The sequence below is a fragment of the Schistocerca cancellata genome, chromosome 4 (assembly GCF_023864275.1).
Source record: "Schistocerca cancellata isolate TAMUIC-IGC-003103 chromosome 4, iqSchCanc2.1, whole genome shotgun sequence".
NCBI lineage: Eukaryota > Metazoa > Arthropoda > Insecta > Orthoptera > Acrididae > Schistocerca > Schistocerca cancellata.
The window spans coordinates 828,238,321-828,382,499 of NC_064629.1; the positions used below are offsets into that span (position 1 = coordinate 828,238,321).

The following is a 144,179-nucleotide window of genomic DNA, read 5'->3' on the forward strand; positions in this document are numbered from 1 at the left end:
GGTGGTTGCCCTCGCGGGGCCCTCTGGATAGCTAAATAGTGAAGTAGCCAGTATGCTGGTAGAACAGCAACAGAAGCGGACGTTTGTGTTGCGTGAGAAGAATCAAATGGCGAGTGTCTGTGCTGGACAATTATTTCCCCTCATGTAAATTGACCGGATGAAGGCTGGGCGGCCACGGTGATACACTCTCCAGCCTCTGAGCGTCTGGTATGGCAGCAATGGAAATGCCAGGAGATTGGTGCTTAACTGTCGATGCCCACAGCACAGCTGTTTTTCTCGCCAGATATGTTTAGTGGAAACGTTACGGTGGTGGAGGGTACTTCCGTTCTCAAAGGTCGGTGCATGAAAGACCTCAGATCTATTTAGCGCTACGACCTATTTGCAGTGAAAATTTAATTACTTGATTTGCGTAATGTTTACATGCGATACTGAAACTTTTAAACTGTGTTTCATTACGAAGAAGGATCATTGTAAGGTGGTGGTTAGTGTTTTAAGCGATCTGTTTGACTACTGAAAATTGTTAAACAATTAATTTGATAGGGTAGTGCAAATGGACTATTTACCTTTATTTTTGATGTCGGAAGTGCGTCAGCTCTCCCTTTGTCCCCAGCATTTGCCAAAATTAACATGGTATTCTGAGGGGAGATGAAAACCTCTGTCTGTGTTTTTGGAGATCTTGGTTCACACACAACAGGAAGTATCTACACTCCTGTAAATTGAAATAAGAACACCGTGAATTCATTGTCCCAGGAAGGGGAAACTTTATTGACACATTCCTGGGGTCAGATACATCACATGATCGCACTGACAGAACCACAGGCACATAGACACAGGCAACAGAGCATGCACAATGTCGGCACTAGTACAGTGTATATCCACCTTTCGCAGCAATGCAGGCTGCTATTCTCCCATGGAGACGATCGTAGAGATGCTGGATGTAGTCCTGTGGAACGGCTTGCCATGCCATTTCCACCTGGCGCCTCAGTTGGACCAGCGTTCGTGCTGGACGTGCAGACCGCATGAGACGACGCTTCATCCAGTCCCAAACATGCTCAATGGGGGACAGATCCGGAGATCTTGCTGGCCAGGGTAGTTGACTTACACCTTCTAGAGCACGTTGGGTGGCACGGGATACATGCGGACGTGCGTTGTCCTGCTGGAACAGCAAGTTCCCTTGCCGGTCTAGGAATGGTAGAACGATGGGTTCGATGACGGTTTGGATGTACCGTGCACTATTCAGTGTCCCCTCGACGATCACCAGTGGTGTACGGCCAGTGTAGGAGATCGCTCCCCACACCATGATGCCGGGTGTTGGCCCTGTGTGCCTCGGTCGTATGCAGTCCTGATTGTGGCGCTCACCTGCACGGCGCCAAACACGCATACGACCATCATTGGCACCAAGGCAGAAGCGACTGTCATCGCTGAAGACGACACGTCTCCATTCGTCCCTCCATTCACGCCTGTCGCGACACCACTGGAGGCGGGCTGCACGATGTTGGGGCGTGAGCGGAAGACGGCCTAACGGTGTGCGGGACCGTAGCCCAGCTTCATGGAGACGGTTGCGAATGGTTCTCGCCGATACCCCAGGAGCAACAGTGTCCCTAATTTGCTGGGAAGTGGCGGTGCGGTCCCCTACGGCACTGCGTAGGATCCTACGGTCTTGGCGTGCATCCGTGCGTCGCTGTGGTCCGGACCCAGGTCGACGGGCACGTGCACCTTCCGCTGACCACTGGCGACAACATCGATGTACTGTGGAGACCTCACGCCCCACGTGTTGAGCAATTCGGCGGTACGTCCACCCGGCCTCCCGCATGCCCACTATACGCCCTCGCTCAAAGTCCGTCAACTGCACATACGGTTCACGTCCACGCTGTCGCGGCATGCTACCAGTGTTAAAGACTGCGATGGAGCTCCGTATGCCACGGCAAACTGGCTGACACTGACGGCGGCGGTGCACAAATGCTGCGCAGCTAGCGCCATTCGACGGCCAACACCGCGGTTCCTGGTGTGTCCGCTGTGCCGTGCGTGTGATCATTGCTTGTACAGCCCTCTCGCAGTGTCCGGAGCAAGTATGGTGGGTCTGACGCACCGGTGTCAATGTGTTCTTTTTTCCATTTCCAGGAGTGTACTTGAGAGAGACAGATACAGAAAGTGAGTCTGGAATTTCCCACTCAACAGAATGCTGCCACCTGATGCTTTGCTCCGGGCCGTGAGATCAAAGGAGGCCGGGCCGACATCCTGTTTGTGGTCAGTGGTATTTAGTATCATGATCTGTAAATAGGACAATGGGCGGTTTTTGACCTCTGTGGCTGCGCCTGGGCGACAGACACGTGTGTGGGGGACCCCAAACGTCTGCTACTATGCTCTATGCTGCCCTTCATTTCATTCCTTGGTGCTCACAGTCATTATGTCATGGAAAGTCGGGGTAGTGGAGGGAGGGGCGGGGTGTGGACATGAGCTCTACCCATGTGGGAGAGCACTGTCTCCCATAAACTGATTAAATAAAGAATATGCGTCAGTATATTACTGACATTAATTTGAATTACATTTCAGGAGATTCTTTTCTCCTGTGCAGTGTGAGCATTTTTCCCGCCAAGTTTTCTGGAAGGATTGGGGAGGGAGAGGGCAAGGGATGGGGGAGTGGTGGGACATCCTCTGGTGGTTACATTGTGTACTAGCTCAGTCGATGCCCATACGTCACGGTGAACACCTCTGGTTTATTCTGTGGTGTCACCGCCAGACACCAAACTTGCTAGGTGGTAGCATTTAAATCGGCCGCGGTCCGTTAGTATACGTCGGACCCGCGTGTCGCCACTATCAGTGATTGCAGACCGAGCGCCGCCACACGTCAGGTCTAGTCTATAGAGACTCCCTAGCACTCGCCCCAGTTGTACAGCCAACTTTGCCAGCGATGGTTCACTGTCTACATACGCTCTCATTTGCAGAGACGACAGTTTAGCATAGCCTTCAGCTACGTCATTTGTTACGACCTAGCAAGGCGCCATAATCAGTTACTACGAATGTATTCTGAACAGATAATATTGTGAACACTGTACCGTCAAGAGCGACGTTCATCATTAATGGATTAAAGTTAAGTATCAAACTAATTATGTCCGCTTTCTGAATTCTCATTCCTTGTCATGTTCCAGACCTCACGTCAGTATAGTTCTTCCCTCTTCACACCAGCCTGCGTAAGCTAAAACGCGTGCCTTTCGGCCTCCACTCGTAACACGGTGTTGGCCCTTCTGCTAACACAAAACATTCTGTCTTGGGTAGTGGAATAGGACTAAGTTGTCTCCTGCACTGTGGGCCTCTGCAGCGGGGCGAGGTTTTGTCGTTGCCGTTGCTCGTTTGTACAGTTTCTCATTATTAATTGTCCACCTTCCTCAGTACGGCTTCCTTACGACGTCCCTTCACTCTGCAGTAGTAGATACTCACTAGGCCGTGTAAAGCAGCGTTGATGAAACTACGACCTAATACCTACCATGCAGAGGCCGTGTTACTTAAGTTGCGAATCAGTTCCTGTAAGTCCATTTTAACAAATTTCGGGTGGTGGGTAAATGCAGTTTACCTGCAGTAAGCTGGCTCAAATAGTTCAAATGGCTCTAAGCACTATGAGACTTAACGTCTGAGGTCATCAGTCCCCCAGGCTCAGAACTACTTAAACCTAACTAAAATAAGGACATCACGCACATCCATGCCCGAGGCAGGATTCGAACCTGCGACCGTAGCAGCTGCGTGGTTCAGGACTGAAGCGCCTAGAACCGCTCGGCCACAAAGACCTGCAGTAAGCCTTCGGAAATTTTAGTAAACTGGTTTTTATTCTTAAGGAAGCACTTAAATTTGCTATCATGTCCGCATTTACTATTTTTAACTACTCCACTATTCCCGTCTCATAGACTGTACAAAATGTTCTCACACGAAAAAAATCAGCCAGAATATCTACCAGTCCGACCCGATTATGTTCGATCTGACAGTTACTGACCCACTACCACAGCGAGTTGAAACTTTGGTCGTATCTGTAGTCTTCAAAGTCAGAAGTTCTTGCTCAAGTATTCCATAAACTACACGGAATATGTCACGCGGAATTTCACTAAGACCGAAATATCACACGCTCATAACACATGAATTAATTAATCAAATTGTCCTCAAAATGTTCGTAACTTAAACTGCATAAGTCACGACACTTCCTATCAGCAATGAACTCAAGAGTTCTTCATTTTACAAGTTATTTTCTTGGCGACATTTAGCTTGATGTTACACGTACGAAGGTTGGCTAGCGACTCTCTCGATGCCATCCCACTCTATGCCTACAACTTTCTGCGTGCGGGAACAGCTTAATCCTGATTGGTTAATGGTTTGAATGACCAATCAGAATGATCCTTCTATATCATTCTTGTGGCAAAACTTGCCTGAGCCAATCACTAATCAGAAAATCATTTACATCATTCCAATGCCAATTTCTAATATAATATTTAATAAAATAGACCGAGATGTAAAATAATCTTTAAATTAATTTAAAAACTTATTCCACTTCCGACTTCTATTCTGGCTGCTCGCTTACAGAAGCAAGCACACATCGACATACGTTATCAGCCTCGTGGTTGAACCACAATTTTCCCACGATTCAATTTCATAAGTTCCAACATAAATAGTACTAAGTTTTTACGTATGTCCCACAGACACTCCCTCATTCATTCACATGTATACATACAACAAAATAATAAGCATATAATAATTTTGGCCTCCTCCCACGAACCATGGACCTTGCCGTTGGTGGGGAGGCTTGCGTGCCTCAGCGATACAGATAGCCGTACCGTAGGTGCAACCACAACGGAGGAGTATCTGTTGAGAGGCGAGACAAACGTGTGGTTCCTGAAGAAGGGCAGCAGCCTTTTCAGTAGTTGCAGGGGCAACAGTCTGGATGATTGACTGATCTGGCCTTGTAACACTAACCAAAACGGCCTTGCTGTGCTGGTACTGCGAACGGTTGAAAGCAAGGGGAAACTACAGCCGTAATTTTTCCCGAGGGCATGCAGCTTTACTATATGGTTACATGATGATGGCGTCCTCTTCGGTAAAATATTCCGGAGGTATAATAGTTCCCCATTCAGATCTCCGGGCGGGGACTACTCAAGAGGACGTCGTTATCAGGAAATAGAAAACTGGCGTTCTACGGGTCGGAGCGTGGAATTTCAGATCCCTTAATCGGGAAGGTAGGTTAGAAAATTTAAAAAGGAAAATGGATAGGTTAAAGTTAGATATAGCGGGAATTAGTGAAGTTCAGTGGCAGGAGGAACAAGACTTTTGGTCAGGTGAATACAGAGTTATAAATACAAAATCAAATAGGGGTAATGCAAGAGTAGGTTTAATAATGAATAAAAAAATAGGAATGCCGGTAACCTACTACAAACGGCATAGTGAACGCATTATTGTGGCCAAGATAGATACGAAGCCCACGCCTACCACAGTAGTACAAGTTTATATGCCAACTAGCTCCGCAGATTACGAAGAGATTGATGAAATGTATGATGAGGTAAAAGAAATTATTCAGATAGTGAAGGGAGACGAAAATTTAATAGTCATGGTTGACTGGAATTCGACAGTAGAAAAAGGAAGAGAAGGAAACGTAGTAGGTGAATGTGGAATGGGAGTAAGGAATGAAAGAGGAAGCTGCCTGGTAGAATTTTGCACAGAGCATAACTTAATCATAGCTAACACTTGGTTCAAGAATCATGAAAAAAAGGTTGTATACATGGAAGAAGCCTGGAGATACTGGAAGGTATCAGATAGATTATATAATGGTAAGCCAGAGATTCAAGAACCAGATTTTAAATTGTAAGACATTTTAAAGAGATCTTTGGAGAAAAGAGAACGACTTGCATGAATAGCAAGAGCTCAGATGGAAATCCAGTAATAAGCAAAGAAGGGAAAGCAGAAAGGTGGAAGGAGTATGTAGAGGGTCTATACAAGGGCGATGTTCTTGAGGATAATACTATAGAAATGGAAGAGAATGTAGATGAAGATGAAATAGGAGATATGATACTTCGTGAAGAGTTTGACAGAGCACTGAAAGACCTAAGTCGAAACAAGGCCTCGGGAGTAGACAACATCCGATTAGAACTAATGACAGCCTTGGGAGAGCCAGGACTAACAAAACTCTACCATCTAGTGGGCAAGATGTATGAGACAGGCGAAATACCCTCAGACTTAAAGAAGAATATAATAATTCCAATGCCAAAGAAAGCAGGTCTTGACAGATGTGAAAATTACCCAACTATCAGTTTAAAAAGCCACGGCTGCAAAATACTAACACGAATTCCTTACAGACAAATGGAAAAACTGGTAGAAGCCGACCTCCGGGAAGATCAGTTTGGATTCCGTACAAATGTTGGAACACATGAGGCAATACTGATCCTACGACTTATCTTAGAAAATAGATTAAGGAAAGGCAAACGTACGTATCTAGCTTTTGTAGACTTAGTGAAAGCTTTTGACAATGTTGACTGGAATACTCTCTTTCAAATTCTAAAGGTGGCAGGGGTAAAATACAGGAAGTGAAAGGCTATTTACAACTTGTACAGAAACCAGATGGCAATTATAAGAGTCGAGGGGCATGAAAGGGAAGCAGTGGTTGGGAAGGGAGTGAGACAGGGTTGTAGCCTTTCCCCTATGCTATTCAATCTGTATATTGAGCAAGCAGTAAGGGAAACAAAAGAAAAGTTCGGAGTTGGTATTAAAATCCATGGAAAAGAAACAAAAACCTTGAGTTTCGTCGATGACATTGTAATTCTGTCAGAAATAGCAAAGGACTTGGAAGAGCAGTTGAACGGAATGGACAGCGTCTTGAAATGAAGATATAAGATGTACATCAACAGAAGCGAAACGAGGATAATGGAATGTAGTCGAATTAAATCGGGTGATGCTGTGGGAATTAGATTAGGAAATGAGACACCTAAAGTAGTAAAGGAGTTTTGCTATTTGAGGAGCAAAATAACTGATGATGGTCGAAGTCGAGTGGATATAAAATGTAGACTGGCAATGGCAAGGAAAGCGTTTCTGAAGAAGAGAAATTTGTTAACATCGAGTATAGATTTAAGTGTCACGAAGTCGTTCCTGAAAGTATTTGTATGGAGTGTAGCCATGTATGGAAGTGAAACGTGGACGATAACTAGTTTGGACAAGAAGAGAATAGAAGCTTTCGAAATGTGGTGCTACAGAAGAATGCTGAAGATTAGATGGGTGGATCACACAACTAATTGGGAGGTATAGAACAGAATTGGGGAGAAGAGGAGTTTGTGGCACAACTTGATTAGAAGAAGGGATCGGTTGGTAGGGCATGTTCTGAGGCATCAAGGGATCACCAATTTAGTATTGGAGGGCAGTGCGGAGGGTAAAAACCGTAGAGGGAGACTAAGAGATGAACACTCTAAGCAGATTCAGAAGGATGTAGGTTGCAGTAGGTACTGGGAGATGAAGAAGCTTGCACAGGATAGGGTAGCATGGAGAGCTGCATCAAACCAGTCTCTGGACTGAAGACCACAACAACAACAACAATAATTTTGAATGATTCTTTTACACTACGAAATGCAGACTAATTAAAGTTTTGAGAAGACAATTCCAATTAAGTGATTTTATACACTGAGAAGTCTGTTTATGACTTTAGATGATAATAAAAAGACAAACTGCTCTTGTTCTTAACTGAGTATTGAAACATAAGTGTCGGTTTTTGGACATTTAAGTAGTTTTCTCAATCTCCGGAACTATAAGAGATAAAAGTCTGAAAATTTTTCAGGATACTTTACTTAATAACAAAAGATGGTATACCGAGTTAATCGGATGATAATTACTATGGTTTATTTAGATTCGTAGGGGGTATGAATTTACGTTCCTTCTAGATGTTACTTTAGACCGTTCTCACGGCTAGTGGCGTCAGCTGCCCTGCGAGTCATAGCAAAGACACAATTCTCCAACCACCGAGCTACACGGCTGCATGCTTTACTGCAATAAATGTTCTCTCGTAATAACTTGCTACGTTACACACCCCCTAAGAACCTAAAATTCCTCTTGAGTGTATTTGAGGTTCATACAACGGCAATGTTATTACGGAACACACTGACTATACCGACACATTTAACTATGGGGCTTCTCATGAAAGTTCTTCCTACATACAAACAAAAAATTTTTTTTTCAACTGAACAAATTATCAAAAATTTCATTACAACTTCTACACTGTTACATCAAATAGCAAAGGCATGGACTTGATAGCGAGTAACAAAAATAATTTACAAAATTTCCTCCTTTCCCCAGAAATTTTTTTTTTTTTTTACAGAATTACGCATTTTAACATTTTCAAGAAAAATTGATCTAACAAACCATTTACATCAGTACATATTCAAGCTTTCCATGAAGTTACAATTTTCTGAAAACAAAATTACTTTCCAAAATCTTATATAGGTTGAACAGAATCAAACATTTTACAAGTCGCTTTGTCAGCGTTTAAGAAATCCACTACACTATTTTTATCGATGTGGTGAGCGTCCTTTTTATATCTAGCCACTTTACAATTGCTATCCTAGTGCTCATGAAATCTATTAAACCATTGTGATCGCCGTGGGGAGCGTTCTTGTTATCTAACATTTTACTCAAAATTAAATATTTTACCCTCGCTATTGTAGCGTTCATAAAATTTATTATTTTAATCGCTTTGGTGAGCGTCCTTTTTAGTAGACGAAAACATGGAGGTTTGTTCTTTTTACACAAACGAATTAACTGACGTTCTGGTCGCTTTGGCGTGAGCTCCTTCCTCTCCAGCACAAACCGAGTCTTTTTCTCGCCTGGGTGGGGAAGGGGGTGGAGGAGGGTAGGGGGGCAGGGGGATTTCCCAAAGAGTGGTTAATTAATTTATCGATTTCATTAATTATTCAATTAATTAGATACAAAAATTCGTTTGTATCGGTGATGAGGACTTCATTGACTGTCATGCCAGCTTGCCACGAGTAATATCATTGGGTATTCCCACAAGCAAACAGGCTGACACAATGGGAAAAACTAATTGATATGTGGGGAAATCTGAGAATGATGCTCAAACCGTTTTAGTTTAATCAACTTATTTGAAGTGCTGATGAGTCAAACACAGAGGTATCTAGGTACTGTTGTCTCATTGCTCACTTATGCTACACCTGTTTTTAATTTTTGGTCAAATATTTAAGAAGAAAGAAAACAAGCCTTCCTAGGAACTACATAATGGATTCTTTTCCGAATTTTCATAGCCAAACAAAGAGTGGCAAATAGACAAATGGGATATCAAAGTGACCAGCATGGTGTCTAGTTTCGCAAAAAATACTTAATTGCCTGAGTGCCTCAAAGCAATCAAGACAGTTAAGAAAAACTTAATTAGTGATTTGAGAGAGATTGAAACAGCTGCTACTAGAAGTGTCAAAAAGTTCACCTCTACATGGTCTAGCTATTTGCCGCATAAAAAGTTAAATTGGTGGATAAATTGCAGAATTCTTTGCTTCATGTTCAAAAAATAAAAAGTTGCAACACAGATTGAGACTTCTCTGGTTTCTCTTGATCTGTATTCTCTTAATAATAATACAGTCCTTATTGACATTTAAATAATTATACTTCATGTCTTCTGGACAAAACTAAATTTAAAAAAATGGTAAAACGTTTTCTGGAATGATTTCTCTTAAAATATGAAATAAAATAGGTTAGAGAAACAGTTAACGTATCTCATTTTCTGTGTATGCTTTCGAGCATCAAATGTTTAGATAATCTATTTTATTTCTTAGTTCTAGAAAAATAATTTCACAAAACATTTGACTATTTTTTTAATTTTTTAAAACCCAGTAACCAAAACAAACATTGCACTACTGCCCACAATTTGCATCTTGTTGCCCATTTCCCACTTGTCTGGCAGATGTATTAACACTATAATGCTGATGCATGGTGCTTTGAACACCACAGACATTAAAAATAGCTTGTATTATCAGTTAAAATGTTCATACTACCCTAAAACTTATGTAGTCTTTCTCTCTAGCAGTTATGTAAATGATTAAATTGGAATACACTAAATTTCAGTTATCATTGTTATTCAGATCCCAAAACCAGGACACCCCGTACCAGTCCTGATATAACAAAAAGCAAAATATTAATAACTTGAATACAACTTATTAACGTTCCACAATAATATTTATTAGTTCGTTATTAACCAGTTTCGGCTTCTCAGGGCATCCTCAGATAACTTAATGCTGAACAGATAGTCACATGCACGAATCCAATAGCATCCAGGTTATATGGCTTGCCTAAGCTTCACAAAGGTGTTCCAATAAGACCTGTAATGTCTTCAGTTTCAGTATCTTGTCACAAATTAATGAAAGAGCTAGATTCACTAATTAAAACAAGAACTGAATATCAACCAAAATTGGGAATACCCAATTCACTTGCGTTAGTGAAAAAACTAAAAGATGTATGCATACCACCCAGTGCAAAACCAGTCTCATTTGATGTTAGTAGCCTTTTTTCTAATATCCCTGTTGCAGAGGCAATGGAAATTTTAATGGAATGGTATTATAAAACTAGAATAAATCTAGTGGAGATGAAAGATACCAGAACAGGAACTGAATCGTGCTTACAGCAGAATTATTTCTAATTCCAACAGTCTCTGTACAGTCAGTCAGCTGGGTTAGCAATGGGGTCCCCTCTGAGACCCTCATTAGCTCAATTGTTTATGGATAATTTTGAACAAACATTTTTAGATAAAGAGCTGCCAAAGTTCTAAAATACAATATTGGACTAGATATGTGGGTGATGTACTGTGGTTGTGGACACATACCATCGGACAATTCAATAAAGTTTTTCAACATTTGAATTCACACCACAGTAAAATCAAGTTAACAATGGAGTTGTGAGGAGAATCTATCAATTTTTAGACCACGCCATTGACATCAGTAATCAACAGCATTTTTTAAAGATATACAGGAAAGTAACCTCAACAGACACAGTAATACCAGCCAGTTCCCAGCATCCCATAACACACAAACATAGAGCCTTCCGCTTTGCAGCATAAGATTCCACCTTTAGTACAGAGTGGAATTTATAGAATTTACTGAAATATGTGTGGAAAATTATATGTAGGTCAATAAGGTAGGTCTGTAGCCATCACACTAACTGAGAATGAAGAGAGTTAGAGACTGAGAAAGAAAGTGCCACCTGAGCTGAACATGCTCTGAATGAATGTCATTTATGTGATGTGAAATGTGATGTTCTCCATAAAGAAACTAAAGTGAGAAAAGTAACATTACTTGAAATTCTGGTCATTAATAAACACCAATCCAAAAATCCTGACCTGGCCCGCCGGCCGTTGTGGCCGTGCGGTTCTAGGCGCTTCAGTCTGGAACCGCATGACCGCTACGGTCGCAGGTTCGAGTCCTGCCTCGGGCATGGATGTGTGTGATGTCCTTAGGTTAGTTAGGTTTAAGTAGTTTTAAGTTCTAGGGGACTGATGACCACAGCTGTTAAGTCCCATAGTGCTCAGAGCCATTTGAACCATTTTTTTTGACCTGGCCCTTATCACCAAACACAGTTTCATTACTCGCCCTTATTAAAGTAGCAGCCAGTTATTGTTTCTCTTAACATTAGCTAATAAGCTTTTTAGAACTGTTCTACACCCATATTCCATAGACAATTTTCTTCCACTCCCTTTATTTGGTCTGCTCATCACATTCACCAGTTTGTCCATATGACATAGTAGCCTGTGCCATTACTCATTTGTAGAACATTTCTGTTTTATACACTCACAGTTTTAATATTTGAATCTACTGTAATGTAAGATTTATTTGTTCAGTGGCTCTTTAGGTTTTACATCTTGCTTGTGTTTTGTATCGATATAGTCATAAAATGTCACTTATCTTTGTAAAGCATTCTTTGTCCAGCTATAAACTCTCGCTGATGTATGGACTGTCTGTTCAACATTAAGTTATCTGACAATGACCTAAGAAGCCGAAAACCAGCTAATAATGAACTAATAAATACTATTGTGGAATATTAATACGTTATATTCAAATTATTAATATGTCTATGTCTCTCCAAGCACCAACTGAAAATTCCATAAATATTGTCAAAAAGCAAAATAATACCTAATATCAGCTTTTTAAAAATTTCATTGTTATTAAATTTTACATTATATTAACTGGACCCATTGTTGTCTATTACCATTATTATAGCTACTTCTCAAGTAAAACAGAAGTCTTGGAGTCAGTTTGTTTTCTGTCACTGTATGACAACAACTCAACCTACACTATGTGTATGTTCGAAGAAAACGAAAAACAAATTTAGAGTTTACTTGAAGAGTTTGAAGCATTATGATAAATCAGAGTCAGAATCATCTGATGAGCGTGAAGAACTGGAACATAAAACTGATAGAGCGATATATGGCGATGACAATGATATGAGCTTTGAAAATAATTATTTATACTTACGAAAAGACAAATCAACGAAATGGATGAAGAACGCTCGACCAAGAAATGTAACGACACAATCTGAAAATATTATTATTCACCTACCAGGTGTGAGAAGTGAAGCCAGAATTGCGAAATCGATTTTACAGCTTTGCCTCTTCTATTTTGATCAAGGTATATTCGAAAAATATGTCGATATATTAGTGTACATAAGAACCATTTCAGGGGATCTTGCCTGGTGACGGAACGCCAGAGACAGATCTGACTGAAATTAAGGCTTTTAGTTATTTTGGCCTGGTTTTTACCGCTCTTGGCCTATGTACCTAAGGTACCGGTGGGATACAGATGGTTTTGGAACTGAGACATTCCACTCAACAATGAGTTTGTAGCGGTTTGTGTTCCTGTTCGCATACATACAATTTGAGGACATTCAAAGCAGGCCCGAGAGAATGGAAATAGATAGTGGCATTCAGAGGAAAGCGTAATTTTTGCCAGTATATACCAAGCAAGTAATCGAAATGTTGTCTGAAATTCCAAAACACTATGATGCCAGGACTTGATATGCTCTTACCATGGAGGTATATGTCGGAAAACAGCCAGATGGGCCACACAAAGCTTCAAGCTCGCCACAAGATGTGATGCGAAAATTTGCCTGATCAAGACAACCGAAGGCACTGGCTGCAATATAACAGCAGACAATTGTTTTACTAATTGCATGTTGTCTAATGAGCTGGGAAGAAAAAACTGAACTTCCTCCTGAATTTGTGGGTATACAGTAACATGAAGCAAATAGCAGCTTAATTGAAGTTCAAAACTATTTGACAAAGGTGTCGTATGTGCCAAACAAGAACAAGAACAGAATACACATTTCTTTTATGCACTTCAGTAACAAAATAGATGACAGCACAAGAGAGAAAAAGAAGCCTGAAATTATCACAGTGTACAATTCCACAGAAGCAGGAGTCGATACTTTTAATGAAGTGCATACCACCTGCTCCACGTCAAGAAAAACTAGATGCTGGTCTTGTGCAATATTTTTCCATTTCCTGGATATTTTTGGAATAAGTTCTCAAAGACTATTTACCAGAAATAATAAAATTAATAATAGAACCAGAAGACTGTTCCTATGAGAACTAGGATTTCAGTTAATACAACCAGTTATAAACAAGAGAGCAGAAAAGATATCCTTACCCAGATCCATCAGACAGAATGTGGCCAAGATGACAACACAAAAACGTGAAAACGAAGAACCTTCAGCAGGAAGACAGGGGCTTGCAAAAAGAAATGTAGAGTATGAAAGAAACAAGAAGGGAATATGTATAAAGTGTCAAGAAGTAAAGACTGGGAAACCAAAAGTTTCTGTGCGAAGAACATAAAAAATGTATCTAAATCATATAGTAAAAATATGTAATGATTGTTTCCATAAACAAGATGTTTTTGATTCAGAATAAAGCAAGAAATAAAATAATTACTATTTGCAGTGTTAATGTATAAATTAATATTACCAATGCATTTGACTTGTATAAGCCAGTGGAAGAATTTGAGATGTCAATAGAATAATATTACAGCAAAGATTTTTTGAACTATAACATTATTTAGTCACTTCTACATCTACAACTACACTCCTGGAAATGGAAAAAAGAACACATTGACACCGGTGTGCCAGACCCACCATACTTGCTCCGGACACTGCGAGAGGGCTGTACAAGCAATGATCACACGCACGGCACAGCGGACACACCAGGAACCGCGGTGTTGGCCGTCGAATGGCGCTAGCTGCGCAGCATTTGTGCACCGCCGCCGTCAGTGTCAGCCAGTTTGCCGTGGCATACGGAGCTCCATCGCAGTCTTTAACACTGGTAGCCTGCCGCGACAGCGTGGACGTGAACCGTATGTGCAGTTGACGGACTTTGAGCGAGGGCGTATAGTGGGCATGCGGGAGGCCGGGTGGACGTACCGCCGAATTGCTCAACACGTGGGGCGTGAGGTCTCCACAGTACATCGATGTTGTCGCCAGTGGTCAGCGGAAGGTGCACGTGCCCGTCGACCTGCGACCGGACCGCAGCGACGCACGGATGCACGCCAAGACCGTAGGATCCTACGCAGTGCCGTAGGGGACCGCACCGCCACTTCCCAGCAAATTAGGGACACTGTTGCTCCTGGGGTATCGGCGAGGACCATTCGCAACCGTCTCCATGAAGCTGGGCTACGGTCCCGCACACCGTTACGCCGTCTTCCGCTCACCCCCCAACATCGTGCAGCCCGCCTCCAGTGGTGTCGCGACAGGCGTGAATGGAGTGACGAATGGAGACGTGTCGTCTTCAGCGATGAGAGTCGCTTCTGCCTTGGTGCCAATGATGGTCGTATGCGTGTTTGGCGCCGTGCAGGTGAGCGCCACAATCAGGACTGCATACGACCGAGGCACACAGGGCCAACACCCGGCATCATGGTGTGGGGAGCGATCTCCTACACTGGCCGTACACCACTGGTGATCGTCGAGGGGACACTGAATAGTGCACGGTACATCCAAACCGTCATCGAACCCATCGTTCTACCATTCCTAGACCGGCAAGGGAACTTGCTGTTCCAACAGGACAATGCACGTCCACATGTATCCCGTGCCACCCAACGTGCTCTAGAAGGTGTAAGTCAACTACCCTGGCCAGCAAGATCTCCGGATCTGTCCCCCATTGAGCATGTTTGGGACTGGATGAAGCGTCGTCTCACGTGGTCTGCATGTCCAGCACGAACGCTGGTCCAACTGAGGCGCCAGGTGGAAATGGCATGGCAAGCCGTTCCACAGGACTACATCCAGCATCTCTACGATCGTCTCCATGGGAGAATAGCAGCCTGCATTGCTGCGAAAGGTGGATATACACTGTACTAGTGCCGACATTGTGCATGCTCTGTTGCCTGTGTCTATGTGCCTGTGGTTCTGTCAGTGTGATCATGTGATGTATCTGACCCCAGGAATGTGTAAATAAAGTTTCCCCTTCCTGGGACAATGGATTCACGGTGTTCTTATTTCAATTTCCAGGAGTGTACGTACATACTCTGCAAGATATCATATAGTGTGTGCGGTGGTTACCATGTACCACTACTAGCCATTTCCTTTCCTGTTCCATTTGCAAACAGGAAGCGCCAAAGAAACTGCTCTAGGCATGTGTATTCAAATACAGAGATACGTAAACAGGCAGAATACGGCGCTGGCGTCGGCTGTCTGGCGCAGTTGTTAGATCGGTTACTGCTGCTACATTGGCAGGTTATGAAGATTTAACTGAATTTGAACGGGGTGTTATGGTCGGCACAGGAGTAATGGAACACAGCATCTGCCAGGTAGCGATGAAGTGGGGATTTTTCCGTACGACCGTTTAACGAGTGTACCGTGAATATCAGTAATCCGGTAAATCATAAAATCTCCGATATCACTGCGGTCGGAAGAACATCCTGCAAGAACGGGAGCAACGACGACTGAAGAAAATCTTTCAACATGACAGAAGTGCAACCCCTCTGCAAATTGCTACAGATTTCAATGCTGGGCCATTAACAAGTGTCAGCGAGCGAACCATTCAACGAAACATCATCGATACGGGCTTTTGGAACCGAAGGCCCACTCGTGTATCCTTGATGACTGCACGACATAAGGCTTTATGCCTCGCCTGAGCCCGTCAACACTGACATTGGACTGTTGATGACTGGAAACATGATGCTTGGTCAGACCAGTCTCATTTCAAATTTTATCTAGCAGATGGACATGTACGGGTATGGAGACAACCTCGTGAATCCATGGAACCTGCATGTCAGCAGGGGACTGTTCAAGCTGGTGGAGGCTCTGTAATGGTGTGGAGCGTATGCAGTTGGAATGATATGGGACTCCTGATACGTCTAGATATGACTCTGACAGGTGACACGTACATAAGCATCCTGTCTGATCACCTGCATCCATTCATGTCCATTGTGCATTCCGACGGACTCGAGCAATTCCAGCAGTACAATGCGACACTGCAAACGTCCAGAATTGCTACAGAGTGGCTCCAGGAACACTCTTCTGAATTTAAACACATTCGCTGGCCACCAAACTCTCCAGACATGAACATTATTGAGCATATCTGGGAAGCCTTGCGACTTGCTGTTCAGAAGAGATCTCCACCCCCTCATACTCCTACGGATTTATGGACAGCCCTGCAGGATTCATGGTGTCAGTTACCTCCATCACTACATCAGACATTAGTCGAGTCCATGCCACGTCGTGTTGCGGCACTTCTGCGTCCTCGCGGGGGCTCTGCATGATTCGTATTAGGTAGGTGTACCAGTTTCTTTGGTTCTTCCGTGTATATGCCTCTGCATGAGCCCTAATTTCTCGTATCTAATCTTCGTGATCCTTACGTGTAATGTATGTTGGTGCTAGTATAATCGATCGGCGGTCAACTTCAAATGTCGGCTCTCCAAATTTTCTCAATAGTGTTTCTCGAAAAGAATGTCTACTTCTCTCCGGGTATTCCCATTTGAGTTCCCAAAGCACCTTCGTAACACTTACGTCTTGTTTGAACCTACCGGGCCGGCCGGAGTGGCCGAGCGGTTCTAGGCGCTACAGTCTGGAAACGCGCGAGCGCCACGGTCGCAGGTTCGAATCCTGCCTCGGGCATGGATGTCTGCGATGTCCTTAGGTTAGTTGGGTTTAAGTAGTTCTAAGTTCTAGGGAACTGATGACCTCAGAAGTCATTTGAACCATTTGAACCTACCGGCAACAAATTTAGCAGCCCACATCTGAATTGTTTCGATATCTTCCTTCAATCCTAGCTGATAAAAATCCCAAACACTCGAGTAGAGTAGGTCGCCCCTGCGTCCTATAAGCGGTCTCCTTTATAAGTGAACCATACTTTCCTGAAATCCTCCTAATAAACCGAAGTCGACCATTCGCCTTCCCTATCACAGTTCTCACATGGACGTTTCATTATTATCGCCTTGCAACGTTAAGCCCAGGTATTTAAACGTCTTGACTGTGTCAAGCAGGAAACTACTAATACTGTATCTGAACATTACACGTTTGTTCTTCCTACTCATCAGCGCATTTAGAGCTAGATGCCATTGATCACACCAACTACAAATTTTGTCGAAGTCGTCTTGTGTCTTCCTACAGTCACTCAACTTCGGCATCTTAACGTACACCACAGCATCATCAGCAAACAATCGCAGCTTGCTGCCCACCCTGTCTGCCAAATCATTTATGTATATAGAAAATAACAGCGGTGTATCACACTTTCCTGGGCACTCCTGATGATACCCTTGTCTCTGATGGACACTCACCGTCGAGTACAACACACTGGGTTCTATTACTTAGGAAACCTTCGAGCCACTGACATATCTGTGAACTTATTCCATATGTTCGTACTTTCGTTAACAGCCTACACTGGGGCACAGTGTCAAACGCTTTCCATAAATCTGGAAATTTGGAGTCTGCCTATTGCCCTTCGTCCATAGTTCGTAGTATATCGTGTGAGAAAAGGGCAAGCCCAGTTTAGCTCTAGCGATGCTTTCTAAAAACCAGTAGAGTGTTATAATTCAGTGTGCCCGTTTATGGCAGTGATATGGAAAGCCTTGTGGTAGCTTTACATACTAATGTCACATGGCATTTACTGAGCTGGCAGGCGCTCTCACTGCAGCGATGACTCCCACAGTGTCGTGGTCATGTGGTGCGAAGCGTGTTCAGTCAACATTAGTGTTTTCACTCCTAGGCACGGCATGGTAGTGTTTGAGAAAACGTAACGTGTAGTTACTAAAACTCGCAGTAGCATTTTCTCACATTCCATGCTATTTGAACTGTGCTGTGAGACTGGTAAGGAGTGAAATGGAAGTATTTACGAGCAATCGTCCCATGTTGTGCCGCACAGTACACAACAGCAATCAGCTGCAGCAAATACATGTCATGAAAAGGGCGCTTTCTGAAATGCTGTCGGACAAACTGAAACGGGTCTTTCGTAATTCCGTAATTCAGAAGCCGCTAATAACTCTCAGATCTCCTTAAAAAATAAGTAATAATGAACAGTCCTATTACCATAGGTTGCCTGTCCTATCCTCATAAAGCATGTAATGTATGCTGGGAGCTTCGTGTTTCCGCCTGTTGATTTGCACTGTATTACCTTGACAAATCCTATATCATTGTGAGATGATCCTTGAATGAATAAAGAAATCAATACACATTATAAAAAAGTATTTGTGAGGATGTATGTTCCACAACTCTTTCTAAACCACTAGAGTGTGCTCCCTGCCGCCGTTGGATAAGCAGCTGCTGCAGCAAGTCGTATACTCCTAGCTCACTCATTTGTTACATAGTTTAATTCTTAATTTCTTTGCGTGTTTTTGGTACTTGCATTGTTTAATTCATAAATTTCGGGCGTATTATAGTATTTTAGAGTTGTAGCATCGCGCTTTAGTACCTGAATAGTGTAAATTCGCGTAGTCGTCTGTCTTCTGTTTGTGTTTTGAACGGCCAGTGTCGGTTGGTCAGTCAGTGTGCTCCCTGCCGCCGTTGGATAAGCAGCTGCAGCAGCAAGTCGTATACTCCTAGCTCACTCATTTGTTACATAGTTTAATTCTTAAGTTCTTTGCGTGCTTTTGGTACTTGCATTGTTTAATTCATAAATTTCTGGCGTATTATAGTATTTGAGAGTTGTAGCATCGCGTTTTAGTACCTGAATAGTGTAAAATCGCGTAGTCTCCTTCCGCCGCCGAGCAGTGTGTCAGGAGTGCGCAAGTAGCAGCATTACTGCATTTACTAGGCAATCTTGTATTTTAATAACCGTTTAAATTTTGTGTCGATTTGTTTGCGCTCTCTGTAGATTAGTTCAGACGTTCTTTGCACAACAGTTTTTAGCATGGATAGGGACTGCAACTGCTGTGTTCGGATGCAGGCTGAGTTGGCATCCCTTCGCTCCCAGCTTCAGGCAGTGTTGGCTTCAGTCACACAGCTTGAGGCTGTTGCCAATGGGCATCACTGTGGGGGTCCGGATGGGGGTTTGTCGGGGACGGCCAGCTCGTCCCACGCATCCCCCGATCGGACTACGACTGTGGTTGCCCGGGATACTGCCCGCATTGAGGCTGATCCCTCACCTGTGGTAGAGTGGGAGGTCGTCTCAAGGTGTGGCAGAGGGCGAAAGATATTCCGGAGGGCTAAACGGAAGGCCTCTCCAGTTTGTTTGACGAACCGGTTTCAGGCTCCGTCTCAGGCTGATACTGATCTTCGGCCTGACATGGCTGCTTGTCCTGTTCCAGAGGTTGCCCCTCAGTCTGCAAGATCCGGGCGGTCGCATAGGGTGGGCTTACTGGTAGTTGGGAGCTCCAACGTCAGGCGTGTAATGGGGCCCCTTAGGGATATGGCAGCAAGGGAGGAGAAGAAAACCAATGTGCACTCCGTGTGCAAAAAAAAAAAAAAAAATTGTTCAAATGGCTCTGAGCACTATGGAACTTAACATCTATGGTCATCAGCCCCTAGAACTTAGAACTACTTAAAACTAACTAACCTAAGGACAGCACACAACACCCAGCCATCACGAGGCAGAGAAAATCCCTGCCCCGGCGGGAATCGAACCCGGGAACCTGGGCGTGGGAAGCGAGAACGCTACCGCACGACCACGAGATGCGGGCCTCCGTGTGCATACCGGGGGGAGTCATTCCAGATGTGGAAAGGGTCCTTCCGGATGCCATGAAGGGTACAGGGTGCACCCATCTGCAGGTGGTCGCTCATGTCAGCACCAATGATGTGTGTCGCTATGGATCGGAGGAAATCCTCTCTGGCTTCCGGCGGCTATCTGATTTGGTAAAGGCTGCCAGTCTCGCTAGCGGGATGAAAGCAGAGCTCACCATCTGCAGCATCGTCGACAGGACTGACTGCGGACCTTTGGTACAGAGCCGAGTGGAGGGTCTGAATCAGAGGCTGAGACGGTTCTGCGACCGTGTGGGCTGCAGATTCCTCGACTTGCGCCATAGGGTGGTGGGGTTTCGGGTTCCGCTGGATAGGTCAGGAGTCCACTACACGCAACAAGCGGCTACACGGGTAGCAGGGGTTGTGTGGCGTGGACTGGGCGGTTTTTTAGGTTAGATGGCCTTGGGCAAGTACAGAAAGGGCAACAGCCTCAACGGGTGCGGGGCAAAGTCAGGACATGCGGGGACCAAGCAGCAATCGGTATTGTAATTGTAAACTGTCGAAGCTGCGTTGGTAAAGTACCGGAACTTCAAGCGCTGATAGAAAGCACCGAAGCTGAAATCGTTATAGGTACAAAAAGCTGGCTGAACCCAGAAATAAATTCTGCCGAAATTTTTACAAAGGTACAGACGGTGTTTAGAAAGGATAGATTGCATGCAACCGGTGGTGGAGTGTTCGTCGCTGTTAGTAGTAGTTTATCCTGTAGTGAAGTAGAAGTGGATAGTTCCTGTGAATTATTATGGGTGGAGGTTACACTCAACAACCTAGCTAGGTTAATAATTGGCTCCTTTTACCGACCTCCCGACTCAGCAGCATTACTGGCAGAACAACTGAGAGAAAATTTGGGGTCACATAAATTTTCTCAGTATGTTATAGTTTTAGGTGGAGATTTCAATTTACCAGATATAGACTGGGACACTCAGATGTTTAGGACGGGTGGTAGGGACAGAGCATCGACAGACATTATACTGAGTGCACTATCCGAAAATTACCTCGAGCAATTAAACAGAGAACCGACTCGTGGAGATAACATCTTGGACCTACTGATAACAAACAGACCCGAAATTTTCGACTCTGTAAGTGCAGAACAGGGAATCAGTGATCATAAGGCCGTTGCAGCATCCCTGAATATGGAAGTTAATAGGCATATAAAAAAAGGGAGGAAGGTTTATCTGTTTAGCAGGAGTAATAGAAGGCAGATTTCAGACTACCTAACAGATCAAAACGAAAATTTCTGTTCTGACACTGACAATGTTGAGTGTTTATGGAAAAAGTTCAAGGCAATCGTAAAATGCGTTTTAGACAGGTACGTGCCGAGTAAAACTGTGAGGGACGGGAAAAACCCACCGTGGTACAACAACAAAGTTAGGAAACTACTGCGAAAGCAAAGAGAGCTTCACTCCAAGTTTAAACGCAGCCAAAACCTCTCAGACAAACAGAAGCTAAACGATGTCAAAGTTAGCGTAAGGAGGGCTATGCGTGAAGCGTTCAGTGAATTCGAAAGTAAAATTCTATGTACCGACTTGACAGAAAATCCTAGGAAGTTCTGGTCTTACGTTAAATCAGTAAGTGGCTCGAAACAGCATGTCCAGACACTCCGGGATGATGATGGCATTGAAACAGAGGATGACAAGCGTAAAGCTGAAATACTAAACACCTTTTTCCAAAGCTGTTTCACAGAGGAAGACCGCACTGCAGTTCCTTCTCTAAATCCTCGCACAGACGAAAAAATGGCTGACATCGAAATAAGTGTCCAAGGAATAGAAAAGCAACTGCAATCACTCAACAGAGGAAAGTCTACTGGACCTGACGGGATACCAATTCGATTCTACACAGAGTACGCGAAAGAACTTGCCCCCCTTCTAACAGCCGTGTACCGCAAGTCTCTAGAGGAACGGAAGGTTCCAAATGATAGGAAAAGAGCACAGGTAGTCCCAGTCTTCAAGAAGGGTCGTCAAGCAGATGCGCAAAACTATAAGACCTATATCTCTGACGTCGATCTGTTGTAGAATTTTAGAACATGTTTTTTGCCCGAGTATCATGTCGTTTTTGGAAACCCAGAATCGACTATGCAGGAATCAACATGGATTCCGGAAGCACCGATCGTGTGAGACCCAACTCGCTTTGTTTGTTCATGAGACACAGAAAATATTAGATACAGGCTTCCAGGTAGACGCTATTTTTCTTGACTTCCGGAAGGCGTTCGATACAGTTCCGCACTGTCGCCTGATAAAGTAAGAGCCTACGGAATATCAGACCAGCTGTGTGGCTGGATTGAAGAGTTTTTAGCAAACAGAACACAGCATGTTGTTATCAATGGAGAGACGTCTACAGACGTTAAAGTAACCTCTGGCGTGCCACAGGGAAGTGTTATGGGACCATTGCTTTTCACAATATATATAAATGACCTAGTAGATAGTGTCGGAAGTTCCATGCGGCTTTTCGCGGTTGATGCTGTAGTATACAGAGAAGTTGCAGCATTAGAAAATTGAAGCGAAATGCAGGAAGATCTGCAGCGGATAGGCACTTGGTGCAGGGAGTGGCAACTGACCCTTAACATAGACAAATGTACTGTATTGCGAATACATAGAAAGAAGGATCCTTTATTGTATGATTATATGATAGCGGAACAAACACTGGTAGCAGTTACTTCTGTAAAGTATCTGGGAGTATGCGTGCGGAACGATTTGAAGTGGAATGATCATATAAAATTAATTGTTGGTAAGGCGGGTACCAGGTTGAGATTCATTGGGAGAGTCCTTAGAAAATGTAGTCCATCAACAAAGGAGGTGGCTTACAAAACACTAGTTCGACCTATACTTGAGTATTGCGCATCAGTGTGGGATCCGTACCAGATCGGGTTGACGGAGGAGATAGAGAACATCCAAAGAAGAACGGCGCGTTTCGTCGCAGGGTTATTTGGTAACCGTGATAGCGTTACGGAGATGTTTAGCAAACTCAAGTGGCAGACTCTGCAAGAGAGGCGCTCTGCATCGCTGTGTAAGCTTGCTCGCCAGGTTTCGAGAGGGTGCGTTTCTGGATGAGGTATCGAATATATTGCTTCCCCCTACTTATACCTCCCGAGGAGATCACGAATGTAAAATTAGATAGATTAGAGCGCGCACGGAGGCTTTCAGACAGTCGTTCTTCCCGCGAACCATACGCGACTGGAACAAGAAAGGGAGGTAATGACAGTAGCACGTAAAGTGCCCTCCGCCACACATCGTTGGGTGGCTTGCGGAGTATAAATGTAGATGTAGATTGATTTCAGACAAACTTAGTACACATATACCTTACTGTCAGGTGATAATCGCTGTGGAGATAAGAACCATCTACCTATCAAAGGGTTGGAGATGAGGGTGGGAAAAGAGGCGTACTCCGTGACGCATGAATTCTCAGACTTTATTCATCTATTACTTGAGAATGAGAGCACTTAGCGACTTGCAACGAACTTTGCTTATAATTTCAAACCTTTACGAATTTTTTCCTCTCTGACAATCCGATGTTCAGGCAGTAAAAGTACCACATGAAGTTTGACTTTATTATTTCTTTACTAGCAATTGTATTCGCAACACATTACAGAGTCTGCACTTATACCACTGAATTTAAGTGCAAAATTATATCGTCGTACGACGCACAGCTCAGGAGATATGCCGTCATAAACAATGAGATGGGTGAAAAACTGTGTCATCATGTAGTTACTTCTTTGCTACTAACACCATTCTCAATAAATTTCGCAATATGTATCCACGTATGCTGCTGAATGTATCTACAAAATTATATCACTCTACAACACACAGTAGGAGATATGACTTCATAAACATTAAACACATAACAATAGGCTGTGTGACATGGACAAGGCCCCAGAACTGTAAATAAATACCTGAGCAACGCTACGTTTCTCCACAAGAAACTAAATAAATATAAAATTAGGACGACTTGGAGTTGACAGATTTCTCTTTATTTAGGAGGATGAATCTAACATTTTTTACCTGCTTGATTTAGATAACTTGAAGTATGCATAACAATTGTGCAAAATAATTGGTACACCAGCAATAAATAGAATGGATTCGTACTGCTATCTTTATTTGGGAAACAGTATTTCTTTATAAAGCAGAAATTTGTGAACATCACAAGTGGCTTTATGCGGGAATTGGCCTCATTTCCTCATCTTTCTGTTCATCAGACACTTTTTTTCATTCATAGTTTATTTATTTATTTTTCTTTATTCGTCCTTAGACAATTCGGTACAATAGTATTGGACATGTCAGAAACAAACGTTAATAATATATCTGTATAAAACAGCATAAGGTGAGAATGGGGTGGGAAATTGGACATGGCTTAATCAAAGGAATCATCTCAGCATTCACCTATGTCACAAGAGGAAACCATGGAAAACACAAGTCAGGATGGTGGGGTGGGGAACAAACCCCAGTCCTCCAGAATGCAAGTCCAGTACAGTAAATGTGGAGTAGCAACCTGGCTCAGTACACAATTGGATGGAGAATAGTGAAATACATCAGCCACATTGTGAGTGCAAAATGCACTGTAAGTAAATAAATTAAGAAATTTTTTAGAATAAAAAGTGAAGACATATAAAAGAATTACATGACACTGGATGCCGTAAAGAGCTCAGGCTTATGGCATATCAAATCAAATCAATTTTTATTGCGTTAAACAACTTCAGTGTTGTCATAGACAGCGTCAGAAAATACAAGGAAAGGTACCAAAACAAAATACAATACATAAATACAGGTTTTTTTAAAGGTACCAATCAGTTTTTAAAAATATACAGAAAAGTAATGTATTTACTGGTATACATCTCCTTGGATCAAATTTGTCACAGAATATGATACCGCCTATATTTTCACTACATGCTAGAATCATCAATCATTCTGGAGGCGTCTCAAGTTTTCTTCGAATTCCAGAATGTTGTAAGTTGTATTCAGAATCAGCCAGTTTTTTTAGTCTCTTCCCTAGTTGCTGTACTGGCATTTCCCTCAGTGTTATAGGCAGTTTGTTGAATAGCTTAATCCCTATGTAATTATGGCAGTTTTGGGTTTTCTTTAGCCTTACCTGGGGCATGTCAATGTAACGTTTATTTCTTGTGTTGTGTGAATGTACCTCCCCCCCCCCCCCCCACTGCTGTGAAGTTACTCTGGTTTTCTTTGATGTCTATCAGGCAGTGGTATATGAATATTATAGAGAGACTCATTATTTTCAGCTCCCTGAATACTGGTCTGCATGATTCATTGTCGGGTAATCCCTTTATACCCTTAACTGCCCTCTTCTGCCACTTAAAAACTTCCTGAGCCCCTGAAGAGTTCCCCCAAAGTATTACGCCATAAAACAGGTGCGAGTGGAAAAAAGCATAGTATGCCTCTAACATTTGGCTCTTACTGACAAGTCCAAAGTTTGCGCAATAAAAAAATTATTCTGGACAAGTTTCTTGCATAGTTGTTGCATATGTTCACCCCAGTTCAAATTCGGGTCTAAATAAATTCCTAGCAGTTTGACAGATGTGTTTACCGGCCTTCTGGTTTCAACTTACTCAAATGAAAATATATTGTCTCTGTTTGATTGCCATTTAAGACCAATGTATTGCTTTGCATCCATGTGATGGAGTTTTCTACCATGTCTGTATTTTTGTCCGTTAAAGTTTCCAAATTTCCGTCTGATTTTATTAAGGTGATGTCATCAGCATATACAATTGATTTGTCTGGCAAGTTATGTGGGAGGTCATTGATATACACTAGAAAGAGAAGTGGACCAATTACTGATCCTTGAATAACTCCGATTTCAATTTTGAGTATGTCTGATAGTTGGTTCTCAATTATGACCATTTGTTGTCCGTTATCAAGGTACGATTCTATTAGCGATAACTGTGAGCCCTTTATTCCGTATAGTTTTAACTTAGAAAATAAAATCTCATGGGAAGTAGTGTCGAAAGCCTTACTAAGGTCTAAGAGTGTAATACAAGTAATTAAATGTAGCTCGAAATTGGTAGAAATCTCGTGGATGATATTGTCTGTGGCTTTATTGGTTGATTTACCTGTCCTAAATCCAAACTGAGCGTTTTTAAATAAATTGTTCGTTTCAAAGTGGTTGTGGTTTCATGCAATATTTAATGACTTTTGATAAAATAGGGACAATCAAGACTGGTCTGTAGTTATTTGGTCAGTCTCTGTCCCCTGGATTGGAACTGTGATAGTCATTTTTAAACAACCTGGAAAGATTCCCTCCTCAAGGATGCAATTTAGGAGATAAGTTAACATTAACAATATTGTTTCTGAGATTTGTTTAATATCGCATTAGAGAAACCGTAATAATCCTCGGTTTTGGAGTTACTAAATTTTGTAATTATTTTAGACACTTCCCTAGGGCTGACTTGTTCCAACTAAAATTTAATCTCCTAGTTCTATCTGCGGTGTAGTTGCTCACTCTATGTTTATATGTTAACTTGAGATTGTCAGTGGGAGTAATATTTTTACATAATTTACAAAGAAGTCATTAAGTATGTTGGGTGCAATAGGCACTGATTCCTTTCTTACTTTTCTTCCTAATTCTTTATTTATAACTGCCCAGGCAGCTTTACACTTATTTTTAGAATTATTGATAAAATTGTCATTGTCTCTTATCTTGGCTGCTTTTATTTCCCTTCTATAGCCTTGTTTTGCCCTGGTATACATATCTTTATCTGCCTGGTTTACCTGTTTGGCTTTTTTATGAAGGATGATTGTAAACTTCCTAAGGGCTGCAAGTTCTGGAGTGAACCATTTGCAGCTCCGTTTCCTTTTCAAGTTATTTTGGTTATTTAGTGCCTTTGTTATCTTTGGACAGTATTTATTAATATTAAAGCTAAGTGTTGACAAAAAGTTTGTAAAGACCTCATTTACATTCTTATAGTTTAAAACTTTATTCTCCCAGTCCATCTCCCTTAAAATGAATCTCAGTTTTTCTGTATTCCTTTCCCCTAACATTCTGAACGTTTACTGTTCCCTTTTATAATGCTCAGTTCTTGTCATTGGAAAATGAATCCAGATCCCACTGTGGTCAGAGATGAGTGGATCTTCAACTCTGTATGAAAATGAATTTCTGTCCATGTTGGTGAGAATATTATCTAGGCAAAACTTCTTTCTTGTTGGTTGGTCATTAATCAGATATAAGTTGTATGATCTTAAAGTATTACATAATTGGGTCTTAGCATTTGACTGGGCTAAGAGATCAATATTAATGTCCCATAGATAAATTATATTGAAATTCTTGTATTTCTGTAGATGCTGTGTCAGTTGTTCCCAGTGGGTTATAAATATATTTATGTCTGCGTCTGGGGTGCAGTAGAGTGAGGTCAGAATCAGCTTAATTCCTGAGAAAAGGACACTTGCTACTTCCTACGACTGTTCTAAGCAGAAAGTTCCTAGATTCAATAACTGATGGTCTAGATGATTATTACTTCTTAGAAAAATTGAGACACCTCCATGACCAACTCTCTGTCTGTAAAAACCTGTTTTTAATTCAAACCCAGATGGAACATAGAGAGTTCCTTTAACCTCTGAGAGCCAGTGCTCATTAATACATAGAATATCACATAGAAAATCTTCCAAAAAATTCTCTAGCTCATGTATTTTGTTTCTCAGACACTGTACATTGATATGAAAAACACTTAAAATATCCTTCTCAATAGAAAAGTTCCCTAATTTCTGCTTGTATTCCTGAGTATTATGTGCTAGGGGCCTTGTTTTACAATTACTCTGTAAGGCATTCTCTGTGCAGTTGTTATGGGTACAAATTTCTAATCTAAAAAGTATTACTTTCCTGACTGCGCTTGAATAATATTCTAATGGCATTATGTTACTAATATCCTTATGCTTAGTTAGTACAATTTTACAAATTTCATCACTCAATAATCTTTTTTCTGGCTGATTTAAATGAAGTCCACGCCTGGTGTGCATTCCCCTTTCAAGATCAGAAATATCTACAACTTGAACTTTTTTGAAGTGCTTACTGACCTTTAATATATTAGAGGTTGTTGTTTTCACTGCTGAATTTACGCAAGAATTTTCCATCAAGTCGTGGCGGTGTGGTATATTTACGACAATTACATTAGTGTGAGTGAGTGATGACAATGAATCTTTCATTGATTTTTTCACTTTTTCCCCTTCGTTTCTATAAACGTCATTTGCACCACCGATAATAATCACAAAATCGTTTGATGATAGTTGTGCACACTCACGTTTCAAGTCCTTCGTAACTTCAGCTACATGGGCGCCTGGCTTGACCATCGATGAAACTTCTATTTCCGGGTTACTCCTGTGAATCTCCGCCGCTACCCCTCGTCCATGACTGTCTGCATAAATAAGCGCCTTCCCTAGTTTGATCTTCTTTCTCCTTTTTTCTCTAACTGCCTTCTGTTGCATGGGTGTGTAGTCGTCTGTAGTTTCTACGTTTTCCTCGAGAACTTTGAAGGAATTTGAGAGCAGAATTTCCGCTGTTACGTTCTCTTTTAGCAGTCTTATTATTTCGTCTTTAGAGTCTATTTCCTTCTTGAAGTAATCGTAGTCGTTGCTTGTAGGCACATGTGACTCATCACAACACCACCACTTCCAAGTCTCTTCTGGAATATCATATTCACTTACATTGGAGCATTTAAGGAAGTGATACCATTTGTCACAATAATCACACATTATTCCATTTTTCACTGCTCTGGAACATTTTCCGCACTTTACATAGATCAGAACTCTTGAAAATCGGGAGTTCGACTCACTGCTCTGCCGCCATCTTGCACCTTGCAAGCCTTTTTAAATGCACTCTTGCATTATGGAATACTTGTTTTGGGAAACTCTGCTGGAGCAAAAGAGGTTTTCCGCTAGCAGAAGAAAACCATTACATGCTATTTTGGTTTGAGCAACTTAACGTCCTGCAGATATACCTTATTAAGCACAAAATACTTTCAGTCCTCAGGCTATACAGACTCAGTGTACTCCTGCACACCAAACAGAATGTTCACATGTATGAAAGTAGGCCAGATGTGCCTTCATATTAAACTTGAAATAGGAACTTACTGGACATTCCTTGAAGTCGTTTAAGTGAAGTCCAAAATAATTTTCCACATGCTGCCAAACATTTTTAACAATGTCGTTATACCACATGATGCAAGGGCATTACATGAAAATAAATTTAAAGTCGTGTTGAAGCCATTGTTGATTACAAAATTATTCTATAACAGAAACGAATTCATTTACAATGAAAAATGATAGTCTTTTATTATAAATGTGATTGTAAGAAACAAAAGCTTAAGTTAAGGCATACAACCTAATTTATAGTCCGAATAACCCGTGTGATAAAACTAATAACATGATGAGTACAAGATAAGCAATAGCTCTGTAATCATATTTTAATATGTGTGCATGAACTGACGATGCTGAAAAACACAAGTTTTTTGACAGGAAAATAATTCCATTCAGTTCAATTCAGCTCATTATTCAGATGCCTCACAGCACTGTTACCCGGGTTCATAGCGCTGTAGGACGTCCTGAAAATCTCACAATTGAGTGTTTAGTTGCTATTTTCATCCAGGTCATCTTTAATGCTGTAATTTCTGTCCTTAGCCAGCCTACAGACTGTCAAAGTATGTTGTCTTTTCTTAAAATAATTGGCGAATGTCGTTTTCCATTTCAAACTATTTCTGTATGATATATAAACAGTTTTGATTTTAGGAGTAGGATTGTCTCAGTGATCTGTTTCGGTGGTTCCATACGGGTATGGCTGCTTTTGCTGCCGCTCAGGTTCTCACTTGTGACTTGGGAAAGCAAATCTTTCTGCAGATCGGGTGAGGTGGTCGGTTGGGCTCGGCTGACCTTGGATCTGACGCTCGTTGCGCTTCCTGGTGGCAGACAGTGAAAGCTTAAATTCGCCTTTTCAGGACCAGGAGCCCTCTGATTCTTTCCGCGCGATATTCAAAATTGTATTTTAATTACTGAAGTTTTAATCTCATGTACGTTGTCACAGACTTCACATCACGATGTGCCAAAGTGCCTAGGCCGCTTATGCATTTTTTAGGACCTACAGTTTACGGTAATGAAGAACTTAACAAAAAAATTCTTGAAAATAAACCCAACTGAAAACATAGGTGTGGTCTCCCCAGACAAAGAGTAGTTTTTCCCTATAAAAGTATTCCAGCTGTTATTATAGTAACTGATTAATATTATACGTTTCTGACTACAGAGGTCTAAGGAGATACATTGGCCCGAATCCTGTGTTTATCGCCGATGGGTGCACAAACATCATGGACACTAGTTTCCTCCATTAACCTGGAGCTGAATTTTATCTTTAAGTAGCGGAACTTTATGTAGTTCTCTCGTGAAGTTCGTATACATCTCAGCAATTTACGAGTAGCTTTGAATTTTTATGTACAAAGACTTGTAACTATATTTTACAAACCTGCAGGTGCAGAAGTATTTATCAATGGATTGCAATGGAGTGGAGAATAAGCTGACAGGCTTTGTGATATAAGCTAGTTAGCTTAACGAGTTTATTATACTGCGAAATCTATGTAATACCAGTGTTTATGTAGTTTTCTCAGCGTATGAAATATTTTTAAAAGTGGACGAAATGTTTTATAGTGCTTAGCCCAAGTAGTAGTGACCTAAGAAATTTTATTGCTAAAGATGTTTCGGATGAAGAAATTGCTAGAAGACTGCAAACTGTGTTGCAGGAATCCGTGACTATTTATTATGAATGTTACTTTAGTACCATTCCATAGTGTGAAGTTAGAATAAAATCTGCATGTGCTGTTTGCCATTGGTGTTTTTACTGATAAATGAAAAGCAAAGTGAATTATCACTGCCGATGAAAATGAGTTAAAGAAGTAAAGCAGACAGTCAAAGCTTATTTCTTTATGATAATATGACAGAGTAGGTGACTGAATGTTTTTTTGATACAATTTGTAAACTTCTAAATGTCGCAGAAACGAGATTTTAAATTGTGCATACAACAAATGATACATTTTATATCAGATTACTCAAATAAGTGTTTTTTTCATCAGTTTCAATTTTCATGAAATTTGGTATAAATTACAAATATGAGTCACCCGATACTTGGTATGAGAGTGTAAGAACATTGTGGCAACATCGTTCTTTCCATTATTTTCTGGGTTATAAGGTGTAAGACATTCAAGGTTAAAAGTCAGGGAGAATGACCTTGAAATGTAATTTGTAGTAAGGATTTGTAAGTTAAATAGAAATCTGTTTTTCTTAGCTTCTCAGTTGAACTAAAGAAAAAAGATATGGCCATTGGGTAGTATTGTTAATTTTAACGAATAATTTTGTTTATAAAAAAAAACAATTTGTACATTTGTATCTTGATACATTTGTATCCTGGACAGTTTGGCGATATAAATTACTGCCATATTTTGCAGTGCACAAACTGCAACTATATTTTTCTGTTTTTCAAGCAAGAACTTTTGTAATATAAACAAAGTACAATAACCAAACCAAGGGGACAGTACTAAAAATAGATTAGTATCGTAAGCTTTCGCTGTCTACCGCCAGATAGCACTACAAGCTGCACCCCCTAGGCCAGCCGGGCGCACCCGATAGGCAGTAGGCACTAAGATTTGCTGCGTCTAGACACAAGTCAAGTTCTGTTGCATGTAAAATCTTTGTATTGCTAGTAACAGAGTCCTGTTGTTTTGTTTGTGGTAAAACAAATAGAAAAGGTGAAAGTGTTAGGGACTGTTTAAATGAATCGTGGAAACAAAGTCTGTGTTGACAATGCCTTTTACTACGGTTTAAAAAGCGTTTCAGCGCGAGCATAAATTTTATTACTAAAGCAAACAAATGGAACTTGTGAAGTGTAGATTGTGTACTTCTAATGAAAATTTAATTGAAATATTCAGTGAGGATGGACATGCTCGCCGTCTCGCCCTGAAAATCAACGAATGCCTACCAGTCGTGGTAAGTAACTATTGGCACCGTCTTTGACTAAATATTGTGGATCGCCCGCAGAGTGGACAGTTAACGTAACCACAATAAAATATGATGTTGTGAGAGACTTGTACAGTGTTAGATGCCTTGACAGTCATGGGGAAAAGTAAATTACTTCACCCAAAACAAATAAGAGGAAATATAACGACAAAATGTAAAGTCTATGAAAGTGATCTAGTTTTAAACTGTTACCCTCACACATTTAAAGCTATAACATTTTTTTAGGTTAAGCATGTTTGCTGGAATCTAAATGAAGACATTGAATGTGAGCAAATTACTGGCATTATGAATTAATTTTGTTATTTATTTATTCCTTGATAGACCATTTAGTACAAAAGTATGGCATGTGAGATACATGACATATTCATATAAAACATTTACAAAGTAGGCTAAGATTAGGTGAGCCAAGATCAGACTAGAACCATGACCCTATCAAAGGAACCATCCCAGAATTCAACTTAGCAATTTGGGAAACCATGGAAAACAAGACAGAATGGCCAAATGGGGAACAAACTCCTGAATTTGAGTCCAGTACATTACGACTATAGTAGCCACCTTGACTCAGTACATGATTGGCAAGGGGAATCACAAATACGTATTGTACATTGTGAGTGTAACATGTGTAAGAAAACAATGAACAAGAAATTTTGAAAATAAACACACAGCTGAAATAGTGAAACCCATGAACACATTACATAAGAGTGCTGAAAAGTATAACATACAATAAGTAAGTCAATGTTATAGGTAAAACATAAAACTTTGATGTAAAACGTATACTGAAAAAGTAAAAATACAAACATGTTATATAGCACTGCAGGAAAATGTAACAGAAGGAAACCTGCCAACACTATATCAAGCACAGTGAAGCTAGTACCAGATTCCCTCTCAGAGGAAAACAGAAAACAAACACTCTCTGTGAAGATAAACACAGCAAAGATGGTACAGCGTTTACATTGTAGAAAGACTTCTCAACAAAAAATCATTCTAACTCTGATCTAAAAGCCATTTCTCCCTCCAGCCCCTTTATGTATGTTGGCAGTGCATTATAAAGAATGACACCAAAGTGGCTCGCATGTCTTCTGAGTATGGGTTGTTTTAACCTGGTCTATTTAGAGGGATCCACAGTTGCAAGTATTATAACTGTGGTAATATGAGCTGATTTGCAGGTCAGAGTCCAGCTCATGTAATCAACACATATTTGTAAATATACAAAGAGAGTACAGTAAGCAAAAAGCATTTTAAATAGGGGCTTGCAACGAGCCCTAGTGGAACTGCGTAGCAAGATAGCTATTATCGGTAATGTAAAAATTTCAATGAATCGACTATTAATTTTACATCAGAAAACTATTCTGTAAACTACAGGTGACTGGAAGAAACCAAAATAAGTCATTCTATCACCATCTGTGGAGCAAACTGTAGAAATAATTCTCGGAGCAAAACATGCGGAATTGAGTCTCTAGCTCAGTTTAGCTGCATGATCTTTTCAGTTTGTCTTGATCAACATACATCCCTGAAAGTTTAGTGCAATGTATCTTTTCTAACTCATTTCCACACAGTACGAGATTAAGGTACTGGTTTGATTTATCTTCCCAAATTTTATGTCGTTTGTCACAGTAATATTTTTCATGTTATACAGAGGATAAAAATAAACCCTGGATTTGCAGGTAGGTATTAAAAACCTCTCAGAAATGTTTGACGTACTTTGTATAACAGAGGGACAACATTCTCACCGAGAATGGTAATGTATTTTTGTTGTGTCCATGTCACCAAGATACTGATACAAGATTTGTCAAGAAAATTTACAAAAACGTATAATACATATGATCATTATTCTCACTGTCAGACATTATAAATAATGGCATTACTAGAGACTGGGATGCCACCAATCTGTTTTGATCAGTGATATGACCAGTGACAACAGTGACAGATTCGTTAAGGCTTCCACAAAAATTTGTGTAAAGTTGATGTGTCCAACTATATGAATTTCATCAGTGCAATAAAAGCTGTTGGCTGCCAGCACATTTTTTAGTTCTTTTTCAAAGTTGCATAGTTGTGAAATTTGCTTTATTCTTTTTGGCAAAGCGATGAAGACTTTTTACAGCCCTCTCCTGTAGTTCAAAGGTTTGTTCTGCGATGCTCATGTCATCTAATGTCAATTAGCCATAGCAGCAATGCTAATTTTTTAAATAAATCTTTCTTAACAACAAGTAATTTTTATTTGTAATATTTCCATTGCACTGAAATATTGCATCATTATAGAAAATGGGAAGAGCTATCAGTGGTATTTTAATAATGATGCCAACAGAAATGAGCAAAACACTTGGCGTAAGAATTGGTACACAATTGCTGAGGCAGTAGGTTACCATTTGTTGTGGTCTAGAAGATATACATGTAGTGTGAAAAACTTTCCCCATCTGTTCTAGATGGTAGTACCCCAGTGTGGTTGTCGGACAGCAATTGTATTACAGAATGGCACAATCCCTGAATTCTAAGTATTTTATGAAGTGTGATATCAGTGAAGTACAATGCTCCATTTGCTTTAAAGATTAGAAATGGGATGAGCCACAGCGAACTTGCGACATCATAGAGCGAGAAAACTTCACTATTCATTCTCGGCGTACAGTACAAATAAAAATTAGTGGAAAGTTTGTCTGTGTCGACATAATATGCCTTGATGTGCTTCTAGCCCTTTGAAAATGGACAGATTAACACAAAAAAATAGTTTTTGAATTTCAATTTTCACCCTTTAGAACTGACTATTCTTAATGCGAAAATAGTGGCATTATCCTCTATGACAACATGATTTTTGAGCAGAGTTTCAAAAATTAGAATTAATTGGAGCTTATCCTCTTTCCAGAAAAGTAACAAACAGTATACAGACTAAATTTTTATTTTATTTAGCTATTTAACGTAATGTTTTTGATCCTGTGCATCTTGAAACAGAGAGAGTCAAAATTTTCCATTTTGTGTTCGATTTCTACGTTTATTACGGGAAGTAATAAGTATAAAAAACTGAGAACCAGTAATTTTAACAGAAACCACTTAGTTTGAGAGGTTTTATTAGTCAGGTTAAACTGGCGTAGGAGAGTGGGGGGGAAAAAACATAAAACTGAAAACTGGTTGTTTCAGTGATAACAACCATCCCTAATCCAGAGTAACCTTAAGTGGAATGACCACATAAAACAGATAGTAGGAAAAGCCGGTGCCAGAGAGAGATTCATAGGAGGAAGCTTAAGGAAATATAACTCATCCATGAAAGAAGTGTCTTACAACACACTTGTTCAACAGATTCGTGAGTATTGATCATCATCTGGAACCCCTATCAGGTAGTACTAATAGGGGGGAGGGGGGGGGGGGGGAGAGGAGCCAATGAAGAGGAGCAAGTTTCATCATGGGACTGTATGGTCAGCATGAGTGTTCTACACAAATGCTCAACAAACACCAATGGCAGATACAAGAGAGACATTGGACATCATGAAAGGTTTACTATTGAACTTTTGACAGAGTATTTTCGGGAAACATTCAGATAACATATTAAATCCTCCCACACACATCTCGCGAAATGACCATGACAAGAGAATTCGAGAAATAAGAGCAAATACAGAGGCTTACCAATAATTATTCTAACCCACATACCATTTTTGAATGGAACAGGGGAAAAGGGGGGGGGAGGGAGGCAGTTAGCAGTGCCAGAAGTACCCTTCATCACACATCATCTGGTGGCTTCCGGAGTGTCAGTGTAGATGTACATCATCAACAGTTCAAAACTTAGAAACTCGGTAAACACAGTCTGTTCTAGATTCATATAAAGTTCTTAACGTACAGTAAACCCAATGCGTGCCCACCTTCTGAAAATATGGGTGTAGCATCAGCACTTCCTTCTGATATTCTGTTGCTTCTGACTTACCCAAAAGTAACTGAACTTACAGTGCCCGTGCTCCCATCTGGACCATCCTAGTCAGTCATATTTTAATACTCTCACTATGGCACAAGCAGTTTCTCTGCTGACATTGATATGTAGGTTTCTTTCCTCTTGTAAGCTAACAGGGAAATACAGAAGCGTCCGATCCTACCCGTCGGCTTTGACCCATGACGTCACAAATATGGCGGAAACGACCATAGACGACAATTCTAATATGGCGGATATAAAAACATCGCATACGTATCATAAACACGAAAATACTTAGAAAAACAACACACACACAGGTTTCACAAAAAGCCTAATGACTAACGGGACAAGCGTGGGAAATTAGGGGTTTTTTGGGTGGGGAGAAACTAAATATACACAAATTTAGCCACCGACCGCCATACAAAACCACGCAAAACGACGAAAAAAATTGACATCACAAAACTCACCAAATACCACAAAACACATTCTTATCCGGAATCAGACACTTCCCTTGACCTATATAGATCTACAGTAGCTCCCGATCCCATAAATTGGGATCGAACACTTCCCTTGACCTATATAGCTCAACAGAATCTCCCGATCCCATCCCCCAATACAAAAATCAAAATACACCGCAAAACATTGCGAACAAACACTTCCCTTCACCTACATATATCTACAGCAGCTCCCGATCCCATAAATTGGGATCGAACACTTCCCTTGACCTATATAGCTCAACAGCAACTCCCGATCCCATCTCCCATTACAAAAATCAACATACTCCACCAAACATTGAGATTGAACACTTCCCTCCAACTATATAGCTCAACAGCAGCTACCAATCCCATAACTTAGGATCGACCACTACCCATGACCTATGAACTCAAACACATCTCCCAATACAAATACCAATACCAACCTTCACAGCCACAAATTTCAATGAAACACTTCCCTATACCCAATACACAACACATACGCCAAAAACCAAAAAAAAGCCAAATAGCTGAAGAAATTTGATCAGCTCTAAAGGTGTCTCGCCCATCATAGCCCTCAACCGAGAACTATTAATCCGGTCTTTCATATCCATTCCTGAACAAAAAACCACAACCGAATACACTTAATAACAAACTCACCCGACGTACAGCAATCATCATTACATTAACCATCACACAAAACCGTTAACTCACTAATACAAATTCCGCTTCAAAAACACGCACGCAGCACTCACCACTGAGCAACAGCAAACTGACCCCAACACACCAAACAAACGAAAACCATGAACACACCACCAGAGGGCACAACAAACAACAACACGACATCTACAAACACGCCACAATCACAAACCAAACTCCGCGCCGTAATGACGTCACACACCACAACACGCTTACGTCACGGGTCAAAGCCGACGCGTGAGATCGGATGTTTCTGTTGACCCGCTAACAGTACTTTACATTTTCACTTGCGCAAATTTATGTAATCTTCTAATTTCACTGGGTGGGGATAATCATGAAGTGCTTTTATTTGACACTTTGTCTCTCAAAGCTGCAGGTATCACAACAGTGGTCCATACATTGTCATTGTACATAATAGCCCCTTGTATGTTGGGAACTGTTACTGTGTCCTAAATACTTGACAGTCCGCGTCAGCAATCTGCATTTCTTGTCATTCAGCAAGCTGTCTGCCCAGCACATACATGACCCCAATCTTCCTGCTCAAACCATCAGCACTGCTGTGTTTCTTACTTGGCTTGTATATCATTTCATTGTCAAATTCACTTGGTTTTAGTACCCAACATGTTAATATGATTGAAGTGACAACAGATATATTTAATACCGTAAGTAACACTTAGTATTTCCATCTTTGTGGTTGAGTAATTCTATTGTGCTTTATTCAACAGTCAATGCGTGCACTACCAGGTGTTCTAATCTATATCCTGACTGAGAATACATCCAATTACCTGATTGCTCACGTCACAAGATAAGATAAATTCCTGAATGAATTTTCACTCTGCAGCATCATGTGCACTCATATGAAACTTCCTGTGTGCCGGACCAAGTCTCAAACTCAGAATCTTAGCCTTTCACAGGCAAGTGCTCTACCAGCTGAGCTACCCAGCCACAACTCCCAACCCATCCTCACAGTTCAGTTCCAACAGTTTCCCATCTCCAGCCTTCCAAACTTCAGAGAAGTTCCCCTGCAAAACTTGTAGGACTAGCACTTCTGGAAGAAAGGATGTTGCTGAGGCATGGCTTAGCCATGACTTGGGGGGGTTTCCAGAATGAATTTTCACTCCGCAATGGAGTGTGCACTGATATGAAACTTCCTGGCAGATTAAAATTGTGGTAGAGCACTTGCCCGAAGAAGGCAAAGCTCCTGAGTTGTTAGAGGTTTTGTTCGGCACATGGTTTTAATCTGCCAGGAAGTTTTAAGATTAATTACTTTTCATAAATCGGAAATATTAACACTGGACTTGTTAATGCCTCTTTCACTTTATCAAATGTGGTTTGACAGTCAGTTGACCAGTGAAATTGCACACCATTCTCCAAGAATTTGGTTAAGGTTTTAGCAATTTCAGCAGAGCCCCTAATGAATTTTGTATAATAATTTCAGAATCATAAAAATGATTTTGTCGTTTGCAGTGGCAAGAAATTGCATACAGCCCTGTTCAACCTGGATCAATATTGGTGCCGTCTTGGCTTGTCAGATGACCTAGTCTGGGATAATTAACTCTTGTTGATGTGAAGTGATACGCTCAGTACATAGCATTAGATGTTCTGCACACAACCTCTTGAAAACTTCCTCCAGTTGTTGCACATGCTCCTATAGGCTTTAAAAAAATACAATAATGTCATCCAGATGAAACGTGCTTTGTTTCATCAGTTTCAGTCCTTTCAACAGTCCATCCAATAGCCTCTGGAAGTAGCTGGAACATTCTTAAAACCAAGAGGCGTCTTTCGATACTGATAGCGGCCCATGGGACAGTAAATGCAGGCTTTGATTGGTGATAACCACTCTAAATCCACTGCTGAGAAGTTTTTGCATAGAACTAGTTGTCTGTGTTATGTTCAGTATAGGTTATGCTAGGACATGCGTCCATGATTGTTCTGGGGTTTAGATATCACTAATTGCAACAAAAGCTGTACCACGTCATATCATTTGATGACTTCTTGGGAACAGTTAAAACTGCTGCTCCTCAGGTCTGTCAGTCTATTCAGTGATGCCATCAGCCAACTGCTGACTGATGAATTCTTCCAGGGGAGTGTTGTAGGACCGTTGCTATTCACAATATATATATATAAATGACCTTGTGGATAACATCGGAAGTTCACTGAGGCTTTTTGCGGACTGAGATTCATTGGAAGAATCCTAAGGAAATGCAGTCCGAAAACAAAGGAAGTAGGTTACACTACACTTGTTTGCCCACTGCTTGAATATTGCTCACCAGTGTGGGATCTGTACCAGATAGGGTTGATAGAAGAGATAGAGAAGATCCAATGGAGAGCAGCGCATTTCATTACAGGATCATTTAGTAATCACGAAAGCGTTACGGAGATGATGGATAAACTCCAGTGGAAGACTCTGCAGGAGAGACGCTCAGTACCTCGATACGGGCTTTTGTTGAAGTTTCAAGAACATACCTTCACCGAGGAGTCATGCAGTATATTGCTCCCTCCTACGTATATCTCGCGAAGAGACCATGAGGATAAAATCAGTGAGATTAGAGCCCACACAGAGGCATATTGACAATCTTTCTTTCCACAAACAATAGGAGACTGGAATAGAAGGGAAAATCGATATAGGTACTCAAAGTACCCTCCACCACACACCGTCAGGTGGCTTGCGGAGTATGGATGTAGATGTAGGTAGGTTGTAGGTGCTCAGGTATTCTTTATGGTTTCATATAGAACAGAGCTTTATTACCTGTCAGTATTCTATGTTGCATCACAGGTGCTCGTGGTAATGGTCCACCAAGATTGAACAGCTCTTTGAATCATACTAACCAAGCTTCCATAGATGGCTTATCCTTCTCTTCCAAATGCTTCACATTCTCGCATAATGCATATGGGTTGAGGGTTTGCTTGTAGTAGCTTGTGGTAGCTTCACTGATGGGGATTGTGGCAGCTTCACTGATGGGGATTCCCCATAGTTCTACAAGGGACAGACTGGCGTGTGGAGATTGTTTGGAGTGAAGGAGTGAGCCAATTGTGCCAGAGCCATCACGTGAGCCGGACATGTATGTGTGTGAGAGAAGCTTCATAGTGTGAACAATAATTATGAAGCTCAGGATTAATTTTGTGTCAAGGGAATTATTATATAATTAAAAAATGACTGTACGGTAAGAAATCGGCAATGTTAAACTTGTATAAGCTTGTGATAAATGAGTGAGTAATTGTAATGCGAGTGCGACCAGAACAAGTGGGAACGTAATACTGGATTTTAAAGTGAAATAAGTTGACTGTCATACAGAAGTGTTCACATATTGCAACCTCTTCATTATTATTAGAATTTTTGGAAGGCAATGAGCTGTAGAACAGTGTAGGAGAAAAGATAGGGCATGTATCATAGGCTCATGATCGGATGTTTAGTTCTGCGCGCATGTATCAAGAGAGCAAGTTCGCTCTCCAAACCTGGCTGCTTATCAATGTCCGATGCCTAATTTTCCAACCAGCCAGACTATACCAAGTAATAATCAATTGTAAATCAATAAATACTACAGAGTGGCTGCTTACATTTGCGACATGTGACAACTCTTAACCGCTTAAATCATCGGAGGTGATCGTAGGAAGTACGGGATGCGTGCAAGAATAGTTTTCAAATGTTTGGATAGGACGAAACAACCGCTACAAGAAAGAAGAAGGAGCCTCATCACAGAACGAGACAAAGAATACATCAAGCAGATGCTACATCACAGTGAACAGCAGCCAGCAGCAGTGGAAAATATAGAATGTAAGTGTCGCAAGTTGCTGTAGGCCATTAACAAAAATTATTTCTGTAGAAATAGTCTAACAGTGCATCATAGGCTATGAAGTGAAGTGATTAAAACTGCATGTGACAAAAAATGATATTTCAGAAATTTAAATACTGATAGAAGTTGTGTAATATTTAGAAAACGTAATAGGAAACTTAGAGTTGCAAAAAATGGAGCCAAAATTGCTGATAGATGGGATTGAGAGAGAGAGAGAGAGAGAGAGAGAGAGAGAGAGAGAGAGAGAGATTTTATCAGATGGCAGACGATCGTGCAAATGTAAAGGAAGAACAACAACTTTTATCAGAAAGAAAAATTAAACAGGAAAAAAAGAGTGTAGTAGGGAAGAATATCTGAATAGTGACAAGACTGAATTCTTCTTTTAGAATATCTGAGCACAGGAAACATAGCTACACCCCTGAGCGATAAATGAGGGAAACCCAAATATGTACACCCAGAACAGAAAGGCACAAAACAGTAGTAGCGAGCAAATATAGTGGGTTTGGCGCATTTGTAGAAATGCCAAAACCAAGGGTAGGAACCGGTATCGATCTCTAACAATTAATGGAAGTATTGGGAGAAATGAGGGAACAAAAGGGAGATATTGAAGAAATTAAAGCATCAATAATACAGAAGATTGATAAAAAATGGGATAAACAAAATGTAAATATCAAGGCAATGTTTAAAAGTAGGACAAAAAGGTGGTTGAGAAAATAAAGAAAGGAAGGGAAGAACAACAGGAAATGAATGAAGAAGTAAAATCTCAACTAGGGAGACAGCGAACAGCAATTAAGAAAAGAAAGGAAAGGAACATCAGCATGAGAATGTAATGACAAAAGTAGATGTGATAGCTGTTCTGGCAAATATGACTGTACAGAGGCAAGAGAGAACTAATAAACACGTAAAGGAGATCAAGCAAAAATTAGAAATCACTAACCAAGTTGTAGGAGAAGCACAGAAAGTACAGCAAACTATAAAACAGTAGGTTGAAGAGGCAGTCAATAGCAGACTACACAGTGAAGCAAAATCAGCGACTGGCAAAACTGCAATAGTGGCCAAGACAAACCCCTCAAGTGGAATTTATACATAGTTGTAAAAGTACCAATTTCATCCCAAAGTTGTGTCCTTTTGCAACCATTACAAATTTCCACAGGCAAATGGACAACGAAGCATATAACTGGGATACACGGTTAGAAAAGAAACACTTAAAAGTATGCAGAATTTGAAAAAAAAAAAAAAAATGCTTCTAAACAAACATTGGTCCAAGAGAAAACAGGATAATATTGTTGCTTCTATATGTAATAATCCATACATAGGCGAATGGGTGGAACTTAGTGAGTTCTTGTTAAAGGAATTGGAGAGAAACCAATGTCTTGACACACCCTACAACAATAGAAATGTGGTGAGATAGATGGTAAAAAGATTACTGTATGAAGTACGTAGCCATTCAATAGGAGCAATTATTGACTCAGTGGTGCAGTCCAGGATCATATTTGTGCAATTAGAATGTGAAGATAGGCAACCAGAAACGCAAAGAGATAACTACAGTAATGCAGCACTGCAGCGCGGGATACACTGAACAACAGTCGAGAAGTGAACATAGAAACAGAAGAGGCCAAGGATGCAACAATTATGCTTTCAGATACCATGAAGAAAGAGGGCAGGTGGATGAGAGGAAGATTCAAATAATGGAGGTCAAGTAGTGTGGAGATGGCTGAGAATGAGAACGTGACAAAAGTGTAGGGGTTTCGGGATTGGGCCGACCGGAAACCTACTTGAAGGGACCTCGAACAACTAGGGAATATGTGAGAAACTTTTGTTATCAAATCAGAAAAGATGAACGAGAAGACCTTTTAGAGAAAGATGTTACACTGAAAGATAAGGCAGTACTCACTTCTACAATCGAGGTCAAAATATGTGGGCATGTGACTAAGTCGTTAGTCCACTTGGGAAGTCAGCTGTGTGCAGTGGTAAACAATGTGTATAAAGAATTACTGAAATCGGGAGATTGCAATAATAATTTCCTAGTCAGTGGATTCAAACTAAAAGGGGCTGTATGTGGATATCGGAAAACAATTAACTGTCAGAGAATGTTGCAGATTGATATAAAAGAAGAATCTTATTGTAGGGACTCTGTAGTTGTGCCTAATTTGCAAGAGGAAGTCTGATTGGTTGATGGAGCACAATGCAGAAGTAGATTACGTAAGAAATAAAATGAGGTTTTAGATGGATAGGAGGAGAAAAAAGTAAAATTTAATGACAAAACAACAGTAGATAGAATACAAGGTTTTCCCGCATGCACTGATTAGGAGCTTGTTAGGATGAAGTAAAAAGAAAATTCAGTAGATCCTAGCCAAAGTGGCATATTTCTGAATAGTAAGTAAGAAGCAAATAAGTTTACATGAGAAGAAATTAACAGAAGAATAAATAGTACTTGTAATGTAGGAAGCATAGCAGCTGGACAATTATCCCTATTAATTCAAAAGTTCAGGGAGATTTTTGGAAAAAGAACAGCAATAATAAATGGTCCTCCATATCTTATAAAATTAAAGCCCCATAAACCTTATTTAAGTCACCTTATCCAATTCCACAAGCCAGAAAAGAAGCAGTGGAAAAAGAATTGCAAAAAATGCTGAATACAAGAGTAACATAGAGGGGTCGAAGTCAGTGTAGTAGCCTTATAGTCATTGTGGCAAAGAAAAATGGAAATGTGAAGCATGGGTTGGACACACAGCAAGCAAACAAAGTATTTGAACCAGAGAGGGATTGAGCACAAAGCTTGATTTAACATCTGGATATTGTAGAGTTCTGACGGACCTGAAATTGAGGCCATATACAGTGTTTTTATATGAAGGGAAATGTTATCAATACAGAGAACTACCTTCTGGATTGAATATAATGGTATCGGGTTTTATCATTACTCTAGACCAAGTGCTAGGGGAAGAAATGATGAAAAAAAATTACCATTTATGTGGATTATATATTAACAGCCAAATTAAGTTGGGAGGAACACACGGTAGAAGAGATGCTATAAAAGTGTTCACTTGAAAGTGGAAGACTTAATTTTCAAAAATCGGAGTTTTGAAGACTGGAAATACCTTTCCTAGCACACATTTTAGGGCTAGAAGGGATAAAACCTAACTCAGAAAAGTTTTCCTACCCAAGAAATACGAAGCAATTAAAAAGTTTTTTCTGTCTCTGCAGATTCTATTGTCAGTCCTGTGGCGAATGAACTTTAAATGGCAAAGCACTGCATAGACTATTAAAGAAAAATACCACATGCTCATGGATGGTAGAATGTATTACAGATTTTGAGGAAATAAAACAAAGGGTCTGTAACGCCGCAATACTGGCTCATCCAGATATGCGGAAAACATTCTGCCTAGTTTGTGATGTATTGGGTTATGGTATCAGGGTCCATTTATACCAAAAAGAAAAAGAAGATAACAAAATCAATTGCCTTTAGTAGTCTGGCATCAAATGGCCGTGGACAGAAGTACTTCATAATTGAGGTGGGGGGGATTAGTGGTAGTGTTTGGATTCACAAAGTTTAGGCTCTATGTGACAAGGTGAAACTCAGTTGTAACAGATCATAAGCCTCTGTCTTGTATGTTAACATGTGCTGTAGACTTTGGCACAGCAGATTGATGGGATGGATGCTGCACAAGAATGTGATTTTGATATTCATTGCATGCCAGGCTCACGACAAATAGTGCTGGATGAACTATCACATTTGCCTAGAGGACAAATCGACACCACCTCAGCCAAGGGAAAATTGTATTTGTCATATAAAAGGGGTTACGCATGAAGGAGTGGTAGAAAGTATGATGATAAGGAACATCAGAAGAGAGCAAAATGAAGACTGAAAGCTAGTGCTAATCAGGAGAAAATATAACAGTGCCAGGAAAGATAGACTCAAAACGTGTAACTTTGTGTACGAGGATGTACTGTACTACAGAAACAATGCAAACGAAGCCGAATGGAAAATGTGTAACTCTAATATGGTTTATCCACCTTAGCTGCAGGCATTTTGGTCCAAAGAAATGTATGGAAAAGCTGCAATGAGAGTATTGGTTTTTAAATATGGCTGGGTAAACAAGTAAATTATTGAATAATTGTGAAATATGTCAAAGAACAAAAACTATTACAGTACAACATAAAGTAACTATGCATGCTGGACTACCAAAAGAAACCGTCACAGTGGTTATACCTACTAAGGAAAGCCACTGGCAGCAAGATGGCTGAGACGATGGCCGAAGACTACTGTAATACGGTATGCCTGCCTAAGTCCATTATCAGTGCCAGTGGAACTCAGTACTTTAGTAAGGCATGCAACGATACATTGAGACAATACAAGGTGGAACCAAAATATATATTTGAAGATGTCACAGCAATGTGTCTCATGACTAGACGGACTACGATCTAGTGAAAATACTATGTAACGCAATTCTGAGCAGCCCAATTAGAGATAAAAAAACACCAGATAAAGGCAATACATGGGAGGAAAAGATTGAGAGGGCTGAACAGATGTTTTACTAAAAGAGTTGAAACAAGAAAAAGACAGCATGATAAACTGGTGCATCCTATAATTTACACACGTTCAGTCGAAAAAGAATGATTATGAGATAACAAAAGTTCCATAATGTATATAAGATTACAGTATTGAAACACCTTAACACATTGGAACTTCAGGAATATACAAGCAGTAAGCACCATGGCAATAAATGTATTGAGAATGTAAAGAAATATTTTACCAGAGATCCGTCAACCCCAAAAGAGGAGGAAGAGAAAAATACAAAAAGAAGTTAGCAATGTTGAAAAAGTAAGACCTAGTTGTACTAGATGTGACTGTAAGGAGTGAACAGTGTCAGTAATGTGTGTCAGATAAGCTTCTCTTAAGGACAATGCTATGTGTGTGTTTGTCTTTACATTGTTAATGAACAGTGCTGAAGAGGTGTTACGTGTACACCTCCATTTTGTGCTAATTAAGGTTGCTTTGAATGTATTCAGTTATGCAGCCACTTATTTAGACTGTTGTGTGAAAGTGTAGTGATTCAAAAGATAGAAAGAGTGGGCGCAGCACTTGCAACACTCGTTAGGTTGTGTGGCAGGTGCGAGCAGCCATAAAGAATTTATGAGAAGCAGCTGTGGCTCACATAGCATAATTTGTTGTTACATGTCGTGAGCCGGCGGGGTGAGGAGGTGCACATAACTGCAGAATGGCGCCGGAGAGAGCAGCTTGGTCATGGTGAGTCTTCAGGCAGCATATAAAGCAGCCGATGGGACGAGGAGAACTCAGCAGCCAGCTGGAAGTCTTCAGCAAAAAGAGACATCGATCCCATCAGCACACAACAGAAGGTGCGGGCCAGCTATCAGCAGCTCACCTAGTTGCATATGTAATGCAGGACTATACCAGGGTGGTACGCAAGGAGAGTGAGTTCGCGGTGCATCACAGTGATTAAGCGGTGTGTGTGCGGATCCTGTTTGATATTCCAGTAGTGTCTCCCAGTGTGTTTATCTGTGCAATGTAAGGACGTGCTCATGAATACTCAAAATCTTCTTTTTTCATATTTGTGTTATTTTCTTCCTTTGCAGCAAACTGAAATTTTCAATATATGTCTTGTTAGTTGTATCATTCACGTTTATTAGATTTCAAAAGCAGTAGAACAATCAATGGTAACCTTAGGACAATGGAAGAGGGACATTGAAGGGGGCAAAACATTTATATGGCACAATAATAATTTGATAAAGTGTATTGATTTCTAGATTTGTTGTCATACAGAATACTTTTTTTTTTACTTAAAGTACTTATCAGATGTGGATTATTTGGTTAAAGTAAATAACAAAATATGGTGTGAAGAACTTTGAAAAATGTGTTTCTATATATTTATCTTTCAGCATGGACTTTTACACATCATATACATTGTGAAATTGAATATACTTTTGTGAATGTCAAAAATAATAGGTATGGATGGATTTTATGTCAAGCTATGAGGGCGCCATTGCCTTTGATTATTTTATGTTATTGGGGAATTTCTTTTTCAGTAATTGACAGGCAGTTTTAATTATTTTTCAAAAATCCTTGTTTCATGTGGATCTTGAAAACAGTTGGTCGGGGGGGGGGAGTGTAGAAGTGGAGATATCAATCCTGTACTTTGACAGATCAAATGTACCCTTATGCCTCTTAGCTACAGCACAGCGGTGTTACTGGCGGGGGATGCCCGATAGTTCTAGAAGGGACAGATTGGTGCCTGGAGATCGTTTGGCATGAAGGAGTGAGTCAGTCACGCCAGAGCCATCACATAAGTAGGGTGCATACATATGCAAGAGAGGTGTCATGGTCAAAATAATAATTTTGAAGCTCAGAATTAATTTTGTATTAGGGGAGTCGTGGTATAATTAACCCTTTCAGACCCTGTGGCTCCGATTGTGTACATTCACTTTTACTGGGTCTTAGCTGCAACAGAAGTATTTCTCCCAATGAAAACCTGAGATACACATTTGTAAATGTACAACCTTTTCATCATTCAAGTACTGCGTACTGTTAGCCACCACTATGAAAATATCAGAAAGTGGTTGTAGCAGTGCGCAGCAGCTTGTGACCACCAGAATGCATGGGTTTGATTGGTTAGCTATATTCTACTATGTAACTGAGTATTGTTATTGTTATTGTTATTTTCCATGGTAATTATTGAATGACCATTTCAGTATTTATTACAGTATGGAATATTTCGTAAAGTTAGTCCATAAAATGAAAGTATGTTTTGAAAATGATCACATATTTTTGTATAAAACTTACACCTAAAATGATTAAAAAATCACCCAAGAGCATTAACACATAAAGAGAAATTTTCCTTCCTCCAGAAGAAAATTCTGGTCTGAAAGGGTTTTAGGCAGTCATACAGTAAGAAATTGGCAGTGGCAAACTCATAAGCTCACGATAAATGAGTGACTGTAATTGTAGTGTGAGTGTGATCAGAACAAATAGAAATGTAATGCTTGATTTGAAAGTGAAATAAATTAACTGTGTCATACAAAAGTGTTCACACATTGCAACCTCTTCATCATTATAATTAGAATCATTGGTATGGAACAAGTTATAGAACAATGTGGGATAATAGATGGGGATTGCATCATAGACTCACAGTCAGAACTTGGGTTATCAGCACGTGTACCTTTGAACGACACTGCTCGCAGGGTCTTTCTCCTACTCCTAACATCACGTATTGCTTTCAGTACAAACGATTACTATGCAGGAGCAAGTTCCACCAGAGTCCATTCAATGTATGGCCATTAACTTTGAGCGTGGCACACTATCTTCAATAGGAGAGTGGCTATACACTATCGTTCTATAGCCCAACAACTCAGGCTAATAATGTTTGTACGAAAACCTTATACTAGCAGGGAGCGAATAATTTTATAAAAGATGAACTGAGGTTGGATCTGTCAGTTGAACTCTCAAAATATAATAGTATTGCAGGGAACAGATTGATTTTAACTTTGGTACAAATTCCTTTTATTTTTCAGAAATGCTCAATGTATGCAAATTGTGGCCACGTAGAAATAAGAGGTCAGTATCTATCAGCACTGTAAAGTTTTGTGCAGACATAGCATTTACACCCAGCCACATCTCCTAAATAATAAAGTACAGCAATGCAATAAACTCTCAAAAACCTGAAATATCTCTCAACATTCACTAGCATGAGCTGTATCATTCCCAGTGAATCTACATTTTATAGACATCCATGCTATTCCAACTAAATCAATTCAAGTCCATCTTAACATAAATTCGTATAACTACAAGTTCACAACTGCAGTGACATACAACAAAAACTAAAGTCGCTCACGCAAGATCTCATCACTAACTAAACTGCGTCTAAAGATTGAAAACAGAGTCTCGAGATTTACAAATTATTGCGTGCACCAGAGATTATTCGAAGTCCTGCTACACGAAAACAACATTTGTGGCATACACACCACCCATAACATGACTTGCTCCAGATGAAACCGAGATGAAAATACCTCACTGAAAACTGCAGTTGCAGCACAATGGATGAAAGACCATGAGCTCTGCCATGCACATTTATTTAATGGTTTGATCACGTGACCACATGTCAATTCAGTGCAGATACTTTCAGCCTGACCACCATTCATAATTTTCACAGTGATTTTATTTAAGTACTTGTGATAAAGCATATAGAAAATTTCTGTAGTCGATTTGTGACCTCTTAATAAAATAACTTATTCATTGTTTCAGCAATTTTAAACAAATCTCAAACATCTAAAGATTGGCAACTGGCACTTGAGTCAAAATACTAACTTTGACCTATTTTGTAAATCATAACTATAATTAAATCTACATTGAAAATTATCAGAATATTAAAGGAGGAAACTCATGCTGATAAGATGATTTGTAAACCTGTGAAGGATTCTGTAGTTATGGCACTAATTCAGTAAATAAATGAAATTGTTTTTAACGTTTTTGTGTATTTGTGTAATCAGAAAAGTAATATGTTCATTATATTGCTGACATTATCCTCTTTCATCTGGTGTATAAGTGCGCTTCCATGATCGGTTCAGTTGTTACATTTTATTATTAATGATAATGGCAGTAATGTTATCGTTTTTTAACTATTAAAGCCTGAAACATGGATTTATGTTCAATGAGCTCATCCCACTACTGTAGTTCCAATGTTGTCATTCTAGCATATTTGTAAGGCATTTTACGTATTTCCATTAAAATTGTATAGTGATGCTATTCCAAGTCACAAGCCCCTCCATCTCAGCTCATCCCACAACTGTGCCACTGGAACACAACCTTCTTAACACCTTTGAAAACCCTGATGACAACTGGGTTTGTGGCTTGCTAGCCACCTTTACCTTTGCTCAGCTCGTGTGTTACAGGCTGTCTGACTGCTGGCTGCCCCAATAAACATTCACGTTGGCCCACACCTGTCAGATTCAGTCCACCCTGTAGCAGTTAAACCACTTGCTTGTAATGTTACGCTGGGAGCAACTTCACACTTCAAAACTAGCTACCTATGAATGTATGATGGCTAATTTTCCAACCAGCCAGACTATAGCACATAATAATTGTGTGTAAATCAGTAAAGAGTATGGAGTAGTGGCTTACAAGGTCTCTACTCAACCTATTCAGATCATCCTCATCTAGGACATGCAAGTTGATTATCAATAAACCCTTTGGCAGACTTTTATGATAGCCAAAGTATCCACACTCACCAGAACCATATAATCCCTCTCTCTTTCTTGTACATGTGCCATGCTTCTATGAACAAAACAATGCCAAGTATCTGATTCGTCATTCCATTCCAATTGCTCTGTAACACAGAAAACATAATGCTCAGTAGGTGGCAATTCTTTCATATGTTCTCAAAAATCCATTACACCAACGTTAAAACTGACCAGTGCCAACTCCAATGATGCCACATCATTGTCCCCCTACTCCACATAAACCATATTGTGGAGACTTAAGTCTATTCCTGCCTAGGAGCTCACGACTAGCTACAAACACATGACACCCTGGTCTACTACAAATTTATGTTCGTTTCCATTCCTCATACCCACCAGGTTGCATTTTCCCCCTGCATAAGCTTTTGCAACATTCTATTTCATCTGGAACACCGTCCGGTGGTTGAGGAAATCCTGTTGATGTTTAACGAACACATATCATGACACTGTCAGTTTTGCTTCCTGTTCTGACTGTCTTGTGCCCAATGCCTCACTTCTCCGCACTCACAGCACTTCAGTTGGTGACAGTTTCCGAATGTGACCTGCACATTGACACCCATAGCACTTTACCTCAGAGGAAAAGACACTCCATTTATCCTGCTCATATTTTGCAATGTCAATCTCCTCAAGTTGTATGGCAACCATAATGGCGGTGGCCAAATAATTCAAATTTATCATTCTCACACCACTCGACACTTTGGTAGCCACTTCAGAAACACATCTGACACCATGTATTCCACCCTTTGCAGAATGTTTTTCCTTCCTCCTCGTTCTGTGTCAGTTTATATGGCTGTGGATTTATTTTTCTAATCCTGTCCAAGAATGCTTCCACTGACTCATCCTGTTTATGAGACAATCCTTTAAGCTGTTCCTGAAAAAAAAATGTAGCACTAATTTGTTTTTGGTAACACTCACAGAGTCATCTCGAGCCGTTCAGATGTGTGCGCCATATTTAATCCTTCATGGTACATGACATACATATTTCCATTACCAACCAATCACAGCTGGGCTATGTCCAAACTTGCCTCATCCAACCAATTACCCATCTTAGCTGCTGCTAAGTGGAGAAAAGCCACAGGCAAGACTAGGAGCAGGAAATATGCAGCACACTTCAGCAGATCTCAGGAAGTCTAGGAATGTGCGGAGTGTTAGGAAAAATAAAGTGCTGCTGCTAGATAGTAGCCATGAATGAGGTGTAAATCTGCAGTTAGAGGAAAGCTTAGGGGCAGCATACCAAGCCATCAGCATTTTAAAACCAAATGCAGAGCTAATTCAAGTGAAAGAGGACCATGTGGTAGTGGGTGGCATGGGAAACAGTTTGGACAGGGTGTATGGCATAGGTGGTGACTTGGACAAGATGCGAGGTGCAATCCAAAAATAAGATAAATAATTTTATTAGAAACAAAAAATAAGCTAGCATGGAATTTGATTTAATCTTCCTCAGAGTAATATTCTTGGCAATAGCAGTGCTCTTATCTCAATGCTGAATCTATGATGAAGCATTTCTGGAAAGCTTCTGTTGGAAGAGCATTCAGCTGCTCTGTCACGGCGTTTTCAATCTCAGCAATGGTGTCAAACCTTTTTCCTTTAAACACGGTTTTAATTTTTGGGAAGAGCCAGAAGTTGCATGGTGCTAAATCTGGTGTGTAGGGCAGATGTGGACAGACAGGAACTCGTGAATCAAAAGTGAGATGTGGCACAGCATGTTGTCATGATAAAGGAGGAAGCTATTGGCTCATTTTTCTGTTCTCTTTCTTCGTACATTGTTTCACAAATTTTGTAGTAAACCCTTGTAAAATTCGGCATTTACAGTTATTCCCCGTCCGCCGCTCGTGGTAGCGTTCTCGCTTCCCGAGCACAGGGTCCCGGGTTCGATTCCCGGCGGGGTCAGGGATTTTCACCTGCCTCGAGATGACTGGGTGTTTGTGTTGTCCTCATCATTTCATCATCATCCAGGAAAGTGGCGAAATTGGACTGAGCAAAGATTGGGTAATTGTACGGGCGCTGATAACCACGCAGTTGAGCGCCCCACAAACCAATCATCATCATCATCATCATCATCAGTTATTCCCCTTGGAACGAACTGATTCACTATGTCCTCAGTATTGAAAAAAACAATGGGCATGACTTTGATATTAGGGTTTGACTGATGTGCCTTCTAAAGGTGAGGAGATTCACTGGTTTGCCATAGGGAACATTGAATTCTTGTCTCAGGATCATACCCGTAGACCCAGATTTCATCTCCACGTACAAACTTTGGACATTAAGCCCAGATTTGAATGAAGATGATCCTTCAACTCTATGCAAACTGACATGTAAATTTCCTTCTGTTCACACCTCAAAAGTCTGGGAACAAAGTCTGCACACTCGCACCTTGTTTACAAATTATCAGTAAAAACGCTTTGCACAGACCTGAAGAAGATGCTAAGTTCTTCAGTAAGCTCTCAAACAGTTATTCACCTGTTTGAACAAACAATTTTTGCACATTTTCTTCTGTTTTTGAAGTTAGTGTGCGTCCCAAACATTGGTCTACCGACTTATTTCTGCTTTGAAATAGCTTGTACAGCTTGCAAACAGTCTTCAGAGTTCCAGTATTATCACCATACACAGAATCAACATTTCATGAGTTTTTTTGGCATGTTTTTGGAACTTGAAACATAATTTCATGTTCATGCATTGTTTGATATCCATGATGCATAACAAACATTGTAAACACAACCTCACTCTAGCATTTCTGGACCCTGGCTGACTTTTCAGAATTTGTGTGGACTTGATGCTGTCTATCCCAACAGATCCACCTGTCAGAGAAATTACTTCAAATGGTTGTATTGACAACAGTTGCTGCTCAAAATGTATTCACTTTATTTTTTGATCACACCTTGTAGTTTCCCTGACTTGGGGTCTAATGTACACTTCATTGAGCTGTTTCAGGGTCATGATTGGCCACACCTTAATGGAGCTGTGAGGCCAATTAATATGCTCGTAGAGATGGCACTCATGACAGTCGACATGGGACTATCAATAGATGGGGATTCACTAGGTATGGTCTACACTTAAAGAGGGCTGGATAGGGAAAAGTCGTACAGTTGATCCACGAAAGTGTAGGGGATAGATCTTGGGCCATGTCTGGTCAAATACCTGTCGTCACAGAAAGGAAAAGTAGGTCTCTTTTAGGATAAATCCAGATGACAGGTTCCCCTGCCTAAAGAGTATTTCTAGCAATTTAAAAAATTCTGAAACAATCACTCACAAGATAGATTCTGAATCACCAAATTAAACACATACTACATGTCACTAAGAAAATGAAACCATTGGAAAAAGCAACACGGGACAATTCACAGACATAACAATCCTTCATCAAAACATGCAACCAATTGAAAGTAAAACACAACAATTTGAAGTTGAGCTCCAATCTTTGAACTGTACAGTAGTTTGTGTCATTGAGCACGGGTTTAGAGACTCAGAAATACAACATGTACTGTTATCATTGTATGAAAGGACAAGCTCTTAATTTAGGACTACTTCAAAGCATGGAAGGTCATACATTTAGATCAGATAATACATTTAGATCAGATAAGGAACACAATTCAAATCAAGGCATTATCTCAGTACAGTAAGTGAAGACAAACACTTTGAAATATCAGCTGTTGAACTAATGAGGCTTGATACCACCATGGAATTAATTATTTTGTGTATGTATTGATATCCCAGTGGTAATGTGGACACTTTTTCCAACAAATTAACCGAAGTTCTAAACATCTCAAATTCAAACGTCAACATAATTTTTTGTGGTGACATAAGCATAAACACAAATATTGTAAATGAAATATATTGGCACCCTCATAAATATCCTTCAGAGTTTTGGCACGTCCCTGTTGGTCAATGGTGAAACTAGGATTAGTACAGTGACTGCATCAGTAATTGACCATGTGGCCACAAATATGGGCAGGGAGAAGTGTGATGCAGCTATAAAAGATCTTGCACTGTCATACCATTACTGCCAAATAATAACAGTAAAATCAGGTATGGAAAAATTCCCTAAACTATAAGCTTACAAAAGGCATTTATCATAAACCAAAATACAAGATTTTTGAAAAGAACTTGCAAACCAAAGCTCATGGGTGAAGTGTACAAAGAAACCAATGTAAAAGTGAAATTTGCTAAATTCTCAACATTATTTAACCCCTTCAGACCCTCTAGCTACAGTTGTGTACATTAACTTTTAATGTGTCTTAGCTGCAACAAAAGTATTTTTTTCCCAATGGAAACCTGAGGACACAACTTTTTCATCATGTGCAAGTGCTGCCAACTGTTGGTTATCACTATAAAAATATAAGCAAGTGAATGTAGCAGTGCGTAGCAGCTCTTTACCACCGGAATGCGTGGATTTGGTTTGTTTGCTATATTCTACTGCGTAATTGAATATTGTTATTGTTATTTTGCATGGTAGTTGTTGAATGGTCATTTTACGATTTATTACATCACAGATTATTTAGTATTTAGTTATTTTAGTTCATAAAATTAAGCCAAGTGTACAAAGCATGTTTTGAAAATGGGTACAGCACTTAAAAGTCACCTAAGAGCATTACCACATAAAGAAACTTTTTCCTTTCTCCAGAAAAAAAATTCAGGTCAGAAAGTGTCAAACTGAACTTCGAAAAGACATTTCCAAAAGTATCCACATCAATATCAATGGCTCATAAAATCACATAGAAAACCACAGGTATTAGAAGTTCTCCCACACCCATAAGTACCTCAGTTTCATGAAAAAGGGTAATAATGAGCCAGAGATCTTAAATTTCTATCAAAGGTACAAAAACATGTATAGTATAGTGCCAATTGCTGCAAAAAGTCATTTAATGACAAAATAATATGCAATTTAGAGAATAAAATCAAAGCAGTTGGACTATAATAAAAAAAGGAGACAGGGAGAGACAAACAAAGGCATAAAGGTATACTGATATGGGAGGGGTATAAAGTAATAAATTATCCACACCACTCACCAAACTATGTGACTATATGCTTTTAAAGTATTCCAGTAGAGTTACAGCAAAAATTCCCAAAACCTATGAAGTCCTGTAAATAATTATGTACAAAGTCCGTGGGACCGAGTCACATCAATTGGTGCCGTAAAAAACTACAAAAACTGAAAGATAAAAAGTCCATAGGCTTAGATAAAGTCCCAGTTTGTGTTCTGAAACAATGCACAGAGAATGTACTAGCTCCCTTAACAAACATAATAAATAAATCTTTCACATCAGGGAGATTTCCGGAGTGTATCAAATGGGCCAGAGTTATACCTCTGCTAAAGAAAGGTAATGCAATTCCCTGCTGTCACCATTCTCAAAAATTATAGAATCATTTATTAATGACAGATTAATGATTTAATTGAATAAATACTACGTTTTAAGTTAATCAAAGTTTGGTTTATAAAGTGGTAGAAGCACAGAATCAGCCATAGTAGAATTCACAAAAGTGGTACTTTATTCACTTGACAAATATGAGTATGTCACAGGCATATTTTTGGATCCTTTTAAGGCTTTTGATAATGTTGACCATAAGACTCTTACTAAATAAGCTAAAAGCTCTAGGAATAAGGGTGGTAGCTAATGACTGGTTCCAATCAAATTTAGCAGGTAGGTTACAGGGGGTTGAGATAACACAAATCTCAAATAAGTCTAAAGTTATAATAAAACATTTATCAGAGCCAAAATACATTAGTAGCATTTTAGAACCAATACTGTTGCTGATATGCATCAATGACTTATTCACTAGTGTTAGTTATGAGAAAAATTATCTTTGCTGAAGACTGCAATAGTTTAGTCACTTAGAAAAGAAGAGAACTCCTTGCAGAGAAAGCAAAATGAAATCACCTAGGAAGTTAACAATTGGCGAAAAAGTGGTAAAGAAAATGAATGCCATGAATGTCAGTTTGAAGAGAAAAAAAGATCCTATTAAATTAAATGTAGATGGCACTTCTATAGACAGTGTAAAAATTCAAAATTTATAGAAATAAATATTGATTCTCAGTTGAAGTGGGGGGACCACACAAAGATACTTGCAGACAGAATGTCATCAGTATGTCCTTAGAGTCATTCAGTGTGTAACAGCCAGTGTCTTTTAGTTGCATACTGTTCATATGTACACTCAATTCTCTGCTATGGCATTCTTTATTGGGAATCTAATGCACAAAATATTAATACAATTTCCATATTGCAGAAGAGGAAAAACAAGATTATTTAAAACGGCAGTTAAAAAGTATGTGTGTATGCAGATATTCTATACATTAAAGGATTGCGTAGATAACCTGGAGTAGGGATTTGGTTAAAAAATGTAACACTAATAATAATAATAATAATAATAATAATAATAATGATAATGATGATGATGATAAAATATTAAACATTCCACACTTTCCCACTGCATTTTTCTCCTTTTTTCTTTGCTGGAAAAAACTTTCTTCCAGAGCTATGCAATGTATAATGCTAACATTTTATCCTATTCCTGAGCTCAACATCTCATCCATTACAATGGGATGCTGACTCAGGGTTTTGGCTAGCAAGTGGGAAGTTTCAGTGCACACAATGGTCCTGACATCAGCTTATAATGTGTGTAGTGTTGTGAACAAATATGTGAATGTATGTAGTGTGTGCAGCAGATGGGCATGAAAATGAATGATCAGTGTAGCATTGGCCTTTTTCATTATTAAATTATTCATTTGTAAAAATAAGGGTAAACTGAATGAGGTAACACTGTTTTAAAAGGAGTGACCTATTCAGGAGGTTGGAGGCTACAACCTTCATCCAGCAGCCCTGATTTAGGTTTTCTGTGGTTCCCCTAAATTATTTGAGGCAAATACTGGGATGGTTCCTATTATAAGGCCATGGCCAACTACCTGTCCCATCCTTGTCGTACGAGACCTGTAGTCTGTAAATATTTGTATATGTAAATCACTTTATTTTTGTTCTTAAAATGTAATGCCAAAACATGTCCAATAATCATTGCAGAAGAGATTTTCAGATAAATAAAACAACAACAACAACAACAACAACAACAACAACTACTACTACTACTACTACTACTACTACTACTACTGACACATTCTTTGTTGGCTTACCTGAAAAAGGAGTTACTAGATTAGCTGCCACAGGATCCATAGAAAGAATAGATACACTGACTAAAGCTGTTTGTTTGCAATCATTATCTGCCTTTAGAGAGTGTACCTGCCTTTGCAACATTCATATATAAAGAAAAAAAAGAGTACATACGCTGTATGTATATGCTCCTTGGTTTATTAGTGCACAGGTATCTTAATACAGGGTGTATACGACCCGAGAGATCCGGGAAAAACCCGGGAATTTTTTCATCCGGGATAAAACCGGGAAAAACCAGGGAATTCTTTAGAATTCCGGGAATTTTTCATTGTTTTAGTTTTTTGATAATTTTTTGTAATTTTGACTGGTAAGAACCGATACTCTAACAAAGAATATTACTGTACCCCGCTGCTGTAGAACAATACTTAAACAATAAAACATAAACGAGAGAAAAAACGAAAATAACTTAAATTGCAAAGGAAATGTGCCATATACAGCAACGGCACACAGTGCTCATGCAAGCGTCTGCCAACAGCAAAATGTGTCAGAGGTTTTAGGAAGACTGTGCAATGCTCCATAACAACAAATTGCCTCCGATGAGCGTGAAGTCACAACTGTTTACATTAGATTCGTTTTAGCAGGAGCGGGCTCATCTGCATGCGCAGTTGAGTCGCGTTTGAGTAATAGATTTCCCACTTCTGGCTACAAGAATGTGCCTGTTGGCTGTGCAAGCAGTCACAGCAAGCAGCTAGATGCTACCTGGAAAAGGGGGCGCCAATTCATATTCTTGAGGGGAAAAAAAAAAAAAAAAAACTTGTTTCAAAAGCGCCTCGCACGTTGGTCTATCGATTATTCATGTGATTTTGAAACGCATCCCTGTTGGTTTTTGAACACATTTTAAGTAGATTTCTGAATGAATCATAAGTTGATTTATGAATGCGTGCATAGTGTATGTGCTGTCTGTCAGGAGAATACTTGTCGCATCTAGAAATAAACTTTCCGCAGACAGAAGGGGACGGGGCTATACGAGCTGAGCGGAGTAAAGCCGAACGGATGAATGTCAATCGCTGTCTGATTATGTGGTTGATTGGGTTTGCGAATGATCAGCGTTGTTATAATTACCAGCGAAATCCATAGATTCAGACTACCAGAATGTAAATAAACGAGTAACAGGAATAACAGGTGAGAAAGATTACGTATTATCTTCTCGGTGTAGCCTACCCAAGAAAATGACATTTTGACAGAAAATTTTTGGCCAGATCGCTACACTAGTAAGGACCAGTTGTACAGTCCCCAGCTAGGAGCCGCTTAAGTTCTGTTCTGGAAGTAACACGGAAAACGTGTTGTACGAACACGTAATAACGCCTAACCGGAGAATAATCGCGGAATAGCTAAACCTGTGATTCCGGCAGGGGGTAGTGAAGTTAATCGGCGAACAAATTTTGACAATGGCAGGAATAGCTACAGAATTGGTGATGATTGATTGTTAGAACTAGGAAGGAGAAGAAACGGGGACATCACACAAATTATGGAAGAATAAGGCGATTCCAAATTTATATAAATATTTCGTAATACTACTTTTCGATCTCATGCTTGAGAAACTGGTGCGTATGAATGGAATGTGAAACTATTTCCTTACATAAAGCTTTTTGCTTGTAGTAGGCGTAATAGGCATTTGATATTGACACTTCGTGAATTATATTCTGTCGTGTTATAAAAACGACCATTTGTGCCAAAACAGTCGTTTATTTGGTGTGTATTACAAAATTACTGCAATATTAGAAATGCCTATTTTGTTTTATGTAGCAGACATCGACAAAACAGGCGTAATCAGATCGAGAAACCACACCAGTCTTGGGTATTATTTGTATTAACAGCTTTTCAGTATTAGATAACGACATTTCGATTTTTCATGTAGCAAAACGTTTGACGAACTTTGATGAGGTAATAGATTCTTTCGCAGAAAGGAGAGAACGCCATGTAAAGCTGTAGCAAGATTTGGGAGAAAAAATGCTAGGATCCAAGGATTGAAGAAATGTGTATTTTATTGCTTGTCTCTTGCCGTTATTGGTTTTATGAATCCAATATTTAATATTGTCACACAAAACAGCAAGTTATTAGGCAACAGGAAATAAAGAGCTCAAATTTTCTGACGAGTTCTTGTTCTCCCGATTAGAAATAATCCCATCCACTATGAATTGCGAGATTTTTTTTTTTTTTTTTTTTTTTTTTAAAAAGAGGGGCAGGCTATCAAACCCACCGACTGGGAGCAAGAGAGGCACCACAGGACATTGTTCTGAATATAGTTTGATGGCATCCATTATAAAATATACACGTTTCAATTCCACAGAGGGAAATACACTGACGTGCAATAGAGGAATGCTGTATAAAGAGGCGTGGCACTGCACTTTGGCACAAATAACCTGTCTTACATTTCCTCGAACACATATGTTTTATGTTTCAACCTTTTCAGAAAGATGTGCGCTACAAGATGAACAGATTTTTGAAAATTCGATTTATTTATTTTTATTTTTTACCCGGTTAGCAAATATCGTAGATCCGGGGCTGATGTGCAGAGCAGTCTGAGTTATAGTGAGTAGTCTCCACGTGACCCTTGTTTACATTTAGTGATTTTGCTGTTCCCCTTCGTTTACTCTCACGTCAAATGAAAACAAAACGGATATCTGTGGCCGGGAGCTGTCAAGTGAATTAAAATACATTCACATAAGGAAGGCTAAAATAGGTTATTAGTTTCAGATTTTAATTTATTTCCACCTTTCTGACAGTCAAGCATTAATCGCCTTGCAGAACATCGAAGTTATTTTTGTCTGTTTGCTAAAGAAATTTGACTTTTATTAACCTTTTCCGCAGAGGCAGTCAATGTATTTGAAACGAAATATTTAATTCCACAGTAATGGCTAGTTGTTGGTTCGCTGCATTTCAAGTGCACGTTTTCAACTTCTAGCACGTATGGCATTATGGCATAATAAAGAACCAAACATGATATAATATAGTACTGGTGCTCCAAGAAAATTCACATCCCGGAAACCACACTAAAAAGTTTAATATCAGGTCGAGGTCTACTTCGTTGGGAATCTGGACATACGAATGTGCACTTTAACTATGCACTTTAAATGTGCACATTTTAGTATGGTTCACGAAATTCCGATGGGCTTTGAATATCCTTTGATGTCTTGTTTCTTCTATGAGATAATGTATGATCTTTCTATGCTTTACATGTACATATGCAGTTCCTATGTCATGGTAGCTGCGCAAGCGCCGTGTCACCTGTTATCTGCACTCTCTGGCAACTGTTGAAACGAACCATTTCTAACAGGTCGCGGGAAAATATTGCGAATGGTGGTTTGAAAAGTGTTACTTTCAAAGTAAATATCCTTAACGTAATTTGAACTATGAGCGAGAATGTACCATGAATTTCTTAAATCACAGAGCTTTTGACTCTCATTTAAAAATCAACTCTTTGATGACGAGCCATTTAGAAGAATTTCGAACCCTGAAGATCAGACATTTATGTCGTTATTAAAAATTTTACTGGCACATTTGTGTGATATATCTTAAAGTGTAACAAGCGCAAAAAAGATCAACATTATGTGTGAAAGCTTTTCTTTTCTTGTAGCAACACTATGTATATTAATTTAAGCTATTAACTTCCCCTGTTTGTGTGTTCGTGCTACGTAACAGTGATGTTGCTGTTGGCTGACTAATCACGTGTCCTATGCTCTATCCGCTGTCATCGGCTGGCGAGCTCACGTGACATGAGCTATGACTGGCTTACAAAAGCGCATCGCAATCGCGATTTCAATGATCCAGAAGGTAACATGCGGTGTTTGGTGCAATTCCAATGTATACTGTCGTAATACGAAAACCAACGTACATGTTGCTCCATATCAAATATATTTCCAAAACCTGTCTTTCTTCCATGAATTTCGTTTTCTAAAGTGCCGTGAAATTCTATGCCCGTGTATAAAACCGTAACCATTCGAAGGATTGATAAGTTTTGCATTTCTGAGGGAAAATATACTGTCACTTAACACGGAAAAAGCGTGTTTACACCCGGGAGAAAGTGCATTTTCAATTGGGAAATCAGGGAATTTTTTTCCTTCTCCACGTGTACACCCTGTAATAATCAGTTGTTTGAAGAAGGTCCTCCCTAATATGTAGCTTCTAGGTATTCTTTTAGGCCTTGTGGACAGCATGAGAATAAGTAACCTATTAATTTTTTTTTTGTGAATGTTTTCTATTACCTTTCTAGTACTTCTATTAGTCTCTCTCTCTCTCTCTCTCTCTCTCTCTCTCTCTCTCTCACTCACACACACACACACACACACACACACACACACACACACACACACACACACACACACACTCTGCAGTAGGCAAACTCTACATTACATTTTGAGACCTGCTTATCTGCTCATTTTTGTGGTTTAGTATACACTGCACTAACTCACAAACACACAGATAACCAGATGCATCAAGTCTCTGCAGCCTCAGGTGGGTGCATTATCTCTTAGAAATAAACTAATTTGTTCATAGGACTAATTCTACAGTTGTATATCAGCTTGTGCTAAGTATCTCGTGATACAATATTTTTGATGCAGACTTACACATGATCTCAAGGGCACTGGTACATAGCAAACATATTAATTTTGTGAAATTCCACATCTGCTCAAACTCATGGAGTCCTGTTCAAGCATACAAAATGTATGTACCCAACAGATAATGAAGTCCACAATATTGAGGAAAAACTTCTGCCTTCATCTGGCTGCAATGCTATCGGTCAGACTGCAAGCTCATACAATGTGCAGGCTGTTATGCAAGAAACTGATAGATATCCTGTGCTAAACATAGCTAGTAATTTTGAGAATTCTGAACACTTTCAAGAAGGAGATTTAATGCTACATCATTCTCTGAAAGTTAGCTGTGAATTTTGAAAATTGGTGTAACTCAAAAATATATAAATGCTTCTACTAAAATGGAATTGGGGGGGGGGGGGGTGAGATCATAACTGCCCCTAATAGTATCCACACCTGTCCTATGTACCTTTACCAGTAATTACCATGCCACCCTATTTCATATTTGTACCAATTCAATAATAACTAAAACTTGCACTACAACAAAATATTACAGCCAACACTGCGGCTGTTACAACAAAAGGGAAGAAAAAACAACTATGACATGCCTCTACATTTGAAAATGCTCTCCAGTTACCTGTGCCTCTTGAATAGATCAGTTAAATTTTTAGTTATTTATAGATGTCTGTGTGCCTCCTTGTGAAGCCCACGTATGCAATGTAGGGCACAGATATCTGCAAAGGAATAGTGTAATGGTCTGGGAGTTATCACTTTTATTATTTTAATGTTTATTTATTATGTTGTGTTGAATCTAAGGGATAAGCTTAAATCAGAATTTTCAACCTGACACAATGAATTCACAATATTCATGAAAGGTTTTACTGCCAGAAGTTAATCATTTAATACAAAAAAAATGTACGCTTCAGTAGAACAAACAATTATATTGTGAAGTTAAATTATCAGTGGATAACAACAATATAAAGGAGCACAGCCATCCAACACAACACAATTAAAGGCCAAAGTATTTTATTTACTTGTAAAACACAATTTCAAAATAATGTTTTCTTGAAAAACAAACTAACCAACCATGGCATGAAAAACTATATTTGTCCGTTCCAAGGCAGTCGTAATCTTCAGCTACCTAAAACACACTTACATGACTATTTTTGACGCACATAAAGACTGATGCTTCAACTGAGTACTTTTCTTCTCAGAACTGCAATGCTAATACTTACAACTGAGGTAAGGGTTAGTACACGTTACCTTGAGCAATTCCACATGTGAATCTGTTCGTTAAAATTAGTCACCAGTCTAAATAGGAAAATTGTTTGATGTAGGCTTTAATCAGTTGGTTATCAGTCTGTTCATTCATGACAGTTTTCTACTTTAGTGAAGACCGCAATGGTGAAACAAGCAGCAGCTTCAATTTTTATATCAGTATCAGATGTCTTTCCTCATTTCAAAACTTGTATTTATAGTAATACTGTAGTATAGTATTTTGATATAGTAATTGTATTGCTACAATTACTATATCAGCTCATGATAACTACACAAATCATTCATTCATGTAATAGTAACAGAAAGTACAATTTTTTTTTCCAAGAAAATAGAACAGCTGTCTTAGCTTTCATAGTTCAAACTTAACTGCTTGTGAACTAGCAAAGACAAACTTTAGTTAAGATGCGACATAAAAATGCCACAAGTCAAAACATTACAGCGACTGTAACAAGTGGGTCAATATATTATATTTATAACACAAAAATCCACCCATGAACCTTGGCGATGTGGGGTTGCTTGCATGCTTCTACGATACAGAGAGCCATACCATAGGTGCAATCACGATGGAGAGGTATTAACATCTTCAACTTTTGTAGTCGTGCCTTCCTCAGTTGTGTGTAATACTATGATATGTTGATAATTTTTACTTGTTGACCAAAACATACCATCAAAATAAGTGTTCGGTTCCTAGTGCTGAGAAGTGTGGAAAACAAAAACCCAAATGGCAATTATTAGAAGAAGAACAGCATCAAAAATTGAACAAAAACACATGTAGAACATCATCCCTGGAATCTGTAAGTAGAATTTAAAATATTACTGTGCCATAGAAAAGCCAACCACCTGAACTGTTTATAACTTATACAGGGTGGAGAAAAATTGTGTCACAAAATTTTAACCATGGATAGCTAATGTCAGAAGGAACCTAAATTATTAATGTTCTGTAGGTTGGCAACACACAATTTTTAAACTACAGAAACTTAGCACCACATGCTCTGATTGGCCACAGGATTGCCCTGTTGCCGGATTCTCTGGACAACGCGTGCCTGCGAATGCTTTGCCTGCCGGGGATCACAATGTATCCAAGGCGGCCTGCAAACTCGGTGGTAGCGTGCCAGCCTTACACTCTGGGGACCTGGGGGCAAATCCACCAGGGTCTCAACACATCCATTGTAGTTTCATGGTAATGATGTACCAGGAACAAATCCATCAACAGCTTTTAGTTTGCATACAGAAAGTCTTTTACAAATTGTGTCAGCCCCAAAAAGGGCCTTTTTTTGTAGCTAGGACATTGTTTACGTAAAACAGGTGCTCGAGCTGTTGACCCTCTGACGCGACACAAGCTTGGTAACTTCAAATGGTGTTTTGCCGAACTCTTTCGAAGATTCTTGCCATTGCCCTGATGTGATTGGCAGCATGTTGAATGTGATCCATTAATTCCTCTTCATTTCTAGGTGGTTCATGTTCGGGTGGGTGAACTAGAACATTGAAGAATCCTCACGGGAAAAAGACCGGTGGTGTGAGGTCTGGTGATTGCGGAAGCCATGTTATAGGGGGACCATGTCCTATGAGCACCTCTGCCTATTACCCGGCCATCAAAGAGTTCATTTAAATATCTGCACACAGCACAAGTATGTGCAGGTGCTCCATCATGCTGCAACTACATGCATAGCCATATTTCTAGGGGAACATCTTCCAGCAGGCTGGGTAGAGTTTCTTGGAAACAGTGAAGGTAATTTGCCCTGGTAAGTCAAGGAGGTAGGTGGACCGGCCCAATCGGATGGTCACCCACAATGCCTGCCCAAATGTTGAGCGAAAATCGTTGCTGGTGTACATGGACGTACATGACATGAGGATTTTCCCTTGCCCAGTAATGAATGTTTGAAGTGTTGTAAAGGCCATCCCGATGGAAGGTGCACTCATCAGTAAACAACACAATAGTGAGGAAGTCAGGATCTCGTGCAACACATCACAGACACGGCAGAACCCTAGCCTGTGTTCATAGTCCGCTACAGGATTTAGGTCTTGGACAGCATGGAAACTAAATGGATGCTGGCCATCATCCCTCAAAACCTACCAGACTAACCGATAAGTGACCCCCATGTCATATCCAACCACTTGAGTACTTGTCGTAGGTGCTTCCTCGAAGCACTCGAGAATAGTCTCTCCAAATGCAGCATCCTGTTGTGTTCGAGGTCTTCCAGCATCACCATGATATCCCACTAATGAACGTGTTTCACCAAGTTGCCGGTGAACTGCTGTAAACGTTTGCGGGTGTGGGTGGTGTCTTACTGGGTACTGTTCCTCATACAACCGTCAAGCTTCATGCACATTACAGTTGGCTAGTCCATAAACATAGTCGTCGTTATTCAAACGAATACTCTACCACCATGCTTACTATATGACTAAATCACAGGTGACGAGTGTGGCTCTGAAGCGAAGCTTACGTGTGAATGCCTCTAACGTGAAGTAGAGACAAACAGCAAGACCTATTAGACACGTGTGCATATCACATTGGGGCAGTGATGGGGCGAGGGACATTTGCATGTGTGAACCGAAAACCATAGCTCTGCCTGTCAACCGATAAACGGCAACAGGGCAATGCCACAGCTCATAGGAGCACGTGGTGCCAAGTTCCGTAGTTTAAAAGTGGTGCATTGTTGACCTACACAACATTAGTAATTTTGGTTGTCACTGGCATCAGCTACACATTCCAGGCAACTGAAGGTGCCTTGTAGAGAATAAAGGCGAAACACGTATGGCACCAAAATTTTGTTTCATTGAGTTGTAATTAGACAGTCAACTAGTAAAAATTGTCAATATACTGTAACAATGGAGAGGTACCTGTGGAGAGACCAGATAAACTTGTGGTCTCCAAAGACGTGCAACAGCTTTTTCAGTAGTTGCAAGGCCAACAGCATGGATTCTCCCCCCAAAGGGCTCGCCACTCTTTGGCCAGTTCATGCTTGGCTACCATGGGGCCCCAGCCTTTGCAGCATCTTTTCCCCTCTGTGCTGCATGTCCATCCCTTTGCTGTTCTTTTTCCCCTCCCTTGGGGAATATGTCTGGGGTGTTATTGGGAATGTTCTGCATTGTGTGTCACTGACATAAAAACAGTCTCTCAACTGTTTTTTCGCTTGCTTTTCCTTTCTTTGCTTTCCTTCTTCTCTCGTCCCTCCACTTCGGCGTTTGAGGTTCCTCTTTTTCTTCTTTCTCCCTCTGCGCTCTTGAAGGCCGGCCCATGCGTCTGACGTGTAACAGGTGACTTGGTAACTTTTAATTCCCAGCCCGTGGTCGACAAGTATGATTCACACGTACCCCCTGGTACAGGCCATGCCCAGGGAGGGGTGATCGCGTGAGCTGCAACCTTCCCAAATTGCCAATTGTTCCCTCTGTCAGGTGTTCGGGAGTTGTGACCTGAGGTGTGAATAACCACCTAAGGCAGGTGTGCCCCCTTCTGAAGGGGGCCCCAAATGAAAGGAGCGCACCATCGGAGACGCTGGCAGTCTTGGGGTTTTATTTCTCAATGAGCCAATCGTCTTCACAATCAACATTTACAAAATGTAGACATAATGAGGCTAACAATTCAAAGACCCTTCCTGCTGCACAACAGTTCCTCATGGTCTCACGTACTGAAGGCAGTCAGTTCTTCACCACAGTAAATCCATTTATTATTCAGAAAGGTGTTGATGCAATTGCCGGCCCTGTGAAATCCTGCTCTCGTTTACGGAATGGCACTTTTCTTTTGGAGACTACTTCTAATTTTCAAGCACAACAACTGCTTGCTGTCTCGCTTCTCCACAGTTACCCTGTTCGTGTCGAGGCCCATAGAACTTTGAATTCTTCCTGTGGTATTATTTACACTAGGCTGCTCGGCAGTCTCACTGAGGCCAAAATCCAATCTCACCTCTCTTATCAGAGTGTCATTGCCATCCATCAGGTGATGTAAAAGGTAGATTCCTCCTTAGTGCTCACCTGCACTCTTTTTCTCACCTTCGATAGAATGGTGCTGGTGTCCAAGATCAAAACAGGCTATGAAATTATCATAGTCCAGCCGTACCATTCCGAACCCGATGTGCTGTTACCAATGTCATCACTTCAGCCACACTAGAACGTCTTGTCGACACCCAGCCAAATGTGTAACCTGTGGTAGGGATGCGCATAAGAGCGATTGTCCGCCTCCTCCTCCCCACTGTATCAACTGCAGTGGCGGCCATGCTGCCTTGTCTCAGGATTTTCCCATCTATCTTGATGAGCAGGCTGTCCAAGAGATCCGGGTAATAGAAAAAATGCCTTACCCAGTTGCTCGCAAGTTATTGGCTAGTCACAAACCCTGCATTCTCCCGTCTGGCACCTATAGTTCTGTTCTTGTTACCCCTCGGTCCATGAAGGGCATGGCTACACAGACATGCAACCTCAAATTCAGCTCTGAGGTTGTTGCCCATTGTCAAGGTAGCATCGCCATCCCTCCAGCCAGCTGTGCAACAACCCATCACACTCTCGCCTCAAGGGGTAAAGCCATCAGCTAACACAATGGTACGCCGGAAGGGACAGAAGTAGTACTCTCGTAAACACTTCCTACGTCCCTCCAGCCAAACACCCGAATCTTCCTCTAACCGGAAAAGCTCAAAGAAGTCCACCAAAGGGAAACAGTCTTCTCCTTCGCTGACTCCAAGATCTTCTTCGATGGTGTTGCCACGTGGTATCTTAGCCCAGCCGGCCTCCATGTCACCGGAGCACACCACCAACCATTTTTCAATGTTGGACTCCACAGACTGACAGCACAAGCAAGCTGATGCTTCTGTGGACCGCATGGAGCAGGATCATCCTGCTTCTGTGTCCTGTAGCGACTCTTCACAGGCTGTCACTCGGCAGCCGCTGAGGTGCCACCCCTACATCTCTTCCTCATCATGACTCTCCTCCAGCTGAACATTTATGGCTGCTTTTAGCATCGAAGCATCCCCTTGTACTCTGCCTTCAGGAAACAAAATTGCACCCTTGCGACCGTTTTGAGATTTCACATTTTTCCCAGTTCGTCTTGACCTCTCGCTGAAGTCTGTATTCCATGTCATGGGAGCATCATGCTGCTCGTACAGGATGACATTCATAGTCAGCCCATCTTCCTGACCGTCCACCTTCAAGCTGTTGCAGTTCACCTTTTTCTTCCCCACCTGACTATTTCCCACTGTACTATTTATTTCCCTCTGGCATTCAATATCACCATGGCAGACTTCCTTTGGCTTATTGGGCAGCTACCTCCCCCCTTTTCTGCTACTCAGTGACTTTAATATGCATCATCCCCTTTGGGGTTCTGTCAGAGGCGCCCTCTTGGCTGATCTTCTTAATGAACTCAATCTCCTCTGCCTTAATTCTGGAGCACCCACTTACTTTTCTGACTCCTCGCACACCTATTCCCATTTGGACCTATCCTGCACTGCCCAGCTTGCCCATCATCTTGAGTGGTCCTACTCAAGCGACCATTTCCCTTGTGCTATCCATTTGCTGACTCCTATCCCATCTGCGTGCACACTCCAATGGCAACTTATTAAGGCTGACTGGCGGCCTTACTCCTCCCTGGTGACCTTCAAAGAACAAGATTTCCCCAGTTGTGTTGACCAGGTGGAATATCTCACAAATGTTATCCTTACTGCTGCAGAATGTTCCCTACTTCGCACTTCCTCTTTACCTCACTGTGTTCCAGTCCCTTGGTGGAATTTGCACACAGAGACGTGCTCTCCGTGTTTTTAACCATCATCGTACGATGGCAAACTGCATTCATTATAAACAGATGCGTGCAAAGTGTCATCGCTTTCTTTGGGATAGCAAAAAACCTACCTGGATTTCATTCACTAGTTCTTTTAACAGTTCCACGCCTTTCTCTTTCATGTGAGCCGAATTCTGATGGCTCTCTGGGACCAAGATCCACTCCCCAAATTCCGGCCTAGCGGTAGCAGACAACGTCATTGTGGACGCTATTGCTATCTCCAACACTTTGGGCCGCCATTTTGCAAAAGTTTCAAGCTCTTCCCACTACCACCTTTTGCAAGGTGATGGAACATATGATTCATTCCTAGCTGGTGTGGTGGCTTGAGTCTCGCAATTTACTAATGAATGCACAGTGTGGATTTCAAGTTCAGCTTTCTGCAGTTGACCATCCTGTTACTTTGTCCACCCATGCCATGAATGGTTTTCTGGCGGAAATCCCAGACTGTGGCCATGTTTTTTGATTTGGAGCAGGGACAACACCTACTGGAGAACTGGTATCCGCCTGCCCTGTTTCCTTCAGGAACTTTTAAAATACCAAGTTTTCAAGGTGTGTGTGGGTTCTGCCTTGTCAGACACCTTTATTCAGGAAAACTGTGTGCCTCAGGGTTCCATCCTGAGCATCGTCCTCTTTACTATCACCATTAACCCTATAATGGCCTATCTCCCGCCGGGCATCTCTGGCTCCCTTTTTGTTGACAATTTTGTCATCTATTGCACACATCACAACTAGGCTGCGTATTGGGCACTGCCTTTTTAGCCATTGTCATTTGATAAGTAGTACTACCACACCACTTTATACACATTGTGCCCAAGTTTTAACTGTTTGTCTCTTCTTGACAGAATGCTCATTTTTTAACCATTTACATTCCCACTTACGTTTGCCATCGGAGTTTTAGCAAATGACATGCGGGCTGTTGACCACGCTTTACTTTCTATCCGCCAAAGCAGTATGGCAAAGGCCATTTAATTTTTAGTGTTGGAAAAAAAAAGATTATAAACTGCAGAACATTTCCAGAGGTAGATGCAGACTTTAACTGTGATTTAGTGGATGGTTGGTTTATTTGGGGGAGGGAACTAAACAGCAAGGTCATTGGTCCCATTCTATTTGGGAAGGATGGGGAAGGAAGTCAACTGTGTCCTTTCAAAGGAACTATCCCAGCATTTGCCTGAAGCAATTTAGGGAAATCACAGGGAACCTCTATCAGAATGGCTGGATGCAGGTTTGAACTGTTTCCCTCCCGAATGAGAAGTGTGCTAACCATTGCACCACGTCATTCAGTGATATACTCATTATTAACTCTGAATTAAAATTGAAGAAATTGGAAAAGGTTAGAGATGGGTTGGAAAGCTGAATCACCGTACACCCTATGACAATCTGATGGAAGGTTTGGGTTTGGCAAATACCTGAAGAACATTACCTGCCATCACATGTAGTGCCAACAGTGAAGTCATAAAGCAGCATCTGTGAGACAATGGTTTGTGGACAGTAACATTTCTCAAGTGGACTAGCCTGTCCAGTATCCCAACCTGAACCCGATGGAACACTTGGGAAACGTCAGAACCTTGGATCTGCTCCAGTCCTCAGTGCCCAACATCACAACCTTCTCCGATTTCAGCTCTAGAGGAAGAATGGTCTGCCATTCCTCCACAGACATTCAGATAACTCATTGAAAGGTTTCCAGCTGCTTTAAAGAGGTTCTCAGTGTCCTCATTATAAAGGCAGAGGGTGCAAAAACCCCATATCACTGTACACCAATAGGCGTCAGCGTACTTTTAATCGTGGGATATATACGAGACAGGGAAAATGCTCTCATGTTTCAAGAAAACTGTAGTAATTCCAATTCTAAAGAAGGCAAGTGTTGATAGGCACGAATATTAAAGAAACATTAGTTTAGTAAGCCATGGTTACCAAAATTCTGGCATAAATTATTTACACAATAATGGAAAGATTGGTAGAGTCTAACTTCGAGGAAGATAGGTTTGGGTTCTGGAGAAATGTAGGAACATATGATACTGAGCCTACAACATATCTTGCTGAAGAAAAACATATATACATATGCAGCATTTTCAGATTTAGAGAATGCTTTTGACAGTGTTGAATAGCCTACACTCTGAAATTCTGGAGATGGAGAGGATAAAATACAGGAAGTGTAAAGTTATCTACAACTTGCATGTAAGTCAGACTGCAATTTATAAGAGTCAAGGGATATGAAAGGGAAGCAACAGCTGACAAGAGACTGAGATAGGATTGTACTCTATCCTTGACATTATTTGATCTACACATTAGCTAAGCTGTGAAGGAAACCAAGGAGGAATTAGGAAAGGGATTAAATTATTATTCAGGGAGGAGAGAAAAACTTCCAAAATTGCTGATGACTGTGTAGTTCTGTAGGAGATGACAAAGGACTTGGGAGAGCAGTTGAACATATTGGACATAATCTTGAAAAAGTGTGTAAGATAAATATCAACAAAGTTAAAACAAAGGTAATGTAATGTATTCAAATTAAACGAGGTGATACCGAACAGATGAGATTAGATTAGATTAGGAAACGGGACACTAAAAGTGGGTGATGACTTTTGGTATTTGGCCAGTAAAATAACTGATGATGTCCTCAAACACAATTTTTTGTTAAAGAGAATAGCCTGTCATTAAATATGAAGAAAGGAATGGATTATGTAGAAAATACGGATCAGAGCAAGTACACTCATACATTTTTAATATTAACAAGCATATGTCCTGTATTCTTCAGAAGTGAGGATACAAAAAAAAAAAAGAAAGCTTATTTTCCTCTTCAAAAGTAAAGGGAAAAGTGAATGACCCTATCATATTAGAGGAATTATTTTAAATGTCAAAATTTTTACAGACTAGCTGTCATGATAGGTGGTATAAGTGGCCAGACACTCATATTTGAGTTTCTACTCATATTTGTGTTTAATCCATGTTGACTACACATACTGTAAATTTGTTTAACTTTATTTTCATTAAACAGATCATTGTGATTCATGAAATGTGGAAATAGGTTGAAAAGACAACTGAGATTTTCACCTACAGAAGCCACACTCCAAATAAAGAATGGCACAGAATAACCAAAAAATATGTCAACATCAAGGATGAAAATTCATTATCCTGTACTCATGTCATAAATGACACAATCATGCATTTCTCAGCTTAATTTTTAACTGAATCAGGTGATGCAGTGTCTGAAATATTGAATTTGCCTTTGAGATGAGTTAGATTGAAACATCTACCCCAGTATTCAGATTTAGGTTTGTTTCTTTCCTCATAATTTCTTGAGGTGGGTTCTGGGATGATTCCTTTGAAAGGGATATTTTGTTAATTTCCCCATTTCTATTATATACAGTCTTTGATGACCTCATTGCCTACATAATGTTAAACCCTGATCTTCCTTCCTTTGTGTCCATGTGCCACATCTCACATATCTGTATTAGGAGCTTTTATGTTCTGTGTTCTGTTCTCATATTTGAAATTTTACTACTACTACTACTACTACTACTACTACTACTACTACTATGCTTTCAAATTTCTAGATGTCTTCTCCATTTTATCCAAAAGAAGACCATCACTCTTACCTTTCTTTTTATTTATTTTTTCCTCTGTCACTGTATAACTGTTTGGTAGTACTCATTGTTGGCATGCACCATACTGGTTGAGATGGAAAGCTGGAACAGCAGAGTAGGACACTACTAGCCATGAGGCTGTGATATTGCTGTAGACCCAAACTGCCGATTGTACAAATCTGCCCAGCTTGTTCTGTGATAAGATGTTAGGCACTGTCCATCATGAGGGCATTCGGATATTGACTGGAGCCTTTCGGACCAGCTCAGTTCAGAGACTGGTGAACTACCACTCTGTATTTGGTGGCGTGTCTTGTTGGCTCAACAGGCACTGAAAGTCTCACCATCACCTCAGTTATTGGCATTTAGTGCAGTCGTCGAACCCAACTTTGAATGGCTGTTCAGGAATTGGCCCCATGTGACCAAGCCATTCCGAATATGTGCCATTGACTATCTCAATGAGCTGGATCTATCACACCTACAAATACACAGCCAGGGATGGAACATGTTGCCACCTTGCTGTCTTCAGAGGCCCAAAGTGATTTTAAGCGTGACTCGGTACAAGAAAACTTGTACTCAGGATTACGTTTTTACAACTTTATTTTCTTTCATTTTAAGAATGTACCACAGTTTTATCATTGAGTATGCAGGTGGACCCCAGCAAGAGAATGTTCCTCAGTTGTTCCACTGTTTCCCTAATATGGTTTTCAAAGTGCATCTTCCGGAACAATTTACAAATTATGATGCAGAGTTATATGGCATTATGATGGCACAGCAGAGGCTACACAGACATCATTGTTCAAGGTTTCTTATCTGCTCACTGCACTACAAGCACTTCACCCAGTGCAGACCAGTTGATTCAGCTCATCCACGACTCCTTACAGCAACTCCTGTGCTGTGGCAAGGAGGTTATCTTTTGCTGGGTACCTGGCCACATCAGGATACAGGGAAACAACATGGCTGACAAAACGGCGATAGAAGCATTCGGGATGGTGGTGTCTGTCAGTGTTCCATCCCGTTGCTTGCTGTCATCTAATTTTCTGACAAACACATCATGCGTCAGTGGGGGACTGAATGGTTGAAGGTGACAGAAAAAAAACTGTGGTCCCTCAAATCGACCACACAGGCAAGGCGGACTTCATGACATCTGCACTGCTGGAAGGAGTTCTGCCTACTAGGCTATGCATCGCACATAGCCCTTTAACACACGGCTTCCTCAAACGGCGAGAGGATCCACCACTCTGAGGTTTGTGGTGTGCCACTTTTAGCTGAGCATATTTTGGCAATGTGTGTCTTATATACTGATATCAGGTAGCCCTCAGTCTCGATAGAGATCTGCCCATCATACTTGCCAGTACTGATTCCAGTGTTACAAGAGTGGTGAAATTTTGTGAACTGTCAGGCCTCAACCCTGAATTGGTGGGGGAGGGAGGCAGACTTTATTGCTGCTCTGCATAAACTGCACCTGTTCTGTGCTGCTATCCAACCATGGGGTAGAAAGTGTGGTTCACAGTTGTCACATGTTGGTGATCCAGATGATTTTACTAACAAAGGTGCAGATTCACACTATTATTGTGTGAAGACACTTGTTGCACTGAAAAAAAAAGTTCATGGCATTTGTTACCAGTTTCATTTGGTGTTGCTGCAGAGTTGACTTTCTGCTTCAGCAATTGCATCATGTATGTTGTCAAATGGAGGGAGGACCTGGAGCATTAACTGTGCTCTCATTTTTTTAGCTATATATTGTACAGTAGTAGGCTGCAGAATTCTAAGATCTGAAGGTTAATTGTATAAATGTTTTGTTTGTGTAGGTGCATCCAGGAGATCGTCTTCCTAAGCTTATATGTGTGTCTTGCAGTAATAAAGTGGAAGAATTTTATAACTTTTGGAGAGCATGTGAAGAAGCCAATTTGACCTTGGATTCTGTGTGTAACTTGCAGGAAGATCCAAATCTTCAATCTGAGGTAATCAAATCCATCAGTCTACTCTTATATACTCTTTCAAGTCATGGTGTTTCCTATTGAAAATATAAAGTCTTACAGGAGCCTGAAAAAACTTATTCTGGTCCAGTTCTAATTTCAAAATGTGGAAAAGAGAGAGAGAGAGAGAGAGAGAGAGAGAGAGAGAGAGAGAGAGAGAGAGAGAGAGAGAGAGAACCTCTGCCCAGAATGTAATATTATGTAAATGGGTTTGACTACGAATAACATATGAATTGCGGTATGATAGCTGTGGTGTGAATTGCAAATGACAGCAAAGTTTGGTATTCAACAGTTGTGGCACTGTTAAGTATGCCCATCCACCACAGCAAGATTGTACCACATTGTATGGGAAAAAATAAGTATTTGACTATCCTAAGGCCAAGAACCACATAAAAAGCAGTGATGAGATCAGTTTTTAATTGTTGGGAGACTGGTGCAAGATATGTGCAATATGCTGTCCATTGTTCTGTGCCACAAATTGAAATTGAGAAACAGCATTTTCCACAACAGATTGGAGTATCTCAGGGGTTGCATGCAGCATGTGTTGCTTAACACATACCTTCAATTCAACTACATTTATTACCAGAGCACTGAATACAACATCTTCCAGATTACACGACAGCCAGAGGTCACACAGATAAAGTGATCTGGATGCCCTGCAGCAGCTGCCTCACTGGCTGTGTAATGTATTAGGAAGCACCATCTTGCCTAAATATTTTCCTACCACACATCCACCCTGTTGAAGAGTTGTAATGATGGTGAGCTAAAGACTCTCATAGCATGTACCAGTGCCTGTACAGGGCACAGTGTCCCTATGATAAACAAGGTCATCAACCCACACTACACAGTTACCTTTGTAGATTAAACTGGTACTGGTTGATGTGCGAGCAGATTTTCTGTTGCTCATATTCTGCAGTTCTGTGTAATGATCTGTCCTTGGAGATGGAAATGGGCTCATCTGTCACTCGAAGATAATGCTAGACGAGATGAGATACTGTGGACAGGAAGATGCACATCCGAGTATGTGGGAGACTGTGCTGGATGAAGTGATCATTCCTGCAGTCAGCACTAGAAAGGTAAATGTTAGGTGTCGTGTCATGTCATGCATCAACCCATGTTGTCTACTTCTATGTGAGCAATAAATTCACAATGAAGCAGCTCCTGAACATGGTTAATTTCGTATGGATAGCAACGCAGGATGTTAAGTAGGATTTTATGCACTGGCATGTCCAAAGTTTGGGCAATTCCCCGTGCACTGCATATTTTCAGACCACTACTTGACCCCTCCTGAAAATCTGTGACCACATCGTCTGTTGTTGTTTGATCAGTTGTTTTCCTCCCTCTGCCACATTGCACTTCAAAAGAATCTGTGTTTTCAGGTTTCGTAATCATTTTCTCCAGACCCTTGACAGACGTTGGACCAATGCCATTTTTCATACGCTTGAGTGTCCAGGACTTCTGCAGAGCTACTGGCGCACAGTCACCATTCTTGACAAAGAGCTTTGCCAGTAGTGTGCAATCCTGTATTGAGACAGTCATGCCGAGTGTCTCAGATGCTAACTGAGAACAGCCATGTACTCTGTCTTATTTTTGCATGTTCTGCTGCTTACAGTGCCATCTAGTAGTAAAATTTTCATTAAATTTAACATCATTCTCAGCATTGGTTCTGTTTCTACAGCATTTGAACTGTAATTATAATCACCCTGTATAAATCTCTCTCTCTCTCTCTCTCTCTCTCTCTCTCTCTCTCTCTCTCTCTCTCTCTCTCTCTCTGTGTGTGTGTGTGTGTGTGTGTGTGTGTGTGTGTGTGTGTGTGTGTGTGTGTGTGTGTGTTAACCCAGTCCAGAGTGTTAGTTAATTCAGAAACAAAATAATTTATTATTTTGGTGCTTAGTGCTGGTAGTGTTTTGTTACTTCTTTTTTCTTATACATGTGGTACAGAGTAATGATTTATTTAAAAAAAAAATATTTTTTATGTCCCGTAGCAGTCACTGAGAGTGAGTCATCCTGCAGTTATCGAAGGATCTGATGCTAAGACAGGTATAGTTCTAAATTTATTGCTATTTTTCCTTATGACGGTTTCTAAATACAGAAGTGCATAATCACACTGTTGCAATGTCACCAATCAGAAGTAAATTCACAGTTTTTTTCAGTTTATTAACAAAATTTAAGTGATGGAATAAATTGCAATGAAATGGTATTAAAGTTCTAACCCACAATAAAAGTGTAAAACGAGAAAGTCAGTACTAAATTTATTCATATTTGACTTCAATAATAGAACATTAAAGCAATAATAATAATAATAATAATAATAATAATAAAACCCGTGGAGGTCCGGGAAAAGAATAGGCCTCCGGTATGTTCTGCCAGTCGTAAAAGGCGACGAAAAGAACAAACCACTAGAAGTGCTAACCCCCCTTTTAGTGTGATTACTTGGTTCAGGACAGAACTTAAGAAGCCTCGGACAAGCGCCGTCATGGTCGGGGACGACGCTTGAACCCTATGCCCGCCCACAATGGTAACGACACTGCTAGGCAACTGGAAAACGATTTAAATCCAAATAGGTGTTTTGCAGGATATGCTTCCTGCAACCACCCTAGAAGGAAAACAAAGACAGAGGATGAGATGGTCAGATGAAGTTAATAGACACCTCATGTTCTGCTATTACCAAGCAACAAACCTAGGAACCAACACAACTGGATACAGATCACAAGTATACACAACATTTATTACCAGATACCCGGAATTAAAATTTTTAACAGAACAACGACTAGCTGATCAGATCCGTGTAATAATAAAAAATAACAGGATACCCCAGTCAGAATTAGAAAACATCAAACAACAAGTACAACAAATACTGGAACAAAATAATGTGCAATCAGAAGAAGAAGAAAATACAGTAATGGACTTAAACATCCCAGAGCAAACAAACAAAGACCAACACGCATCAATTAAACAATCAGAGGAAAACGAAATCATAAGACAGCCACCAGAATAGGCACAAATAGAACACGAAGAGACACACGTGTTAGATATAGAAGAGAAATTTCAGCTGACATATATAGAATACAAAGACACAAATACAGTCATTAGACCATTCTTGTATACACCACCAAATAACCCACAAGTCGAAACAACAATAACAACTATCAACACAATCATACACAACAAAATAAATGAAAATACAACTATGGAAGAGTTACAACTACTGGTTTATGTAGGAGCACTCACTACACTAAATATACACACTAGGCAGAGATCAGAACCAACCAACACACAGAAGAAGCCCACAAAACCAGCATGGCAACACAGGTTACAGATCAGAATAGAAAAACTGAGAAAAGACATTGGACAGCTAACACAATTTATAAGAAATGAAATATCAGACAAAAAACGAAAAAGGTTAGGTAAAATCTCACAACAAGAAGCAATAGAGCAATTAGATGAAAAGAAGCAGAAATTACAAGCATTGGCCAAACGACTTAGAAGATACAAAAAAAGTGAAAATAGAAGGAAACAAAACCAAACATTCAGCACAAACCAAAAGAGATTTTACCAAACAATAGATAACACACACATTAAAATAGACAATCCACCAAACATAGCAGACATGGAACACTTCTGGAGCAACATATGGTCAAACCCGGTACAACATAACAGGCATGCACAGTGGATACAAGCAGAAACAGACTCATACAAGATGATACCACAAATGCCTGAAGTGATAATTTTGCAACATGAAGTCACCCGAGCAATTAATTCTACACACAATTGGAAAGCCCCTGGAAATGATAAAATAGCAAATTACTGGCTAAAGAAGTTCACCTCAACACATTCACATCTCACTCAATTATTTAAGTTACATTGCAGACCCATACACATTCCCTGATACACTTGCACATGGAATAACCTATCTGAAACCTAAAGATCAAGCAGACACAGCAAACCCAGCTAAATATCGCCCCATAACATGCCTACCAACAATCTACAAAATATTAACTTCAGTCATTACACAGAAATTAATGACACATACAACACAGAACAAAATTATAAATGAAGAACAAAAAGGCTGCTGCAAAGGAGCACGAGGATGTAAAGAGTAACTGATAATAGATACAGAGGTGACATATCAAGCTAAAACTAAACAAAGGTCTCTACACTACGCATACATTGATTACCAAAAAGCCTTTGATAGTGTACCCCACTCATGGTTACTACAGATATTGGAAATAAACAAAGTAGATCCTAAATTGATACAGTTTCTAAACATAGTAATGAAAAACTGGAAAACCACACTTAATATCCAAACAAATTCAGATAACATCACATCACAGCCAATACAGATTAAGCGTGGAATATACCAAGGAGACTCATTAAGCCCTTTCTGGCTCTGTCTTGCTCTGAACCCACTATCCAACATGCTAAATAATACAAATTATGGATACAATATTACTGGAACATACCCACACAAAATCACACATTTGCTATACATGGATGATCTAAAACTACTGGCAGCAACAAATCAACAACTCAACCAATTACTGAAGATAACAGAAGTATTCAGCAATGATATAAATATGGCTTTTGGAACAGACAAATGTAAGAAAAATAGCATAGTCAATGGAAAACACACTAAACAAGAAGATTACATATTGGATAACCACAGCGACTGCATAGAAGCGATGGATAAAACAGATACCTATAAATATCTAGGATACAGACAAAAAATAGGAATAGATAATACAAATATTAAAGAAGAACTAAAAGAAAAATACAGACAAAGACTAACGAAAATACTTAAAACAGAATTGACAGCAAGAAACAAGACAAAAGCTATAAATACTTATGCTATACCAGTATTAACCTACTCATTTGGAGTAGTGAAATGGAGTGACACAGACCTAGAAGCACTCAATACACTTACACGATCACAATGCCACAAATATAGAATACATCACATACATTCAGCAACAGAAAGATTCACATTAAGCAGAAAGGAAGGTGGAAGGGGATTTCTAGATATAAAAAACCTACATTATGGACAGGTAGACAATTTAAGAAAATTCTTTCTAGAACGAGCAGAAACTAGCAAAATACACAAAGCAATCACTCATATAAATACATCAGCTACACCATTGCAATTTCATAACCACTTCTACAACCCTTTAGATCACATAACATCAACAGATACAAAGAAAGTAAATTGGAAAAAGAAAACACTACATGGCAAGCACCTGTATCATCTAACACAGCCACACATAGATCAAGACGCATCCAACACATGGCTAAGAAAAGGCAATATATACAGTGAGACGGAAGGATTCATGATTGCAATACAGGATCAAACAATAAACACCAGATATTACAGCAAGCATATTATTAAAGATCCCAACACCACAACAGATAAATGCAGACTTTGCAAACAACAAATAGAAACAGTAGATCACATCACAAGCGGATGTACAATACTAGCAAATACAGAATACCCCAGAAGACATGACAATGTAGCAAAAATAATACATCAACAACTTGCCATAAAACATAAACTAATAAAACAACACGTTCCCACATACAAGTACACACCACAAAATGTACTGGAGAATGATGAATACAAATTATACTGGAACAGAACCATTATAACAGATAAAACAACACCACATAACAAACCTGACATCATACTCACCAATAAAAAGAAGAAATTAACACAACTAATTGAAATATCCATACCCAACACAACAAATATACAGAAGAAAACAGGAGAAAAAATTGAAAAATACATCCAACTGGCTGAGGAAGTCAAGGACATGTGGCATCAGGATAAAGTTGACATTATACCAATTATACTATCAACTACAGGAGTCATACCTCACAATATCCACCAGTACATCAATGCAATACAGCTACATCCAAACATATATATACAACTACAAAAATCTGTAATTATTGATACATGTTCAATTACCCGAAAGTTCCTAAATGCAATATAACATATACCATACAGTTACAAGGAAGTCACGCTTGATCAAGGTCCGCGTCACGTTCCATTTTTAACCAGACTTAACAGTCTGAGAAAAAAATGTCAATAATAATAATAATTTATGCATTATTTTATTGTAGCTCAAGAAAGTTTTACTTGACAACTGTTCAAAATATTTACATTGAACAACAGTTGTATTTTAGTTGACACCAAACAAGACAACATATTTAGGAGCAGTGGAGTTCAAATCCCTGTCTGCCCATTAAGTTTCAATTTTTAGGTGCTTTACCTAAATTGCTTTAGACGAAAATAGTTTCTTTAAGAAATTATGGCAGATATGTTCAGTCACCCTGTTACTAGAGTTCTGTGGATAAAAACATGGATTGATGGTAATCTGCCTTTCTCAGACAATTAGTGCTGTTAATTTGACTGTGAAATTGGTATTTCTGTGAGCAGTTAGTTTGTTGTGTCATACGTCTGCAGTGGCAGTTTGCTGTAGGATGTTGGCATTTATTGTTCTGTTTAGATATTAATGATTCTGACAGTTCAGATTGTAATGTAGATCACCAGAAATGGGAAACAGGAAAAACTTTACAGTAAAGAAAAATTTTCCAACCTTGTGACTACCAGTTTTTTTTTTCTAGCCAAGAGAAATGTATCAATCATGATGAGACACCTCCAGATCCCTGTTTTGTTTTGTTTTGTTTTATTTATTTATTTATTTATTTACTATCTGTCTTTATTTCTAGTGAAATAGAGATACAGATAGGTGGTTTCTGTTGGAGAACTAAGAAAAGTTAAGGAACTGAATTATAGATAGTAATCACATTGTTTCAGTGTAGGTTTCTTGTTCACAAGTGTGACCACATGTTTTTGACATCCTCATCTAAAGAGACAAAGTTGCCAGGTGTTGATAGATTAGGTTTCCAGGCTGAAAACTGTAAGTTCTGTAAGAAACTCGGAAATGTAACGCAGTTACTGGTTATGGCACACATTGCAGACACTCTGGGTAATAAACCAAAATGTCATGCTATGATATTTATTTGGAGCAGTTGTAAATTTTGAAATGTAAATATTGTCATGTTCAGTGAAATGCAAATTTTATTTGACACTTGATGAAATAAATTTTGCAAATTATTTAGCCTGTGTGCATTTACATCTTCCTAGTGAGGACATTATGCATGAAAAGTGTATCAAATTGCTGAAATTTCTGTGGGTTCTAATTCGATTACACAGGAAACCACAGTGGCAAATTTAGCTTTGCACTGAAGATTTAGGTACAGTTGTTGTTGTCATCATCATTTATATCAATTTTATTTTACTTTATCATTCAGATTTAACTGTAGGACAGCAATTTGATTAATCTTGTGTCATTTAAGTTGGCTTTGTGTACCTGAATAATTTTTTTTTTAATTCCTTGGATATTTACTAGTATAACAGATGCAATCAAATGAATGGCAAACGCTGCAGAATTTTTACAGAGATTACGGATGTGAACTGACAAATTTAGGTTGTTATTAATGTGTAATACCAGGAATTTGATAGACACTAGTGCTCAAGTAAAAAGTGTAACAGATGTAAGAGAATGGTTCCAAAATCTTTATCCCAAAAAATACTAGTCTAATCTGATGATGAATGTTCTCAGCAGCTATAGTGAAGTCTTTCAGACAGAACCATCCAATGTTTCAACCAGTTGCCAAATTCTCACAGTTTCTATGTCTTGATGAAAAGAAATGTGAAAGGGGAGTTGGAAACCTTACCTGTAAAAAGTCAGATCAGTATGATTCATCATAAATGTTGGATTTATAATTTTCAAATGTGCATGTACTTGAATTTAATTAAAATGTGTATAATATTTAGCATTAGCTTTAATTTTGTTTAAACATTTTAAAATATTTGATCAGGCAAACATCTGAAATTGAGGAACATAATAATAAAATCAAAAATCCACTTCAGCTGCCAGTAATATCTTTTTATTGCATGACCTGTTTTGAAGCCCAAAGCTTCATTTTCAGGTGCCACCAACTGTGAATAAGAGGAGCTACTTGCATACAACCGTGTGGCTGACATACCAAAATGAAAGGTAAAGCTGTGAAAAGTAGTATACACACAATTATGGAGAGAGAAATGTGTGGCAGTCAGGCCAGTCAGTCATCAGTCGGGGTGGGGGCGTCACACTCACATCAAACACACACATGGGACTGGAACAAAGGCACTAACATAGAGGGAGGGATCTGGACAAAAATGTACTAATAAATAAATAATTGCACTCACTGTAGGACCAGCAACTCAATGGTTCAAGCTCACGTCCAACCATCCAGGTTTAGGTTTTCCGTGATTTCCCTAAATCTCAAAGGAAATGCCAGGATGATTTCCCTAAATCTCATAAAGCAAATGCCAGGATGGTTCCTTTGAAAGGGCACAGCCAGATTCCTTCTCTGTCCTTCCCTAATTCGGACTTGTGCTCTGCCTCTAGACGTTAAACAAGAATCTCCTCCTCCAGCTGTTTCGCCTGCCTTGACTGAATGACACAGAAGTTACTTGTGCAGCCAGCAAGGGAGCCAGCTGACAGTGTCAGGGGAAGTGACTGATGTAGGCGCCAATTAGGTGGGGAACCGAAATAGATAGCGGAAAAAGTGCAGGAAATGGGCTGACTGGTCCATCTTCCCAGGTAAGTGTGGTTCACAAGATCGATACAAAGTAGAATTACAAATCTAAGAACCTGTCCCTTTTTCCCCCCAAGGTAAGTCTTTCCGCTCCCGGGATTGGAATGACTCCTTACCCTCTCCCTTAAACCCCACATCCTTTCGTCTTTCCCTCTCCTTCCCTCTTTCCTGATGAAGCAACTGTGGGTTGCGAAAGCTTGAAATGTGTGTGTGTGTGTGTGTGTGTGTGTGTGTGTGTGTGTGTGTGTGTGTGTGTGTGTGTGTGTGTGTGTGTCTCTATCAACGTACCAACGTTTTTTGTTTGGTAAGTTACAGAATCTTTGTTTTTAGATATAATAAGTATATTTAAACATACTAACATGAGTGTTTGGCATAACACGCGTAAAAAATCAATGTAACAGAGTGTTTCAGAATAAAAAGATAGAAAACAAAAATACAACTAAAATGGGGTGCGCAGAGTATACAAAAAATATCTAAAAGGTGAGCAATAAAATGACAGGTGAAGTGTGGTAGGAGAATGATACCAGCCACGAAAAGATTAGTGATCATGTATAGACTTGTCTTAAAGACAAGTCATAGTATAAAAAGCTTAGTCAGTATTAGAATGACATACACAATACAAATACCAATGTTCACACATACATTGATGGAAAAAAAAAGAAAAAAAAACCGAGATGATGGCTATTCTAATTTCGCACCAGTCGCATAAGAGTGGCACTAGCAGCACCACTATCAGGATGCAAATCAGGCTTGCTTTAAATGCATGCTGTAATGGTTGTGAGTGTTCCTTACCTTTGAGATTGGACATGGTGAATTGATGTTAGTGAAGAATACCTTTAAGGTGAGAAAGACACCATTGACACCTCACTGAATTTGAATGAGGTCATGTGATAGAGCCACAGAATGCTGCATATTCCTTCTGTGATATTGCAGAAAGTCGTGGCAGGAATGTAGCCACTGTACACGATTGCCGATAGTGATGGTCACGAGAATGTACAGCCACAAAAGACCGGGCTATGGATGGCAATGTGGCACTACCGAGAGGGAAGACTATTTTCTTCGGCATACGGTTCTGGTGCATCATACTGCATCTTCAGCAGCTATTGGAGCAGCAGTGGGCACCACAGTGACTCAATGAACTGTTACTATTCAATTACTTCAGGGACAGCTCTGTGCCACACACCATGTAGCATGCATTCCGTTGACCCCAAACTGCCACCATTTGTGATTTCAGTGGTGTCAAGCGAGAGCTCATTGGATGTCAGGGTGGAGGTCTGATGAATTCTGGTTCTGCCTCAGTGCCAGTAAGGGCCATGTGTTGGTTAGGAGGAAGCCAGTTGATGGCCTGTAGCCAGCCAGCCAGCCTGCATACCTACCTACCTGCCAGCTCCAGATGTAATAAAAATAAGTGAGAAGTAAAAGTGGGCTGTATACTAGGACCAAAGAAAGTGAATAAAGAAACAGCCTATGTGTAGTGGATGAAACACTATAATTAGGAAAAAATAAAAATGCTAAAACAGGGGGTACTGATAATTATATATATATATATATATATATATATATATATATATATATAGACACACACACACATTAAGATGACAACAGATGAACACACACACACACACACACACACACACACACACATATTAAGATGACAACAGATGAAGGGTGGCAAGAGAGAGATGGCAACCATTGAGATCGGTAATCGTATATAGACTCATCTTTAATGTGTTGTGTTTTGTTTTTAAGGTAGTCTTGGTTGCAAATTGGTTTTTGTTTTTGTGAGGCATCATCAGATTATATGAAAAGCATAGAACAGAAAATATTTAGTATAACAGATAGTAACATAATGAAGCTCGATTCTAAACTGTGCATCCATGCATATAAGGATAATAATATATGTCGAAACTAATGTACAAAAATAGCAGAAGCAGCTTCATTTGTCAGTTGCCACAATAGGGCATAAAATAAGAATAAAAATCATTTGGATAAGGCATCTGCTTGTAAGATGCCTTACCAGACAAAGCAATCTAAATGGGAACGAAAATAATATAATTAAATTACTGGGAGGCAATAAGAATGTAAAGTAAAATATGTGAACCGTTAGATACCTTACATGTGCCAAGACCAGATCAGCACAGTGTACAGATTGTAAACACATACAAAATGTACGCTACAAGCTAGTGTGTTCCAGTGGAACAGGTCTGCTAAGTAATACGGCAAAAGCTACTATGAGGTAAATGATAACAGGTACAGTACTGTAATGCGTTAATTATAAGAATAAACCTGATGTAAACATTTCAGTATGTATTCTTCCGCGTTTGCTGGAACCTCATTGGATTTCCGTTTCGCACTGGACTGCAGCGAAGCTGTCTCGAGTACAGTCAAGTACGATCATAAGGATACGTTTTACGCTGTGTTATGCGCACATAGACTGCGCGATCATGCGGGACAATAGCTTTACCGGCGCATTTAACTTCGACAGTACTGGCCGGTCAGCTGGTACAGCTAGCCTGCAGTGACGTGGCCAGCTGCAGGTCACACGTAAAAAGACACAAGCAGAGGAACAATAGAGCTTCAAATGTGATTTAATTTTTAAGCAGAATGAAATAATACACTGCAAATCTCCCACAATATGCTCCTTAGACGACTAGACGAAAACCGCAACACTTTATCGTTTTTAGCTAACGTACTACTGTAATTAAAAACAAGAATGGTGAAAATTCCTGACTGAACCACAGGGTAATTTTTCTGCATAAGCTGTGTTTATCGTGAGAGAGTATTGAAGGATTTCACCGTATAATTAAATATTGAAGCCACTGAACGTATTACTTACAGTTAGTCGTCTGGTAATCTCTTAGCTTCTTGCTTATCCGAATCCAAGAAATACATTTCAGTTCTGGAAGTGTCACCTGCTATGTTGATATAACAGAATCCACGAAGCCAACCAGGCGCAGCATTCTCTCTTGTTTTATGACGAGCCCTCCTATAATGCCTCCAGCGTTCGGCAGTGACGTGTGAAAAAGCTGCGTGCGTTTAGTTCCAGTACGTCTGGCAGCTTAATAGTCTTGCTACTTCTGGGGCCAAATCCCGCAGCTTGGCTCCATATCAGTTCTGTTGGGTTCATACTGTAATGGTACAGTAGCAAGTGTAAAAATCCAGCATTTATATGATGTGCTCGATGCTGTGAAAATGATTGTTTTTCATGTTTCTGCGACACTTATCTGTGGTATAAAACGATGGACATGTCCAAATAAAGATGATTTGGTTTTTCATTTCTGTCTTAAAAAATTAAATTATGTTTTCTTAATTTAAGCCACTTTCATGAACAGTCTTTCATAAAACATCGATAATTAAGAATTTGTATTCGAAATGGAAACAGGAATTTCGCGTCCAATATGTAATTAGAAACAAGAAGACGTGCATTATTCATAAAAAATGATGATTAGTTTTATAATTACGAGATGTGCGTATTTCATATTGAACGAGGGAAAAAATGATATTAAGGAGATTTGAACCAACGTAAGAAGAACCGCAATTCGCTCACATTGCATTACGCTACCGAATGTGCTACGCTTTTTCTTCTTTTTTTTCCTTTTTTTTCCATCTGGAGCGAGCTGACAGCAGTAACAATATGCGAAAGACAGTAATTATACAAAGAACACATTTAAAATAACAGAATGGAGGAAAAATTGGGTACATAGATATAAAAAATGGGGAACAGTGTGGAAGAAAACAGACAAAAATGGGGGCACTGTAAAATGGAGATAAAAACCGTAAAAAATTAGCGCACACAAAACAAAACCACACACAGGATCATAAAAGTATCGACGGACGGCGTAGCATATAACAATCACTGACAATAACATTATGTACAAGTCTAGCAAACAATTAAAATCACAGCTCATGACGCATAGGAGAACAGCACCAAACACTACACTGACGCCGATCAGCAGAGAAGCTCTGCCAAGGGCAGACAGACGAGGGAGGAGGGAAGAAGGGCAGGTGGGGACGGGAGGAGAGGGGGGAGAAGGGAAGAAGGGAGGGAGGGGAGGAGATGGGGGGGAGACGGGCGAGGGATGCGCTGATGAAGAGGGCTGGGGAGGGAAGCAGTCGAGGAGGGGGTGCAGGGACTCAGGGAGGGAAGGAAAAAAAATCCGCTCTGGGAGAAGGAGGGGAGAGGAAAAAAAGGGGGCCCTGGGGAAGGGGGAGGAGGGGAACAAGGACAGGTTATAGTTGGAAGAAAGGGTAGATGCCACGGTGAAGTTCAACATCCGGGAGGGGAGGTGCTGGAAATTGCCCTGGTGAAGGAGATGGAGGGTGTGGAGGTGGAGAGAGGGAGGGATACAGCGATAGAGGCACGGCAATGACTCGGGGGGGGGGGGGAGAGGAAGGAGGAAACCCGGGGGGGGGGGGGGGGGGGTCAAGCCTGCGGACAGTGAAAAGGATGCGGAGATGTTGGAGGAAAAGGAGGAGGTGGGGGGAAAGGATGAGGTCATACAGGAGCTGTGTGGGGGAAGGAAGGCAGATACAGAAGGCAAGGTGGAGCACATGTCGTTCGAGGATTTGGAGGGCCTTGTAAAAGCGGGTGGGTGTGGCGATCCAGGCAATGCTGGCATAACAGGGGATAGGATGGATGAGGGATTTGTAGGTGTTGAGAATGGTGGAAGGATGCAATACCCATGTCTGGCCAGGCAGGAGTTTCAGGAGGCGGAGGCGGAAATGGGCTTTCTGCTGGGTGGTCAGGAGGTGAGTGGTCCAGGTGAGGCGTTGAGGGTGAGGCCAAGGTATCTCAGGGTGGGGGTGAGCTGGATGGGACGACCATAAGTGGTGAGGTGGAAATCATGGGGACGAAGGAGTGGATGGTGCGGCCAATGATAGTTGCCTGGGTTTTGGAGGGTTGAGATGAAGGAACCACTGGTTACACCAAGTGGTGAACTGGTTAAGATGGGTTTGGAGGGTGCGTTGGTACTGTTGGAAGGGTAGGATAGAGAGCCAGGAAGGCAGTGTCATCAGCATATTGGAGAAGGTGGACAGGTGGGGGTGGCTTGGGCATATCAGCGGTGTACAGGAGATAGAGGAGAGGGGAGAGGACGGAGTCCTGGGGCATGCCAGCAGTGGGATAAAAGATACGGGAGTTGGTGTTGTGGATGATGACATAGGAAGAATGGTGTGAGAAGAAGGAAGTGACCAGATGGACAAAATTGACAGGCAGGCGTAGGTTTTGAATTTAAAGAGGAGAGCGGGATGCTATATGCGGTAATAGGCATTTTGGAGATAGAAGGAAACAAAAATGGCGGAGTGATAGGAGTTAAACTGGAGGGAAAGAAAGTGGACAAGGTTAAGGAGTTGGTGTTCGGCGGAGAAAGAGGGTCGGAAGCCACACTGGGTAAGGGGGAGTAGGTGGTTTTGATGAAGGCGGTGATGGATATGACGGGAGAGGATGGATTCAAAGACCTTACTGAAGACCGAGATGAGGCACATGGGACGATAGGAAGGAAGAGTTTTGTTGGGTTTGAGGAATAAGAGGACGTGGGAAGTGTTCTACAGGTCGGGGTAGAAGCCGGTAGAGAGGATGACGTGATAGAGATTGGCAAGGACAGTCAGGAAGGAGAAGGGGCTTTCTTTAAGGTGGTGGTGGGTGCCACAGTCGTGACCAGGGGCCATGTTGTGTTTGGACTGGAGGATAAGTTTAATGTCTTGTGCTGTGATTGGAGTGTTCAAGACAGAGGGGGGGCAACTGCCCCAAGTATTGGAGACCAGGAGCAAGTGGAGCGACTGAGGTATCGGCGCATTCCATAACGGTGGGGAGAAGAGAATAATCAAAGTGGGGATAGTCAGGGATGGGTAAGACCTCGGAAAAGTGGGAAGCGAAGTGGTTGGCCTTACTGACGTTGTCAGAAAGGGGGCAGTCATTATGGAAAAGGGGTAATGGGGTGTGGAATGGGAACCAGTAAGGCGATGGAAGGTGGACCAGTACTTGGAGGAGTTGATAGGAAGGGTGACGTTGAGTTGTGTACAGGTCTGGCACCAGTCCAGGTATAAGGTTCTGTGCGTGTTCTGCATTTGCCGATGATGGAGTGTATCCCTGTCACAAGTGTGCATGAAGGAGTAATAGAGGCGGCGGGATTCGCGGAGGAGGAGGAGGAGGAGGAGGACAGCCCACAGAGGGAGAGTGGGACGGTGGGGTTGGATTGTTTTACAAGGAACATGGGCCTCCACGGTGTCAGTAATTACAGTCTGAAGGAAGGACGACGCGTGGATGAAATAGTCAGGATGGTGATAAGTAAGAGGGTGGCTTTCGACCTGGGTGGCGATGGATTCCCAGTAGGCATCCCAGTTGGCACGACAGTAGTCATGGACAACCTTGGAGGGGGTGCAGTGTGGGGAGCCAGAGGGGTATGGTGAGCAGACGTTATGGTGAGAAGGATGGGGAGGTGGTTGCTGCCTATGGGTTCAAGGATGTTGATGGCGATACGCCCAAGGAGGTTGGCGGAGGCAATGACAGCATCGGGGATGATGTCGCTTTCAGGACAGGTGCGCTGGCACCGAGCGAGGTGGCGCAGTGGTTATACACTGGACTCGCATTTGGGAGGACGACGGTTCAATCCCGCGTCCGGCCATCCTGATTTAGGTTTTCCGTGATTTCCCTAAATCACTCCAGGCAAATGCCGGGATGGTTCCTCTGAAAGGGCACGGCCGACTTCCTTCCCCATCCTTCCTTAATCCGATGAGACCGATGACCACGCTGTCTGGTCTCCTTCCCCAAACAACCAACCAACCAACCAACAGGTGTGCTGGCGAAGGGGTCACCTTAGATCATGGAGAGGAACTGATACCACCGCTGAAGGGCGGCAGGGGAGCGGCTATGGATGTTAATGTCAGCAGCAATCACATAGGTGGAGAAGGTGTGGTCAATGTGGGAGATGAAGTCATAGGGAAGAGAAGAAATGGAGCAGACATAGATGGTGGTGCAGATCATGGTGAGGGAGGGGAAGAAGATGTTGAGGATAAGGTGTTCGGTGGGGCCATTTAGGAGGGGTTGTGGCCGGATGGGGATATGCTTAAAGTGGCCAATGGTGACTCCACCCTGTGCTCTAGGACCAGGAGCATCAGTGCGGCTTAGGATATAGGGAGAGGTGTGGATAGTATGGTGGGGCTGGAGAAAGGCCTCATTCAGGAGGAAGGTGTCGACCCGATGGTGGGAGAGGGTATTCATGAGTAGGTATTTGTTGGTGCGGAAGGAGCGGACATACTGGAATAGGATGCGACACTCATGCTGCACCATGACGGGAGCAGAGGGGGGGTTGAAGAGAGGGGAGGGAAGAGACTTAGACTAGGGTGTCGAGGCAGGTGAAGGTGAAGTGGGCTTGGTTGTGGGAGTAAGTGGAGAAGGTGTAAGACGGAGTGGGCAGCGAGGGATATTTGTTGGAGGGTGTGGGGGTGCTGGAAAGGGTGAATGTTTTGGAGGACTATGGTGAGGAACCAGATGATGTCTTCAGCTATGGGGGGTGGGACGGAGGGAATTGTTGGTGTGGACGGGGGAGGGGGGGATCAATGGGACAGACAGATACAGTAAGCTCAGGGGTGGCAGGAGGGGGTTTAGCTTTACACTTGTGGGAGTAGGTGGGATAGGGGCCATTGCAGGTGTTACAGGAAGGAGGGGTGGTGAGGTTGGGGCAGTGTTTAAGAAAGTGGGAGGCCTTGCAATGAGGACAGGTGAGGGGGATTTTTGCAGTTGGGGGTCAGGTGATCGTTGTACATGAGGCAGCACTGGCAGAGGTTGGATTGAGGAGGGGATTTGGAGGATTCAACAGGGTGGCGATGGTGGAAAATCAGGGCATCCTGGGTGAGGAGGTGGTAAATGGAGGGGGCGGACTCCGAAAAGACCCGCATGAGATAGATGGGACCAGAGGCATTGTGGATACGTCAGTCAGAGCGAATTTCCAGGTCCGGGTGTGAGTTCAGTTTCGCCAACACCTCAGCCTCCGTGATCACCCGGCTGAGCTTGGTGATCACGGCAGTGTAGGTGGGGGATGACGGGGAGGCTGGGGCTGAAGGCGCAGAGGAAGAGGAAAGGAAGGGTGTCAGAGAAGCATGGGGACCAAACATAATGCACAGGAGTTTACAGAGGAAATCCATGTGAAAGGAGGGGGAGGGGGACTTGATGAGGACTGAGTCCCTGCGAGGAATCAGCTGGGAGATGGGACCACCAGGTAGACACCTTCATATCTCCATGGTGAGGGTACGGGCATCAAGGAACTTAGGGTCTGGGGTTGACAGGACATAGGTGTGGAGGGCAGGGACTGGGGTATGGGTGGCAGGAGGAGTGGGGGAGGTGGTGACTTTTTGTTGGAAATGGTGGGAGTAGGCAATAACGTGCTTCTGGGGTTTTGATAGTTCAAAAACCGTCATGACTATCATCTAGGTGTTTTATAATCCCCATCTCTTGGAGCCAATTCATCTTCTTCCCTTTGTGAGCTGTATGCAGCACACTTATGTTATTCAAGTTGGAGGCTGATGGCCACTTGATTTCAGGTGCTCAGCAAAGGCAGAATGATGCTTTAGTTGTCCTCTCTTAGTAAGTAAATGCTCATTAAATCTGATTATAAGCTTTCTATCAGTCAGTCCCCATTTGATGCATCACAGTCTTTGCAGTCGATCCTGTAAGCACCAGAACTTGCATATTCGTCTTTGTGTTGTGTTCATTGTGGGTGTAATAATTTTGCACTTTATTAGTTGATGAGAAAACAACTTCCATATTTTGCTCCTTAAATAGCTTAGCAAAGCCACATGATAGATTCGCTACAAATGGGGTCTTCACTTTTAGTTTGCCAAGATTAGTGGGATTCTGGACTCATTTGGTGGTGTCTTTTGTTTATACAAATCATCGACTATCGTTGAGCTATACCCATTGCTGATCGGAATATGTTTTAGATTAGCTAACTCTTTGTCTTTGGATAAATGGCTTAACAGAAGGTCGCTGATGCAGTGTAGCATGGATTTCAAGAAGCTAATCTTACTGCGGTAAAGGTGACAGGAGAAAGCATGTATGACTGCATCACTAGTGGTGGGTTTGTGGAAAATGTAAAACTGAATGATGCCAACAATAATGTATCTCCCATAATATTTTTTGCTTTTAGGTTAGACTAACATACTTTATTATTCTTGCTTCTGCTACTTGCATGTTTTGGTTATAGTATTTTTTAATAAATGTACATCCACAGAGGATATTTATTAGACTAACATACTTTATTATTCTTGCTTCTGCTACTTGCATGTTTTGGTTATAGTATTTTTTAATAAATGTACATCCACAGAGGATATTTATTAGTAAGCTGTGTTTTTTTTTCTTTTTTTCCCCATCTCATGTACTCCTGGTTGCTTAAAGATTCTTTTATGTATTTAATTATGTTGCCTTCATAAATCCTCCGACAGTTCCATCATTCACTCTATGGGTTAAGTTATGTTTTAAGATCCTGTTATGCAATTTTAAACACTTCATCTTAAGCATTTTTGTGAGTGGCAATGTTTTTCCCGTATATTATTTTTCTGTGATCTTTAGTTGTCACCAGTTAATTGGTTATTTATTAGATGCTTTTATATATTTTATTGTAGTAACATCGTAACCCTCTGATAGCAGTATTACTTACTCCACTTGGTTTGTGATGGCCTAAGCTACAATTTAAGACCTTTTTACGCACAAGTTTTCCTTCTCAGCAATTTTGTAAACAGCAATGTTTTATCCCGCACTTTGTGTTTTGTTAGCCCCAGATGTTATCAGTTAAATTTCATAACCTTCCATAATGTAAGTTGTCTCTGCCCCTTGTGAACATAGTCACATACACTTTAATTAAAATTGAAATTTTGGTGCCCATTAAGTAATGCATATGGCTTATTCAGCTGTGGTTGATGCTTGTGTCATCTAGGCCACACAGGTGGTACAGGTACTGTGCCTCTTATTGTATACCTCATAGTAGCTTTTGCTGTAGTGCTTAGCAGACGTGTTTCACAGGAACACTTTAAGCTTCTAGCGTACGTGTTGTATGTGTGTTTACACTCTGCACAATGTTCTGATCTTGTCTTAGCACAAGTAAGGTATCTAACTGTTCACATATTTTATTTGTTTTACATCCTTTATTGCCTCCCAGTAATTTAATTAATTTAGTTTGATTTCCATTTAGACTCTCTTCAGTCTGATAAGACTTTTGACCAGCTGATGCCTTATCCAGGATGATTTCTATTCTTATTTTATGCCCTGTTGTTGCAAATCATGTATGAGACTACTTCTACATTTTTATGTGAGTTTAGAGATATGCTATTATCACTCTTTGTGTGGCTGCACAGTTAAGAATCATGCTGCATTATGTTACTGTTTGTTACGTTAAAAAATTTCTGTTTTATGTTCTTCAGATAATCTGATGATATTTCACAAGGCCAAAATGCATAATTGGTATGAATAAAAACAATTTTGCAACTGAGGCTGCTTTTATTCAAGGAAATATCATAACCAGTTGCTGTACCGAACTGCCAATGATGAACTGGAACCAGTATTGGCTTCAAGAGCCAAAACAGTCTTACTATAATAAGCTTAGTCAGAATTAAACTGATATACATGGCAGGAATAAATATATGAAACAGAACGGTGCATCCACACAGCACTAGATGTAATAAAAATAAGTGATAAGTAAAATGGCCTATAAACTAGAACAAGTGAAGCTGAGTGAAGAAACTAAACCTACGTGTATTTGATAAGAATGCTAAAATTCAGTTACAGGATGTTCAGTGTAATGACGAAGTCATTAAAATGAAATAACATAAGGTATATTAAATACATGAGAGTATCAGTGTTAAAACAATTTTTCAGGTACTAAAGAATGGAAGCTTGAAAGACTTAGTGCGTAAGAAATTCATAGTTATTGGGAATAAACTTGGGTTTAAGCATAGTTTGTCCATTTACCCTAAACACAGGGTTCTGGTTCAGATAGTGCAAAATTTTGTATTTCGTGAAGGATGTCAAGGATATGTCTTTTAGGATAGTGGTGGAGATTGCCATCATTCGTGTGCCACTCTTCACCTGTTGTCATTTCATTGCTTAATTTTTAGATATATTTTTGTATACTATCAGTACCTCTTGTGTTAAGAGCATTTTCATCTTTCCCTAATTATAGTGTTCTTATCCACTATACGTAGGCACAGTTTCTTTACTCACTTTCTTTAGTCATAGTTTAAATCCCTTTTTGCTTCTTGCTAATTTTTATTATGTCTGGTGCTGTGTGGGGACGTCATGCTGTCTTATACATGTACATTGCTATTCCTGTTGCATATATTGCTGTAATTGTGACAAAACTTTTTATATTGACACTTTTTTTAAGATGAGTGTATGCGCGGTTACTGATCTTAATGGTTGGCATCATCCTCCTACCACACATCACCTGTCATTGTCTTACTGCTCAATTTTTAGATATATATTTTTATACTGTTCATACACCCTGTTTTAGTTGTATTTTTATCTTTTTATTCTGATGCCCTCTGATACACTGACTTTTAGACATTTTGTGCTGAACACTCCTGTTTATAAGTTTTTGAAACATGGTTTTAGGAAATATCTGTAGTCATAAAATACTACAAAAAATATAATATAAACAGTCTAGACCATGTAAAATATTTTATTTTAAAAACGGTAACCAGTTTCAAGCAATACCTGATCATCTTCAGACCAGTACATACTCCTTGCTGACTCCTGCAGCTGGTGGCATGAAGCACTGACTGCTCTTGGCTGGTGTGAAGAGCAACTTCAGGTGGCAGTTGTTCTTAACACCAGCCAGGAGCCATTAGTGCTCCTTGCCACGAGCTTCAGCAGTCAGCAAGAAATATGTAATGGTCTGAAGATGATCAGGTATTGGTCAAAACCGGTCATCATTTTCTAAAATAAAATATTGTATGTGGTCTAGACTGTTTTTATTATATTTTTAAACTCACAGCTGCTCCTCTTGTTCACAGTTGGTGGTACCTCAAGATGAAGCTTTGGGCTTCAAAACAAGTTGTGCAGTAAATGGAAATTACCAGAAACTGAAGTGGATTTTTTGTTGTATCAGTCTTGAAATATTGATAAATACTCACATTTCTTCAGATTCTCTTTAACTACACAACAACAACAGTTTAGGGGATGAATGTTAACAAACAGTATCTATAAAGGACATTGTTTCAGATTACTCTTATCATGTAGCGTTCACTCATTCATATGATAGTTTCCAATTTAAAGAGCTGACCAGTCTGACAACAATTTCACAGTACATGTATACTCTTATGAAGTTTGTTCTTCGTCATCTGTTATATTCTGAAACAAGTGATAATATCCACAGTTACTCTACTAGAAAAAAAATTATTTGTGTGTTTCAAATCTAACCCTGGTTTCCAAAAGAAGTGGATTATCCTGTAGAAAAAGTTTGTTGATCACTCACCCAGTTATGTAAATTGCTTGATAGATAGAATAGTTGGTGATAAGTTTGTGCCTACTCGTTATATCCTTCTAAAATAATTTTTATTTAGAAACTTGGAGAATGTATTGTATAAGAGAATTAATTTTTGTTATTACTAAATTATTTTAGTTACTATTGGCAACATGTGCCCCTATAAGTATTGCATTTAAGTTTTTTAAATAATCTGCAAACTACCTGGTTTCAGATTGTTAAAAAAATGTCACACAAATGTTCTATTGAGCGTGCAGTTAACACTGATCTGAGTACAAGACAGCCATTTGACATAGAGAAATAAACTTTAAGCAATAGTTAGGCACAGAAACAAGAATCTAATACCATACTGACTGTTAATCGAATGTGACTGTTTCAAAAATATGAATAGGTTTTTCAGAGAGAGAAAAAGCCTAACATTACAGCTCAGATTTTTAACTTGTGCAGTTTTTTGGTGAATACATCTCTTTTCATATTTTAGTCAACAGCTTGTAGCAAATGTTAGCTTTTGGTAGACTTGTTACTAAAGGTACATATATAGTATATTTATGTTTTCTGTAAGCTAGTGTATTGTGCACAATGGAGGAATGTAGAGCATTTGTAGTCATTGTCCATTTGGGAGACATCATTTAATTTTTGATGATAAATATGGCTGCAAAATGGACATTTGTATGCTCGTGACATGTTTTTCCCCCCTCCAACACAGAGTACTGATGAGGACCTAACATCCTCAGAATGCCTGAAAAAATGGGCCTTCTGGGGTGCTTGCACATCTGTTGCTGACCTTTCTAAACATAAAAAGAATAGCCACAAATGGTCCCTTTAAAGTTGATTGTTATTTGCCATACCTCTTAAGGTTGTCATCAATAGTGTTGACTACCATTTCTGATCCTAATTTGTGGATGCCAGCCTTTGTTTCTTGTGTAGGTAAAATGGGGTGCCTATCTGTCCAAATCAAACTTATTTGCACCTTGTGGATGGGAGAGTCCTTAGAAAATGTAGTCCATCAACAAAGGAGGTGGCTTACAAAACACTCGTTCGACCTATACTTGAGTATTGCTCATCAGTGTGGGATCCATACCAGATCGGGTTGACGGAGGAGATAGAGAAGATCCAAAGAAGAGCGGCGCGTTTCGTCACAGGGTTATTTGGTAACCGTGATAGTGTTACGGAGATGTTTAACAAACTCAAGTGGCAGACTCTGCAAGAGAGGCGCTCTGCATCGCGGTGTAGCTTGCTCGCCAGGTTTCGAGAGGGTGCGTTTCTGGATGAGGTATCGAATATATTGCTTCCCCCTACTTATACCTCCTGAGGAGATCACGAATGTAAAATTAGAGAGATTAGAGCACGCACGGAGGCTTTCAGACAGTCGTTCTTCCCGCGAACCATACGCGACTGGAACAGGAAAGGGAGGTAATGACAGTGGCACGTAAAGTGCCCTCCGCCACACACCGTTGGGTGGCTTGCGGAGTATAAATGTAGATGTAGAAGTAAAGAAAGAAAAATATGGTATTTACAGTCCATTTAATATGCTATCACTATTTCCATGAAAGCTGCACTTGAGTGGTGTACAATTTTACACACCTCAGTTTAGGATGGTTGGCACACTACGTCTCACACAGGTGATTCAGCAAGATCATCTCACATTTAAATTATCTAGCTTTCTAGGTTACTCTGTATATAACTTTACTGAATGGATAAAATTTTCATGGTTTTGTTCTGCCTGAAGCATGAATGAGCACTCAAGCCGTCAGTGACTTTCATCCATGATTGTTGTCGGTAACTGTCTGGCTAATGGATGCTGTGTTGGCCTTTTATACCTAATAGTTGGCCAGAAGCATTATGCTGATGATGTGCAAAAATCAAGGAATTTGCACATGCTGCTGCAGATTATGTTCACCTTCATAGATAGTGGTTAGCACAGCTGACTACCATGCAGAGGACCTGAGTTCGACTCCCAGTACTGTCAGGAAATTTTCCTTGGTGGGGGAGTAGTACAGGGTGCATTCAACCTCTTGTGGCCAACTGAGGAGCTATTTGACTAATAAGTAGCGGTTCCAAGGTCAGAAAACTTGACGATGACTAGGAGTGTGATGTGCTGACCACATGGCCCTCAGCACTGCATTCGTTGACACCATTGACAGAGGATGACCTGGCTATTGGTCAGGTCTGATTGACCTGTTGGGGCCCAGAATGTGAAACTTTACCTACCTTTATGTACCACAGATTGTGTTGATGTTTGTAATGGAGGGATGCTAAGAACACCATGAATTATGAATCTCTTTGAAAATTAGGTAACTTGAGGTACATAGTTGTAGCAGTGAATATCTGCTGCTATGCACTGCTAAGAATATGGAAGCTACCATGGTTTTATTTGATGTTGTATATTCCTATCTTAGTAACTTCCTTTATGAAGGAATCTCAGTAGGTTGAGCCATGGAACAAGAGACAGTTCTATGCTTGTCTGTGAGACTACTCTCCACCCACAAATTTGCATTAATTCAATTAGGCAACAGTGCTCTTTTTGGGCAGTACAACTGCTGTCACGATCACAAGGAATGTTACAAATTCAAGGAATCCATTAACCATGACTGCCTTATTGAACTTAGTGTCTCTGTTTCTGTTGTCTTCTTGACTTGTCAAAAAAAAGGTTGAATGACTTATCTGCCCAGGACCGTACGTATTTTTCCCCACAGAGAAGAGGAACACGATATGCAGGGCAACCTATAATGCGTAGTGGCTGGGGTGGCAAGCCTCTCTGGTGAGTGGTTGAACTGGGTAGGCAGAAATGAGGAAGCCAGTAGTTCACCGCTTTGGGCAGGGTGCCATTGGAGTGGTGACTGAATGCCTGGTATTTTTCCAACGTATCATCATGGAACATCATTGTTAAAACTTTACCTACCTTAATGTACCACAGATTGTGTTGATGTTTGTAATGGAGGGATGCTAAGAACACCATGAATTATGAATCTCTTTGAAAATTAGGTAACTTGAGGTACATAGTTGTAGCAGTGAATATCTGCTGCTATGCACTGCTAAGAATATGGAAACTACCATAGTTTTATTTGATGTATATTCCTATCTTAGTAACTTCCTTTATGAAGGAATCTCAGTAGGTTGAGCCATGGAACAAGAGACAGTTCCATGCTTGTCTGTGAGACTACTCTCCAACCACAAATTTGCATTAATTCAATTAGGCAACAGTGCTCTTTTTGGGCAGTACAACTGCTGTCACGATCACAAGGAATGTTACAAATTCAAGGAATCCATTAACCATGACTGCCTTATTGAACTTAGTGTCTCTGTTTCTGTTGTCTTCTTGACTTGTCAAAAAAAAGGTTGAATGACTTATCTGCCCAGGACCGTACGTATTTTTCCCCACAGAGAAGAGGAACACGATATGCAGGGCAACCTATAATGCGTAGTGGCTGGGGTGGCAAGCCTCTCTGGTGAGTGGTTGAACTGGGTAGGCAGAAATGAGGAAGCCAGTAGTTCACCGCTTTGGGCAGGGTGCCATTGGAGTGGTGACTGAATGCCTGGTATTTTTCCAACGTATCATCATGGAACATCATTGTTAAAACATTCATTTATTGCTTAGCAAACTATAACAGTTGAGACAGTGCTCGGAGAAGCCAACAATCCCAGGATATGTAAGGTGTAGAGGGCCTGCAAACAGAAGTGGCCATCAGCAGTGGTGCACAATTGATGGAATGATGATGGCAGTGACTTGGCAAGGATGCTGACCACAACAGTGGGTGGTGGCCCAAAATGCAAACTACAGCCATGTACAAGCCTTGCACCTGCAGGAAGATGAGTTGTCTGTCAGTCTCAGAATCGGCTGCCTAGCTGCACAGGACGGGGTGTGCTGAGGTGCGCAGAATCACACTGTGGATTCAGCATGGATAAGATGACTCACAACAGCAGCATCTGCCCACACAAGTAGAGGCAGGCAGCTTGGAGTGTGCCCACATGATTGATGACAGCTGAACAGCTGCATGACTATGAGCTTGATCCGTAGTCCACCATGGCAGGAGGCCAGCAGTGCCTGATCAATGTTTGCCATTGCCATTCTGATTGAATTTTTCAGTAGACCCAGGGCATGTGGTTGGTGGAAACAGTAGGATTATTTGCAGTGATTGCTTTGACTCCATGTGGCAATAGTAATAGCTATGTAGCCTGATAAAATAGTTATCTCGGCGATTTTTTGCTTTGAAATCTGTTTACTTCTCAATAGTTTTCCACATATCACATTTATGCACTCACTTTTCTCATTACAGATAAGGACAATGAAGATCAACTGTGTGTGCCAGTTGAGCCAAATGATGTAATGCAAGAACTGTGTGCACGAGCTGAATCACCTGTTGAGCCTACGTTCAACATTAAAGAGCCTCGCATTGGAGATTATGTGTTAGTAAAGGAGGAAACATTTGAACTAGCGAAGGACAAACATTGCAAGTAAGCAAGCACATGCCCCTTTATTTAGATAGCACCGTAACTACATTTTAATGTTTACAGTGTTGTTGTTGTTGTTGTATTTCATGTGGCAGTAGCTGAATACTGTACATTTGAGGCACCGAGTGCCAGAGGGAGTTATCACACAGTTACAGAAAAAAATGGTTTTTTGAAGCATTTGGACACCTTTTATTGTCAGTTAGTAAATGTTAAAATCCTTGCTAGGTGAGAAGAGAGGATCTTAAGGCCATAATCTAGTCAGGCTAAATAAACAATAAATAAAATAAATAGAAGAAGGAAAACTTGCAAGCCTTCAGAGTTATCCTTTGATGAGCTAGAGTGGACACACACACACACACACACACACACACACACACACACACACACACACACACACAGGAAGGAGACTGGGGGTGGGTGGCTAACACTGCGGAAGTATAGTTGTAGCAGCCAGTGGGAAGAAGCACATGCTGAAGGCTATGTGGGGACGTGAATTGGGAGGGGGTAAGAGGACGGAGGAAGGGGAAACTGTTCGGTCAAGGGTGTGGGGACAGTGGGTACCCGAGATCGAGGCCAGGACATTTTGGGAGTGAAGGATGTGTTTTAAGGGTAACTCCCACCTGCATGGCTCAGAGAAGCTGGTGGGGGAGGGAAGGATCCAGATGCTGTGAAGCAGCTGTTGAAATTGAGCATGTTGCTTCAGCTGCATGTTGTGACACCGGGTGGTCAGCTTTGTTTATGACAACAGTTTGGCGGTAGCCATTCATCGTGGTGGACAGCTGGTTGGTTGTCATACCAACATAAAAGGCTGTGCAGTATTTATAGCAGAGTTGGCATATGACATGGCTCCTTGTGAAAGCATGTGGTCTGACCTCTGATGAGGTAGGATAAGCCTGTGACAGGACTGGAGTTTGGAGGTACTGGGTAGGTGGAATGGGCAGATCTTTCACCTTGGTCAGCCACAAGGATATGATCTCTGTGCAAGGGGTTGGGGTTTGGAGTTGCTGAGGGATAGACTAGGACGTTGTGTAGGTTGGGTGGGCAATGGAACACTACTTTAGAAAGAGTGGGAAGGATCTTGGGTATGATGTCCCTCATTTCAGAGCAGGACGTGAGATGATAAAAGTTTTGGTGAAGCATAGGGTTCATCTGTTACAGTCCAGGGTGATTGTGCACTAGGTTTTGCAATGTATTACCTGCTTGTGAATATCTTTGAGAGGCCTTCAGCATACTGTGCGAGAGAGTTCTACTCAGTGCAGATATATCGTCCATGGGTGACTAGGCCTTGTGGGAAGGATTTATTCATGTGGAAGGGGTGGCAGCAGTCGAAATGCAGGTGCTGTTGGTGGTTAGTGGGTTTAATGTGCACAGAGGTCTGAATTGAGCCATCAACTAGGAGTGGAGGTCAATGCCCAAGAAGGTGGCACAATGGGTAGAGGAGGACCAGGTGAAGTGGATGGAAGAATGAAGCAGATTGAAGGAAAAGTGTTGGGGATGTGAAGAACTGTGGATATTGTGTGCTTGCCCCGAGTCTGGCTCATGAAGGTATCATCAATGAACATAAACCAGACTAGGGTTTAGGAATTTTTGCAGGCTAGGAAGGTTTCCTCTAGATGGCCCACAAACAGGTTGGCATAGGAGGATGGCATGCAGTTGCCCATGGCTGTGTCATGGATTTGTTTGCATACCTTCCCTTCAAAGAAAATGTAGTTGTGGGTGAGGATATAGTTTGTAAGGTTATGAGGAATGGGGTGATGGGTTTGGTGTCTGATGGAAATTGGGAGAGGTAGTGTTCAATATTGGCAAAGCGATGGGCATGAAGGATGTTGGTGTATGAAGAAGTGACATCAGCAGCGACGAGTAGGAGTCGGAGGATGAGTAGGTCTGGATCTGTTTTCAGGTTGTGTATGCTGTCGCTTTCTTCTGTTGAAAGGATAGTGTTCTTAGGAAGGGACCTGGGCAACGATGGTAAGGCCAAGTTGGAGGTAATGAATTCCTGGAAACTGACTAGTTGGTTGGAGGGGGAAGGGTCACAGTTGGATGGTGGTATGAACTGGACAAGGTTCAATAATGGGATTAGGTTGGCTGTGGTTGGTGGGATTGGTGGCAAAAAAATGTTTCCAGTGTAAGGATCAGGAGAAGGAGAGTAGGTCCTTGACAAGTCCAACATGGCTGGGCAGAAAGTTAGGCCTTTTGATAGGATTGAAAAATTTCTGTGTGCCATGAGGAGTTGGCGTGGGGGTTCATTGTGAGGAGAATAGATGTTGACGGGTAATGGTACCCAAAGGTGAAAGTAGGATGTCAACAGGTTGGACAGTTAGTGGCAGTGGTGTCTGGAGTGCACATGCATGTTTTGGAGTGAAAAGGTTTCTATTTCAGATTGTTGTGTATGTAATGAAGATTGCACAGTAACAGTATCTTATGTAGAGAGTAGAGGTGAGTCAGGGATGTCTGTGCCATGGAGAGGTGTTTTTGCAGTACCAGGTCCATGAGGGATAAGGACTGCTGGAATCTAGAAAGGTGTAGCCTGTTGTGAAAGGAGGGGTGGAATCCAGGGAAGGGGATTTTTGTGGTCATGTCGATCAGGGTGGGGGAGGGGGGGATTACATGGTTTAGACAGCATTTAAAGAACAGCACATGGGACTAGTTTTTTGCCAGGGAAAGGGATAATTTTCTGTTCTGGTGCAGAAAGGTGGAGCCAGGGCCCCTTAGGGTAGGGATGATGATAAGAAACAGGGAATGGGCGAGTGAAAATGTTAGGTGGTTATAAGGAGAACAGGAAATTAAGCCCCATTCAGTTCGTTTAGTGGAAAGTGTGGAAGAAATTATGCCGGGAACAATAGGATGGTTTTGTAGCATGATCATATTTAGATCGCGCATAACTTATGGTTACATGTGGGGAAAAAAGAAGGAAAGACGAAAGTAATGACTAGAACCATGTGTGAGGAGGGATGGGTGGATTCGGATGTTAAATGTTGTGGTTGATAGCTGGGAGGTGTTATAACTGAGATCCAGTGGATGAGTGTTCCATAGAACAGTCTGCAGTGCAGTTGTAATGGCTGCGTCCGGTACTGCCGGACGTCACGAAAGTTGTGCGCGACCATGTGATGTTATCCGGCACAGGCGAAATGTGTGCATTACAGAAGCAGGCAGGAAAAGATGCAGATGGACAATACAGGAAGACAAGGGCTGGAGTTCACATATTGCAACAGGGTGTATATGCACCGGGACAAACGTGAAATCTGGGAAAAACACGGGAATTTTTTCATCCAGGAGAAAACAGGGAAAAACTTTGGAATTTTTGATTATGTTAGTTTTCAGTTAAAGTTTTGTAATTTTAACTGGTAAGAACTGATTCTCTAACGAAGAATTTTGCTTTAGCTAGCTACTGCAACAATGAAACATAAACGAGGGAAAGAAAACCAAAGCACACACAAGCGTCTGCCAACACCAAAATGTGTGAAAGCGCTTAGGACGAAGACTATTCAATACTTTATAACAACAAAGTGATTCCATTGACTGTTACGTCACAACTGTTTACATTAGGTTCGTTTGAGCAGTTGAGTCGCGTATGTACCTGCTTCCGCTTACGGCTACGTGGGCGTACGGCTCTTACTGTAGCTGGATCAGCAGTAGCAACAAGCAGCCAAGCTTGTAGCGCATGCGCAGAGCAGTCGAAGTTGCAGTGGAGAGGGCGATAGCACAGTCTAACATAACAGTCGCGACACTCACTGCTGTAAAAGTTGTTGCCGTTTGACAGATGGAGCGACACTAGCGCTCCAAGCGGCGGGTAAGGTGAACGTCAGACGCGTCATAAGCATAATGTTTGTTTGCATCCATTTCCTACGTAATTTCCGATTTATTCGAGTTATTTTCTAGCCTCCAAGAGTTCGTGTAGTATCAGAAGGCATATACGTTTCTAACAATCATTCTAAAATATGCGCAAGTATGGACAAAAACCATGAATAGAGTGGCAAGCTACAACACATTCGTGAAGAAACACTTGTGACATTGGACAGAATTGCAGCTTACCACGTTGATATCAAAAGAATATAAACACACAGATTCACATGTAAGAAGCACAGACACGTACCTCTACAAGCAAAAGCGATCGACAGCTCGTTTATCTTTCTGTAGGCTTACTGTGTTTGTCATTGCTGCCTGTTGCCACAAGTACGACCTTCATCTTTATATTATTCTAAGTGGGACAAGCAGCTGCCAAATACTGGGAGACATATGCTGAAAACATTATAATGAGCTGATTACATTACATTTCACGAAAAACCAAATATTTTAATAATTTTCAAACAATCTGTCTGTAGGCACTTTCCTTGTCCCGTAATAGTTTCGCATCTGCACATTCTGACACTTCACACGCTTTTGTAAGACACGAACAGCTGCACTTAATTTAACCACTTCATCGTCAAAGCAGGTCTGTGTTGATGATTCACACGAATCTGGCACTGATACATGGAGAGTCGAACTGGCTGCTTCTGTGTCACAGGACTGTTTTACAGCTTTAGATTGACTGTCGAATCTTTGTGGCAGTTTCTTCTTCATCGTCGGTTGAGGGGGTTTATTTGGAATGTCAAACAGTGTGGGTACTGCATTCCAAACGAGTTTGTTATTGTCTGCGCTCATGAACCGGTTTTGTTCGAAATGTAGCGAACAAAAGCTAATACTATTATACAGGTAAACTGGGTCTTTCTTCATAAGGTCTTCTCGTCTGCTATTAACTAGCCATTTTCTGCTCCTAAAACGAAACATTCATCATTTATACACATATAGTTTGCATGTGAATCCTGACGGTACAGTTCAGTAACATGATGGTATATACCTCCCAGGATCCTTAGGAAACCTAAAAAAAAGACAGCTGTGCTGTCTTCTTCCTGTTGTTGCTGTAATTTATTGCGCTACAAACGCTCCCAATAGTAAAATCCATTGTATAAATCAAAATAAACAATCACTATTCGCTTTCACGATCGCGCCGAACTCACAGTTCAACCTACCGGCCGCTTGGGGCGCTGCTGGCGCTGTAGCAACAAAATAAAGGCTAAGTGTCGCGACTGTTATGTTACGTCAGACACACTCACGGTACGGGACTACAAGTCCCACCGCCACACCTTCACCTGCCCATGTTAGGCAAAATTTTCTGCCTGACTGATGTAGTACTATCGCCGTCAGAGGGTGGTACGGGACTACAAGTCCCACCGCCACACCTCCAAAGTGAATTGCAGTGACGCAGTCACTGCCCTGAGGAAATTTACTGCCTCACCAACACAGTTAGACCGCAACAAACCGGTATTGTAACATATCACCCCGGACTACAAGTCCCTGTTATGTTAGACTGTGGCGATAGTATCTACGGGACCCGTGTTTAGGTTTAGTGATTTTGCTGTTTCTTCTTCGTTTACAACTCTCACGCCAAATGAAAACGGATTTCTGTGGCAGTGAGATAGCAAGTGAATCAAAATACATTTAGATACTTATGGAAAGCTAAAATATGTTATTAGTTTTAGTTTCCTGATTTTATTTTCAGGTTTTTGGAAGTCAAGCATTCATTGCCTTGCAGAACACAGAACTTGTTTTTGTCGATTTGCTAAAGAAACTTGGCTTTTATTAATCGTTTCCGCAGAGGCAGTCAGCTTATTTGCAACGAAGTGATTCATTCCGCAGTATTGGCCAGTGTCAACTGTTTGCTGAATTACAAGTACCCGTTTTTATCTCCTGGCACGTATGGCGTTATGCCATAAAGAACCAAACATACTCCAGTACTGGTACTCGAAGAAAATTTGCAGCCCGAAAACCACAATGAAAAGTTAAATGTCCAGTTGGGGCTCACTTCTTCGTGAATCTGGACGTACGAATGTGCACTTTCAGCCGAATTATGTATTTTAGTCTGGTTTACGAAATTCCGATGCTGTTTGAGTACCTTCTGACGTTATGTTTTGTTTACGACGTACGTAAGATCTCTTAATGCTATGTAGATACCACAGTCTAACGTAACAGTCGTGACACTTCGCCTCGATTTTGTTGCCTACTGCGCGAGCTGCGCCCCAAGCGGCAAGTTCTCTGTTAAGTTTGAAGTGATCGTGAAATCGAAAGCGATTAGTAGTTGTTTAATTTGGTTTGTACAATGGCTTTTACAAATGGGAGCGCAGCGTAGCCCAATAAATTGCAGCAAAAACAAAAAAAAAGACATCACATCTTTTTTTATGTTTCCTGAGGACCCTGAGTGGTATATACCATTATGTTACGAAACTGTATCGTCAGGATTCACTTGCAAACTACATCTATATTGATTATTAATGTTTCGTTTTAGGGGCATAAAATGGGTAATGAATAGCAGACGAGAAGATCTTATGAAAAAATACCCTGTTTACCTTTATAATAAAATTAAGTTTTGTCCGCTACACGTCGAACGAAACCAGTTCACGAATGCAGACAATAAACTCGTGTGGAATGCGGATAACCACATTGTTTGACATTTCAAATAAGCCACCGCAACTGACGATGTAGAGGAAATTGCCACAAAGGTTCGACAATCCGTCTAAAGCTGTAAAACACTCCTATGGCTCAGAAGCAGCCAGTTCAACTCTCCATATATCAGTGCCAGATTCGTCTGATTCTTCAACACAGACCTCTTTTGACGATGACGTGGTAAAATTAAGTGCAGTTACTCGTATCTAGAAAAAGCGTGCGGAGTATCAGAATACGGTATGCAGGTCGCTAGACTTCGTGCAAAATTGTTATGAGACAAGGTCAAGTACAGGCAGCAACAGAAACTGCATCAGAAGGATTAAAGTGAAGGAGGACAAACAAATTTTGAAGACTATAGGATCCCGCTATTTAAAAAAAAAAGAAAAAAAAAGATGCCCTTGACTTGTTGTTAAGCCAGATTAGCATGCCGTCTGCTAGATGGAAAGACGAAAATAACCTGTTTGCTTTACATTTATTATATTATAGCAGTAAGGCAAACAAGTTTTGCCAGAGTTTTATGTTTCCATCAGTGTGTATTCAACTCCCTGTTATCTGAAGATAGGTGGGAAGAATTTTTGCAAATAGATGACACCAACAAAAAGTTTGAGAAATTGTCTAGCATCTTCATTGATTACTTTGAAATTGCTTTCCCTCTCAAAACACAAGACATAAGAGACACAGCTAAAAAAAGCAAAGCTGTGGATAACAACACAGATCAAAATATCAAGTGCGAGGAAAAGAGAATGACTCATATACAGGAAAGACAATAACATATCCCCTCTTCTAAACAGTTACATACAGGAATACATTCTAATCTACAGAAGAGTGATACGACAGGCAAAAAAATGGCCAATGATAAGTTCATAACAGAACCAGCAAATAAAAGCCAAGCAGTATGGAAAGTAATAAAGAAGGAAGCAAATAAAGTGTCCCATAAAATGGAAAATATCACTTGTAACCATGAGAACAAGAGTATAACTGACCCCCAACACATCACAGATCTTTTTAAATGTGACTTTGCAGAGTTCATAAATAATTTAATAGTCAGTGGCAAAACAGATACTAGAAAGAAACAGAAAAACAAAGTGCACCCTTGTTCCTCTTCAATCTACATTGATGGGACAACCCCAGATAAAATCATCAGTGCTGCATCAGCTCATAGGAAAATGTCATCAGGGATTGATTACATCATAAAGCAATGTACTAAAAACATTTCACTTCCTCTTGCAGCTATAGTAAATTCATCTTTTTTGACAGGCACATTTCCAGACAGTTTAAAAATTGCTAAAGTAGTCCCTGTCCATAAGAAAGGAGACCAAACAAATATAGAAAACTATAGACCAGTTTCATCATTATCAGGCTTTAGTAAAATCATAGAAAAAGTAATATATAATACAAAATTCTCACTGATTCTCATCATGGGTTCAGGAAAAATAAGTCAACAACCAGTGCAATCTATGATTTTATAGAAAATGCTCTGAAAGCAATAGACAAAAAAACAAAGAGCCACTGGCATATTTTTAGACTTAAGTAAAGCCTTTGACATACTGGACCACAACAAACTATTGGGAAAGCTCCAAGTATATGACATGGTAGAGGCACTGCAATAAAATGGTTCACTTCGTACTTGACGAACTGGATACAAAAACTACAAATAAAACATGAACTAAAGGAAAACACCAGGACATGCTTCTCAGATGCAGAAGTTATAAATAAAGGAGTCCCTCAGGGATCCATTTTTGGATCAATCCTCTTTCTCCTATATATATGAATGATCTAGACCTGAACATTGAGTCACAAACAAACACTTTTTTTAGCAGATGACACAATCATCCTAATTACAGGAAATACCCATCATCAGCTTCAAACAGCTGTTAATAATACTACAGAACAGCTAAATAGATGGTTTGAGCTGAATAAATTTATGATAAATACCCAAAAGCAACATTCCTAAATTTCTGTTTAAAAGGTGACTCATGCTGCATCAGTGTGACAATAAACTCCAACAAAGTTTCATCTTCTCCGGAAACAAAGTTTTTAGGCTTATGGATTCAAAATAAGTTCGAATGACACACACATATAAACAAAATTAATTGAACACTAAATAAAATATGTTAAAGTCTGTATTTACACTCTGTCAAAGCAAGTTATAGCACTGTCCAAACTGCCTACTTTGCACAATTCCACAGCATCCTCCAGTACGGAATTATATTCTGGGGAAATACGCCATCTAGTTCAGTCATCTTCTTAACTCAAAAAAGAACTCTAAGAGCAATCCAACCTGCTCAACAAACAAATTCTTGCTAACCCCTCTTCCAAAAGTCATCAATTCTCCCTCTTCCCTGTATGTGTATACTAGAAATCTGCAAGTTTTCGAGCCGCTTACGTGTGGTCCTGATTTATGGCCGGCGCAGCTCCGTCTACGTTCGCCCTAATGGTTTTAATTTTGACTGACATAATCTTATGATTATGCGTCTTTATTGTTTTAATTTTTAATCTGTGACATGGCCAGTGTTTGGCTCACAAAATAATTTCATTTTTTGTTCTGAAGAAGATTCCATTACTGGAATCGAAACCTAGGTAAACGAGTAAAATTACCTTGCAACTGAAGGCTGAAAAAGTTGTTTATTTGCTGTACTATAATTACGACAAAAGTTGTTCTTCGGCAAGCAGACAGATGTACTGTTTTGAGCATGAAATGAAATTACAAGATAGTAAATGCAAGAGAGGGTACAATGTTCTGTGAAAATGAGAAAGACAATGATGATTGTGACAGCGAAGAATGGAGAAGCTTCTTATCATCACACTTTTATTGGAAACATAAGCATGCAAACACTCATAACAGAATTGTTGTTAGTGTGTTACTCATTTTGCAAGAGGTATGTGCTAGAAAGTAAACTGTAGCTCAGCTGTTCTTGGAATGTGCAGGGGCTGGACAAAAATTGGAAACACCATGAGAAATGCATTTTTTAAACATAAATACAGATTGTACTGTTGTATTTGACCACTAAAGGCACCTATGCAATGTCCGCAATACATTGCAAGTGTCATGGAGTACCGGAACTGTGTTCTCTGTAGTTGTGAGTGAGTGCATTATATTTGAGCTGAGTGAATTCTTATGTGGGTAAATTTTTGGTGTTGGTATGGTGGGGTTTTTGTAACCAAGGTAGCCAAAGTGTTTGGTGTTTCTTGAGGCATCATATAGAAGATTTATACTACGCACAAGGAAAGAAGAAAAATGTCATGAAGAGGACTGTGACAAAAAGCTGTAAAAGTCACTGCAGAACTAATATCACACTTGTGAACCCTATCACCACCAAAACAACACAAAGGAAGCTCCATAAATAGGGAAATGCAGGATGAGCTGTAATTCCAAAACCACTCATCAGCGATGCAAATGTCCGTAAGAGGAAAACGTGGTGCCGAAGCCATAAAACCCGAACAGTGGAGCAATGGATGGATGTCATTTGGTCGGATGAGTCTTGTTTCATGCTATTTCCAACTTCTGGCCGAGTTTATGTCTGAAGAGTGAAGCGTGACAGGGGTTCAGTGATGATTTGGACAGCCATATCATGGCACCCATGGTTACTCTCGAAGTTTGCATTAATGCCAAGGATTTTATGCCCATTTTATCTGATGAGGATGATCCCATGGTACAGTGTTTGTTCCCTGTGGTGATGCTGTGTTCCAAGATGATAGGGCCCTGCTTACACAGCCTGCATCATCCAGGACTGGCCTTGTGAGCATGAGAATGAATTGTATCTCTCCTGGCCACCACAGCCGTTAGATCTTGATAATATTGAGTCTTTGTGGTCTGTTTTGGAGAGAAGGGTGTGCGATTTATATCTACCTCCATCATCATTGCCTGAACTTGGCAATATTTTGCAGGAAATGTGATATAAGATTCCATTGAAAACTATAGAGGACCTTTGTTTACCCACTCCGAGGCGACTGGAATGCCAACAGGTTTCCTACTCCATATTGGGCATGGTGATGTGTTTTTGGTTTTTCCATATTTGTCTGCCTCCTATGAATCCCAACAATAAACCTCTTCAGAATATGCTATTCCTCTTCTGTAGTGTATCCTGCTGAAGTTTTTTTGACCATCTCCGTAACATTCATGCACTTATCAAATGATCCTGTGATGTAACGTGTTGCTGTTTGTTGAATTTTTTCTCTCTCTCTCTCTTCTATTAATCCACCTGGCATGGGTCCCAGACTGATGAACAGTACTCGAAACCTATGTTTTATGGCTGGTACCATTTCCAGTGGTGTGTCACCAATAGTGTAATTGAGAAGTATTGTATTTCTTCACCTACTACTATTTATGCATGATATGTTGCATTTATCTACCTTAAGGGTCAACTGCCAGTACTTGGAGTGACAGTCTTCAGGTCTTCCTGTGTTTCGCTACGGGCTTTTGGCATAGCAGTCTGACTGTAGACAACAGCATAATTTGTGAACAGCCTCACTGAACTTCTGACATTATCCACTTGATTGTTCACATATATTATAAATGTTACTGTCCTTGTAACACTTGCTTGGGGTACTTGCAGAATTAACTGTGCATCATTTAATCCCATTGAGAACACTATGTTGCTTTGCCTTTTCTAAGTCTTCTGATCCAGTTACAAATCTGATCCGTTACTTGGTAAGCTCATAATTCATTCACTAAGTGGCAGTATGGTGTACTGAATACTGTCTGGGAATTGAGGGCCATCTCCAGACGTGTCTTCACTGGTCATCCGGACTCAGTTTGAAGAGGGGCTCACAACTGAAGACAGTTCTACTCCAGTCAATGAGATTCCAAGTCAAAAACGTCCCTGGACAGCGGTGGAATGCCAGCCTGACTGGCGCCCATCATGCCGCCTGACAACCATGGGTGATGATCTGGGGTGCCATTTCTTTTAATAGTATAACCTCTTTGGTTGTCATCTGCTACATCCTTACAACACAGTTGTACATCGACAATATTCTACATCCCGTTTTGCTGCATTTCATGGCAAGCCATCCTGGGCTTGCAATTCAGCAAGATAATTCCTGCCTGCACACAGTGAGAATTTCTACTGCTTGTCTGCATGCTTGGCCAGAAAGGTCACCAGATTTCTCCCCATTTGAGAAAATTTGGAGCATTATGGACAGGGCCCTCTAATCATCTCAGGATTTTGAAGATCTGATGTGCCAGTTCGATAGAATTTGGCATGATATCCCTCAGGAGGACATCCAACAACTCTGTCAATGATTACCAAGATAAATAACTGCTTGCATAAGGGTTAGAGGTGGACCAACATGTTAGTGAATTGGTCAGTTTGCAAAGCTCTTTCTCTTAAATAAATTGTCCAATTTTTCTGAAATTTTGAACATTTATTTTTTGTTTGTACATGTACATCACATGTACTGATTTCCATCCCACTGGGATTATTCCTTTGTATATTTGGGGATGTAAGACATTATCCACACAAATTGGTTCTGTTACTAACTTCTCAAAGCATTTTTCACAAAGAAGTTGTAATTAAATCCCTCTCAAATTCCTGTACCTGGCACTAGATTTAATCACATGACTCTCCTATTCTATAGCTGGTAAGTTGAAATCTCCCCTCTAATGCTATAATCTGATGAGTGAAATTACAATATTTATTAAATTTTTTTTCTTAAATGCTCTCCGCCACAGTGCCTTGTATGCTTAACTCCTCCCAGATTATTTTACAACCAAAATTTGTAATATCCTCAGTAGATATTAATTAACTCCTTGTGTCAATAAATATGCCACCACCATAGTTATCTAGCCTTCCCCTGTGATACATATGCAGTCTGAATTTAATATTTCATTGCTGTGCGATTCTGGTCTCAGCCCACTTTCTGTTTGTAATACTGTGTGGGCATTATTAACTCATAAGCAAGACAAATTCTGGGACCTTTCTATGGATGATCCTGCAGGTTACTAATACCAATTATCATATTCTCTTTCTGATGAGCAAGGACAAAAGTATTCATCCAAGTGTAATGTGAGTGATCCTTCTCTGATTATGGCAGGTAATTCATCATTGACCCCGTGGAAGAATCAGCCTAAAAATACCCAGTTGGCAAGTCACATTCGAGTAGCTGCTTCCTTTGTGTAAAGCACACCTAACCTATTTGAGGGGCACAGTTCTCCGCCTGGTAGTGGAAAATGAGAAACTTGCATCCAAGATAGTCATACAGTTGCTGGAGCCTGTAGTTTAGGCCATTCTCTCAGCTCGAAACCAGAGGATTGCAATCAGTATTGGATGTGATGCTGCAAACAGTATTTCCATGTGTGTGGCTAAATTGTGTTTACCAATTCAACCAGCCATCCAAAAGAAAGGACAGACACTCAGAGCCCAGGTTGCAAGTGTCATTCATGCTGACAGGAGGTACAGTTTGCAGCTGGTTGCACCCAGTAGGTTCAGGCGACCAAAGCCACCTGCACATATTGGACAAGACTTCCAGGCAGACTGAGTGCACCCTGTTCTTCTTTCCCAATGTAGCTTCTGTTCCCCAGAGGCACTCTATTACCCACCTAATACTGGAATACCCAACGACCAATGTACATGTGCTCTGTGCTTGTGTAAACTTGGCTGGAAAATTGGCTACTGGCCCAACAAACGAGGTGTCCTGTACTGGCTCAGATGTGTTATCAGCACTGGGCAGCACCTCATAACTGTTGCTATGGCACAAGGTCATAGTTTGTGCACCCAGTTCCCACATTCACTTTCTGCCCAGAGATACGCAATCCCACCTGTCCACGACTCACTCTCAAGTGAGGACAAACTGGTCAGATATTACACACTGGAAAATGGTGACATGGGGATTACAGGGGCACCAGAATCATCACAGCATTCTCTACAGGTGCTCCAGCATCGCTGCACCTTAGGGTAGTAGCCTGAAGCCTATCAGCCAGTGCAAATGCAGATTCTCAATGTTTCTGGGCAGTGGTCAATTCACCCTGTGCCTGTACAACACAAGGATAGTCTCGAAAGCCACATAAAAGCGTGGAAAGGAGAATATAATAACCAAGGCAGTCAGAAGTTGAGAAACTACAAGCAGACTGCAACAAGAGGTCAAGCTACCCTACTTTGGTGCTGATGAAGGTGGCTGTAGAACTTCATAGCTGTAGCTGATGCAGCTCATGCTTTACTGAAAAGATTCTGCTTTGACAATATCCATCTACCGGGGCAAACTTGGAGATGCCATCAGTCAAGCACATAATTTAAGTGTTATCCACTTTGTTATTGGTTTGGATCTCGAGTTAGGTTTCCTTCACAGTTGAATTTACACTTACATTGTGACTGATTTGGTGCCATAATAACACATTACACATCTGGGAGTAGTTAATGTACTTTGGTTTGGTCAGTCTGATTGGAATTCTCAAATGCTTGATAATGCATGTTTGTTACACATTACATAAGTGTGCAATTTAAAGATTAGTGTCTGTTATTAGTTGCTAATGCTTTTGTCAATTGAGTGAGAGATATCAACCATATTTTTAGATTTATGAATCTTATCAAAAGTTCTTTCTTTCTTTATTTATTGTTGTCAATATGTGCATTATTGTTGTTTCAGGGGTTCAAACAGTAATGAGGAAAAGATAAACCTGGAATTCTCAGAGCATGAGGCTGAAACTGATAAGGATATTTTTGAAGTTCAGCAGAAAAGGAAAGAGAAACTGCCACAGATGTGGGATGTTTTTGAAAAGCACGGTTCAAATTCTATGGTAACACATCGGCGATACATAATCAGCAAGGCAGCATTTTCTTGTTCATTGTGTGGCCAGTGTTACAAACTCGCAGAAGCATTATCTGGAGACACTACTGACAATAATGGAGCTGGTGTCGAGTTCCGAACATTTGCTTGTAGTATATGTGGCAAAGTTTTTCCTCGCCGAAGTTCTCTAAAACGACATCTGTCATTACATGGAGATGTAAAACCATTTCCTTGCCATTTATGTGGCCGAGCCTTTAACAGAAAGGAACATTTGTCAAGACACACTCTTTCTCACACAGGTGGGAGGCCTTATAATTGTGACATCTGTTCGAAACCATTTACAAGAAAAGAACATTTGGCAAGGCATCGAAACATTACTCATTTTTCAGAACTGCATCCTAATAAAATTTTTGTGACTGCAGGGTCTTCAACTGAAAATATTAAGAAGGAATCAGAAGACAGTAGGATAGACCAGCCTTACAAGTGCAATTTCTGTGGACAGTGTTTTTCTGAAGATGAGCACCTTATCAAACACCAGGAAAATGAACACTGGCAAGTGACAGCTAGTAGTATGAAGGAGACCATCTTGCGACCTTACATTTGTACTGTGTGTCATAAGAGATTTACTCGCAAAGAACATTTAGTCAGACATCATAAGATCCATGAGAAGCATTATACTAGTGTTCAAAGAACAGATTTGTCTGTATCCCTAATGAAAAATCGTACATTTTGCATCGACATGCAGGGAATGGAAATCAGAGGCTCAAGCAGCTGTCCTCTGCCCAAAGTTGCAAGTATTGACACGGAAGACATTTAGGCTAGTTTTCCCTATTCTTCTCAACTATCGTGAAGTATGGACTGTTGCAGGGAGAGCACATTCACTTATTTTCTTTTAGAATGAATTAAAAATTGCTGTTCATTACAAATTTCATCTTTTTAGTAACATTTAAATTAGAGCAAAGGTTCTGGTTGATTGAAGGTTTTAGGTAGACAGATTGATTTGTGTGTTTGGATAATTGTCACAATGCCTGTAGCCTAGCTTCAAGTACTGGTCTGGCATACAGTTTTAATTTGTCATGAAATTTTGTTATTTTAAAACAGTTACCAGGTTAGAGAAGCATGCATCAGTTTAAGATTATTATAACATTTTCCCACTGTCCTCTATCATGTCATAAGCACTTGACCTTGTATCCTGGACACTTTCCTTTCTCACATATACCTCATACTTCTCATCTTAATTACACTTTTCTCCCCCTCTCCATCACACATTGCTTACTCAATCCCTACCTCCCCCTCCTCCCTTCCCTTCCTTCCTCCTTCCCTCCCCTTCCTCCCTCCTTCTTTCCTCTTCCCCCCTCCTTCTCCTCCCTCTTCCATCTCTTTACATTTCCTTCCCGCCTCCCTCTCTCCCCATAGTCCATCCCTCATTCCTTCCCTTCCTACCAAGCAAGGTGGGGCATGGACTCTCATTGGGAAGGACAATGGCTCAATATGCATCTGGCCATCCAAATTTAGGTTTTCTGTATTCCCTAAATCGCTCCAGGCAAATGCTAAGATGATTCCTTTGAAAGGATGCAGCCAATTTCCTTCCCCATCTTCAAAACATTCAGAGTTTGTGCTCCATCTTTAATGACCTCTATGTTGACTGCACAATAAAAACTAATCTTCCTTCCTGTGTCCCGTACTGACTCCCCTACTCCACTCCCTCCATCTCCCTCTCTCTCCCTCTCTCTCTCTGACATACTCAACTCCCCCTATCCTATACATACCCTCTCTCTTCGCCTCCCTGTAATCATACGTTCCTCGCTCCAGTTTTCTTCCCCATTTCCTTCCTTCCATTTTCCCTCTCTCCATTACAGCCCCCTCTTTCTCTCAGTCAAATTTCCCATCATCCTTTACACTTCTTTCCTTCAGTTACATGTCCCAGATTACGATTTCATTAAAGCACATTGTGTAAACGATTGATTTATTTTACTCATGTGGCTCAGGCCCTTATAGTGGACACCACTGTGAGTGTGAGGTGTCATTGTGTAACTGTCTTGTATCGGCAACTGTACTGATAAGTGTGTAGTGTAGTGTAGTGCTCACCCCTTATACCCTCCCATTTCCACCACAGGGCCTAGCCTCATCCCAAGTACTCCAACCATCTCCACTCTTCCCTCCTCTTATTCTCCCACCTTCCTGTTGTTTCTTTCCCCTCCATACTCCATCTCTCAACCCCCTCCCTCCCTTTCCCTCCCCCCCCCCCCCCCCGCTCTCTCTCTCTCTCTCTCTCTCTCTCTCTCTCTCTCTCTCTCTGTCTGTGTGTGTGTGTGTGTGTGTGTGTGTGTGTGTGTGTGTGTTACTCCCAATACCCCAGTTTGTACTTGCAATGATATGGCATGCACAATGTTATTATACATTTGCTATACTTCTTATTCTTTAAACTGACAAAATGTAGCATATGTAAAACTTAATTTTCTTTTACCTGGAAGGTTTGTTCTCTTAGTTCTTTGTACTTGTCTGTAGATATACTTTTCATTTCCTTTTGTAATAATCTTTAATTGTTTGTAGCTTCTATTCAAATTTTGAATGCTTAATGTATTTAGTGAAGTAAATGTACTTGACTATATGCTTTCTATATTAATTTGGCAAGGACTTGTATTAAACAGAATGTCTTCTTCAGAGTGTGTTTACCTTCTCATTCTCCGCATGTAATGGCAGAAATGACACACTGTGACATATCAGGGTGATGTAAATGTTAAATTGGGACCAAATTCAGTGTTGCAGCATTGTGAACAATTATGTATCTCATTTATGCATGGGTGACCTCTAGCCCATTGTAATGTTGTAGTCTGATTGGTTGTCTCTACAGAAAATACATGCCTACCTCATTAAGGAGTGGTAAATTTGCATAGGTACGTTTAACGTAGAAAGGACTATGTGGTTAAGAACAGAAGAATATATTCAGTGTTAGTGGTATTTCACTGCTTCAATATATGGACTGAAGATGCAGAAATTGTATTATGCATTTCATTATTATTTAAATGTTATTTTTATTGTTTGATAGTTTAAAAATGTTATTGACTAGTTTTTGTAATAGAAACTATTGTGCAATATTGTCTGTATGTATGAATTTTATTGTTTGTTAGCAGAGATGTAGTACTTTTGGTGTCTTGTGCATTGTTATTAGACCTGTGTCTTTCCAGTTCACTTCAAAGTTTCCTTCACCAAAAGCTCCAAATTGATCCTGCCACCATCTTACTTTTGCTGTTCTCCAACAGACAGCTTCCTGTTTAATGGTATTAAAATGTTTGTTGCCAGCAGCTCAAATATCCATTAGTGTAGTGGAGTTTCATGCCATCTGTTTCCTATGGACTTGTCATACTTTTTTGTTTAATGTTGCTTTTCTTTTTAGCTTGGAATCTCACCTAGCTCACTGTGTAGAGAATGTCACTTCATTTTTAGAAAACAGAATCATGATTGCTGAAATTCAGCATATGTCAATGTTTCATTCCTAAAACTAATATATTGGATGATGCAACACTTTTACTGTATCATTTTCCACAGTAGATTAAAAGAAATAGTAATTCCACATTTGTGATGACCTAGGCTACAGAATATAAGTGTAAGGATAACACATACAATGGGTGTTAATGTGATCGTGACAACAATTACTATATCTATTGTGGCAAGTTCAATGTATTTAGTATATCATGAATACTGTTAAAATGAGCTGCCAGCATTCATTTTTGAAAATGTTGTGTTGAAGGTGTGATTGATATTCAGTAACTTTGCCCACTTTCAAGTTGCTGCACTTCATTTTACTAGATTGTCAGTATTAACAACATGTTGTATGCTGTTGTGTTGCAGTGCGAGTTTGGTAACCTCTCAGTTTGGATGGATGGACACACACACACACACACACACACACACACACACACACACACTGACACCTTCCTGTTTGTGACAAAGAACATCATAATGCTACTAGTCACTTCACAGAGCAGTTAACATGTGCTTTACAAACAATATTTTATAAACTTTTATAATTTGAGGAATTATGTCACTGTAGAGTTTCATTGGTGACGGTACTTTCTGTATTTGACTTTGACTTTGTTTCATAGTGTTACTATTTATTAAAATATATATTTTGTATTTCAGGAAGTTTATTGTATACATTATGTGGCAGAAATATATATGTATATGTATATATTGTGTTTTTTAAGTACTATTGTGTCAATTTATCTGGTGACCTCCTATTTGTGTACAATGTGATAAGACTGATTTTTTTGGGATTTTTTATCATTTCTTTCACTATTAATGAACTTCCTACCTTTAGCATTCTCTAAACACACACACACACACACACACACACACACACACACACACACACACACACACTACTGTCAATTGACTAGTTATGGAAATCTGGAGATAGGACAACGTTCTGTTGAACATTCTCCGTAGTTCTCAGTGACCAGCCAACAAAATATGTTCAGTTATTCATAAGTTAACATGCACAATTTGCCCCGGGGAAGGAAAGTAATGTGGTAAATGCTGGGAAACCACCATTAATTAAATCTTACTCGTGGACAGTTCATCATGACAAGAACATTTTTGTAATCTGCACCAGATATCAGCTGCTCTGAAACTCTACATTAGTATTCAGATTACATGTGTAGTGACCTGTCCATATGAGAATTGATACAAACATTCGGAGCAAATTTTGCCAAACTGTCTCCTGCAAGAACTTTCCAGATGACTGACTTTCATTGTTTGCTATAAAATCTGAAAAACAATTGTTTTAGCATTTGAGTGAACACATTAAATACTCCAAAAATATATTATAAAAGAAATGAAGATACATGGAAGTGTATCAAGACTCATTCACTTACTTGCTGCCAGCTCCCTTTACGTAACAGGAAAATTTTTATTATTTTTAAATAGTTTTCTATTTTTGTAGATAATAGGAAATGTTGAAGCCTTTCAGAGCTAGAATTTGCCAAATTGAGCATGACAGTTTTATTGCTTTAAGTTAAATATGGACTGAAATTATAAGTGACATTATAGGCTTTGAGGGCAAGATTTTACTTTTCACCTGCAGATACATTATACAATTGCTTACCGATATTCATCTTGAGGTTAATGCTCACTTTTTGTACCTCTTTTTGCTTTCAAGTAATTAAACGCAGTTTTCTTTGTCTTTCACTAATACATCTTTCAATGAAGTTTCATCAACATCAGTGAGGGTTTTTTTTTGTTCTCGTAATAGCACACACTGTCATTCATGTAGCTATCTGTTATCTGTAGTGTAATTGATAAGTTGGTACAGTTTGTCATCTGCATTTTTCTGGTTTTCCTCATTGTTGTGACTCTGTGAAACTGTACTCGTAAGCACTCACTGTATCACTGTTTACTCAACACTCAACTGTATGAACAATATAATTAACAAATTACTCTCATTATACTCAGTAAAAGGAATGCAGAAAGCTGTGCTATATAATATAACAGCTGTAGACGTAATTTTTCTGAGTTGTGGAAATTCATTGAGTTCTAAAATTTTCAATATTAAGTCCACTGTTTCTTCTCATGTATTTAATACATGTTGAGCAGAATTTGTTCTTTTTACTAGTTCCACAAGTATTATAATTGATCCCCGATAGTCATAACAGTACAAGATACTGTTAATTAAGTGCTTAAAAGAATTATTGGCTGAATTCCTTCAAATGGTGACCCAGATAAAAGAAGCCATGTATTTAATTTGTTCAGTTTCCCACGATGAAGCATATGACACCAACAATAAATTTAAAGAATAAGCAAGCTTTATTGAGTTTAGCAGGACCTTTGAACTTTTTGGGGTGCACATGGTTACAAGAATTTAAACTGTAAAAATAAATTTAGTTTTGCAACCACCTCAGTTCAGCTGCCACTGTCATTGAGTCATGAAGAGAAGCATATTATTAAGTGAACTTATTTTGAGCGTTCTCATCCAGAACTATATTTTGGGGTAAGTCGTCTTAAAGAAAAACTCAACATGTTTCTAAAGTAAGCCTCAAATGTGTGTGTTGCTCACCCATAATCATCTTATAGAGAATTGTTTAAGGAATTATATATATTCCACTCATAAAATTTGTTATAAATAATTCATTACAGTTCAGAAGAAATAGTGACATCTATAATTATAACACTAGATACATGACATTGATGTCTCTTAATTAAAACTGACTTTACCTGAGAAATGTATGAATAATGCTGATATCAAAAGCTTGAAGCATGTAGGATGGAGGGACTGATGACCTTGCAGTCTGGTCCCTTTAACCCCATGAATCCTATCCAGTCACAATCTGAAATCACTTACATAGTGATATTAAATGCTTCCAAGATAAAAAAAAAAAGCTAAATTTGAAAGTAAGCCAAAAGTTGCTTCAGGGCAAGTCCTATTTCATACAAGAATTTTTGTTTTGAAAGATGAACCATGGAGCTAGCCATTGGTGGGGAGGCTTGCGTACCTCAGCAGTACGGATCGCCGTACCACAGGTGCAACCATAGCAGAGGGGTATCTGTTGAGAGACCAGGCAATTGTATGGATCCTGAAGAGGGGCAGCAGCCTTTTCAGTAGTTGCAGGGGCAACCATCTGTATGATTTACTGATCTGACCTTGTAACATAACCAAAATGGTCTTGCTGTGCTAGTGTTGCTAATAGCTGAAAGCAAGAGGAACTAAAGCCATAATTTACCCAAGGGCATGCAGCTCTACTGTTTGGGCAAATGATGAAGGTATCCTCTTGGGTAAAATATTCCAGAGGTAAAACAGCCCCCTCATTTGTATTTCCAGGCAGAAATTACGCAGGATGATGTCTCATCAGGAGAAATGAAACTGGTATTCTGCAGATCAGAGTGTGGAATGTTAGATGCCTTAATTGGATAGATACATTAGAAAATTTAAAAAGGGAAATGAATAGGTTACAGTTAGATATTGTGGGAATTAATGAAATTCAGTGGGAGATGAAACAGGACATCTGGTCAAGTGAATATGAGGCTCTAAATAAAAATCAAGTAAGCATAATGCAGGAGTAGGTTTAATAATGAATAAGAATGCAGGTAAGTTGCCATGAACAGCATAGTGAAGGCATTATTGTAGCCAAGATGGACATGAAACCCACACCCACCACAGTAGTACAAGTTTATATGAAAACTAGCTCTGCATATAATGAAGAGACCGAAGAAATGTATGAAGAGATAAAAGAAATTATTCAGATAGGTGAGGGAGATGAATATTTAATAGTGATTGGTGACTGGAATTTGGTAGTAAGAAGAGAAGGAAAAATTTTATGTGGATGTAGACTGGGGGAAAGGAATGAAAGAGGAAACCACCTGGTAACATTCTGCACACACCACAATTTGATTATCACTAACGCCTGGTTTAAGAATCATGAAAGAAGGTTGTGCACATGGAAGAGACCTGGAGATACTGGAAGGTTTCAAATTGATTGTATAATGGTAAGACAGAGGTTTAGAAAACAGATTTTAAATTGTAAGACATTTCCAGCGGCAGATGCGGACTCTGACCACAATTTATTGGGTATGAACTGTAGATTAAAGCTGAAGAAATTTCAAAAAGGTAGGAAATTGAGGTGGAATGTAGATAAGTTTGAAAGAAACAGAGGGGTTGGGTTGTTTGGGGGAGGAGACCGGACAGTGAGTTCATCGGATTAGGGAAGGAAGTTGGCCGTGCCCTTTCAAACAACCAACCCCGCATTTGCCTGGAGCGATTTAGGGAAATCACGGAAAACCTAAATCAGGATGGTCGGACGCGGGATTGAACCTTCGTCCTCCCAAATGCGAGTCCGGTGTGCTAGTCAATCCGCCATCTCGCTCGGTAGCACTAGAGGTTGTTGAGAATTTCAGAATGAGCATTAGAAAATGACTGACAAGAACAGGGGAAAGGAACACAGTAGAAGATGAATGGATAGTTTTGAGAGATGAAATATTGAAGACAGCAGAGGATCAGATAGGTAAAGAGATAAGGCCAAGTAGAAATCATTGCATAACATGCATAATGAGTTCAAATGGAAGATCAGCCGTAAGCAAAGAAGGAAAAGGTGGAAGGAGTACATACAGGTCTATACAAGGGAGATGAACTTGCAGGTATTGTTATAGAAACAGAAGGGGATGTAGATGAGGTGGGAGACATGATACTGCAAAAATAATTTGAAAGAGCAAAGTCAAAACAATGCCCAGGAGTAGATGAGATTCTGTCAGAACTACTGATAGGCATGGGAGAACCAGCCGTAACAAAACTCTTCCATTTGGTGTGCAAGATGTATGAGACTGGCACAATATCCTCAGATGTCAAGAAGAATATAATAATCCCAATTCTAAAGGAAGCAGATGCTGACAGGTGTGAATATTACTGAACTATCAGTTTAATAAGCTGTGCTTACAAAATTTTCGCAAATTCCTTACAGAAGAATGGAAAAACTGGTAGAAGACGACTTCGGGGAAGGTCAGTTTGGATTTCAGAGATATGTAGGAAGATAGGTTAAGCATTATAGCATTTGTAGATGTAGAGAGAGCTTTTGGCAGTGCTGCCTGGAATACTATCTTTGAAATTCTGAAGGTAGCAGGGGTAAAATATTGGCAGCCAAAGACTTCTTACAACCTGTACAGAACTCGGACGACAGTTATAAAGAGTGGACGGGCATGAAAGGGAAGCAGTGTTGATGATGTTTGGTTTGTGGGGTGCTAAACTGCTTGGCCATCAATGCCCATACAATGTCCAAATCTTTACACAGTCCAGTTTTAGCCACATTCATGAATGGTGATGATGAAATGATGGGAACAACACAAACACCCAGTTCCCAGGCAGAGAAAATCCCCAACCCAGCGAGAAATCGAACTCGGGACCCCGTGATCCAGAGGCAGCAATGCTAGCCACTAGACCACGAGCTGCAGACAGGGAAGCAGTGGCTGAGAAGGAAGTGAGACTGGTTTATGACCTGTCCAGAATGTTATTGAGTCTGTAAATTGAGCAAGTAGTAAAGGAAGCCAAAGAAACACTTGGAGTAGTAGTTAAAGTCCAGGGAGAAGAAATAAAAACTTTGAGGTATTGTAATTCTGTCAAAGACAGCAAAGGACTTGGAAGAGCAGTTGAACAGAATGGACAGGGTCTTGAGAGAAGGATGTAAGATGAACATCAACAAAAGCAAAAGAAGGATAATGGAATGTAACTTAATTAAATCAGGTGATACTGAGGGAATTTATTAGAAAACAAGATATTTAAAGTAGTAGATGAATTTTGATATTTGGGCAGTAATGTAACTGATGATGGCCGAAGTAGAGACGATATAAAATGCAGACTGGCAATGACAAGGAAAATGTTTCTGGAGAAGAGAAATTTGGTGGCATCTAATATAGATTTAGGTGTGGGGGAGTCTTTTCAGGTGTTTAGCCATGTATGGAAGTGAAACATGGACGGTAAACAGCTTAAACAAGAAGAGAATAGAAGCTTTCGAAATGTGCTGCTGCAGATGAATTCTGAAGATTAGATGGATAGATCTAATGAGGAGAAAATAAATTTATGTCACAACCTGACTAGAAGACACATTCTGGGACAACAGATCGTCAATTTAGTACTGGAGCGAAGTATATTGGATAAAAATCAGAGAGGGGGACCAATAGATGCACACAGTAAGAAAATTAAGGAGGATGTGGGTTCCTGTGGTTATTTGTATGGAAGAGGCTTTCACAGGATGGAGAGAGGCATGAAACCAGTCTTTGGACTGAAGACGACGACAACAACAACAACAACAACAACTACTACTACTACTACTACTACTTTATGGGTAACTCCATTGGAATTTTGTCATTTATGGGCACTTGGGCTGGACCAGTCCTGTTATTTCATGCTATTCTCATTTTATTAGGACACAATTTCTAACTGTAATACATCTTCAGTAATAGTGGGTATATGTTCCCCACTACTGTGGCTTTCACCAAGAGGTAAATCACTGTAAATATCAATCTGTCTACATGGTGTACTGCTAGTGTTAGGAGAACATACATGATTTTATTAATATGTTTTCTACATAAATGTTTTATTTTACAGATGTCCCCCATACCTTGTGGTTGCTGTGGTCTTCAGTTGGTTTCATGCAGCTCCCCATGCTACTCTGTTCTTTTCCAAATAACTACAACTCACACCCTTCTGAATCTGTTTACTGCATTCACCTATCACTATCCTTGTAGGGTTTATACCTCCCACACTTCCCTCCAGTACTGAACTGGTGAGCCCTTGATGTCTTGGAATGTGTCCTATCAATGGATCTCTTCTTCTAGTCAGGTTATGCCAGAAATTTCTTCTCTCTCCAGTTCCATTCACTGCCTCCTCGTTAGTCACATGCTCTACCCGTCAAATCTTCAGCATTATTTGTAGCAACATATTTCAAGAGCTTTTGCACCCTTCTTGTGCAAACTGTTTATTGTCTATGCTTCACTCCCATACATGGCTACACTCCAGAAAAATACCTTCAGAAAAGACTTCCTAACACTTAAGTCTATTTTTGACGTTAACAAATTTCTCTTCTTCAGAAATGCTTTTGTTGCCATTGCTAGTCTACATTTTATATCCTCTCCACATCGGCCAACATCAGTTATTTTACTTCCCAACAAGCAAAACCTTTCTTCTTCTTTAAATGTCTTGTTTCCTAAACTGATTGCCTCAGCATCACATGATTTTCGTATATACTCCTTTCAGGACACTGTCCATTCCGCTCAACGGCTCTTCCAAGTCCTTCACTGTCTCTGACAGAATTACAGCGTCATCAGCAAAGTTTTTATTTCTTCTCCCTGTTCTTTAATTCATACTCCAAATGTTTCTTTGGTTTCCTTTACTGCTTGTTCAATGTACGGATTGAATAAGATCTGGGATAGGCTGCAACCCTGTCTCACTCCCTTCTCAACCACTACTTCACTTTCATGACCCTTGACTCGTGTAACTGTCACCTGGTTTCTGTACAAGCTATAAATAGCCTTTCACACTCTGTATTTTACCCCTGCTACCTTCAGAATTTCAAAGAGAATATTCCAGTCAACATTATCAAAAGCTTCCTTTAAGTCTATAAATGCTATAAATGTAGGTTTGCCTTTACTTAACCTATCTGTCGCCTGATAAACAAAGTAAGAGCCTATGGAATATCAGACCAGCTGTGCGGCTGGATTGAAGAGTTTTTAGCAAACAGAACACAGCATGTTGTTATCAATGGAGAGACGTCTACAGACGTTAAAGTAACCTCTGGCGTGCCACAGGGGAGTGTTATGGGACCATTGCTTTTCACAATATATATAAATGACCTAGTAGATAGTGTTGGAAGTTCCATGCGGCTTTTCGCGGATGATGCTGTAGTATACAGAGAAGTTGCAGCATTAGAAAATTGTAGCGAAATGCAGGAAGATCTGCAGCGGATAGGCACTTGGTGCAGGGAGTGGCAACTGACCTTTAACATAGACAAATGTAATGTATTGCGAATACATAGAAAGAAGGATCCTTTATTGTGTGATTATATGATAGTGGAACAAACACTGGTAGCAGTTACTTCTGTAAAATATCTGGGAGTATGTGTGCGGAACGATTTGAAGTGGAATGATCATATAAAATTAATTGTTGGTAAGGCGGGTACCAGGTTAAGATTCATTGGGAGAGTCCTTAGAAAATGTAGTCCATCAACAAAGGAGGTGGCTTACAAAACACTCGTTCGACCTATACTTGAGTATTGCTCATCAGTGTGGGATCTGTACCAGATCGGGTTGACGGAGGAGATAAAGAAGATCCAAAGAAGAGCGGCGCGTTTCGTCACAGGGTTATTTGGCAACCGTGATAGCGTTACGGAGATGTTTAGCAAACTCAAGTGGCAGACTCTGCAAGAGAGGCGCTCTGCATCGCGGTGTAGCTTGCTCGCCAGGTTTCGAGAGGGTGCGTTTCTGGATGAGGTATCGAATATATTGCTTCCCCCTACTTACACCTCCCGAGGAGATCACGAATGTAAAATTAGAGAGATTAGAGTGCGCACGGAGGCTTTCAGACAGTCGTTCTTCCCACGAACCATACGCGACTGGAACAGGAAAGGGAGGTAATGACAGTGGCACGTAAAGTGCCCTCCGCCACACACCGTTGGGTGGCTTGCGGAGTATAAATGTAGATGTAGATGTAGATCTTGTAGGATAAGTCGTAGGGTCAGTATTGCTTCAAATGTTCCTATATTTCTCTGGCATCCAAACTTATCTTCCCTGAGTACTATAATGTAATATGGAAACAAACTGTATACATGAGCCGGCCAGTGTGGCCACGCGGTTAAAGGCGCTTCTGTCTGGAACCGCGCGACCGCTACGGTCGCAGGTTCGAATCCTGCCTCGGGCATGGATGTGTGTGATGTCCTTAGGTTAGTTAGGTTTAAGTAGTTCTAAGTTCTAGGGGACTGATGACCTCAGATGTTAAGTCCCATAGTGCTCAGAGCCACTTGAACCATTTTTTTGTATACATGAAACCTCCTGGCAGATTAAAACTGTGTGCCAGACCGAGACTCCGCTGCAGAGTGAAAATCTCATTCTGGAAACTGTACACAGTTTTAAATATGTCTGTCAAATACAAGATGTCAGTAGAAATAAAAAGAATAAAAGTTACAAAATCACTAATTAATAATTGATATACAAATAATTAATAATTGATATACAAAAATCATTTTTATGTAACCTGAGAGTTACCAACAACACTGGGGAAGGCATAGCCAAGATGAGTAACTGCCCACTATCTAAATGATAGACCAGTGTACAAGAAAGAACAGTTCACCTCCATGTAATGGTCAAATATAACTTCCACATCTCCCTTATAAAGAATCAAAATTAGCTAAGAGTTAAAACACTGTAAATATCAGTCTGCCTACGCAGTGTACTGCTAGTGTTAGGGAAACATAATGTGTAGTCCTAAAGCATTGACTGCACACCAGCCTCCACAGCACCTCGAAACGGCATCAAGAAGGCACTGACCTGTGTGCCAATGGAAGGAGCATGCAGTGCCACACCTCCAGGAAGACCAGAGTTCAGCAATCCCTGTCAACACAGATTTAACCAGATGTTCATCGCTGATCAGCCCAGTTCAGTCACAGACTTTGAGAGCATCAGTACGGATTAATACGAAGCTGATATTTAGCATGTATTCTGCAATTAGTAATAGTGAAAAGTACTTGCATGTAGGAGGCACAGAAAGAAATTCAATTTCTTTTCTGTTTAAAAATAAAGTGATCAATTAATCTTGAAGTATTACGTACAGATCATTTTGGATTCCTGCCAGCAGGCATCGCAACTTCTCACCTTCCTTGTTTGTGTACAGTAGCCAACACAACACCCAACGTTATTTTTATTTGTATCAGAGGTTTAAATACCGCTTCAATTGTAAGATTCCTTACATTTTTCAGAAGTTAAAACATGGCCGGTTTTGGGCTCTTACATGCCAATCATCAGGTGTTATACTGAAAACAAACAACAGACCAGAGCTAATAATAGTTTTTGCATGTGCAGAAACTATTATTAACGCTGGTCTCTTGTTTATTTTCAGTATAACATCTGATGATGGACATGTAAGAGCCAAAACAAGTTATGTTTTAACTACTGAAAAATAAAAAGAACCTGATAATTGTAGCGGTATTTTCAACCTCTGCTATAATGCTGAGTTGTGGATTTCTTAAAGTGAGAGTGTTTGTTTTATTAGTATGTTTTTTGTATAAATGTTTTATTGTACAGACATCCCCCCACACCTTCGTTGCTGGCAGGTATTTTTAATTTCAATTTTGCACTGCACCGTATCTTATAACTATTGTGGCTATGACTTGGCATACTGGGCACATCTTTCCGTGCATGTGTGACAGAGTGGTTTTCCGTGTATTACTCCCAAACTGTCAGTACATCATATACTTTTGGCTGGACCGCTCTGCGTGCATCCTGTCAGACAACCTGTGTAAGATCTCTTTATTACTAGAGGTTCTTAGAATGGTTTCTCAATTTCCCTTGAGTAATCATTACACTGGTCCACAAACTTCCATTTTTTAGTTTTTGCAGAATCAAAAGTATCTGTACTTTATATATTTAGATGTGCTGAACATGAATACCAAGATGAAAATTGTCTCCTAGGTGGGGGTTACAAGTAAATGTGTTAATGTTTCAGTCATACGTATGGGACATAATAAGAGTTACATACAAAGGTATTGTAAAATGGTTTCTCTGCCATGAGTGACTGCCATATAATTTGGCAACACTGCTTTAAACCATGACATCTGTATGCACATCCAGTCATGTGAGCATTGTCGAATGTAGAAACCAGATGTGATTTTAATTGTTGTTTGTAATGGCTGCATGCTCTTGTGCTGCATTAGTTCACAGGAACAAGAGTAGTGCCAGTTGGCAGTGAACCTATGTGAAGTGTTGAAATTGAAGAATTATGTTAATGTGCATGTTATGCTTTCACAAAAATTCCCCACACTTGCAGTAACAAACCTGATAATTTTTATTACAATTGCTCAGATCTTATTTATGGTTCAAGAAGGTGACCATTGACTAAAGCACTGAAACAAGACACACACCTTGTTTTTCAGGTGTCGAGACCAAGATAAATCGTGGGTTTCGAATATGTGTTGCCACTCATGTCCATGTACACTGAGTGCTTGGATGTATGATAAAAAAGACTCCAAGTCCCATGTGCCTGCTGTTTGTGGTGAACCTACATGTCATGCATCGGATTGCTATTTATGTATGGTACCTCCCATGAGGAAAGGAGTCAATACCAAGAGGGAGCTGATTAACCAGTACCCTGACATCCCATCTGTCATTTGCCCTGTGGCTCATAGTGAAGGAGTGCCAGTTCCTGTTTCCCCATATGTACTCCCATCAGGTAGTGGAAACGATCACGTTGAACAGACACATACAGCTAAGGAAGTACAATCAGTCACTCGTGACACTGAGCATATATTTACATCGACATTGTCATCTGGAGAACCACACAGTGTGAACTCAGTGATCTGATTAGGGATTTAGATCTTCCAAAGCATAAAGGAACTCTTGGCCTTATGGTTGTAGTGGTGGAATGTTGTTACTGAAACAGTATGTGTGTCTGTATTTCAGGACCATTAGAAAAAGCTTTAGATGACATTACATTCAGCACTGACATTGACAGTTTGTTGGAAGATCTAAACAATACCTATGAACTAACTCAGTGGAGACCCTAGGGATGGCTCATAAACAAACCTGAAGACAGTACTGTTACACGATGTAACGGAAGGCCGTCCATCTCTGTCACACAAGCTGCCTTAGCTAAAGGAAGTTGTGGCCGGCCGGAGTGGCCTTGCGGTTCTAGGCGCTTCAGTCCGGAACCGCGCGATCACTATGGTCGCAGGTTCGAATCCTGCCTCGGGCTTGGATGTGAGTGATGTCCTTAGGTTAGTTAGGTTTAAGTAGTTCTAAGTTCTAGGGGACTGATGACCTCAGATGTTAAGTCCCATAGTGCTCAGAGCCATTTTAAAGGAAGTTGTACCATGTTGAAGTCTGTTGTAAACTGTGTTAATTACAATAAGCATGAGTGGGTGGCATATGGAGACTTCAGAGTCATTACAATGTTGTTGGGCTTGCAAAGGGGTTACACTAAGTGTTGCTATTACCTGTGTGAGTGGCACAGTTGCCCAAAAGGAAAATGCTGCACACACAGGGAATAGCTTCCACAATTATCTCTTGGTGCTTGGGTGAAAATATATCGCCAAAGAACCTCTAGCGAATCCAAACAAAGTTGTTCTCCCACCATTGCACATTAAGTTGGATCTCATGTCAGTGTTTGTTAAGACTGTGGACAGGAATGCAGCAGCATTTCAGTATTTGTGTAAGAAGTTTCCACAGCTCAGCACAGAAAAGATCATAAAGGGGATATTCATTGGTCTACAGGCATACTAGCTGTTGGGGGGACACACACTTGGAGTCCACCCCATGCCCTGATCAGCTGTATGCATGACATTGTTTTTGTAACACAGTGTGAACTCAGTTCTTGGGAAACAGGAGAACGGAAAATTATAGGGGCCTTGTGAATGAATTCATTCTAGCTTATGTAAGGTCATTGGCTGCAACCTGACCCTGAATGTGCACTTTCTTTACTCCTAACTTGAGAACTGTGGTTCATTCAATGATGAGCATGGCGAGTGGTTCCACCAGGATATCTCTCTCACAGAACACTGGTACACAGGATGGTTGGCTACTGCTATGTTGGCTGATTTCTGCTGGATGCTACAGATAGGTATTCCAGACACCATCCACAAGAGGAAGGCAAAGGAATTGTCCTGGTGAACTAGAGAAGTTCAATTAATGTATCTATCCTATTGATTATGGTAGCAATATGTGTGAAACATTAAGTCCAAACTTACTTTCAACTCTGAGCATGGAGATGTTCTGAATCATGATATTTGTGTTCAGTGCATCAAAATCTATAAAGACAGTCTATTTTGGTTTGTGCAAAAAATCCACTTTGGACCAGTCAGTTGTTTATCACCAGGATTCCTTTACAAATTGGTCATGTTCTTAGTATTCCTGTTTATTTTAGGTTACGCCTCCCATGTAGTCCACTGCCAAGTTGTTGATGGCTGCATTTTTTACTCTATGATCAGCATAAGGATAGGGGACATCTGCATCTTATTGTGGGATGGCTTCTCTGCTTAAAAAATAAATTTACTCCCTGGTAAATTAAAACTGTGTGCTGGACTGAGACTCAAACTCTCTTTCTTTTGTTATTTGCTGTGTAATTAAAAATTTTGTCATATAGTTTAGCCTATGTAGGTTAACAAACAGTATTTTATGTGTCTTTTTTAGGCCAACTGTTTGGTGCCTGAGGAAGTGACTTTAATGGTTCTGACCCAATAACTGATCAATAACTCTGTCACCAGCTTTTGCTGTTATTTATTTATTCAGATAAATAATAATTGCTGTTAACTCCTCTGAAATAGTCATCATGCAGCCATAATTAATACTGATTAAGTTAATGACCTTTAAATTGACTTGTTCTGTGCCGTTTTGTGTGTCATGTGACACAGAGAAAATGTAACTGACTAACTACGAAACTCCTAATTGCTATTGACTGTTACCCAAGGCCTTATCATGTTGAGAGCCTGACAGAACTGAACCTCCAATAATGTATGCATTGCAGGTATATTGGTGCAGAAAAACTATGCTCACCTAGAAAAACAGGTGTGTAAATTTCATGTCGTTTTATGTTGTTGTTGTTGTTGTTGTTGTTGTGGTCATCCCAGTCTGAAGACTGGTTTAATATACCTCACTATGCTAGCCTAAACAGTGCAAGCTTCTTCATCTATGTATAACTACAGCAACATTCATTTGAATCTAATGACTGTGTTCAAGCCTGCCCACCCTTCCCTCTATTATCAAATTGATGATTCCTGGATGCTCACAGGATGTGTCCTATCAACCAATCCCTTCTTTTAGATACCATACATTTATTTTTCATAATTTGGTTCAGTACCACTTCATTAGTTATTATTTATCCAACCTTCAGTATTTTTCTGAAGCACCGCATTTCAAAAGCTTCTATTCTCTTTTTATCTGAACTGTTTATTTTCCATGTTTCATTTATGTCCAAGGGTACCCTCAGAAAAGACTTTCTAACAAATTTCTCTCTTCAGAAATATTCTTGCTGTTGCTAGTCTGCGTTTAAGGTTCTCTCTGTTTACACCATGGTCAGTTATTTTTCTGCAAACATAGCAAAATCCATCAACTTTTAGCATCTCGCTTCCTAATCTAATTCCTTCAGCATCACCTGATTTAATTCTGCTTCATTACGTTAATCTTGGTTTAATTTTGTGAGTATTCATCTTATAACCTCTTTCCAAGACACTTTTGATTCCGTTCAACTGTTCTTCAAAGTCCTTTGCAGTTTCTGATAGGATTACAATTTTATCAGCCAATGTAGGAGTTTTTATTTCCTCTGTTTTGAGCTTTAATTTACTTTCCAAATTTGTCATTGGTTCCCTTACCTGTGTGCCCAGCGTACATATTAATTAACTTTGAGGTACTGATGACCATCGCGGTCTGGTCCCTTCAGTCTCACAAACCAACCAACCAATTAACTTTGAGGGTAGGGTACAACCCTGTTTCATTTTCTTTTCAACTGTCAATACTAAAATTAAGTCTACAACCACAGAAAACACAAGGTCCGTCGACAAGTGCAGTAGCAGCAACACTCTTAACTGGTATGCGGTTCTTCTTGTCTCCAGCTGTTGTGGCGAACTCGATGTTCTTGATGGTTTTATAAACTGTCTGTTTAGAATGATGACGAAATCTCCTGTAAGGCATCGTGGCGGCATTCAATGCAGTTGCCTGTGCAGCAGCAGCAGCATGAATGAGCCTCTACATACAGATGAATTTATTTATGAAAATACACAGTACAGTCACCAACAAACTTAACATATTCACATACTCCTTTACCTTTAACCCAAATAAATAGAGACTCATTTACAGATATTTTTCTCTTATTACGAGTATACAAAGACAAAGCAGACGGCGACATATAAGCAGATTTACCAAAGTCCTTATTAGCAAGTTCTGCCATGTGGTAGGTACGATAGACAATAATGTCTCTATCAACAAAACTTTCAAGTCCAGGTACGTTAGGAACTGTATTCATTTGGGTTAAAGGTAAAGGAGTATGTGAATATGTTAAGTTTGTCCAAGCTACTGCAAATACTATATAAGCGAGCGAGAGCCGCGCAGAGGCTCATTCGCACTGCTGCTGCTGCACAGGCAACTGCATTGAACGCCGCCACGATGCCTTACAGGAGATTTCGTCGTCGTTCTAAACAGACAGTTTATAAAACCATCGAGTTCGCCACAACAGCTGGAGACAAGAAGAACCGCATACCAGTTAAGAGTGTTGCTGCTACTGCACTTGTCGACGGACCTTGTGTTTTCTGTGGTTGTAGACTTAATTTTAGTATTGACATTAATGATACTTTTGATCATGGTAATGGTTGGCTCACTGTAGCCATTGTACGTGGAGGTGCTGGAATTCCTAACGTACCTGGACTTGAAAGTTTTGTTGATAGAGACATTATTGCCTATCGTATCTTCAGAATTCCATGGACTGTATTCCAGTGAACATTGTCTAACAGATTTCTCTAAATTGACAAATGCTATAAATATAGGTTTACATTGCTTTATTCTGTTTTCTGAGATACGTTGTACAGTCATTAAATGGACTGAATTGCCTTGTGTGTTCCTACATTATTCCAGAACCCAGTGTGATCTCTGAGGTTGGTTTCTACAAGTTTTTCCATCCTTCTGTAGGTAGTTAATGACAATATTTTGCTATAAGGATTTATTCAACTGTATCTATACCAGAATTTGTCTTATTGCTTATTTGATCCTCTGCTGCCTTCACTATTTTAGCTGTTAAAGGTGTGTTTTTATTTTAATAGCAGTAGAAATCCTTATTACCACTTTTGGGCTGCTTGTATAAGTTTTATCTTTCCCTTCTCTGGACAGGCAGTTTTTTTTTTCTTGGTTTCTCAATACGCATCAGATGTTGAGGACAGACAGCCAACCATACACAACAAGAAGCAGTTGAGTGACGTAAACAAAAGTTGGTAGGCATGTTTCTCATCTGAAAATGATGTGTGTTCAGATTTCGCACTAGGAGTGCCACTATGAGGATGCAAATCAGGTTTGCTTTAAATACATGCTGTAATGGTCGTGGATGTTAGCTTTTAGATTAGACGTGATGAGTTGATGTTAGTGAAGAATGCCTTTAAGATGACAAAGACGCAGCTCACCGAGTTTGAATTGGGTTTTGTAATAGGGCTTCAAGAAGCTGGATGTTCCTTCTGTGATATTGCAGAAAGAGTTGGCAGGAATATAGCCACTGAACATGATTGCTAGAAGTGGTGGTCACAAAAATGTACAGTCGCAAGATGACCAGACTCCAGGCAGCCCCATGGTACTACCGAGAGGGAAGACTGTCATACCTGGTGTATGTCTGTGGTGCATCGTACTGCATCTGCAGCAGCAATTTGAGCAGCAGTTTGCCCCACAGTGGCACAATGAACTATTACAAATCAGTTACTTCAATGACAGCTCTGAGCCAGACACCCTGTAGTGTGCTTTCCACAGACCTCAAACCACCGCCATTTGTGACTTCAGTGGTGTCAAGCAAGAGCTCATTGGAGGGCAGGATGGAGGTCTGTTGCATCAGTGCCAGTGATGGCCGTGTGTTGGTTAGCAGGAGGCCAGTGGATGGCATGCAGCCAACTTGTCTGTGGCCTAGACCCACTGGACCTAAACCCAAAGTTATTGTCTTTATTGTGATATTCATATGACAGTAAGAGCTGTTTCATGGTTGTCCCATACACCCTGACTGCAAATTTCAATGTCAGTCTGGTGATTCAGCCTGTTGTGCTGCCATTCATGAACAGCATTCCAGGGGCTGTTTTCCAACAGGATAATGCTCGCCCACACACCACTGTTGTAACTCAACATGCTCTACAGAGTGTCAACATGTTGCCTTGTCCTGCTTGATCGAAAGATCTGTCTCCAATTGCACACATGTCGGACATCATCAGACGACAATTCCAGTGTCATCCACAACCAGCATTAATTGCCCCTGTTTTGACCAACCAAGTGCTAAAGGTGGAATGGAATTCCATCCCACAAACTGACATCTGGCACCTGCACAACATAGTGCATGTATGTTTGCGTTCAACATTTTGACAGTTACACTGGTTATTAACATGCCAGTATTTCACATTTGCAATGGCTTATCTCACGCTTACATTAACCTGTGATCTTGCACTGTTAATCACTTAAATATGTTACCTAGGCAAATGTATTTCCGAAATTTCATTACTCTACATTAATTATTTTTTGGTGTTGCAATTTTTTTCCGTTGTGTATATCACAGTGTTGCACATTGTGGCATTTACCATAAGCTGACTAATTACGTTCACAGCCCAATTTCAAACAGAGCACAACATGATACTGCTCCATTTTATTTGCCACACAATCTCTGAAAAGTATTTGCCTACTGTAGCAGCAATGTGCAAAACTATAACCAATGGTTTTTTTCATAAACCTTTACTTTTTTCTTTTAACACTGAGCACTTTTGATTCAGTGTGATCTGACTTTGATTGTTTGTAGCTGTAGTCTCACATAACACTTATGGCACCTCATATGATCAAGCTGTACAATTGTATTTTTTACTAATTTGTCACTGTTATGTCTAATATTCCTAAATTCATCAATGTTATGAAAAGGGTAGTTGCTACTCACCATATTGCGGAGATGCTGAGTCACAGATATGCACAACAAAAAGACTGTCAGAAAGTGAGCATTTGGCCAACAAGGTCTTTGTTAAAATTGGACAAAACACACACACACAAACACACACATGACTGCAACTCATACCCATATGACCACTGTATCTGACAGCTGAACCAGACTCAGTCTGGCTTCAGCTGCCAGGAATTGTGGTCATGTGTGTGTGAGATGCATTTGTGTGTGTGTGTGTGTGTGTGTGTGTGTGTGTGATATCTGTTTTTTCAACAAAGGCCTTGTTGTCCAAAAGCTCACTTTCTGACAGTTTTTTTGTTGTGCCTATCTGCAACTCAGCATCTCCACTGCATGGTAATTAGCAACTATCCTTTTCATGATATTGTTTCATTCCATCCTGGATTTTCCATTGATTCTCAAATTCATAATTTTATGATGTAATTTTATTGTAATTGTTGTTGTTGTGGTCTTCAGTTCTGAGACTGGTTTGATGCAGCTCTCCATGCTACTCTATCCTGTGCAAGCTTCTTCATCTCTCAGTACCTCCCACAACCTACATCCTTCTGAATTTGCTTAGTGTATTCACCTCTTGGTTTCCCTCTATGATTTTTACCCTCCACGCTGCCCTCCAATACTAAATTGGTGATCCCTTGATGCCTCAGAACTTGTCCTACCAACTGATCCCTTCTTCTAGTCAAGTTGTGCCACAAACTTCTCTCCTCCCCAATCCTATTCAATACTTCCTCATTAGTTATGTGATCTACCCATCTAATCTCAGCATTCTTCTGTAGCACCACATTTTGAAAGCTTCTAGTCTCTTCTTGTCCAAACTATTTATCGTCCATGTTTCACTTCCATACATGGCTATACTCCATACAAACGCTTTCAGAAATGACTTCCTGACACTTAAATCTATACTCGATGTTAATAAATTTCTCTTCTTCAGAAACGCTTTCCTTGCCATTGCCGGTCTACATTTTATATCCTCTCTACTTCAACCATCATCAGTTATTTTGCTCCCCAAATAGCAAAACTCCTTTACTACTTTGTCTCATTTCCTAATCTAATTCCCTCAGCATCACCCGACTTAATTTGACTACATTCCATTATCCTCGTTTTGCTTTTGTTGATGTTCATCTTATATCCTCCTTTCAAGACACTGCCCATTCCGTTCAACTGCTCTTCCAAGTCCTTTGCTGTCTCTGACAGAATTACAATGTCATCGGCGAACCTCAAAGTTTTTATTTCTTCTCCGTGGATTTTAATACCTACTCTGAATTTTTCTTTTGTTTCCTTCACTGCTTGCTCAATATACAGATTGAATAACATCGGGGAGAGACTATAACCCTGTCTCACTCCCTTCCCAACCACTGCTTCCCTTTCATGCCCCTTGACTCTTATAACTGCCGTCTGGTTTCTGTACAAATTGTAAATAGCCTTTCGCTCCCTGTATTTTACCCCTGCCACCTTCAGAATTTGAAAGAGAGTATTCCAGTCAACATTGTCAAATGCTTCCTCTGAGTCTACAAATGCTAGAACCGAGCGAGGTGGCGCAGTGGTTAGCACACTGGACTCGCATTCGGGAGGACGACGGTTCAATCCCGTCTCCGGCCATCCTGATTTAGGTTTTCCGTGATTTCCCTAAATCGCTTCAGGTAAATGCCGGGATGTTTCCTGTGAAAGGGCACGGCCGCTTTCCTTCCCCATCCTTTCCTCACCCGAGCTTGAGCTCCGTCTCTAATGACCTCGTTGTCGACGGGACGTTAAACACTAATCTCCTCCTCCTCCTCCACAAATGCTAGAAACGCAGGTTTGCCCTTCCTTAATCTAGCTTCTATGATAAGTCGTAGGGTCAGTATTGCCTCACGTGTTCCAACATTTCTACGGAATCCAAACTGATCTTCCCCAAGGTCGGCTTCTACTACTGTACTTCTTCTACTGTATTTCTTTCCCCCATTCCTGTCAATTGTTCCCTTATTCTCTCCCTGAAACTCTGTACAACCTCTGGTTTAGTCAGTTTATCTAGGTCCCATCTCCTTAAATTCCCACCATTTTGCAGTTTCTTCAGTTTTAATCTGCAGGTCATAACCAATAGATTGTGGTCAGAGTCCACATCTGCCCCTGGAAATGTCTTACAATTAAAAACCTGGTTCTTAAATCTCTGTCTTACCATTATATAATCTGTCTGAAACCTGTCAGTATCTCCAGGCTTCTTCCATGTATACAGCCTTCTTTTATGATTCTTGAACCAAGTGTTAGCTATGATTAAGTTGTGCTCTGTGCAAAATTCTACCAGGTGGCTTCCTCTTTCATTTCTTAGCCCCAATCCATATTCACCTACTACATTTCCTTCTCTCCCTTTTCCTACTACCGAATTCCAGTCACCCATGACTATTAAATTTTCGTCACCCTTCACTATCTGAATAATTTCTTTTATTTCATCATACATTTCTTCAATTTCTTCGTCATCCGCAGAGCTAGTTGGCATATAAACTTGTACTACTGTAGTAGGCATGGGCTTCGTATCTATCTTGGCCACAATAATGCGTTCACTATGCTGTCTTAAGTAGCTTACCCGCATTCCTATTTTTTAATTCAGTATTAAACCTACTCCTGCATTACCCCTATTTGATTTTGTGTTTATAACCATGTAGTCACCTGACCAGAAGTCTTGTTTCTCCTGCCACCGATCTTCACTAACTCCCACTATATCTAACTTTAACTTATGCATTTCCCTTTTTAAATTTTCTAACCTACCTGCTCAATTAAGGGATCTGACATTCCACGCTCCGATCCTTAGAATGCCAGTTTTCTTTCTCCTGATAACGACATCCTCTTGAGTAGTCCCCGCCCGGAGATCCGAATGGAGGACTATTTTACCTCCGGAATATTTTATCCAAGAGGACACCATCATCATTTAACCATACAGTAAAGCTGCATGCCTTTGGGAAAAATTATGTCTGTAGTTTCCCCTTGCTTTCCGCCGTTCGCAGTACCAGCACAGCAAGGCCATTTTGGTTAGTGTTACAAGGCCAGATCAGTCAATCATCCAGACTGGTGCCCTTGCAACTACTGAAAAGGCTGCTGCCCCTCTTCAGGAACCACACGTTTGTCTGGCCTCTCAACAGATACCCCTCCGTTGTGGTTGCACCTACAGTACGGCTATCTGTATCGCTTAGGCATGCAAGCCTCCCCACCAACGGCAAGGTCCATGGTTCGTCAGGGGGGGAGGGGGTTTATTGTAATTATACACTCGCCTTTGCACTTTTTTTTTTTTTTTTTGGTTACTAATTTTGCACTTTTGCTTTCACTTTTTCACCAATTACATTATTTCTCACATATTTGTTCACTAATGCAGCTTCTCATGCCCTTCATCAGTGCTTCTCATGGGTGCCCACTGGTTTTCATGTCCGGAGGAGCAAAATATTTTCCTCATTCATGTGATTTAGAAATTTTGAGGATGTTGTTACCTGCTCATCATTTTCTCCTGTTGGTCTCTACAGTGCACTCTTAGTACCTGGTCAGTGTTATAAAAAGTTAACTGTATAATCATAGTAAAACTCGTATTAAATATCTAGATTTTATGTTTTCCCACTATTTACATTACTTTCTGTTGGTCACGTCACAAACCATATTATCTCAATTGAGCTACCTAACAAAAAAAAAAAAAAAAGTGAAGCACACAGAAGGGAAGGAGGAAGTGAAATGAAACTCCACAGCTTGAAAGGGTATGTGATGTTATTTCCACAATTACAAAATCGAGTCAAATTTACAAAGGGCTTGGGGAGCATGAGGCCACTTATTAGCATGACATTGCACCCCTTCCTGCCTAGACACATGCAGATTTGATTGGGGAGGGTGTCATAAAGGCGATCTATCCTCTCCTGAGACAAACTATTATAAATGTTCTTTGATATCCTGGATACTACCACTGGGACATAGTTGTCCAAGCTAGTCCCATACATTTTATCGCTCACCAGATGGGAGTCTTGCCAATGTCTGGAGTACCTCAGCATCATGCTGACCATCCAGACACACATGCTATGTGTGGACAAACAGTGTCACGTACAAAAATGATAGCATGATACTGTCGCATGAGAGGTAATGCATGAAGACACAGACTGTCCGCAACATACCATTCTATCATCAGAGTCCCCTCAATAACTACCCACCATGATGTAAATCGTACTCGGTAACTCCCCACATTAAGACACCAGCAGTAATACTGCTGTGCATCTTCAAAACATTGGAAGAATTCGGCATCTCAGGTCATCACCATACTTGCGGACGATCTTCCGGGTTACTGCAGAACTGCAATTCATTGTTGGAACACAATACATCATTCAAAAGCAGTCCACACTTCTTGGCACAACTTCACACCAACTGCAGCCCCATTTGTGTTATGTCGTATACGTCAGCCTACACATGGCAGTAATTTACCATTCCAACTGCTAGTTTCTGACCAATGGTGCAGGATGACACAGAATGTTGCAGGGAGTCCATTATATGTTCTCAGATGGTGGGCACAAATGAGAAGGGGTTACAGTGTGCTTGGTACAAAAATAGTGACCCTCCTTTGTAGTGGTCGACCAGATCTTTGACGAGTATGCCTGCCATCTTGTTTCTGTGCAACCCAACATCAGGCCACTGCCAAATCCAAATGCCCCTCAAATCTGGACATTACACAATTCCACCAGCCAGCCAAATGGACACACACTGTGAGGCCCCCTTCAAATTATGTAATGTGCTGACAGTGATGTCTCGTATGAATTACCTGCTTCTCCATGTCCTTCACAGTGGTCATGCAACACCTGATACTGTTCACTCTCCTTATTATACCCTACCAGGCTTGGTAAAACAGCACTAAACATGAAGAAAATTTGATTTCCTTGCGGCAGTCTTTTCGGTGTTTGGACACTACAGACTTGCTGTGCTGCCCCAGACTAATTTAGTGCTCCGTATACGCGTTGTTGTCGGCCTGCCGGCCTATACATCTCTACACTGCCTGAATCTCGCGGATGCTGTGATAGACAGGCTAGACACTAAGCACTCTGGTGGCAGCCCTAATCATTTACTTACACACCAATCACATGTACAAGTATAAAGTTACCTGACATTAAAAATTGTGTATTGATATTTTATGCACAACCTGTAGAATAGTGTATAACATAAAACTGTAGGCTACAGTTTGTTAATAACCTTAAATCATTTTGGGTTCTGTTCTATGTGGAATTCAGGTAGCATTTTGTAGGCCCCTTTCAAAATGTTATTGCAACAAGACATCAAACACAGCATTTGAATTTTTTCTCCTAAAGGCAAGTGACGCAAAAAAAAAAAAAAAAAAAAAAAAAAAAAAAAAAAAATGTGGGAAACAATTGATTTCAATGAAGCATGATTAGTTGGTACTAATTTTACAAGATCGTGATTGACGAGAGTAGGTAGGTAGTGCACATTCTGGCATGCTTTGTATTGTTGCCGGGTTAACTCCTCCCATACGATGTCGTGCACTTTTGCCAGATTTCTGACAAAGGCCAAATGCCCTGTGCATGCAATGGTGGGAAATTCAAAAATTGGTGGATAATACAAAATCCCCCCACCCCTATCCATTCCTATGACATTACTGTGTATGTAAAGCTGTTGTCTTACGTATAAATTGATGGAAGATACAAGATGGTGCATTGTCATGCTGGAATTCAAGATGGGATACTGGCCCAGCCTGTATTGTTGCAGGATTTCTTGTTTTTCGCCTGAGACAAAGGATGTTTCCTTTACAGATCCATGTCTCTGGTTCTGGAACAAAGAGCAAGGTCACCCTCTCTTCCCTCTATCAGTTCTAGGAGAAAAGGTGTTCACTTCTCTTGCAGGTCCAAACCTGTCTTTTAGACAAAGGATGCCACCCTGCATACAGTAACCGGTCTGCTAACCTACTTTTAGTGACATGAAAAACTTACCACATTTTCCTTCAGGCTATTATTCACTCAGATGTGCAGGGACGTGCAGTCATGGTTGTCAGGTCACTTCTTCTAAATACAGAATACAAGATGACCAACAGGTTTTCCCCTGATATCACATTCCGCTTGCCCCAAGTTGAAGCCTATTTGTCTTAAGTTTAAACACTTTCCCCACCCCTCTGACATCAAACCTCAAATAATTATTGTCCTAAGTCTGATTGTCTTATGCTTAAGGAACTTCTGGGAACAGGACAGTTACAACTGCACCTTTATTTAAACACCATACCAAGGGGAGCCCCCTTTCTGCAATTGCAAGGTTCATGGTTGCTGGACCAGTCAAGAAGTCTGCAGCAGCATGCTAATTATAAGAACCAGATTGGGCCGCACCACTGCTAGCAGTTGGGGAGGACCAACAGGCCATCTATATCTACATCTATATCATTACTCTGCAATTCACAATTAAGTGCCTGGCGGAGGGTTCATCAACCCACCTTCAAGCTAGTTCTCTACCATTCGACTCCTGAACAGTGCGTGATAAAAACGAACACTTAAATCTTTCCATGTGAGCTCTGATTTCTCTTATTCTATTATGTTGATCATTTCTCCCTTCGCAGGTGGGTGCCAAGAAAATATTTTCACACTATGAGGAGAAAGCTGGTGATTGAAATTTCAGTAGAAGGTTCTGTCACAGCGGAAAACATCTTTGTGCTAATGAGTGCCATCCCAATTCGTAAGTCATATCCTTGGCACTCTTTCTCCTATTTCATGATAATATAAAATGAGCTGCCCTTGTTTGAACTTTTACGATGTCTTCTATCAGTACTATCTGATGCAGATCCCACACTGAACAGCAGTACTCCAGAATATGGCAGACAGCAGTAGTTTAAGTAATCTCTTTAGTTGCATTTTCTAAGTGTTCCACATATACAGGGTGGTCCATCTGAAGTTTCGGATGAGATTATCTCGAAAACTATACATCGGGCAAAAATAGTGGGCAAGACTAAGTTCGTAAGCTCAAAGGGGGACATCAAATGATACTACACGTGACCCACAGCCCCCGCCCCCTTGGGTACGGCGGGGGGCAACTTTGAAATCTTCAATGGAAATTCCCATTTTTTTGTTGCAGATCCGGATTCTCGATAAAAAAGTAATCAAGTTTTGTCTGAAATATTTTTTTAAACCACTGACAGATGGCGCTGCAATCGAGAAAAAAAAAGTAAAATTGGGAAAGAACTCCGATTTATTTACAATGATCCGAGAAGGACGCATCAAATCGATAGAAAATGTGCACAAATTCTTTCATTACGCCAAATGAAGCTCTTTTTTTTTTACAAAATGTATCCAACCCGTCACAGTTTTTGGTGGAGGGAGGTGCGATGGTATTAAAATCTCGTTAGGGAACTCTTCACAATTGCATTACTCACCCAACTGTGGCGCAACCGTGGCCAAACTGCGAACTATGGCCCAGTTTAAAGGACGGTGCAATGCGATCAGACGTCACTTCACTTTCAGATTGTGAACCATAAGCATCAACTGACGAAAGTAAATGATTCTTTAGCAAAACATGGCTCACTATCCTCCTACAGAGATTGTTGATATCATGTTAATTTTAGTTGAGTGCCATAACAATTACGCTGCAGCTGCGCAGTTGTATGCGGATAGTTTCCCAAACGGACGACGCCTGTATTCAACTGGATCCCTAAATGATTACTCGTGCGATTCAGAGACAAACTGCAATACTGAAATCAACTGTTTTAAAGATTTTGAAGGCATGCGTATCATATCACACTGACACAGGCATTAATGCCGAAAGATATGCAAATATGCGTGCATTTCTGCCAATGGGCCTTGGAAATAATAAGAGGTGACAATGATTTTTTTAAGATACGTTATGTTCACCAGTGAAGCCACATTCAAAAACAATGGCGAATTAAATCGTTATTATTGTCATTATTGGTCCTCTGTCAATCCACACTGGCTCAGACCCGTTGACATTCAACACAAATGGTCGTTAATGGTCTGGTGTGGAATTTTAAATGGTTACTTTGACCGAAATGTTACTGGGGAATCTTGTTTACAACTTCGCTGCGATGATTTGTTGGAGCTAATGGAAGATGTTGATTCAGAAACTAGGCAACGAATGTGGTTCCAACAGGACAGAGCAGCTCCCCATTATGCTAAAAATGTGCAGAACGTTTTAAATTTACGGTACCCTGGTTAGTGGATAGGACGCAGTGGACCAATTCAGTGGCCTCCACGTTCACCAGACCTAACGTATCCTGATTTTTTCTTGTGGGGTTATTTAAAAAAATATTGTTTATGAAAGACAGCCCACAACCCGAAACGATATGGAGCAATGCATTCGAAGAGCATGTGGAACCATACGACGGGATGTGCTGCTCAAAACTGTGGACAACTTTTGCAGACGATTGACTTTATGCATGGAAGCAAATGGTGATAAGCTTGAACAATTTCTTCGTGGCTAATTTCATTAATTAAGCACCCCAAATTGTGAGAGGCAAGCGGACTCACACTAATGAAGCATCCCAACATGTGAGAGGCAACGGGACACACTCTAT

At 40.5% G+C, this 144,179-nt stretch overlaps 1 protein-coding gene across 2 annotated transcripts; it reads left to right on the forward strand.

The window, feature by feature from the left end:
• The first annotated feature begins 31,782 nt into the window (after nucleotides 1–31,782).
• Nucleotides 31,783–116,556, forward strand: LOC126184885 (zinc finger protein 184-like). Of its 2 annotated transcripts, none has more exons than XM_049927511.1 (5): nucleotides 31,783–32,120; nucleotides 74,372–74,524; nucleotides 76,525–76,579; nucleotides 99,933–100,110; nucleotides 114,169–116,556. In XM_049927511.1, exons 1-5 carry the CDS (start codon nucleotides 32,004–32,006, stop codon nucleotides 115,124–115,126), a joined length of 1,461 nt encoding a protein of 486 aa, XP_049783468.1. In that variant the 5' UTR covers nucleotides 31,783–32,003; the 3' UTR covers nucleotides 115,127–116,556. The 2 variants fall into 2 exon arrangements, with proteins under 2 accessions (XP_049783468.1, XP_049783469.1); XM_049927512.1 differs by having other exon boundaries at nucleotides 76,528–76,579.
• Nucleotides 116,557–144,179: the final 27,623 nt, after the last annotated feature.

What these genes read in the sequence shown, in the direction of transcription:
- LOC126184885 (XM_049927511.1), top strand. Translation starts at nt 32,004, where the DNA reads ATGGAACTTGTGAAGTGTAGATTGTGTACTTCTAATGAAAATTTAATT. An exon ending in ATCCAAATCTTCAATCTGAG is followed by an intron (nt 74,525 to 76,524) that starts GTAATCAAATCC and finishes TATGTCCCGTAG; the next exon opens with CAGTCACTGAGAGTGAGTCA. An exon ending in GCGAAGGACAAACATTGCAA is followed by an intron (nt 100,111 to 114,168) that starts GTAAGCAAGCAC and finishes TTGTTGTTTCAG; the next exon opens with GGGTTCAAACAGTAATGAGG.